Here is a 108,986-nt window from a genome sequence, read left to right as displayed (position 1 = left end):
AGAAATAAAAGAAGTCATCGACATAAGTAGGGACAAGAATAGGCATGTGGTGGGCTTCCTGGGCATTAGCTGAGTGTGCTAGAAAAACTCTCAAATACTGTCACAAATCAAATTCTTTGTCCAAGATAACATTCTGCTGCTAACCATAGCAGAAAACGAAAGTAGAAAAAGAGCACTGCAACTGTGCTTCTCCAACCACCTTAATTCCACACAAACATGCACTGCTCTGGGAGGGAGGGGTTCTCCTCACCCCAAACTCTTTGCAAAGCTGCGCATTCTTGTCATCCCCATTTGTGCCAGGACTAACATCGGTGTAGCTGAAGTGAGTCTGGCACAAAACAAATCATAATGCCTTTTCCATCTGAAAATCAGCCATAGCAACTCCCCTCTCTTTTAGCTCCTTTGCTTCTGGAAACTTGAAATTATTTTTCTGTTTCAGATGTTTTTGCTGTAAAACACATCAGTTGTGAGAGTTCCAAGAAACCAGTTAATTTACAGACAACATCCCCCTTACCCCATGATGAATTTTTATTCAGAAGAGCAGTAAGAGTCATTATATAATGCATTGTAAGCTCCAGAGGAAGAGCTAGTTACTGTAGTTCTGATAAGGCGTTATGGAGACCAAAAAATATTTTCTACTAAGGAATTACAATTTCTGTATGCACTGGAACTGATTAAGAGCTCAACATAGAACCACAGAATCTTTGGGTTGGAAGGGACCATTAAAGGTCTCTTCTAGTCCAAACCCTGGCCATGAGCAGGGACATCAACTCAATCAGGTTGCTCAGAGCCCCGTCCAACCTTACCTGGGATGTTTCCAGGAATGGAGCATCTACCACCTCTCTGGGCAACATGGGCCAGTGGTTCACCACCCTCATTGTGAAAAAATTCTTGCTTTTATCTAGTCTAAATCTCCCCTCTTTTAGTTTAAAACCATTACCCCTTGTCCTATTGTTACAGGTCCTGCTAAACAGTCTGTCCCCATCTGTGGTGGGTTGACACTGACTGGAGGCCCGGTGCCCCCAGAGCTGCTCTATCCCTCCCTCCTCAGCTGGGCAGGGCAGAGAAAATACAGCAAGAAGCTCGTGGGTCGAGATAAGGACGGGGAGAGATCAGTCAGCAATTACTGTCATGGGCAAAACAGACTCGACTTGGGGAAAAATTAATTAATTTATTACCAATCAAATCAGAGCAGTGTAAAGAGAACTAAACCCAAATCTTAAAAGCCCTTCCCCCCACCCCTCCCTTCTTCACTCCCGAATTCTCTCCCTCCTCCTCCCGAGCGGCGCAGGGGGACGGGGAATGGGGGTTGTGGTCAGTCCATCACACACTGTCTCTGCCGCTCCTTCCTCCTCAGGGGGAGGACTCCTCACCCTCTGCCCTGCTCCAGCATGGGTTCCCTCCCACGGGAGACAGTCCTCCAGGGACTTCTCCAGCATGAGTCCTTCCCATGGGCTGCCGTTCTTCATGAGCTGCTCCAGCCTGGGTCCCCCCACGGGTGCCGTCCTTCAGGAACAGGCTGCTCCAGCCTGGGTCCCCCCACGGGTGCCGTCCTTCAGGAACAGGCTGCTCCAGCCTGGGTCCCCCCACGGGTGCCGTCCTTCAGGAACAGGCTGCTCCAGCCCGGGTCACCCATGGGTGCTGTCCTTCAGGAACAGGCTGCTCCAGCCTGGCCCCTGCGGGGTCCCAGGTCCTGCCAGCAAACCTGCTCCAGCCGGGGCTCCTCTCTCTCCCCTCGGGGCTACAGGCCCTGCCAGGAGCCGGCCCCGGCGCGGGCTGCCCACGGGGTCACGGCCTCCTTTGGGCATCCCCCTGCTCCGGCGTGGGGCCCTCCCTGGGTGCGGGTGCAGATCTGCTCCCCCGTGGAGCTCCATGGCTGCAGGGGCACAGCCGGCCCCCCTGTGGGCTTCCCCAGGGGCTGCCGGGAACCCTCTGCTCCGGCGCCTGGAGCCCCTCCTGCCCCGGGCTGGGGGCTGCAGGGTTGTTTGACATCTTCTCATTCCTCCCTCCAGCTGCAAATGCTGTGTGCCATTTCCCGCCCCCCCCTTCTTAAATATATTATCCTGGACGTGCTACCACCATTACTGATGGGCTCAGCCTTGGCCAGCAGCGGGTCCATCTTGGACCTGGCTGGCACCAGCTCTATCAGACATGGGGGAAGCTTCTAGCAGCTTCTCACAGAAGAAAACCCAGCAGCCCCCACTGCTACCAAAACCTTGCCATGCAAACCCAATACATTTCACCCCTTGCCTCCGTGAATCACGTATTTAAGAATTATCATTAAAATCCACATTCATCACACAAACTTGATCTTCACAAACTTGACTTACATCAAGAAAAATGAATTCCTCACACCAAAAATCAAAATAACATCATCACAACACCAAACAAAAGTGGGCAATTTACACACACAATCCACCCCTCGTGCCTTCACCACAATTGTACAACTGCAGTTCCCTATGATCATTCCATCCTCTAACATTGTTCAGTCCATGTTTTGCCTGTTACCTCTTCCAATTACTACCCTTATTTTGAACTCCTTGTGCCCCACATTGGGTGCCAAAAGGACTATGGTGGGTTAACCTTGGCTGGACACGAGGTGCCATCAAGCCACTCTATCACTCCCCTCCTCAGCGGGACAGGGGGGAGAAATTAGGACGGAAAAAAAACCCCACCCAAACACGTGGGTCAAGATAAAGGCAGTTTAATAAGCTGAAAGCAACGGCCGCCTGCGGAAGCAAAAGAAAACAAAAGATTTACTCTCTACTTCCCACCAGCAGGCGATGTTCAGCCACTTCCCGAGAAGCAGGGCTTCAGTACATGTAGTGGTTGCTGCAGAAGACAAACATCGGAAAACGAATGCCCCCTGACTCCTCCTCATTTCTTTTAGCTTTTATTGCTGAGCTGACATGATATGGTATGGAATATCCCTTTGGCCAGTTTGGGTCAGCTGTCCTGCCTGCATCCCCTCGCAAGATCTTGCCCACCCCAGCCTGCTGCTGGGGGCAATGTTGGAGAGACAGCCCTGATGTTGTGTGAGCGCTGCTCAGCAGCAGCCAAAGCACTGGTGGGTTATCAACACCGTTCTAGCTACAGCACACAGCACACTATGGGGAAAATTAACTCCATCTCAACCAGACCCAATACACCATTTTTCTTATAGGTCCTCTTTAAGTACTGGCAGGCTGCAATACGGTTTTGTGGAGTAATCGCTGAGGGGTACTTTGGAAATTTACCCTCTAAGAACAGCCTTGAAACCAGGTGGAACGTAGCACTCATGTACAACGGGGCTGTGCCATGGAGACTCCCTGGTGAGCATGGACAAAGGCCATCTAGCGTAAAGGAATTACAAGAAGTTTTGGGAACCCTAAGTTACTGGCGCAAACACATTCCAGATTTTGCTACTATTGCGCGTCCTTTATATCGTTTGCTCAAAAAAGGAAAATCATGGGAATGGACTGAACAACATACGAGTGCATTAGAGTTGCTAATTAAGGAGCTGAGGTTATTCCAACAACTTGGTCCCATACATCCAACTGACCCTATTCACATGGAATGGGGGTTCAGTGAACATGGCTCTCATTGTAACCTATGGCAAAAGGGGCCAGAAGGACCGGAAAGGCCACTAGAATTTACATCTCACTCTTTGAGCAATACCGAAAGGAGATATTCAGATCTTGAGAAGCGTTTACTGTCGCTAGTGCGAGCAGTGAAACAAACAGAACAAATAAGGAGAGAACAAAGCGTGATTATTTGAGGACCGTTCCGCCTCCTGGACATAGTACGTAAAGGGACAATACCACCTGCTGGTATTGCTCAGAAACCCACAGTTCATAAATGGTATGCATACCTAGAGGGCATTAATGAAATTATGCCAATTACTGAGGGTAACATTAAAATATCTAAACTACAAAAAGACATAGATAGTACCCTGTTGTTCCAGGCTCCGCCAAACAAGCCATCCCCAATTCAGGAAGCACCTCCTCTAAAGGGAGACAGTGGTCTAACAGGAGTATGGTTTACTGATGCATCATCCCATAGGGAGAACAACAAGTGGAAGTACAAGGCTGTAGCACTGGAAGTGGTAACAGGAGAAAAACTGATTGAAACAGGTGAAGGCAGTGCTCAAGTAGGGGAACTTAGAGCAGTTCTACTGGCCACGCAACACGGTGCTAGCCATATCTACACTGATTCATATGCTGTTTTTAAAGGAGCCACTGAATGGATTGGCCACTGGGCAGTCAATGATTGGCAAGTGAACAGGGTTCCAGTCTGGCAAAGAACCTAAGCTCAGCTGCCCCCAGTCCCTCTGATATCTGAGGATTGACTGGAAAGCAAGGGGGTTTAGTTTCTGCCAAATTGCTCTGCCTCTTAACGCAACAGGTTTCCCCGGAGCCTTCTCTTCTCCAGGCTGAACCACCCCAACTCTCTCAGCCTGTCCTCACAGCAGAGCTGTTCCATCCCTCTGATCATCTTTGTGGCTTCCTCTGGACCCACTCCAACAGGTCCATGTCTCTCCTGTGCTGAGGGCTCCAGAGCTGGACGCAGCACTGCAGGGGGGGTGTCACCAGGGCGGAGCAGAGGTGCAGAATCCCCTCCTTCACCCTGCTGGCCACGCGGCTTTGGGTGAAGCCCAGGAGATCTTTGGCCTTCTGGGCTGTGAGCACACATTGTCGGCTCATGTCCAGCTTTTCATCCACCAGTACCCCAAGTCCTTCTTGGTAGGGCTGCTCTCCATCCCTTCATCCCCCAGCCTGTACTGATACCAGGGGCGGCCCTAACCCAAGGGCAGGACCCTGCACTTGGCCTTGTTGAACCTCATAAGGCTCACACAGGCCCATTCCTCGAGCTTGCCCAGATCCCTCTGGATGGCATCCCGTCCCTCAGGTGTCTCACCCGCAACCACTCAGCTTGGTGTCATCTGCAAACTTGCTGAGGCTGCATCAATTCCACTGTCAATGTCACTGATGAAGATATGTAACAGTCCTGGTCCCAGTACAGACCCCTGAGGGACACCGCTCATCACTGATCTTTGCCTGGACTCTGAGCCATTGACCACTACCCTCTGGATGTGACCATCCAACCAATTCCTCATCCACCTAACAGCCCACCCATCAAATCCACACCTCTCCAAATTTAGAGGGAAGGATGTTGTGGGGGGACAGTATCAAAGGCCTTACAGAAGTCCAGATAGACAGTATTGGTAGCTCTTCCCTTGTCCACTGATGGCCACTAGGTTGGTCAGGCAGGACTTGCCCTTGGTGAAGCCTTGCTGGCTGTCTCAAATCACCTCCCTGTCCTCCATGTGCCTTAGCATAGCTTCTAGGAGGATCTGTTTCTTGTTTCCAGGCACAGAGGTGAGGCTGAGAGGTCAGTAGTTCCCAGAGTCCTCTTTTCTACCCTTTTTAAAAAATGGTGCAATGTTTTCCTTTTTCCAGCCTCCAGGGACTTCACCTGACTGCGAGGACTTTTCAAATATCATGGAGCATGGCTTGACAATTACATCAGCCAGTTCCCTCAGGACTCTGGGATGCATCTCATCAGGTCCCATAGACTTGTGCATGTTCAGGTTCCTCAGGTGGTCTTAAACCTGATCTTCTCTTACAGTGGGAGGGACTTTGGTCCTCCAGTGCCTGTCTTGCAGTCCATCCCCTCGAGAGGTGTGGGAAGAGACACTGCCAGTGAAGACTGAGGCAAAGAAGTGGTTCAATACCTCAGTCTTCTCCCCGCTCATTGTTACCAGTTTGCCAGTCTTGCTCATCAAGGGTGGTACGCTTCCTGTGACCTTCCTTTTCTGGCTGACATACTTGTAGAAGCCCTTCTTATTACTCTTTGCATCCCTTGGCAAGTTCAGCTCCAGCCACGCCTTGGCCCTCCTGACCCCATCCCTACACAACCAGGCAGTGTCCCTGTACTCCTCCCAGGACAGCTGCCCCTGCTTCCCCTGCCTGTGCATTTCCTTCTTGCCCTTTAGTTTGCCCAGCAGCTCTCGACTCAGCCATGCCAGTCTCTTGCCTTCCTTTCCTGATTTCTTACACTTGGGGATCGAGAGCTGTTGTGCTCTATGGAAAGTGTCCTTAAAGATCTGCCAGCTTTGTTCTGCTCCCTTCTCCCTGAGGGCAGTTTCCCAGGGGGTCCTATTGACTAACTCCCTGAAGAGCTGGAATTTTGCTTTCCTAAAATTCAGAGTCCTGACTTTATTCTTCACCTGCCCCATATCCCTCAGAACTGCAAACTCCACCAGTGCATGATCACTGCAACCCAGGCTGCCTCCAATCTTGACATCAATTAGCTCACATGCATTGGTGACCAACATCCTCCAGGTTCTCTCCAAAACAGCATCCCACAAGATTACAGACACCAAAGGAGTTTCAAACAAGCCTCACAAAGCTTATCTGCATCAGGTGACAGTACTAGAACCACCACCTTATTATCTAGAGAACTTACTCCTCTCTTATGCTGCTTTCAAGACATCCACTGGACCTGATGGCAGGCAGGAAGTTGATGCTTATTCTTGGGTCATCCAAGAGACCAAGAAGTTGTCCACTCTACCCAAAGGTATTAAAAAACTGCACACACTTTGACTGAACAAAGAACAATTCAGAGCACCAGTTGCTCTGTGTTAGATTGCTCAGAGATATTTTTGCTAAAGCTTTTCAGATATTCCTCATAGTCTCCCCTGAGCTATACAAAGAGCAAAAACACCCAGGGAGCCCTGGGATGCATCCTACATAAACCTGCCTGGGGACATCGTTTGCCACTGATACAAGCATGCCAGTCCACGAAGGGTGTAAAGTCTAGAGAGAGGGAGATGGACACATTTTGTAAATCCCATGCACTACTTTGTTAATAATTTGTTATATGAGAATAATAAAAAACGAAGTAGGTGTTCAAAGCAGCAAGGATTATCAAATACTTTTATCTCATCAACCTCGATTTCATATTTGCTCTCTTGATGCAACTACAGTGCACACAATAAAAGACATCATTCTGAAATTAATCTGATGCTTATCTTCCAGGTCCACTATTGCTCCAAATACTGTTTCAGGGGAAAGGGGATCTCTCGGGGCTAAGGCAACAAACTGCTGTGTTACATCTACACTGTGTGTAGCTCCTTTATTAAAGTAAGCTGGGCAGCAACAAGAAAGGCTGTTGGACTCAGAATTAGGTGAAACTTCCTTGAGACAGAAAACAACACCTTCCTTAACACCAGCTGTGCTTATGTAGCTGGGAAAACTTCTGTAGGGGAGCACACATATGAAGGGTGAGAGACATGCTCTGCAATGAATCTGCAGCACAGTCAGCTGGGAGACTCTTTGGCTCAGAGCAGACTCTCACCCAGGCTGCAGGAGTAAGAGCAGAACCTCCATGGGGGCCAGAGAGGATTGAATGCTGAGATGAGCCAGAAAGCCACTGAAAATTGCTGAAATAAGAGCAAAATCAGACAAAGAGTAAACCTGCCCAGCCACAACCAACCAGATGGTAGATTTCTTTTTGAAACTTTTTGATTCTAATCTGCTCATCCAGCAAATCTGAGTTTTTTCTGCTTTCCTAGAAAGTCAAAACTTTTTGAAGGTTTTTTGAAGGAGAAGGTACAGGGGGTCCCCATCACTGCTTGCGAGAAGCTTTTTTTAGATTGCTGAACCAGCTCTTCCCAATCCACTCGCTTGTGAGCTCTCCAGAAAACGGCTGTGACAGCCTCAGGACTTCATTTCAATCCATTCAGAGGATATTCTGTAGGCAGATGCATGCACTTTTCTCCTCCCAAGGTCTTAGCAAGCTGAATGTGATTGCCCCGGACCAACTCTGTGTAATTCTTATTAGAGCATGAGATCTGACTCGCTCTAAATGATTATTTGCCACAAGTTCACCTGAGCACCCTGCTATGCTAACAGCAACATGGCAAAGGGGCACATTGGTCCAAAAAACGCCACAAAATTTTCTCAAAAGAGAACACTTTGTAGCAGAGAGACCTGGTAAAGCACATCTCCAAATGCAGAGGCAAAGAGAAGGCTGGAGTATTGGTCAGCTGGGCTATCCTCTGCTCCAACCATGGTGAAGACTTCTTGTCAAAGATCTGCAGACATGTCTGCCCAGGAAACAATCAATTATCTCCCTCCACTCCTCCTGTTATTTAAAGAAACAAACATGTTATTTCATAAGCTGAAAGCAAGTTTAAAATACCACAACAAAGCAGCATAAATATTCATAGCACACAGAAGAGTTCTGTAGAAGACAGGCTATAGGCAAAGCAAAAGGTTTGCCTGGAATGATCTGTGTATAAATCATACATTTTTCTATAAATGTCCCAGTACCACCTGCTTTGCAAGTACTTCTCTTGTCTCCATTTATGTATGACTATAAATACACTCAAATACCCCAATTTAAACCATCCATCCCTTTCCAAAAGCTTCCTGAAGGATGGAGTAGACTATGCTCTTTGAAAATTAGTAAGACAAGAATCAAGGAAAGACATTTGGTGATTCATTAGCACAGACTAGAAACCAGGGTAGGCCACAGAAGGCTGCAAAAAAAAACAAGGCAGGTGAGCCTCAGAAAGAAAGCATCTACCTATAAATAAGATCTGAAATATGTACTTGCATGCTTACTCCAAGATAAGGGTGCTCTCAATTTACGTAATTTCAATATGCAAAAGAAGTTATGTTAAAGTAAGTTCCATAAGTCGAGAGCATGAGTACTACAGACCTGTACCCACAGAGCCAGCAGTGTAAACTGCACCGCCTGTGGGTACTTAGGCTCCAGTTTCTCGTCGGCGAAGTTCTAGTAGTACTGCTCCCTACAGGGTTACAAGCTGCAAGAGTTGGATCTTGAATCCAATTCTTTGGGTATCTCCTTGAATATTCTGTTTTATTATGGAGCTGTAATCTCTCCACACTGTTTAGGAAGTCAGTGCAACAAAATCTTGTATTCAGAGGCTTAAAACTCTTGTTCATTCATCTCTTGAATCACACATCAATTGGACTTGACTTCTAATTTGTTAATTCTATAGCCTGTTATACTCCTGCTTTGCATGTTAACCACTGAGGCAAAATTACACAAGACAGTTATCAAGCTACGCTACAAAATATGGCATTAAATGTACCTAAATATACGCTCCTTTGTTTGGCAACCCACCAGAGGGCAGATGAAGAAGCCACCTCTCTAGGGACTGAGTACACTTATAGTCATGACAATCTAGGTTAGGTTTCCAAGAACTGCTCCCTGACACAGCTACACGCTTCTTACAAGACAGAAAGAAGGAATGCTGCTCCAGGGTGCACAAAGGAAGACAGGAACAAACCCAGAATTTGCAACCAGTGCAAGAACCAAAGTACTACCCACGGTCCTCAGTTTTGAAGCTCGGGCATTTATTCAGTCGTGTGTGTTGTGTAGCTTTTCATTGCAGCTTTTTCCTTTTGACATAAGGGGACTCCTGCTTCCTGCACATCCTTTGCTTCTGTATTTGAGAGAGAAAGACAAGCTGCCTGACACGGCAGTGCCTGACAGTCTGGTCGGGCAGTCTACAGTCTTGGCATATAGATTGTACGCAAAATAAGTTTCATTTATGGACTTTGAGACTCTCAGGCATTCCTGTTATGTTGCTCCTCACCTGCATAGGCCACTCTGTTTTCTACATCGAAATGCTGGCTGACATGGTAAACTTCCAGCAAAACTGGCAAAGAGTCCAAATTCACTTTCAAAATATTTTCCTAGGTTACTTGCTTTATGTTCCAGCTCATGTATTTTTGGGAATGCATCACATGGTGCTCCACCTCCAAGACAAACTGTAAGCCTGCAGAGAAATTACGTTCCACTTCACCACCACAGTGCCAGCTACTGCACACGAATGACAGCAACTTCATAGCACAGCATCCTTTTACCTCCGTTAAGTCTGGGCTACACCAGGACAGAAATGCCAGCTGCTAAACATACTTTCTAAGGAGTTTAAATGAGACTTACATTTAACAATGGTTTTGTAAGGAAAAGCTCTGTGCCCAGCTTTCCATTAATTTTGGATGAGCCCAATTCTAAACACAAGAAGCGTCACACTGTCATGTGCATAACTGAGCTCAGCTAGCAGGACCTCATCCTTAGTCACCATTTGAATTAACAGGCATCAACTATAGGGCTGATTAAGGAAGAATGCAAGAAAAATGTCAGTGTCTTCAAATTGTTTTGGGTTACCTGGACCAGTGCCCATGAAAACAATGAACCATGCTGAGCTCCCCTGTACAGGACAGTCCGAGAAGTTTTAGAGTGGGGATATCCACTAGAATGAGAAATCTCTCCTATGAAAATGATGCAAATTACTGTCTCTGAAAGAGCCTTTACTGGTCATGGTATCTCTTTCAAATAGCTCTGCAGCACTTCCCTTAAGCTGTTCTCCCTACTGCAAATGAAATAAGCAGTGGCTATTATCAACTATGTTATTCACATGATTTTCCTATGTCCCTTTCTTGCCCAGTGGTATGCAATACCTGCATTATCCAGCATCAGCAGGTCACACAGCTCAAACTAATCCACAGAGCTACTTTTATCAGTTTTACGGTGAAGGACATGTTCAAATGGATCTGTTCAAAGATGCTTTCCCCTCTACTGAGCCACTTGCTTCCACAACCCCTGTACTTCAGGAGTCCCAACCAGGTATGGGTGAGGGCTCTTGAAGGCTTCAGTTGGACATCTGCCCCAACTGAAACATTCGTAACTTCATCAGCACTGCCTACCATCACTGCATTCACCGCAGCTTCTCCCCATGCCATCTCCTCTATCCTTCCCATGACAACACCTTCAAGCTCTCACCCACACAGAGGCAACATGTAGCTGAACTCAATTGCTCTACACGCCACATCCTCCGATGTGACACAAGACATGCGGGGAAATCACTCTCTTCAGCAGCAGCTTATTCTTAAACAGCTATGATTAAATCTGGCTGCTTTCCACCAGATCCTTTGGTTCCCTTTGCATTTTATTTTCAAGCTTGTTTCTGCTTTGTTTCAACAATGCTTCCTACTAATTGACTGTGTTTTTACATTTTAAATGAAAAAAATTAAACAAATGTGAATACGTATCCCATTGAGCAAAATAAAGTGTTCCAGAGCAAGACAGATTGGAAATGTGTTTAAACGAGATTTTAACAATGATTTTTATCATCAAGCAGCAAGCATACCCAACACCGGTTTTGCATTTTATTTATCTTATTGAAAAAGTTGCATTTTCACTGTCTACCAAACATTAAATTGCATTGATAAATACAGGCCTTACACCCAACTAAGCCTTCTTGCTGTGTGGGAGGAACCACCATTTAAGTTACAGTATAGCTAAACAAACATTTAGTCAGATCACAGTTTTCATATTTTGTAATGCAATTGCGACTGATCTTTAACTCATTTGTGTGAAGTGCTGTTGGGATGGAAGAAAAAAAAAGTTCAGGTCAAATGCATAAGAAAAGTTTGTAGAGTCACTTTCATTTTAAAAATAAAACTACCTTAAACTTCTTGTGTTCACTCAGGTATCTAAATTGTACAACCTAGAAGTGATGTAATAACATACATACAGCAGTGAAGGAATTGCACCAAGTAGTTTTGGTCACATCTCATGGCATATTAAGCGAAATTTAGTGCAGTCTGGATAAATCTAGCTTAGTGTGGGTACAGAAATCATTACAGGCATGTGCAAAGCTCAGGAAGAACGAATATATTCTGCTGTTCAGCAGCTGAGACAACACAACTGCTTCTGGTATCAGTTCATTCAGGTAACTAACACCCTTTCATTGTGCTGTATATGCGTACACATCTAAATCACTTCTACGAATGTCTTCGCAGAGCAAAACCAAACTTTTTTTCTTACTTCATTCAAACTTGAATAAATGGATTTTGGCCATCTAAGTACTATACTCGCAGTCAAAAGATGGTCAAACATTTCAACATCTCCAATACCAAGTTATCCACCAGACATGGGAGGGAGCTTTTAAGTTTTATCACAGCAAATACATATTGTTTAGTATTAAATAATTATGTCTATTGAATATAAAGATACAGATGTACACAGAAGACAGATTGAACTCTCAGGATGCAGTTTCACTGTTTTAATCTGCTCTAACTGCAGACCACTTACAAAAGGGGCATGCACAGGACTGTCGTAAATTTTAAGAATACATATACATCGCTAAAATTAGATTTTTATTATACGCCTTTCCCCCCCCCCATTTCTTCATTAATCTTTCCCTTACCCATGTAGCACTGCTCCTTGGAGCTTCCCAGAACAAACTCTTTCAGTTTGGCTTACTGCCCATACTGCATCATCTGAAGGACAATCTCTTCTCAAGTATCAGTGTCATTACTTCAAACCATCACAACTGCTGTACTGCTGTCCCGCTGTCCCTTCCATCATTTCCAGTCTGTCAATTAACTTTCAAGCAGAAAAATTCCTTGTGTGCATCAGGCTGAGTTTTATGCCCCTTCTCGAGCAGCTGGCCAGCACAGGAGAGGCAACTCAAATTCACACAGTTAAAACCAGTAGCAGATATAGGGCAATTCACTCAATTCAGGATGTAATTTCATTATTCATTTAATATAATTGTGGGTTGCTGCCAAAAGGGATGCCCCTGTCCTCCCACTCTACGCCAGACAGAAATTCCTTCCTCTTCTTCCCTTGCACCACAGTCAATGATTACGCAGTAACGTGGCAAGTCAGATCTGCTTACTGCCTCCTCAATTGTTTTTTCCAGGACTAGTTTTCATTTGCATCAGTGATGATGAAAAGGCTCCCTCAGCTCCTTGTGTACCACCTTTTTTCTAAATCTGTCAAGTATAAAGACCTTGCTTTGTGATCTGATTGTAAGAAACCAGCTTTTCTGGCAGTGTTAGCTCTTCAGTTGAATCACAGAGTGGACGAAGTACATGCTCATGAAACTGCCAGATGATACACAGGGGCCTGCACTTAGCTTCAAGATATGCTAAATCTAATCAACTTAGATAAAGCATGTACAGAATATAAGACAGAACTGAGTTTGCTAAACTGAACTGCCTTGTTGTAGGGTATTATTTCAGGATACAGAGGACCTACTTTGAAAAGGAACATAAGACCATCCAGCTCTCTTCTCTGCCCTGCTCCTCCGTCCCCTTGCAGCAATGACCCAAAACCTACCTTAAGCAGTGTCTGGCATGCCTGACTGCAATGTGAGCAGCTTTAATGCTGACTTTTTGCCAGGCTAGCTTTCTGCTGTTTTAGTGAACTGAATGAGCCCATCAGATAATCACATGAACATCAGGACCAGCTCACGTAATGAGGACCAGACATGTAATAAGGTCTGGAGTCAGCTCCAAATCCTGCAGTCTAAGTTGAGGATTGTGTACAACATACAGACTAGGCAAATATACAAATAAAGTAGTTAACTCACTACAGTCTTCATGGTGCTCCCTGGATACAAGTAACCACGGATATAAATTAATATCTAGTACACAACAGCATGGGCATTCATGCTATATGTTTCTGAAATGGGTAGAAGCCCTTTGATAAAACACGTAATAATAACTTATTTCAGAGGGGATGGAAACAGGTATGGGATGCAGCAACTGACCATTTCTTCCACCTTTGTGAGCATCCTCCATATAAGTTACGGGAGCCGTTTGTAAACACCTACAGAGACATAGGATGGAAAACGCCAACTGCTTCAGCAGTAAATCAAGACTGCTCAGCATGCCTGAGGCTATCAGCTCTCTGCAAGGTACATCTGCCCAGGTACCCAGACATTAACTTCACAGAGTTCACTGGGTTGTACTTGTGTCAGACCCTGGCCCTTCCCTCAAGTAACACTGGGCACACAAGGGCTCCAAGTGACCTGTTTCTCAGAAGCAAAGTGAAGCAGGGCCCATTACAGTTGCTCTTTTAGGAAGCATTATCCTGTAGAATATGTTACACTAGAATGACCCTTTGAGGCGAAGGTGAGGAGCATACAACCCACCATTCAGGAGAACTACTCAAACATGCAAGGTTTTGGAGGTACATAATTTCAGGAGATTAAAAAAAAATGGTTTGATACATTCAGAAGAACAGGTCCCTAAACAGACACTAGATGGGGCAAAAATAATGAAATGGATATATCCTCCAGTATCCACAGCCCAACCTTTGTAGATCCTGGGAGAGCAATGGGGAAAAGCAGCAGAATGCTGCCTAGCACACAGCTTCTCCCTGAACAGCTTCCCTCACTGCCACAGTTTGGGAACTGGATGACCATATGCACTGCTGGGCAGGCCAAACAGCATCCCTCTTATGCCCATCTTTTCCTAACACAAGTTCCATGAAGCTCTTACCACACATTTCTCTACATACTGAAACAAGCAAGTAGCAGAGAAGCTCCTGGGCACGGCCTGCGGTGCTCACCCTGCGAGGAAATCACAGGATTGCCTGCCCATCAGCATCAAACTGGTTTTGACTGGTCCTGGATTTGGCCAGTTACTCTTCAGTTGTGAAGAGTATGTGTGATGTGATGTGAAACAGCATCACCTCAGCAGGGAGCCACTGCCGTGTAACTCCCAGACCGTATACAGCAAGATGGCAGTTTTTGGACAGCCACATCCCTCCTTATCACCAGTTTAAGTCATCTTGTGGGGAAATGCAGAGGTGAGAGAGATGTGTTTCACCATCAGCTGTATCAAAAGGAGGCCAAGAGCCCCAAAACAGATGCCTACCCTCCCTCCCTTCCCAGTAAAACACATCCATCAACAACACAAACTATTTAAATCCTCTGTCCAGGAGCAGAATCATGCTACGCCAGGCCTGAAATACCATCAGGCATGCTGACCTTTGGCTTAATTCTGCAAGTTTGATGATAAAGAGGATGGTTGAATCTGGGTGGCAGCTGCCAAGAAATAACTTGTTCATGTGGGTTTCCTCCATGTTGGTCAGACTATCAGACAAGAAAGAACATAGAAAGAAAAATTATTTTCCTGCAAAATGCAGGAATGACATCAGTTGCTCCTGAGGTTTCAACAGCAGAACAGGCTCAGAGTCTATCTCAGATGCCTCTGCTTGTCACAGCTGCACAGCTTTGAGCAGCCCCTAGAGATGAGTGTAGGAGGGGGCACAGGGGAGCCAACCACTGCTCTTTCATAGGCTCTTATGGCCAAATGGCATCATTTTACCCAAAATAAAAAAGGAGCTCCTTCTGATGATGGGCCTGAGCTCTGCTGATCGTTGCCACTCATGGCTGCTTGAGTAATTTGTCACCCTTGCAGGCCCATGGAGCAGTCAGTGTTTAACAATTGCAGCAAGGCCTCAAGGAAATCTCTAGGGTCTGATTCCTGGCCATCAGCAACTGATTTCAAATCACTATTCATAAGAATGACTTCTGTTTGAAGTCAATTATAAAACTACATATAAAGTAGATGTCTAAAATACCTTTGGAAGGAAAGTGATGTTTTCCTTCAAATTAGGAATGCCTTTCTGAAAGTAGCTGGAGGCCAAAGGAGGATGCCACTGTACCAAATATGCCTTCCCAAATTTTAATCTTGTCAGATAAGGCCTAAGGAGGAATCTCTGACCTAACTACCAGGTACCACATGCACCCAAACCCAGTTTGCTCTCCACAGATTCCAGTGGCTGTTCTTGGCTCTAGATGCTTGCGAGTTTAGATCTTCCTTCAAAAGCCCTGGCCATTAATGCCCAAGATCTGCCAAAGCCCGACAGACACATCCTCTTGCAGGTGCTTCCTGCCCCAGTGAGATCTTGTCCCTCCAAATACAAGCCCCGTTGGCATTTTAGGCAGGAAAGAACTTCTGCTTCCCTTTTTCTCCATCCTTCTTCCCCTCCCTTTCCTAATTCATCCCCACAGTGATTCACATTAAAATTTGTGTGGTCAAAGTTAGACGCTGAAGCTATCTAGTGAGTGAACTGGACTGAATTGCGTAAACAACTTATGCCAAGGACAGAACAGTTTTTACAAAGGTAGGTTGAATCTGTATGTTTTTTTCTGCAATATATCTCAGGTAAGAGTTGTCTTTTCTTTTTTTCCTCACCCAAACTTCTTCAAACCAAAGACTATGGTGTAAACCAACTCAGAGTTTAGTTTCCATTAAGAAACAATAGTGTAAGTTAAGGTGATTCCTATTAAGTGAAATTCAGTTTCATATATTTGGGATACAGCAAAAACATTCACAAGCTTAAGAGCTTCACATCACGTATCTTAGAGCGGAAATCCATGATACCACAGACACTCCAACTAGGACATGTAGTTATTGTAAACAAAACCCTAAATAGGTTAAAACACAAGATTTTACTTCTTTCAAAAGTAGCTGAATATCTCAATACAAGTGAATATCTCAATACAATTTAGTTTCAATACTCTAGTTCTGAATGAAGCTGAATCATCACAATGGGTTTCACATTTAACCCCTCCATGTTTAGACAGACTTTGTTCCAACAGATTATTTCCTGATTTCATTCCTTACAAACCAGTATGAGACGATGAGGACATACCACACCAAGGCGACAGTGAAGGATAAAGCTGACTACACCCAAGTTTAAAACTAATTCCTCAAATAAGAAGTACAAAGAGGAAGTTTCTCAGAGGTCTGTTCACAGCCTCTTCTGCAAGTGAAGATGGCACAGAGAGACATTGCAAGACTCCCATTTACGGTATGGGAGTATGCAGGCTAGAAGGGATCTCGGGGGTTCATCTAGCACAACCTCCTACTCCAAGCAGGAGTGATTTCAAAACTGGATCTTACAGGGCCTTACAGATTGGAAAATCAATAAGGATGTAGATTCCAGCATTATACACCATTCTCATTGCAAAAATTGTTTCCTGTTACCCAATGGGAATTTGCCTTGCTGCAAGTAGAAGTATAATGAGATTTTTAACCTGAAAATACCACAGAGCAGAATAAAAAGAAAAACTAAAATCCCAAAGTAGTGACTGTTGCAGCCACACATCAGCACTATTTAAAAAAACCCTTTCTACAACTCTTTACTAATGAATAAGGAATCAAGTCAGATACTTCACATTAAAGGCATAGATGGAGCAGAAATTCATCTTCTGGTAGATTTTTCAGGGCAGATGTTAATGTATCAACATAACAGGTTTAATATTAAATTGATCCCCACCCCTGAAAAATATTTAATACTTTCCAGAATAAGAACACATGAAGAATTGCACAGGATCTGTGCAAGATTGATCTGATATAGTTCAAGAGCAAATGCCTAAAACCAGCAAAAGAATAGCACCTAGTGGTACTTACTCTTTGTTCATACATCCACACATACTTCAGACAAGCATCAGTCTCTCTCAGGTCCTGTAGAAGCTTCTTCCCCAGTGCACTGAAACACTGTTGTTCTTTCCGAACACAAAGGTTATTTATTCTCAGGCTTTGTGCTGCAGAAAAACCGGTAAGGCAGCCTTACTCATGAAATCTAGTTTGGTGCCTCTCTCCTTGCCTGATAGTCACAAAAATTATGAACATCTTTACCAATTATACACAGAGTATTCTTTCAACCCAACATGACAAACCAAAAAAATAATATCCAATGTAAAGTAACACACTCTGGAGGCTAAACCAAAGACTAAGTCTTTCTGACAGCCCATTTCAACAGCTCTGAGCAGCCAGAACTTTCCAGAAGTCAGTGTGTGCTGTCCAGAGAATCATCTTCCCTTCTTTCCAGTCCTTAGCAAATGGCAAGCATTAGAACACCAGCCTTTACCCTGCAAAAAGCCTATTGATAATACCTTCTCTAAAGACAGACTAGCTTACCAGCACTCACCTGGAGAGAAATGATCAAATATTTTTACCTGGTTTTAGTATTTCTTGCCTGTAACATTACATGCACATTTCTCCCATATTAACCTTTAAGCAGAATTTAAAGACACAGCTGATGCAGTCATCTCAGAAATAAAATGAGAGCCCTAGTTAGTCCTGGATTGACTTTATTCACCCCAATATTACTTTTTTAACCTCCCTCTCCAAGGCTTCATTGCCTTATCCTTTTGGAAAACGGCAGATAGATTTACGTACCCGATGTCCAGTATTGCAGTTACAGCCATGAATTCTAAAAAAAAATCCTCAAAAGATTTAAAGCGTTCTGAAGGGTAGCCATACCATAAGCTGTAACTAAGACAGTATTAGTCAGGTGAATCGTGGTACTACAGGTGCCAAACACAGTTTGTAAGAAGAATATCGTATTAGTTTATGCCACCATCATGGAACCAAAGTGTAGACTCTTTTGAGCCTCCTCCACAGCAATTTAAGCTAATGAGTTTTCGCTGACTGGTGGAGAGGTCTAAGAACACCCAGAGAGCATAACAAAACTGGTGTTAAGGCCCAAGTAATCCAGTTACTCTGCATCATACATAATCCTTTAAAAGTTAAATCATAATAACCCACCTTACTAAAGAATATTCCCTCAGCCATCTCAAGAGCCTGATTCAGCCTCGAGCACAGCCGTGCCCGGCTCAGAAGCAAGGTGTCCCAGGCAGACGTCAGCCTCTCCCGGGGAGCCAGGTCCCCGAGGCCGCATGCTCACACTGCGGCTCAGCACACGTTACAGCGCGTACAATGGAGGGGTTATCTAGGTGACACTAACAGACCCCATCGCTCCTCTCCCTACTCTTTCAACCTCCGAACACCTCAAAGATTTGCAGATCGAGGTAATATCTTTTATTTAACTAGCTGGAAATAATTACAAGCTTTTGCAAACAGAAGCCCTTCTCCAGGCCAGGAGCAGCTGTTAAACTGAAACACAACTCAAAGCACAGTTCACCTGAGCAGTCTACGAGTTTAAGCAAGTGATATGTCTCTTTACAATTAAGTAAAGAAATGTTTAGCAAGGTGCTCTGAATCATCCTAAAATGGCAAGAAATCAATTTTATCAATTAATATGTAAACACAACAAACCACAGGTAATAAACCACAAACGAATAGCACTTGTACGTCAGAACCATGTCCAGTTTCCGTGAATCCAAAACAGTTAACTTCAGTCTGTCCTTTTCTAAATCCTATGGAGCAATCCCAAAATAACACTACTGCCACTGGTTGGTATTTTATTGTTGTCTTACTTCTGTAGTAGCTGAAGCTGGAACTACCTACCACAACTGTAAGAATATGCCACCATCCCAACTCACTGTCAGACAAAGAGGATACATTATCTCTAGCTGTCACAGACATTTTAGTACTCCAATAATACCAGCCACAAGGCTAGGCTGTATGTTATGATCTGTATGAACTGCATTTGACTTTACCAAGTACTTCCACCAAAAGACTTTGGTAAGAAGTTGCACCAATTTTGCTCAATGAAAGATGATCAGAGGGGCTGTTGCAGCCTGCCAGGCTTCATATCCCTACTCCAACACTCGAAAGGATTTCTCTTATGAACAGGGCTCCTGAGCTGAGCTTTCAAAGCCTTGTGAACAGCGTTCTGATGAAGTGTTAACTGCAGAATAAATCAGCCTAAATCCAGGGAATTGTTCCAACAGATTAAAACCTCAACACCAAAGAGAAAGGAGGAGGTCCTGCTCTCACTTTATAAATATCTCGCTTTGTTTTGAGCCTGCCACCCGCTGCTTTCATCTGGTGGTCTTAGGTCTTTTATCAGAAGAGACAGTGAATAATGGGGTCATACACGCTCCATGCTGCTAAGACTTTATATGCTTCCATCATATCTTCTTCAAAGACATTTTTTTGAGACTGAACTGTTTTTATCTATTTATCATTCTTTACAAGGAACTCATTTCACACCTTTGATCATTCTTGTCAATCTTTTCAGGATCTCTCCCAGCTTCACTGGGTCTTTAAGAATGATGACACCAGTATTCATGCAGCTTTTACAACACAGGTGCACTATGGGTTTATACAGCAGTATGTTTCCTAGTTTGATCACTATTATTTTTCCACAAGCATCTAACCTTCAATTTGCTTTTCCAAACACTGAGATAATATTTTGATAGACCTGCCTATAACCCCCAAGTTTCATCTATGACTGGAAAGCCAATTCAGAGCTCATCACAGTATACATACAGTGGGGACTGTTCTCCAGGTGCATTACTTCACTACACTGAATTTAAAATGGTATTTTACCACTCAGTGCCATAGGATTCTTCCAAGTTTCCTCAAAGTTAACTCTTCTATTTATGGTCATAAATTTATTTTCTAGCAACAAACATTGTCACCTCCCTTTATTTTGCTAATTTTGACTTCTCTGTGCTTTTGGCCTCTGCATCATTCTGCAGCAATGGCTAACATTGTCAAAACACTGTATAAAATAAGTCTTCCTTCTCTCCAATTTACAGGTAAATTTTTATGGGATGTCCCAACAGTCCTCACATTCTCAGAAATGCTGGTTATTCTTTACTCACCTTCTGTGCCAGTCATGTGTTCATAAAGTTTTATTACTTTTTTCCTCCAAGTGGCTCCTTTACAAGGTGCAAAGTCCTAAACTGTTTAATGTCTCCTCCTCTTTCTTCTCATTCCACACCTTTGCTGTCTCATCACCTTTCTCTCTCTTTTCTAGATCTCTTATGCTCAAAAAAATTTTCAGAATAATTATGCTGGTAAAATGGGCTCCAGCGTAGATTATGTCTAAGATTTTACTGCTCTGTAGGACCATTTCTTATGCTTCCTCAGGGAGGTATATCAGTTTCTCTTTAGAAATGTGCCTTAATACTGCCACATACCTTCATAAATGTGCAGGCAAGCAACCTTCTACATAATGCCCTACTTCCCCCACCACTCCCAGAATTCTGTTAAAAACAATTGTTTATTTACATAATTTTAAATCTAAACTGCTCATATTCTTCCCCCTGGACCTCAAGTTGATGTAAATTTGTAATTCTTTTTTTAAATTAGCCCTTTTATGTACATCTTCTGCATTTGTGTACAAGCTACACCAGGTTAGTGCCTGGTAGCCGCAAAGAGAGAAGTATCCATGCGCTACAGCAAAGGAGAAGTCCTAGATTCCTCTATTTGTTCAAGAGCTTCAAAAAGAAGGACACAGTGGGAATCATTAAAGGCTCAGGCATTCATTTCTTTTCAAAACATGTTGATCTGATTTAGCTTCAGCAGTTCATCCTAATCTCTTTTTAGGCTGTATTCTTGGCTTTCTTGGACCAGGTAGTGCTTCTTATGTCGATACTATTCAACACAGTAAAGGCAGAAGAGATCCGTTTCGTTCATCTGTCTGACCCTCCTGTCTAGCACAGGATAACGAATGTCTCTATATAATTCCTTCACCAAGCCGCACATGCTGGGATCGAGTGGTGCCATTTCTCTTAGGATTTTTTGAGTCCTGAATAACTTTCCATTTAATGAAGGGACCAACACTTTCCATTGCAGCCTGATACGCTGGCACCTGGTACACTACTGTTAAATATTCACCTCAGGTAGAGTTTAGTTTTGGTTTTCCTTCAAATGAAGCTGTTATCAGGGGAGAAACAGGGAAAGTAGTAAGAGCTCCAAGACCACCTCCCCTGCAATAACTCTGCCCCCAGTCTGGAGTAAAACAGAGACACCCCCCCTCACCAATGCTGCCGTGCAGACAGATTGAAAGCTGTTTTCTACCTTTTATTACCCAATCACCTGTAATAAAATTAGTTTCTCTTCATCTAGCCACTGCATGAGAGAAAAAGACCGCACAGCATTGCTCAGCCAAGCTCCTTACTAGCCCAGTGGAGATGGTCATCACCAAATTGTGTTAATGCAGGTGCTCAGAGGAAGAGGCAGCAGCTGTCATTTTTGAGATGTGACTGCTCATCCCTTAAAAATGATGTGTATACAGGTATGCCAGTAAAAAGAAGGATGAAACTTTCTAATAGCTGGACAGAAATCACTGCAGTCCTTGTCTGTTCAGCCAGATAAAAGAAAGAGATCCCCTTCCTCCTGCAGCGGCACCCAGGAGCTCAGAGGCACCAGAGCTCCCAACCAGCCCTGGGAGCGCAGCACCTCCATCCCCTGCACCCTGGCTTTCCCTGTGCCTTTCATTCACCCAGATGCTTGAACCATGCCACAGGGATGCAGAGGCCAAGAGTGCAGAACAAGCACCTTTATTTACAGAAAGGTGAGTGCCAGTCTTGAAAGCTAACACCCCAGACTACGAAAAGCAATTTGGAGTCAGTGCTGCTGGGAAGGCCTGGGGTTCTCTTAAAAATGCAAAAGAAAATTTGAGTCTAGTGATTTATGACAGCTAAAAATACTTCAGACCTCACTAAAGGAAACGTTTCAAGATCAGGATTTAAACTCTGCGAGCCTTTCCTTACTGAAAGCTTTGACAGTACTAAGACTTAAATGCTTAAATCATATTTAGGCCAACAAGGTGACTGATGATGGCTTCTACATAAGCAGTTCATTTTAATGTGGAGACATGATAAAAATAGCAGCATAAGTGCCATGTTTACAATCAATCCACAGCCCAGAATGACGTGTGAATGCTAGAGATCCGAGAAAACATTAATACATCACATCAAAGAAATCAAACTACAGAAAAGCAAGATACCTACATTACAACACTTCTCACTTCAGGGGATTGATGCTCAGGTCATGAATTAAGCTTTTTGGTATATATGTTTCAAGCTATTTCAATCTTTTTCCCCAAAAAACTTCTACCTACCAACCAGAGAAAGTACAGAGATTTGTATTCTGGAGACGTCCATAAAAGGCTGAATGATTATTTCTGCCTAAATAGTTCTTATTTTATGAAAATGAAGTACTGACAGTATTCCTCCTGCCTTCATGTAAATACATATTGCTGTGCTACTAGGAGTTTCTTCAACGGTTACTATAACATACAATGAACTATATTCTATTTCTCAATTTTTCCTTTTTTTTTTTTTTTTTTTTAAGAGAGCACAAGCTTCTCTGGCTGTTTTATTGCTTTCATTGTTAAGAAACTGCTGTCTTCATTACCGAATAATGAAGCAATTAAAGTCAAGGGGGAAAAAAAGCAGTTATCTTATGAAAGGCCAAAGGAAAAACCTCCACTACCCTTCTACAACTGACAAAAAAAAAAAATCTTATGCTCAGTGAATGTCTCGTTCATCTGACTGAGAAATCCTGTGCAACACTATTTTAAAAAGCTGGTGTTTGAAGGCTGTCTTGTGCTTGTTTTGCAACCTCAATAAAACATTTTTTTAAACAAGGAAAAATAAAAAGATGAAGTTTTCTTCTAGACCAAAATACATCCTCTTCTCAGGATAGAAGAGGAGAGCAGCTCAGCCTCCATGCCACAGCATCACTGTGCTCACCATTTCCGCTGGAAGCATGGCAGTACGGCACTGGCAGCGGAGCCAAGGATGCTGTTTGCAGCTCGGCTGCCAGCAATGCAAGCACACTGTCCCTTCCAAAGGCATCTTCTGCTCCGCCTCACAGCGTTAGATACCCATCTGTCCTTCACTATCAAGGTTTAAGCGTCCTCCAGGAATTCTGCTCCCTTTGGGACATCATGGTTCATAAAAAAAGCAGGATGACAGACTTCTAAGAAGTCTTTAGGGGTCACTGCACTGCCAAGAAAAAACTGTGATCAGTGAGGGAATATCATTTTTTAACACCTAAAAACACCACAAAAAATGGGATGAATTCATGTGGAACAGGCACAGGGCCCCCCTCCTGAGTAACCAACTGGTGAGCTCTGCAAATTGTTTTAAAGATGTTTTTATACTGGGAAGAGTGGCAGCATATATGTAATTATAGTGGCCTGGAATTACCCTTGAAAACACTTCATTTAGGCAACTACTACCAGGCATAACAATAAAAGTAATTTCTCACAGTGTAAGATGAACCACTATCAGAAGGGCTTGATGGTCTCATTATACTGTGAAGCTTCTGTAGTACACATGTGACCAGTCAGTCCTGGCACTGAAGTCCTGCTTCCCAGATTTCAAAGGACTGCTGAAATATCCGGACTCAGGAGTTATGAAGCCAAGTTCTCTATAACAGCAACTGTCAGGCTACCCAAAATTTGGGAATTATTGCCAACATTCCTATGCATTTGCAAAGAATCTATGAAGACAACATGGGACTACACATCACACAAAATGTATTGATTCATATTCAACATGCATGAACAGGAAACAAAAAACCCAAAACAGCAAAAAGCATTTGTTAAGAAGGGTGCACGAAGTCTCCATCACTGTCTTGGTATGACAGTCTCAGGCCAGAGAGGGGCCAGAAAGGCTGACTGCATCCATACTCAGTCAGGTCATCTTTATAACAAAAAAATAAATCTTCCATTCACCATACCAAGTATAGTTATTTCAGAAAATAAGGGTGGGGGTGGGGGTGGAATGGTGTTTCTTATCCCTGCATCTCCACCACCTATGCTCCACAGCATGCCACCACAGAAGTTCAGAAGAACCAGGACACTCCCCAAGGAAATCACGTCAGCAAAGGCCTCTATCTTCTTTGCAGGTTTGGGGTGGAAACCTGGAACACTGGCTGAGTGACAGGGAGTACTGCAGTAAAGTCAATCAGTCTGAAAGCAAGTAACACCTCTGAGCAAGAATCACCCATCCGCGATGGCTCCCTCTGTTACACACGTCCAAAGAAAACTTAGTCAGCAACTACTCACACAAAGCAGTCTGGCCACATACCCTTTTACCATGTGCAATACATTCAGACAAGCATATATTCAAATACCATTAATAACCTGAGCTAAAGGACAACAAAATCAACCTGGCTTTAAGGCCCATTAACTCCTTTTTTTAAGGAGTGTTCTCCAACTGCAAGCATCACACAGCAATTGCACATAAATAACCCTTTTGGGTATAGAGACCAGGAGAAATGCTGATGGTTTACATTTTCTAAGATTTGGAACGCTGCTGAAGACATCAGAAAGCAAGCTTTTGTGAGAAAGAGAAATCACACAAGCACTGGGTGTTTCCTGAAGCTCGACTGGTAGCAGGACTTAGACTTTGTGCTGTGTGTGGCACTTTAGTAGAAGTTCAGAAACATTTTGTGATCCCTTGGAATCACAGTCAGCTTGCCTCAGCTCCTCCTTCACGTGGTTGGATCCATGACTGAGTCCAGGAGCAGAAGGGCCATGAGCTCCAAGACCATTTAAAAACAGTTACAAATGCACAAATTAAGTGTCCAAAAGGTAACAAACATCTGGGTACCGCCCAGCTGGTGCAGTGGTTCTGCTCAGTGTGGTCAGAGAATTTTTTTAACCTTCACTCTCTTATGGCAAGACCCCACATACTGCAAAGTTCCCAGGCTGGGGTGCAACTGAGTCGCCATGGCACACAGACTGTATCTCCACTCCTCCCTGGGGATGGAGACCTCACTTTTTTAAAATATGCCACTGAAAAAATAAATAAATAAAAATGACACTTAGCTCTCAAAAACCCCAAACTGCTTTAACTTTTTCTTGGAGGCACAGACGATCTGAGCTTTTTCATTAACTCTTTTGTATGGACAAAACTACAACCTCCTCTGTGCTTTTGTATTTCACCCTGCTGGAAAATTCCAGCCCTTTCTGCAGTTTAGACATTTGTGTTGAAATCTTCATGATGATGGGCCAGTGACTGAAAAATTGCAGCTGACAGTCCTAGATTACTCTGTGCTGACTCCTCAGTCATAATCGTTCAATTCGACGACACAGCGGTATGAATGGATATGGTACCAGACACTACAAAGTGACAAATGCGGCAGTTGTAGCCAGGGAGACAACGTTACAGCTGGGCACTCGCAGACTGACACAGGCGAGCACAAAGTCTCACCAAGGAGACATCTCAACAGACAATCTTCTAAACAACTCCTGCTTCCTTTTGTTTCTTCCAATATCGTAACAGCAGCTATAGCATTTGCTTTATATAGGTAGTAAAATGCTGAAGAATAATATACCTCCTTTTAAAGCAATGTCCTTGCTGCAAACCAGAAGCCAGCAGACCTGCGGTCCCACAGTTCAGTTCCCAACTCCAAGGTATTCCCAGGCTCCCCACGTACCGAGATCTCACAGCAGCACAACCACAATCACCTTTGCAGGGATGGAACAGAGGCCACTCACTGCCAGGTGATCTGGGAAACTATTTATTAGCCAAACACGAACTGGATAGAATACCTGCTGGGTATTTACTGCCAGAAGTAACCAGAAACATCTGGGGCATATGAGCTCTCTTATTGACTTTTTTTTTTTAAATAATGAATGTTTCCAATTAACTATTTATCTTTAAAATGTCAGGAAAGTGTAATTTTGTTCTGTGGCTGAGCTAATCCATGTGCAGATTTTCACCAAGCCCAGTGCCTTTCTCTCTGTCAGCCCATGGATAAAGCTCAATTCACTGTAAAATGAGGAAAAAAATATTCCCTCACCTTCCTGAGGACCATAAGAAACGTATTTTGTAACCTTTTCATCCAAGCTGAAGGAAAAAAGAAGTTGAATTTTTAACAAGGACCATTTATTTGATGAATACCATGTCAGAATAAACTATGTGAGAAAATATAGCAAAGGTAGAGTACTATACAATGGTTAAGCTGTTTTATTTACCAGCTGATGAGCGTGTGCTCGACACTCCCAATGCTGTTACATCAACTCTCCAACTATGGCAGAGACAAACCACAAAGCACCTGAACTGGCAGCACAGAAAAGCAGACTTAAACCACTCCCCAAGCCCCCATCTTCTACCATCTGGAAAATAAGACACAAGACCACATGCAAGCCCTCCTTTTCTGGACGGAAATAACACCAACCCAAGTCATATAACCATATATTTACACAAAACAAGTTTTTCTTTTTGCCTATGCAAAGGTAGAAACACCTACAAGAACTGGGAAAAAACCCAGACCTTCTTGGCTAAGCAATACATTTCACACCTACCACAGCCAAAAGAAACTGTTAAAAACAGAAGCATCTAACTTCAGTTCTCCACACAAAGACAACCCAAAAAAACCCTCAGCAGAGAACTGTTATTATGTATGACAACAGAACTTGTGAATCTGGATATGAATTTTCAGGAACACAGCCTATTTAGTGAACAGAAATGTCATTAAAGACCTACATCCTTTGTTTTAGCAAATTTATATATACATAAATCCCAAATAATTCTAGCATTTACAAAACACTACAAGGGCACCAGTAGCAAAATTTGTGAACTGCCAGTTATGTATTTTTGAAATATTTACGATGCAATTCTTCCTAATAAATTAGAATAACATCCACATACAGGATAAAAAGTAATACTAGATCCCCATTAATTTACATAAATGCATTAAAACCTCCTCCTTATTCGCTGTCTTTTTTTAAGGAATTCCAGATATCAACCCACAGTCATATTGTTTTTCTGCCTCCCCACAGTGAAAATGTCCAAGAAGCAGTCACAAAATCAACTGAATTAGTACCTAGATGCAATTCATACACCAAGTCATACTAATCTAACTACAGCATCAAATTGACGCCAATTTGAAATAAAAAGTGCAAGTCTCTGCACAGACACTTACACTGCCTGCAGTCTAGACTACAGTTGAGCCTGTAAGGTCACAATTTCAATCATCAACAAGCAAGCACAGAAATACGCACTTATCTAACAGAATTGATTTTAATTAAATCCACATATTTGCATACTATCAGTACAGCAACACTAAATCAGCATTAATTTATAATTTGTTGGGTTCATTTCCAGACAGATCTGCTTTCAGGCCAGATTCACAGCACAGCAGCGGGAGTGCTGGAGGGGAGCATCAGACAGGGCTGACCCTCTCCATTAGCAGGGGCGTTCTCGGGCGTACGTTTATAGCAGTGACGAAACTGCAACACAAGATAGCACTCAGATAGCTACTGAACTTCGGCAGCTCTGCAGCTAAAGGATAAATGGGAAAGTGCTTGCCTGGACTAATAACTAGTTGAAAACAGATGACAGAGGATAGACATAAATGACCAATTTTCACAGGGAGGGAGACCGCCAGGAGCCTTCTGCAGTGCTCTGCTATACACTGTATTCATAAACAATCTGGAAAAAGGGGCAAGGAGTGAACTGTCTCCTGAGGATGTAAGCTATTCTGATAGTAAAGGGAAGGTCTGACTGAAGACCTGCAGAAAAACTCTCCGAGACTGAATAATCAGGAAATAACACATGATGAAACTCAGTGCAAATAAAGTAGCAGTCCCAAGAAAAATTATCCGAATTTCACATATAGAGTGATGTGCTTCGAACGGATCAGTAACATTCAGAAAGTCTTGCTGGACTCCTGACAGACTGATAAAAGCATCAGCTCACAGCCTTTCAACATAGAAAAAAAATAAACCAAACATTAGGAAATTATTAGTAATTCAACCACCATATAAAGCTATAGAATGTCTGCAGCTTAAATCCTCGATGCAGCGCCTGTTCCTTCATTTCAAGAGGACATAATGGAAGTGGAAAATATTTTTAAAAAGGAAACAAGGTTTGAAAAGATGAATAATGAGGAATAATCAATTAGGCTAGGGTTCCTCTACCTGGAAACTGAGATTACTGCAGTAACATATGACAGAAGCCTATAAAATCATCAGTTGCATGAAGAAGATAAATAAAGATCAGTTGTTCACTGTTCCCAAACAATACAAGAGCTAAGAGATATGAAACTAAGCTAGCAGCTGTCAACTTGAAAAAAAAACAAGCAGACGTAGTTAGCACCTACAACATTATTTTGTGCTCTTGGAGGTCTCCCCTGTTATGTGTCAGTGCTGCACATTTAAATGGACTGGAGACACAGGCAAGTTCACAGAAGAAAAATACATTAACCATTAACAAAATAATTGCAAACAACATCCACCTCGTGACACCCTACAGCTGACACGAGACAAGAAGGCTGTCAGACAAAGATTTATATAATTTGCCCTGACCTTATGCTCTTCTCTTTTTGGTCTCTGTCAGGAAAGAGCAGTGGACTAGATGGTTCCACCTGATTCTATGGCTGTTCTTACACTACAAAAATCAATTACATCCCTGGTACTCCTCAGTCCTTCTTTGAACTCACTCCACTTCTTACCTGGCAAAAGCTGATCTTTTGGGGAGATGGGGCACAGAGGGGCTGTATTAGTTAGCAAATTATTTAGCAAACTGACCTGGTTCAGGAAAACATCCAGTAAACGCTGAGGTGGCATCAGACAGAGTAAGAATAGGACCAGCCCTTTCACATCCCAACCAGTTGTTAGATCAGTTTAAGATGTAACGTGCAGCTTCATCACCAAAATACAGCTGAAAAGGAAGCAGCAGATTGCCTAGATCCTCTGTTCAAACTCTCAGAGAAAAGCCACAATTCCAGCTCTTGTGGGGGAAAAAAAAAAAGGCCAGTTTCACATTTTTAATCCATCTGGTAATTATGAAGAGTGTCTGGTTTATACACGACTGAATAGTAAAGGTTACTTTAAAATTAAACATCGTATTTATTTATAAATACACTGTATTTATACTATGTAAAGCAAAGCATACCCCTCCGGCGAACTAAAACCCATTGTAAATACAGAAATGCATCCAAGTCTGGTAAGGATGGTAGCCAAATGAAAACAAAGCTATTCCTTCCCACAGCATTAATTTGATTACTACATTAAATAGTGCTACATCAGTCACAGAAACCAAGGGGATATGACCAGATAGAAAAAGGTGAATGATCAATAAGAATATATCATTAAAAATCCAGCAAGTCCCATTTACAATTCAGAATTTACGAGAACAGAACTGAAGACCAAGTGATATTATTAAAATCTCTCATCAACTCTGATTTGCACCATAGAAGGCACAGTCACCTTCCTATGTCAGGACCAAATTGCAACTGCTTTGCTTAATAACTGACCTGATCTGGCCAGAATACTGAGAATTCCTGAGGAAAAGCAATACAGCATTTTATTATTCCTCCCAAACTACATTCATATGAAAATGAGACCACTGAGATGCATCAAGACACGTATCAGGAACATCTTCTTGAACATTACAGAGAGAAACAGTAGCAAAACATTCCTCTGTTCTCCTTCAACTATCGCGGACTAAACCAGGCTGTAATAATAATGGACTCAAATAGTCTTAACCAGTATTGCGCAATTGTCCAACATGAGGCTTAAGAGACGTAAGCAGCAGAGGCATATTTACTTATATCCAAGACACCGCTGACCGATGATGAGCACAGGATAAATCCTGGTAATGAAAGGGTTATGTTGTCAGCACTGCCCACAGAAACAGAACAGCGGTGGCAATCCAGCTGAGCTGTCATTTGTATATCATACCCATATACTGCTACTGTGCTAGGACATTTACCTTGAGTATGCAACAGAGGAATGTTTAAGAAAACTGTCCTTAGAAGCATCTTGAAGAAAATTTCCTAGTATAACTTTAAGGAACCAAATATATGTTGTACATAATAAAGACCCTGAAATCGAAATGTACTACTCCACTTATGCTTTCCAATGAAATACACTAAAGATCCTGTCATGTATGACCAACATGAAATATGAGCTGTAAACAGAAGCACTGGAGGATTTCTGAAGGTGATCTGAGATTAAGAAAATGCAAATTAAACAGGTTTGTTCATTTCATTTGCTTTTTAACCTTAGCTACACAACGAGCTAGGTCAAGCATTGGAACAGGCTGCCCAGGGAGGTGGTGGAGTCACCATCTCTGGAAGTATTCAAAAAACGTGTGGATGTGGTGCTTCAGGACATGGTTTAGGGGGCATGGTGGCGTTGGGTTAACGATTGGACTTGATTATCTTCAAGGTCCTTTCCAACCTTAGTGATTCTGAGTGGCTAGGGATATAATTACAACCTCCAATAATGCTGCTTCCAGCAGTTGTTTAATTTTCATTTTAATTCCAGCTTCTACATTTGCAAACATCTCAAGACAAGCCAAGTATAGCCCACATTAAGTTTCTGCCCTCAAGACAATTTCAGTGCCATGTGTGCCACCCACAAATTAAGTTTCAAAATCCCAAACAAATAAATGAAATCGGAACAGTCATTGCCGGTTCTGAGCCCTCTCCACAATCGCAGTCCAATGGTCAATAATCCAAGTGAATCCTAGCGATTACCTCGCTTCGTCAGGAATCTAGCCCCAACTCAGTAAGAGGGACACATGTGGTAAGCTCTGCTCCCCTAATCCAAGTAAATTACTGTGCTAGACAAGCTCCACACTGATTTTAAACTCGGCTTTTAAACTTTACATTACCTTTTTACTTTTCACCATGGACTCATACACTGATGCTAAACACAGTTTGACAGGCTCCAGGATTTGCAAGACTCTTGTCCTCTTTCCACAGAAAAGGAAAGGGAGAAGCTAAAGTAATGAGCCCTCAAGTCCTCCTATCTGAACATGGGAGACTCATGAGCACACCTGACACAGAAAGCAGAAGTGGGTTCTTCTCCACTTGTAACCCCCATCTTCTCATTGTCTTAGTATTCAAGCACAAAAACTCTTCTGCATTTCCCAGATGCAGCCCCCTGACACCTTCCCAGCCTTTCCCACTCTCTGGAACAAACACGCACATGACCAAGTTGCCCCAGTTCTGCTTCAAACTTTGACCATGACTCACATGCTGTGACCATACTGCATCACACTGATCAGGCACTGGTTCCAGACTCCTCGGACTTCAGAGAAATCAAAAACCATCAGACACCAGGCTCTCAACTGTCAAGGCAACACCCCAAGGCATTGCAACTGGGCCAGCACTCCCAACACCTCCTGGCAAGCCAGTGACACAGCGTCATTTGTTTTGTAACACCGCATTTTCTGCACCAGACTGTATAATGGTAATTTTTAAGATAGTAGAAGCATCTGACTTTGTTAGAATTTTCTGAATTACTCCTCGTGACTTACGCTAATATAAAAAAAGAAACGGACGTTGACCTAAGGTGACTGTGCAAGTCAACAAAAAAATTTTTACAAGCTATTCCTTTCCTGTTCACGTACTGACAAGACTGTAGTGAAATAAGGAAAAACACCCTGGTTTTGTTGTCCAAAGTAAATAACGCAACTGAGAATTCTGAGATCTTAATACCAGAAAGCAAAGCTACAGACAAGAGCATACAGAAAGCCCCGAGTAGTCCAGTCCATTATTTACGTTTAAAAAGTCATCTCTGCAATAAAAACAGGAGCAGTTTCGAGGCGTTTCTCTTTTTCCCCAAAGAAGCCTGGTATGACGAGGGATTATTTCCTAAACCCAGCTCCGTCTTTCCTCCGGCGCCTCATCACGGCAGAGGAGCGGAGCCCTCCCTCGGCGGCGGCGACCGCCCGGGTCCCCGCGGGCTGCGGCCGCCTCGGTGGGCCCGGCCCGGGGAACACCCCCGCCCCTGCTCAGGTCGCCCCCGCTCAGGTCGCCCCCGCAGCGTGACCATTCACCGGCGGCGCCCCGGGGCCGGGGAGCGGCAGCAGCGGCCGCGGGGCGCAGAGCTCGGCCGGGACAGACGGTGCCCGCGGGCGCGGCCGCCGAAAGCCGCTGACCCCCGCCGCCGCCGCACCGGCTCCCGCGGAGCCGCCGTGAGGCACCTGCTGCTGAGCGGCAGCCAAACGCCTCAGTACCGCCGCGGAGTACGCGCGGGACCGGCCCCGGCAGCGTCCGGAGGCGTGCCGGGCCCGCGGGCGGCGGAGCTCACCTGGGCGGCAGGTACTTCAGCTCCTCCGGCCACCGCGGCATGTGGGGCAACTCTGCGCCTGCGCGCTGCGCCGCGGCGACCGCACTTGCGCGGGGGCCGCTCGGGGGATCGGGACTACAAACAAGATGGCGGCAGGGCGGGGAGTGGGGGCGAGCGCCATCTTGGGGACAGGTCCTCTCGCATCGCCTCCCGCCCAGAGGGCTGGGTCCCGGCCGCGCTCCCCCTCCCGGCGCCGCCTCCGGCTCGGCTCTGCCTCCAGCCTCTCCGCATCGGCCCCCTCGCTCTCACAGCGATTGCTTCAGCGCTGGGAGCAGGAGAAGGCGCCCCGTCCGGCGCGGCGCGCTGCCAGGCTGCCGAGGCCCCAACCACACGTTTCCCGCCCCCCGCCCCCTGGTCGTGAGCGAGGTCGGGGCAGCAACACACCGCGGGGGAGCTGGGCCTCGCGGTTACTGGGGCAGGCGAATTGTGAACTAAGGGCCTGCAGCAATCCTTGGAGCTGCTCCAAAGCCTGAATCACAGAATCTTTGGGTTGGAAGGGACCTTTGAAGGTCCCACCTAGTCCAATCCCCCTGCCATGAGCAGGGACATCAACTAGCCAAGGTTGGTCAGAGCCCCGTCCAACCTGACCTGGAATGTTTTCAGGGATGGGGCATCTACCAGCTCCCTGGGCAACCTGTGCCAGTGCTTCATCACCCTGAAACACCTCTTGTGTGGGTTTTGGTTTGTTGGTGGCTTCCCGCCCCCCCCCCTCCAGAGGTAAGCCTGAATTCTTGGTAGGCCCGAGCAAATTTGCTTGCTCCTTCCCCTGCTGGAGATTCTGGCAACGGCAGGTATGAATGTTGGGCAGCCCTCCCCGAGGTCACCATTATCCCTCCGTCCTGTACCCCCCACCTGGCTGCGGGGCCATGCTCCTTCCATGAGGGCAGCCAACCCAAAGGAACATCAGGCTCTGTGCAATGCCCAGCATTTCCAGCTGCCTCCTACCTCCTGCTGCCTTTCTTCCCGTCTTCAGGAGCGTTTCCAAGTCGAAATACTTGGTTCTCAGGATGGTGTGGCATTCCCAGTGCCTCTCAGCTTACCCTTAGTAGGGCCGTGCCCCAAACATCTAAAAACAAGGTAGTGCCCAAACTTAATCCATATTCTGGTTTCTGGTGCCACCTAGTGGTCCTACCACTGCTTCTAACTCAGTTCTTGAATAATTAAAGGCTGCTACTGAATAGCAATGGCGAAGGGAAGGCAGAGCTGAGGTAAACCATTCCCACGTGTGTTCCCAGTGGAAAAAAGCGAGCAACACCAGCCCATACTGCCACTAGGGTCGTCCCAGCTCTACACTGCATCGCTGAGCCTCAGCCCTTCCTCACATCGCTCCCCGGAACCGCCTGTGAAATCCTGCCACCTCCCTCAGCACCAGCTGCTACTTTATCACCTTTTCTCACTTACCTGTTATCGCTAGCAATTTGTCAGTATTTACTCCCATCCTGTCCAGCTAGCTTAGCATCAGGCTAAGGCCTTCTAATTTGCCAGCAGTCCCCTGCTTTGAGGTGATACCAGAAGAAGCTGCTTTGCTGGGGAAACCTCCACTCACGTAGTTGCAAGCAGCTGCAGTCTGACCTCCCACCACCGAAACCCCGTGAGGGCAATACAGGGAACACACAGAGAGGTATTTTAAGTAAACACCACCCCTGTAAGCTGGCAGACAAGTCCAGCTCTTTGGCCTTTTTAGTCACATGATGCTTCACAGCTGTTGGTAGCAAGGTGGAGTACATTGGCTACCGCTCAGGCTCCTGATGCTGGAGTGAACCTAGTTCTCGCCCAAGTCTCAGGTCTTTGGAGACCACCCTGCAGACCTGGGTGACCCACCTTAATGGTCCACTTCCTTGTAGGTCACAGTGTGGGACACCAAGTCAAGTCTGCTTCCTGAGAGTCAGATTCAGTTCAGCACCAGAGAGTTAGGCAGCCTAACCCACTCAGGCCTGAAGGCAAGCAGTGCTTCATTTTGCCAACCGAGATGGGTACAACCCTCCCAACACACCCATTCATTTGTAGTGCACCACCGCCTGTCTTTGCCAGGGCTATATACTGAAATTCAGGGGGCTGCGGTGACTGCCTCTCCCACAATTTTCCTAGTTCAACCCAGACACCTTCCCCTTCTTTAAGGAACTGCCAACAAGAAAAGAGGATCCAAGATGAGCGTGTCCCTACCAGAGAACTGTGAGGGCTGGCTGCTTCCTAAGGGATGGAGGAGCTGGCCAGGGCAGGGGCCTTGCCAGCCAGAGCACCATCCCATCATACCCAAGCAAGTTGAGCAGAGCAGATCTAAAGGTGGTAGCCAGGTTCAGTTGAGCATCCGGGTCATCAGGCAAGATGGTGGTGATAAGGCAGATCCAAGTGAGTCTGCAGGTTGAGGTCAGGTCTGGTGAGGATAACCAGGATCAGATGCAGCCAGTGACTGCGGGGCAGGTCCATGGTGATGAGGCAGGTCCAAGGTCAAGCTGGAAAGTCAGTTTGTGGGTCAAGCATAGCTCATAGCTCAGGCAGGGACTTAACAGCCAGAAGCCGATGTGGGAGACACAGCTGGGGAGAGGCACCCCCCACGCCATGGCTCAGGTGGCCTCACCTGGGACCTCCCCGGCCCCCGCCCATGGGCCCAGGCGCCCCGTCCCAGCTCAGCCCTGGGCCCTCCCTCCCTGCCCACGCTGGGGCAGCCTCTCCCCAGCTGTGCCTCTCACCTTGGCTTCTGGCGGGACCCTGGCTGTTAGGTAGTTTGTCCCTTGGGCAGACACCTCCAATGTATACTACAGCCCACCAACCTTGTCCTGAGTGTTTTTTTTTTTCTTTTTTCTTTTTGTTTTATATAGATACTTTTTCATATAAAAACATTTAAAGAGTAACATGCCTAGTGCTGTCTGCCTCTTCTTGCACAGGCCCAAGCATAACTCCAGCTCTTCATGGTACCTTTGTGCTTGCCTGGGCTACCAAAGAGCAAGAGGGGAAGGAAGAGGGGTGAGCATGGACCTGTGCAGGCACTATATGCAGAAACAGTCAGAAGTGCTGCTTAAATTTTTAGGTATTATGTAAACTAGATTCGCTGTTGAACAGAGGTGGAGAGAGGGGAATTTCCTGCCCCAAGACTGTACAACCAGTGCAATAGCCCTCCAGCCCAGGAAGTTGTTTTTAGGCTCTCTGGTGTGGCTGGTCCCCACGCAGTGCTTCCTGCTATCAACATGGATTATTTCATCTGTTCACGTGCGGCAGCATAGCAGTCCAGGACCCTGCAAAAGGCAGCAGCATTTGCCTTAACTAGGCTAACACCACCTCCTCCCCATGTGTTTTTGACCTGTGTCTTTTTTTCTGCAATCCTCACACAAGAGAGTGTTACTTCCTATTTTTCTCAGAGAAGACACTCATAAAAAGAACGCCTGCTGGAAATGACTTACAGAACTGTATGCTGTTGTGTTGAGGATCCAATGTAGGAATAACCGTGTCGTGGGCGTAAGTGAGGGCTGGGAAGCAGAGGGCTCTCTGGCTGTAAAGGCAGCCAGGGCTGGCGTTCCTCAATGCTGGTGCAGTCATTCCGTCGCATGTCAGCATGGGTGCCCTGTGCCCTGGCAGCAAGGCTCGGGCTAAGGCACTGAGGGGGATGGGACTGCTGAGGCAGCTCTGGGCCAGCTAGAGAGAACATGGGTTGTTGTTTATTTCTGAACAAGCACGATGTAACTGCAAACTTTCTGATGTTATCCTAAATCCTTCACAAAGCTTCACCTGAATGTTCTTTCTTGCCAAAATCTACAGCTTACACGAGTTGATCTAGGAAATCAGTAGCAATGATGTAACTAGTCCATCCATCCAGGTCTGTAGTTCAAAATACTAAGACAGTCTTGAAATGGTATTTTATTTTAATTCAATTAATTATTTTTCAAGCCTAAGAGAAAAATGAATTGTTCACTATGAGGTGATAAAACTGTCTTAACCCAACTTAACCCTCATCCATCACTTGTGCACTGTGCACATTTAGTGCAGCTAAATGCTTGGAATGTTTGCATTCAGAGGAAAGTTGTATTTGGAAAATAACAGCTAGAATTCAGTCTGTCTCTGTCAAACTCTCTTCTGCCTAATTCAAGTCAGATTTTCCCAAATACTCTTGTGTTTTGTTGCAGTCAAAGATGTTAGAGCAACTTCTCTGCATATTTGCATTCAGCTCTCTCCAAGGAGAGGGTGTCTGCCAGAGATACGAGCTTTGACAAAACAGATTCCCCATCACAGCACCTGATTGAGCTAGAAGGCTGCTGTGAGTGGTCTGATTCTGCAAGTAGTTCAAAACCTAACATTTTTCCCTCTGAACAGCTTTTGTGACAGCACAGAAAGAAGCACGCATAGTATGCAGCTGCAGTGCAAGGTAAAGGGAGCCTATTCCATTATTTTTCCCAAAGGAGACTCATTAGAATCGTTGAGGGCTGTCCCAGGGGATGGATAGTTTGTTTTGACCAGAGACCAGGAAGGGATAACAGGGATCAGGTAACAAACAGCCTGTGAAGAGCCTGGGGCTGGCCCTTAGCAGGCACCTCTGTCTTCTCCTACAGTACTCAGGGGAGCAGTGAGGTACAGACATGACTCTGCCATCTACACATACACACGCCTCATCGGGTTCACTCAAATTTGCTGGGCCAGTGTGATTTCCCATGCCTTTCCAGAGTTATGCAGAGAGCAGAGCTGCCGAGGGCAGGGCTCTACCAGCAGCAGCCGCTGCGGCTGCTCTCCGGCAGGAGCAGCTGCAGCTCTACCTCACCCGATGGGTCTCTCCTGCTGGCTGCACTTCTGTCCTGGTTTCAGCCAGGATAGAGTTAATTTTCTTCATAGAAGCTAGTGTGAGGCTATGTTTTGGATTTGGGACGAGAAAATGTTGATAACACACTGATGTTTTGAGTAGTTGCTAAGCAGTCAAGGACAGTCCAGCTTCTCCTGCTGGCCTGCTAGCAAGAAGGCTGGGGGTGCATGGGAAGCTGGAGGTGACACAGCCGGGACAGCTGACCCAGGCTGGCCAAAGGCATATTCCATAGCACACGACATCATGCTTGGTATATAAATCTGAGGGGAAGAAGAAGGAAGGGGGGACGTTCGGAGTGATGGTGTCTGTCTTCCCAAGTCACCATTACAAGAGATGGAGCCCTGCTGGCCTGGAGATGGCCAAACCCCTGCCTGCCCATGGGGAGTGGGGAATGGATTCCTTGTTTTGCTTTGTTTGTGTGAGCAGCTTTTGCTTTCCCTATTAAACTGTCTTTATCTCAAACCATGAGTTTTCTTACTTTTACCCTTCCAATTCTCTCTGCCATCCCACCGTGGGGGAGTGAGCGAGCGGCTGCGTGGGGCTTAGTTGCCAGCTGGGGTTAAACCACAACAACTTCTCGAGCATCTTCCCAGGCAATAGAAGTCATGATTGCTCCTCTTCAGTCACAGATGGGAAATGAAGGGTGCTACACTGCGAGAACAGAGGCAATGGCAAGCCTGTAAGGTGAGTTGTACAAGAGGACCTGATGTAAGGGCACGTGTTTCCAAACCGGTGGACTGCTCGAGTCCGGCAAGCTCACTGCCTGTGTGGTGTGCCAGCATCAAAAGGAGCCCTTGGCTCAAGCTGGCTGCTCAAAGAACTGCTGCAAAAGGCTGCTCCTTCCTTGTGAGACAGAGCACTGTAGCACAATGCTCTGAGGGCAGGGTTGCAAAGCTGCTCTCCACAAACCTCGTTTCTGTCACAGCTAATGATTCACTTGTGTTTTTATGGGACTTTCATGGAAGTGGAAGAGTTGAAAGGAGCACTCTTCGTGTTTCATTGGCATGTTGGAAAACACGTTCCACATCATCATCGCACATCCATTGCATTGCCCATTTACTGAGAAGTCTCAGTGGGGCAGCGCTGCATGCTGGGCAAAAAAGGACAACACTGAAGTTGCCTGTTCTGTTTTCCTGAGGCAGAAAGCTGCCTTGTGTAGGCTAGAGGGTTTGTGTTTGGGGGGCACAGACCAGCAGGAGAGGACCATACACCTGCTCGGCAGCTCCACTGAATGTGAAAGACTTTTCTGCTCATTTTCAGCACAAACCTCTGTTTCTGCCCAAGCAGCTGGGAGTGCTGGCTCTCTGTGTGCAAACAGGGGTGGCTCTGTATCTCCCAGCCTAGAAAATAGACCGCATCAAATTCCTTTGTCTTTTAGAAAACCATGCCTTTTCTTCAGTATTTACTTGTTTAGTATTTACTTTCTATGTGTTCACTTCTTAGTAAGTATTAATAGAAATTAAAGCAATGAATGCTAAGCGTGCCTGAAAGTATGGCTATGTATTAGAGGGGTGCAGTGGAAGTAACGGGAAATGTGAGAACACAACTGATGCACAGCACTTTTTCACTTTTTTTTTCTGAAAAATCTCTAAGTGGGACAACACCACTAGGGTTACAATAAAGGATAGAAGAAAATCTTCACAAGACACCTGGGGTGCTGCCTCGATGCAGAAAAGCAGGCTGAGGAGGTAGCCAAAATATACAGATTAAAGTGATACATATATATGTATATGTACACAAATGAATGGTTATGATTATAGGTATGTTATATATGATATATATTAATGATAGATTACTTATATACATTATATGTATGATACATAGTGAAGTGATGGAATATGGGTATAGAACTAACATGGTCCTGGACACAGAGTGGTTTGGGCTGGAGCTTTGGACTGGAAATATGTTCAATATGTGTAAAATAATTAGCAAATTGAAACATGAATGATAGAAAACAGCCTATAAGAAAATCCATGGTGCAGTGTAATAAGCAACTGATGAAAAGCTTATAAAACAGAGCTCTAGCTTATATTTGAGCCCCTGAAGCTCAGGCATCAGTGTGCCGCTCAGCCACAGCACAGCACCTGCTCGCCTACAGGACACCTGGGTGACAAACCCAGTGTCTGTTCGAGCTGGGCAGGAGCAGTCCCGCTCCTCGCAGGGGTCGGAGCTGCCTCTGAAGGGGACGGCCGTGGGCAGCAGTTGCTCTCTGGGTGTGCAGGGGGGATGATGCCCCCATGTTGAAGGTGCACAAGGAATGAAGCTGGGGGTATTGTTTAGTCTCTGTGAGCAGTTAACAAGGTGCAACTTTGAGGGAAGGAACAAGATAATCACAGAAGAAACACAGCTACGGAACCTTGAGTGAACTAACCTAATTAACATCTAATTAACATATAACTGGCATAATAGAAACCTGCCCGTGGACGAGGAAAGCCCCCCTCCTCACGAAAGCCCCCTCCTCACGAAAGCCCCCTCCTTACTGAGCATGCCTAGAAAAAAAGAAGGACGCTGTGACTTTAAGGGGAGACGAGGCTGGTGGGAACCGAGGGGAACAAGGGTGACGGAGCCAGCTTGTGAAAAATACTGGTAACTGGTGCTCAAAGTGTATAAACATTTTCCATGTGTTAATGGAGGCGTGCGAGCTTTGTGGGCCTACCCCCTAGCACCCAACTCTGTGCCGGTTTGGAATCAAAGCAAATATCTCGGCTCTGTGTGGTTTCCAGCTCTCTGCACGCCGGGTGGAGGAGCCCATATTTGGGACAACACCCAGGCTTTCTGCCCAACTGGCTGCCAGGAGCGGGCAGACCCTGGGGGGAGCAGCTGGCCACAGGTGTGATGATAAACTTCTCTGTGGGGCCCATGGTCAAGATGACCCTCACCTCTGTCTGTTCACTGTCCAGATGCATGGAGGTTCATGCCGAGAGAAAATCTGAAAGGTTTTCAAGAAGCCAGCTGAAGCCTTTGCACTGCTGTTTACTACAGAACAGCTTCAGGCTGTTCCCTGGCTGATATTTTTCTTTATGGAGAGTGAATCAGCCAGGAACCTGTTTCAAACTGAAGTAAGTAGAAGAAATCTTAAGACAAATTGCTCATAAGATGAAATTGCTAGCACTAGATCATACTCGCTCCTGTGTTGTAGACTAAACAAGAAATTAGTCATCTACCTGCTTATGTAACCATAAAACGAAATGCCCTTGCTGTGAGAGGAATGGGACCTGGCAAATGTGATTCCACCTTTCAAAAGGGATTTGGGGAACTACAGACCATTGAGTTTAGTGTCTCTGTCAGGCAAATGCATGGAAGCTATACCAAAGAATGTAATTGACAGAAATACGGAAAAAATATGGTAAAACAGTGATGAGTTGTGATGATCTTATAGAGGGGAAAGTGCTTCACTGGCAAAGCAGAGAGGCTAGAGGTCCCCGAGAAGTGAGAGCAGGGCTCCATCTGGGTCCCAAGAGACAGAGCAGAGCTCCTGGCTGGGGAGCGTCAAGGCCAGGTGTACTGGGTTTGCGTGGCAAGGTCTTGGTAGCGGGGGGCTGCAGAGGAGGCTTCGGTGAGAAGCTGCCAGAAGCTTCACCCATGTCCGACAGAGCCAGTGCCCGCCGGCTCCAGGATGGACCCACTGCTGGCCAAGGCCAAGCCCATCAGCGATGGTCGCAGCACCTTTGGGCGAATGGAGTTAAGAAGGGGAAAAAAAGGCACAACAGCATTTGCAGCTGGAGGGAGGAGCGAGAAGATGTCAAACAGCTCTGCAGCCCCCAGCCCGGGGCAGGAGGGGCAGGAGGGGCTCCAGGCGCCGGAGCAGAGGGTCCCCGGCAGCCCCTGGGGAAGCCCCCGGGGAGGCCGGCTGTGCCCCTGCGGCCATGGAGCTCCACGGGGGAGCAGATCTGCACCCGCACCCGGGGAGGGCCCCACGCCGGAGCAGGGGGATGCCCGAAGGAGGCCGTGACCCCGTGGGCAGCCCGCGCCGGGGCCGGCTCCTGGCAGGGCCTGTGGCCCCGTGGGGAGAGAGAGGAGCCCCGGCTGGAGCAGGTTTGCTGGCAGGACCTGGGACCCCGCGGGGGCCAGGCTGGAGCAGCCTGTTCCTGAAGGACGGCACCCGAGGGGGGACCCAGACTGGAGCAGCCTGTTCCTGAAGGACGGCACCCGTGGGGGGACCAGGCTGGAGCAGCTCATGAAGAACTGCAGCCCATGGGAAGGACTCACGCTGGAGAAGTCCCTGGAGGACTGTCTCCCGTGGGAGGGACCCGACGCTGGAGCAGGGCAGAGGGTGAGGAGTCCTCCCCCTGAGGAGGAAGGAGCGGCAGAGACAGCGTGTGATGGACTGACCACAACCCCCATTCCCCGTCCCCCTGCGCCGCTCGGGGGGAGGAGGGAGAGAATTCGGGAGTGAAGAAGGGGGGGGGGGGGAGGGGCTTTAAGATTTGGGTTTAGTTCTCTTTACACTGCTCTGATTTGATTGGCAATAAATTAAACAAATTTCCCCAAGTCGAGTCTGTTTTGCCCATGACAGTAATTGCTGACTGATCTCTCCCCGTCCTTATCTTGACCCACGAGCTTTTTGCTGTATTTTCTCTGCCCTGCCCGGCTGAGGAGGGAGGGATAGAGCAGCTCTGGGGGCACCGGGCCTCCAGCCAGGGACAACTCACCACACCAGGGCTGAACCACATCCCCTGTTCCTGCCTGCGCTGCTGCTTCCCTGGCAGCGGTGCTCACCACCTGCTTTACAAGGGCAATGGGTGGTAGCACCCCGGGGTGCCCTGGCTCTGCTGCTGGGGAGAAGCACAAGGGGGCTGAGTTGGGGTGCAAGGGGTGATGCTGCCCTGCGTGCTGCTCTCAGTACTGAGTCATTGGACGGCGAGAAACCGGTGACTCCAGACCAAACCAACTCAGATGAGATTTGAAAATGAGCCATGAATTCAGAGAAAGAGTTGAACACTGCATTTTTACTTCCCTATTCTCGGTTGAGTTTAAGTGATGCCTCATCCCAGTTACTATTGCATGCAATGTAAACCACAACAGGGCTTCTCGGAGAATGTAACTAGTAGGTCAGAGTTAATAGCCCCATTAGTGGACGGATGATATTCTCTAGCATGCAAATTTAAAAAAAGCCTTGTCTTTCCATTCTCTGAATGCCAGTGGCCTTTCTCTGATGTTGTCCGTCCTTCGGTGCTGTGGTTCCAAACGTGGATGACAATTGTTTGCTGAGCGCTGCTGTCTTCTACCTGGTCAGCCCAGCTTGTGTTTTGAAAGCACACCATAAAATCCTCATTGGCCAAAGGAGCAGAAAACAGCTGGCACAAGCTGGTACTGCAAAACGGTGATTACAAGCAGTTTGAAGCTCAACTGACGGCTGTGGGCAAAGGGAACCCCCACCTGATACCGACCCCAGTTTTCCGTTTCTTATCCCCTGGCCCAGCCCTCTTCTCTCCCAGTACATGAGGTCTTTTCCCTGTTGGGGTTACTGTCCCCACGCACATGCTCCTGGGACTTCGGCGTTTAGTTCTGGCTTCCCATTTCCATGGGTGGTGTGCCTGTGTTTTGCACAGCACAAACACCAAAGGCTGCCCAGTAACAGCGGCTGGTCACCCAGCTGGCTTGCAGTCATGCGTGGGAGCCTCCTGGCCAGACATAGGCTTGGTCTCCCCTTTGCATGGCTGGGGTGGGTGGGCACCTCTGGGTCAGCCTGGCCCTGAGCCCCTGCCGTGTGCGCATTGTTTGCACCCCATGGGGTCAGGACTGCCCAGCAGACCTGCCAACCATGGCCCCTGAGCTTGCCTTTTCTTCTTGTTTAATCTTCTTTTGATTTGCATTTAAATTTTAATTATGAAGTTCACCTCTTATTAAACAATCTTTTAATGGATACACTTTTATATATATTTATGTTCTTCAAATAAAAAATACATAAAAGTGCATCTGTATCTATATAACATATTTATAGATATTTGTACAGCTTTGCAAATGTAGAGATAGGTTTGTGTATATAAATATTTCTCTGTATAGCAGGTCATGTGACTGCCACGACGGAGCCTGCCATCCTGTACTCTGCATGGCCGTCGTCCTCTGCCACCTGCCCTGGGCTTGTGCTCGCTGCCCCAATGTGGGTGCTCAGTACGGCCCCCAGAAGAAAGGTGCTCTGGCTCTGCAAGGAATTGATTAAAACACCCTTTACTGGGAGGAACACGAGAAGGAAGAAGAGGACAGGAGAGACTTATGCCCCTGCCATTGTGGTCTTTAGGGTCTTGGAGGGTTTTCCCTGAACTAAACAACTCCATTCAGCATTTCTGCAGTTAAGCAAAAGGATGTTTAATGAAAACACGCTGCTTCACTTCAAGATAAAGACGAGGACAGGCTGGTGGCGTCATCGCCAGGTGCCGAATGGGAGCTGCCCACAGGCTTCTCCGGTGCAATCAGCTGGTGAAGCCCATCCTGCAGCCAGGGAATACGTGCAGCCCGGAAAGAGGCTCCCCCTTGGGCCAGTGCTTGCGTGGGTCACCAGCCTCTCGATGCCCAGCAGTCTCCCATCAGGATCAAAGCAGGTGCCGGGGATGGGGACCTTCCAGTGTGCTCCAGGAGCAGTGCCACTGTGGCTTGGCTTTGGAGAGGGAACCCTGCATGGACAGGGAAGGAAGAGACAGCAATCTTAACTTTTTTTATGCCTAAATAGAGGTAACAGGACAATGGCAAGGTGCACGGAGAATCCAAGCAGAGCAAACTGCATGGAGCTGGGGAGGCAGCGCACAGGCAGCAGCAGGCAGCCCTGAGGCCATTCTCAGTGGTTTTGAAACCACACGTAGTGAGCACAAAGGGAAAGAGCAGAAAGGTGGCTCACCACGGGCTGCTGCAGATAAACTCCGAGTTCCCTTCCTCTGCCGCTGTCAAGCTTCATGTAGGGGACTGGAAGGAGTGTTTGTGCCTCCAATACAGCAGACAAGGGGCAGAGAGGAAGATGGGCTCAGCAAGCAGATCCCCTGTTTGGGGGACAGGGGATCCATGAGCCAGCTCTGCATGGTTTTAGATGTATCATGTCTCTGCACGTGTGGTTGTTGGTTCTCCGGGCTGCTGCTTGTGCACCGAGCTCCCTTTCCACTCAGTCTTCTCAGTCCTTGCTGCACGTACCACCCCAGCAGCCTCACTAACACCTCTCCAGAGCACTTCTTTTTTTATTAGGCACCAGAGATTCATGGTACTATGAAGGGTTGTGTCCTGCAAGGGCCCCCCTCTCCCCTCAGGGACAGAACAAACAGGAGGAAGAGATTTACAGCAAAAGCACTAAGCAAATCTTTACTGTAAAAGTCTCACCCCTTGCTGTTGGCAGCCTCCCGTAGAAGGGCACATAGAAGGACAGAGGTCTTGCTGCAGGACAGGGGTACAGTTTGCACTGTGATACATAGTGTTCCTTCAAGAGAAGGCAACAGAAGGGGTTAAAAATCTCTTTGCAGGCTGTTTGTTTGGACTGACATTTTCTTGCTGCTCTGGACAAGCAGCAGCGCAGGTGAATGCCACAGAAGGGGCCTCGAGACCCGGCCGCTGCAAAGCAGCTGGTGGGGCACCCGTAAGGCTGGGCCAACATCCCCAGCAACGCACCTGCCGAAGCGGTTTGCAGAGGTCAGAGAACATCGCAGACAAGGTGAACGCAAGGTGCCCCTGCGGGGGATACGCAGGTGGCTGCACAGTGCCGCCCGCCGCTGGCCACGCTGCTGCCTGCTGGCCCACTGCGAGGGGCTTGCAGGACCCTGTGCCCTTTGCACCCTCCCTCAGTGGTCTTGGTTGCCATCTCATGCAAAACGATGCCTGGCTGTGGGGCGCAGGCACTGCTCCCAGTGGCCCATGCTGCCCTTTCTGCTGGCTGTGTTTGAATACAGGTAACATATAATGCTGTGGCTCAGTACTTTCAGAGCCTGCAGAGAACTTTAATCAATACCAAGGGACAGGGGAGACAGGAGACGAGAGCAGGGTGGGAGGAAAACAAGCTGGGAGGGAGAGACATGGCCCACGACCCACAGAAACAGGAGACAGAGCTGGCATTGCTCCTCGTTACCTCCCGCGGCTACAGCTGGCCTCGGCGGCAGCTGCAGGAGGTGACAGCCAGCAGTGGTGCCCGAGGAGAGGGCGAGGGCCAGCCTGGAGACCAGCGTACCACAGAGCCCTCAGCCTCCTGGGCGCCCTCGGCAGCGGGAAGAGGTGCCGGCTGCCGGGATGCCCGATGGGGTACACTGCTGGCTCCTGGCCTCTGGTCGAGGCCCGGCTCTACCTCATGGGGACGGCAGCAGCTCCTGACGGGGGGACCTAGGGACGGGGGGACCTAGGGACGGGGGGACCTAGGGACGGGTGGGCCCTGCTGCCACGCCGAGGATGCTGCCACGCCCTATGGGGGGTCATGATGGGCCCTCACAGGACCTTTGCCCTAGGCCCAGGGGAAGCAGCGCTGAGGGAAGAGGGAGAGGAAGGCGAAGGCTTCCCCGGGGTCGAGAGCAGCCCGGGGCGCCGGGCGCTGCGACCCGCGAGCGGGGCTGGACGGGGCAGGAGAGGCGAGCGCGGCCCCTTTAAGAGAAAGAGCACGGCCGCGGCGACAGGCGCGGTCGCGGCCGCCCCGCGCATGCGCAAAGCCTTCTCCCGCGACTTATTCGGCGCCTCCGGCGGAGGTGGTTGCGTACCTGGGTGGGGAGCTATGCTGCAGAGCGGGAGCGCGCATGCGCAGGACGCCGTGGCGTCCGGCCGCCCGCCGTGTGCTTTGTGGCGCTGCCGGAAGCGGCCGCGGGGAGCGGGGCCGAGCCGAGCGGGGCAGCGCGGAGTGGTGTCTCCCCTGTGTCGCCTCGGCCGCCACGGGCACCATGGAGCCGGCGGCCTGAGGGCGGAGCGGCCAGCCCTGCCCCGACATGCCCGCCGGGCCTTTCGGCGCAGGTAAGGTGGTTCGGGCCCTCCCGCGGCGGCGCTGCCTGTGCCTGGCCCGCTCCTGCCACCGGCGGGGCCTGTGGCGGCGGGGCGCCGCCCGGGAGCCTCCGCCGCGGGGCCGGGCCTGCGGGCACGGCGGGGCCAGAGCGGGCGGGGACCGCGCTTGCCCCCGGGGGCTTCCGCGGTCGCCTCAGACAGCTGCCGGCTGCCCGGCCGGTACCGCGTACCCGCCGCAGGGTGGGCGAGAGCGGGCCTCGGGGCACCCTCGCACCGCCCTGTGGCCCTTCCCGGCCTGTGCCCTGTCCTCGGCCCCGGGGACCGGTTTTGAGCCGCGTTTCGGGTCCCCGAAGCGAACGTGAGGTGTCACCCGCGGTCGGTGAGCTCCCTGCCCGCTGTGCGCCGGCTCCTGCTAGTGTGAGTGCGGTCGTGAGGGAGGGAAAAGTTTTTGTCGCTGTTTCCCTGCGACTTTCTTACAAATAATCTGGTGGTGCCTTGTGTCCCTGGCCGCAGGCCTCCTGGGCATTGCCGTGATTTTGCTTTCCCTTACTTATTTTTCGTCTCATTTGCTCTTCAGGGCCTGCGGGCAGTAGATCAGATTTCTTTTGGAAAGTGGTGAACAGCAGCAAAAGTGCAGCAAGGCTTGCTCCCTGGGCTTAAGGGGACCGTTGGCTTCAGGAGATCCCTTCCTGGTTGTGCATATGTAGAGTTGCACAAGGAACTGGGCTGAGGAAGAAGTGCTAATGTAAAATAAACCATTGAGTAAAAATTATTCTCCTTCTGAGCCAGGGAAATGCACAGTTTTTCGGTGGAGTTCATTGCGTGGTTTTTGGCACAAGTGAGGGATGTGAAAACTCCTTAAATTCTTAGATGGCCTGCCTGGAAGATAATTTTTGCAATCCTGATTTTAAACGTGAGAATGACAGCGAGAAGCAACGTAGTACTGATGTCTGAGTAATGAAGCTCGAAAGCAGAGTAATAGCCAAAACATACAAAATTGACCAAGGTTTTTGCTTTCTTATGGCTCTGTTAAACTTGAGGTATTACAGTATGCAATTTTTAGGCCGATGCCTTCTCTGTGGCAGGTGCCCTGCTCCCTGCTTTGGGAAGACTGGTGTCCAGTGATGGTCTCAAGAGCCAGAATGGTGACAGGGTCTCTGGAAGTCAGGGAGTAGGGAGTGCTGGGGAGAGTGAGACCCAAGCCTTCTGACTTGAAGAGCACCTTTGATTTGAGACCCAGCCTTCCCTGTGTCAGATTCATCTACTTCTGCTGTAGTTAGGTGATAAAATCGGATAAATTAATTTTCTCTGGGCAAAGGGAGCTGTGATTCTCTTCTTTACTCAGTAGCACTGTGTGTGAATGGCCTGGGAAAGGATGGCACGAGTTCATGTTTTTTCTGTGCCAGATCTCTTCCTGCCTTGAATCTAGACTTTTTTTTTCATTTAATAGGAATCCTGATGTGCATCTCTCTTTATTCTTTAGCAAAATACTGACTTAAACACTAGCAGAAAGTTGGTATTTTTCTCAGATGGGTGTTCTGTTTGGCTCTTGCCTTTTTTATTTTTTGTCTGCTGGCTGCTCTGCCTGTTGTCCTTTACATGTGGTGCACGCTTAGGGCAGAGTCTACCCATTGGACGGGCTCCAAAAGTGAGCTGTGTGGAGGGGTCTGCGCTTCTTCAGTCCTGGTGTGCTTAATACGAGAGATGCTGGGTTAGTCTTGGCAAGATCTAAGTTGCTGTCTCCGGCATAAACATGGAGGGCCAAGGGGCAGCAGCGTCAAGGTGGGGCGAGTGGGCACGTGGCAGTTGTCCATGCTCGGGATGTCATAGGCCTCAGCTGGCTTGAAAAATTGCTCGTAAACCTCTTTGGTGTGTGATCCAGGGAAGACGGGTTGTGGCAAGAGGGCTTTCTGGCAGTAATTGTCTCCCCTAGAGAGCAGATGTCAGTCCTATTGGTGTAGTAGAGTTTGCATTGGAGAGAGGGATTCTGTGAAATACTTATAAAGCCTATCAAATGCTTCTCTGGCTTAGGCTCCATGAAGTCTTCAGCCTTCCTTGGGCATATCTCTTCTGATGGTCTTTGCATCTACTGCATTAATTGCCTCCGCTCTGATTTTCTGGTTCTGAAGCATCCATTTTTGGGACAGCCTGTCTTTGTGCTTGAAATCCTTTTGTAGGCCAACATTTCATTTTAGGTATGAAGCTGCTGAGCATGAAGGGCTGAATGTTCATGTTTTCCCCCAACACTCTCCTCACTCAGCACACACTTTCTGAGGAACTGCTTCGTACACCAGTATTGGTTCCCTGACCTCCTCCCTGCAGAGACTCCAAAAACCCCACTGCTGCTTTAGGCTCTGAGCTCCTGCATATTCCTTCAAAGTAACTGCAGAATGCGGGTCTGTTGATTAGGCAGTTCTCACTGTCTTAACTTTACTGATCCAGGAGTTTAAATACTTTGGCTGCAGCTGTTCATATTAAGTCTTTGGGGACTGGAAATAGAACTTAAATACCTTTATTTTTGGAGTTTCATGGCCTCATTAGTAAGTTCTTTCATGCTCGCCAGCTTCTACAGTGTTTATGAACTGAGGATCTTTGGTCTTAAATGATGAAACATCCATTTTCAGTGGTTTATATGGTGATAGCTACTGAAATTCCTAATCTGAAATGGATCTGGAGGGAATATACTGAAACCCAAATTATTTACCACACTAAGGAATATTGAAAGTATGCTCAGTTTCATAGTAGATGGTAAATATTTTAACTTCACATCTCCCAGTAGTTCTGCCAGTGTTAATGCTGACGATTTCTTTCCAGATCTGTCTGTGAGAATCTAGGGATGTTTTATTTAGTGCAGCCTCCAGGAACATAAACATGACCCCTTTCCACACTTGGGAGTGTGTAAAACTGCTTGGTAAATGTCAGGGTTTTATTTATTCTTTTTCTGACCCCTCCACTTAATTAGGTTGCCTGTCATTCTGAGAGTCCTTAGTGAATTGAACCTCAATAAGACATGTTTGTGTGAAATATGAATATTCAGGTGCATGAAACTTAGGAGATGTTATTTGGGCCAGCGAGAGCGCTTTTTTGAAGCTGAAATGCAGCAGCATTGCAAAAACCAGGAGGAAAAATCAGGATATGCTGTTTGTGTGATGTGACAGTCACATCTTTTTTTTTAATTCGCTGTTGCTGTTTAAGTAATTTATGATAAATATAGCCTCTTCCGAGGGAGTGAGTCCTGCTTCTGTGAAGCATTACGTGCCTTTTGTCTAAAGCAAGTTATAGAACTGTCAGTATGTTGAATCTGTCGAAGCGGAACATCGTAACAGATACAATTCTGTGGGAAGACTTACCAGCCTTTTTTACCTTCTGTCCAGTTATAAGAAGATGCATAGTAGGTGGGTTGAGCTATACCCCAATCCTAACAGATGGCAGCAATTTCCATTTCAAATGGCATTTGAAGTCGAGTCTTAAAAGTAACTTCTAGTGCTTGCAAATAAAAACTTCTTGCTGCTAAATGTATGGGGCAAATAAATCAATACTCTAGGAAATCCCATCTCAAAAGGATTTTACATCTGAAGGAATTACTTGTTTCAGTATTCCTTGTATATTGATAAGACTAACAGAAGATTTCTTCTATGGCAAGACCAAAGGAAGTCTTGAATATTAAAAAGATACATAAATTTAATGATCAAATTGGTATGAAGGTCAGGCAACAGGCTGGGTATACGTGGCCTGAGAAGTTTTGGTTACCCTGTCCTGCTGCTAAACCCTTTTAAACATGGCATGTATCTATCCTGTATCTGTTACAAATGCTGCTCCTCTCAGAAGTGTGGAAGGGTCACCCAAAAAGCTTTGAATCCTTGCTTCAGCGTGGCGGGGAGCTGCATGAAGGCAGGTGGTTGTGTCCTCCCATTGCCTTGCCCTAGTGCAATGAGGGTTTTCCAAAATGCAGCAGGATTTTTGGAATCCCTGTCTTGTCTGATGACTTTCGTCTTCTGGATGAGAAAGCTCCTACATAGACGTTGCCTACAGTTTACTCGGGCTGTGCAACATGTCCATGCTTCTGGGAACCCTGTTCTGGTATAAGGGCAGCCACAGTAAGTGTGCTTGCAGTTATCAGCACGCTGATAAGTTCCTGCCATGAGCTGTTAGCTGCCAGTCCTTCAGCTGATGGAAAGTACCTGCTGTTTTATCAGTTGAAATCGGTCTATGTAAAGCAGTGCTCCTGAAGTGGTGTTACATACTTCTGTAATGAACTTGAGTGTCAAATGTGAGGGATGGAGAGTGCCTTCACCCTTCCCTTGTGGTGAGCAGCAAAGCCAGGGCGAAGGGGCACACTGCTCTGGGGGGAGAGGCAGTGCTGTGGGCCTGAGAGAGGAAGGGGTAATCTTGCAAAGTGGATGATGTTTCACCTTTGTCCCTCCTTCTTCCACTCCAAACACCGTCTGGAGACTAAGGCGGTGTTCAGGTGGGACAGAAAGGAGAAGATGAAGAAGCTCCGTGCGTATAGGACATGGAAGGAAAAGATAGCAATAGGGAAATCTATATGATGAAGTTAAGCAGTGACTGAAGCCATCACTGAGGACTGTGGGTCATGTTCATTTTGGGGGTTTTTGTGAGTTTTGTTTATTTTGCTTTTCGGTTGTGACTTCTCTGTGTCCCAAAAGCTAGTGTCTTGGAATTGTTGTTTTCCTCTAAGCCTAAGGGTTTTGACCGCAGTGGCATGTGCATTCCGACGGCCACGGCCCCTAGAGGAGAGAAAATTCCTAAAGAATGGAGAGGATATGCTTCCTGCAGGCTGTGGCTGCTCTGATTAATTTGCTATCAGAGGAGCACATGTGATTGCTGCCTCAAACCAGGAAGGATTTGTTTGGTGAACAAAGATCTTGCTTCCCTCCTCCCTGGAAGGGAATCATCAGGCTTTTTACATAGGTTTTGGGTGTAAATAAACACTCAGGGAGTCAGCTAAATAGGCAGACCTATTGAAATGGTGGCTTGTCCCTAGGAAGGTGTATTTCCAGGCCTGGCTTCTTGTTTGGTTTTGGGCCAGGGAATGTCTAAGGGAGGCATTCAAAACATTCTCTGTATAACTAACTGGCTTCCAAAGTGTGCCGGCTAAGTGTAGTTGGCAAATGGTGCTTGGGGTGCCATTCGTGACAGCTTGCACTGATCAAAGCTGTGGCTGTTGAATACTTGTTGCTTTTCTCCCATGCCAGCCCTGTTTTCCTTGTGTTATTGTTCATGTGGTCAGCTGGCTCAGATAATTGATAAAAGACTATTGGTGGTGGTGGGAGAGGAAGAAAGAGGGATGTAGCAGAGTCCCAACTATGATGGCTTAGGCTGCCATGGACCTGCTTAAGCAGCAGTTTTAATGTTGCTGTGAGTGGGTACAAAAACCTGCTGCTGCCAGAAGGGATGGATGCTCCTGCCACCCCTCCTGACCATGTGTTCTCACTGCTGCTTTCTGTTGGCACAGATGCTCATCTCACCTGAGTTAGATCAGATCTTGATTCAGCTAAAAACTGCCTCGGCAGACAAACCTTTGTGCTGGCTTAGCTTTCTGAATGTTTTGATGTGTAGGTCAAAACTGGCAGCATGTGGCAGGTCTCCTTGTGCTGCCTTGCGAGACTGGACGGTAGTCCCGTGACTAGCTGCTGGCCTTGGCACACACTGGGCCTCCCTGCGGCCCGGGGCCGCTGGCCAGGCTCCCAAGCTTGTTTCTGTACGGCAGGTAGGTGTTGTGTACGTGCTGATGGTGCGGCACGATCCACTGCTCTCGGCGCAGAAGGGCATATCCTGCTGTGCTTCTGGGGAAGCGCTGGCTGAGAGTGGCTGTGGAAGCATAGCTTAACTTTTGCTCCTTCTAATCCACTTCTCTTGTCTGTGGTTTCACAACAATGCGCCCCCCCCTCCCCCCGCCAAAGCCTGCTTGGCTCACCGTCAGCTTGGCTCCCTGAGCTGGCTCAGTCTGCGGTAAGGGAAGGTGCACAACTGCGGCTGTGCTGGGAGCGTTGTTGAACGGAGAACTCTGTTTCTTCCGTCTAGTTCCGAGAGTGCTACCTGGGAAACTTTCTAGTGGCTTTTCTATGCTGAATTTTTGGGATAAATCTACATCAGGGAGTGACTCTGTGTGTGTATTGACTTTACAAGGATTTGAAATGCATTAGGGCACCCTCTAATGCCTTGGGTTTGATACCAGTATGCGATGTTATAATGAAGCTATAAAGTGATAATGGGTTTAAGTTAGTGATCCACCAAGGCTCAGTCAGTCCTGAAATCACTTCAGATAAAGTGTACTCTTCATCGTCAGTCAACCAAATTTTTCAACTACCAGTTTTGAGTAATGCATGCTGTAGGAGAAATACTTTATGAATGTAAAAAGAGGCTGAATTTTAGTCTTCTGAGATGACTAAGATTTTCCTGAAAGTTTCCTGGTATCTATTTTTAACTACTGTTGAGCTGAAAAAGGGAACAAGGTATGAATTGGAGCCATTGCTCATACGAACAAAATACTTGTAGAACTATTCTCTATTTAGCCAAAGATATCATGTAAGTTAAGAGCATCTTTCTTGCAAGGATGGCGCAAGCAGAAGTTGTGTGACATGAAGTCACTTCTCAAGTTTAAGTGTCTCAAATGGGCTCCTAGTCCTTAACTGAAACTTACTGTAATCTTTTTAGAGAGAAAAAAAAAAAAAAAGCTCACAGCTATATTAAAAAATCCCAAAACTATTAAGGTTGAAAAACAGCTGTTGGAATCTCTTCCAGGTCTTCAAATGTATGACACTGACATGTGCATCTTGAATTGACAAGCGTCTGTGTCATGGCAAACAGCCTCAGTTTTGGTAACTTGTGCCATACACATTTCTACTAATTATGCCTTTTTTTTCTTCCTTGCTCCACAGGTGTTATTTGGATTGTAGCATAGAGGCACTATGTACTCAGAGTGGAGATCCTTGCATCTTGTCATTCAGAATGATCAGGGTAATACCAGTGTACTTCACAGCTATCCTGAAAACGTGGGGAGAGAAGTGGCAAATGCAGTGGTGCGTCCTCTTGGACAAGCTTTAATTACATCATCCGTTGGAAGTGAGAGTTTACTAAAAACAGACAAAGAGGTAAGTGCATTTCTTCAGAGAACATAGTTTCCTTCATGCTAGAGTGGCAACTTAATTATTTTCTATAGTGTCTTTTATTTTTCTCTCTTTAATAGTCCAAGTTTTATGAAGTATGCTACATTTTTAGGTTCGTTATTTACATAAGGCTTCTATTAACAGCTAGATCATAGCAACAGTGTAATTCATGACCTAGTAGTAAGCGTTTATGTGAGCTACTGTACCAGGAAGTTCAAGCTAAAGCAAAAAAAAAAAAACCCACCCCAAAACCAAAAACCCCAAACCAAAAACCAACCAAGGTATTTAGCAGGTAACACATAGAGCCTTTCTAATTACCTTCATTTTTGAAGCAACAGTGTGTGACATTTTAAAAAAGTCTTTATATTGTACAAATATTTACTACAATTTGAAAATCTTCCGTTACATCAGCTCTCGTGTTCTGAAGAGTTCTTTCTACAGATTAGACTAAAGAGATTCAGGATTTAGTGATTTGCCATTTATTCATAATCTTCGTAACGTCATGACTTGATGTTTTCATGCAGTGTATGTTAAATAGAATTGCCCATACCACCTAGCTACTGTTATTTTCTTGAGTTAGAACCAATGTGCTCTGACCATTGTTTACTTGCTAATGTTTATTTTTAATAACTTTTGGTTTGTGTTTGGTTAGGTAAAATGGACTATGGAGGTGGTTTGTTATGGACTGACCCTACCTCTGGATGGCGATACTGTGAAATACTGTGTGGACGTATATACAGATTGGATTATGGCTCTTGTATTACCTAAGGATTCCATCCCTTTACCAGTTATTAAGGAACCAAACCTTTATGTTCAAAGCATTCTGAAACATCTCCAAAATCTCTTTGTACCGAGGTGAGTGTTAAGGCTGGGACACTCAGGAGGCTCAGGAATTTGAAACTGTAATCAGCAGGTAACCTGTCAAAGAGGCCTGATGAGCCATAGATGCTCTTGATTAAAATAAGACTGCTGTCATTGCAAAGTTAGGAGGAGGGTGTCTCTCCAAAGCTGTTTTGTAATTTTAAGTAGCAAATTGAGTTGTTGTTGCTGTGTTTAGCTAATTGAAATTACAGATCATTCATAGACTTGAATAGTTACTGTTCTAAGAACTTCAAGAACCTTCTCTATTAGACAACTGGAGGACAGCGGGGAAAGGTTAAATAGCATCACTGTGTGACCATGTGCTTGGTATTGTGTAAGACTGAGATAACTAAGAGCACATCATGGCAATCCCATGCTTTGTTTACTCAAGACTTAACCACTTCTGATGTGTTGGAGGATCTTGCACAGCACCACAACATGGCTGCTTTGCGCCTGCATCTTGCTGCCTATTAAATGGGCATAATTATGCTGACTGTCTTTTGCTGGTAGTTTCAAAAGAATCTTGTGGAGGAGTGCTTGGACAGTCTGGTGTTACTCGAGACATACTTGGGTGATGATGTTGAGATACGCATGCTTCTAGGTCTTGGACAAAGTTATATTGTCAGAGTGCTCAAGCATCATGCTTTGTTTGTAGTTTATGACAAATCTACATGCTGCTGTTGAACAAGTGTTGGATAAGTAAGAGATTATTTAACAGTGCCCTGTGAAACAGTACTTAAATATTAGCTACCTGAAATTATTTCAATGTTCAGTATATGTCTGTAAGTACCAGATCATCAGTATTAATAATGTAAGTGGCCTTCAAAGTGCTCTGCTGCATCTGGATCACTTAACTTTACCTGAAAGCTTTGTTAATAAAGGACTTTGAATAATAACTCGTACAAATTCAGATGAGGAGTTTGTTGCTATTTATTGATTGCTTCAAAGTATACCACCTAGCCTTAGTTGTCATTGCTCTTAACTTGTAGTGTAAAAGGCACTGAAGGATGGTCAGGGCAGCGGCACAAATCTGAGGAAAGCATGCTTCTGGATCAGACCTCTGCAGAAGGCTGTCTTTAAGCTTTAACAAATGCAGAATTGAGTCTACTATCTGGGAACCTTTATCCCCTTGGCACAGTAGAGAATGAATTCTTCACTAGTCCATTAAATAGTTCTTGCTATGGTTCCTTGACTGCTTTCACATCAGTGGCCCTGGTAGCAGGCAGCTCAGTAGTCCTGTTTCTTGTGCTGTTGGCACAAGCTGCCATTCCACCCTTCTCTCCCAAGTTCATTGATGGAGCTCAATGCAGGGTGATAGACTGCATGTGATGGCTGTTGAATGAAATAATTAACATCCAGAGACAGGGAAGACTGGAAAATCATTATTTTAAATACTCCCCTCCTCCCCCTAGTATAACTCTTGTATTGTTTTCTTTCAAAAGCCTCTGAGATGTATCTGCGACACTGTTTTTTCATGGCTGCTGCTGTAAACATTTGATGTTCAAGTCCCTACTCTGTTTTCAAGAAAAAGAACTTAAAGTTCAAGTTTTGTCCTCCAGGAAGCTGTGTTCAGAATTCACCCCAGCAACAGGAGGACATTCTATAATGGAAATTAATGCAAAACTGAAGTTGTACACACCTTGCTTGAGTGAAAGCAAAGGCTTATATTCTTATGTGCCTGTGGAGGGGAAAAGGAGAATAATTTCTGATTTTACCCAGTTGATGCAGGTTGCTGATGCTGATGGGCTCCTGTAGAATAGGAGCTCTTGCAGCAACCTGCATTGAACAATCTCCTGGAAAAATCTACTGTTCTTGTGTTGAAAATACTACGCCTTTATTATAAGCATATGTTCTATAGAGGGTTGTGATTAAAATAGCTTCCTTCCTCATCCTGATTTCCTGGAAACGATGTAGTTCTTGGTTTGGCTGCCTTAAAAGTGGTGGCCCAGAGTTGTGGTGAGGGTTTCAGACCCTGAGGAGGATGTATAGTTGAAGTGTGAAATGCAGCAGCCTTAAGTGAGCAGTTCAACTTAAATAGCATCTCAGGAACATGTATGCACCAAACACGAAGTAGGTGCGTATAAATCATTCTAGTTTGAGTGCTCAGCTGAATCAAATGTTTATATGCACAATCCTTGAAATAGTGTGGTGCTGAAAAATAAGAACAGTGAAAGATGGGTGAGTCAAGTTGCCTTTCCTGACTGCTAGACTTACTAGAGAGAGCGTGCTTACATCCTTCCCTCCAGCACTGACCTTCTGTCCACCCTGATGAAATGAACACCTCTTTTCTTTACATATTTGAGCAGTCCCCAGGCAACCCCCAGGCTTTCCATCTCTAGCAACCCTACGATATTCAGAAAGCCTTGCAGATTACTTAAGTAGCAGTGGTAGTTACTGCCATCAGATAAAGTTTCAGTGCTGCAAACTCTTGTTGCAAGCATAGAAAGAAAATACGAGAACTCTCTCTCCTTGCCTCTCCTCCCCAGGAGATTGAGGTGTAGATACCAGGGTCTTCCATGCAACTGAAATGTCTGGAATTGCTTGAGAGACCACGGAACATGTGATAGACCAAGTGTAATAGATGCTTTTTTGTAATAACTTCTGTTTCTCATATGAAATGATGAGAACAATTCTTGTTGCAAAGACAATGAGTCTGCAAAATGCTGCAACCAAAGTTTGCCATTCAGTTGACTTCATGGACAAGGGAAACTGGTAAATGTATGGGGACTTCACCAGATTAGCTCAAGTACGCCGTTAGTCACCTTGCAAATGGAGCTCCTACATGTAAGCTCCCTTTTTATAGATGCCCTAAATTATTAGGGAAACAAGTCTTGAAGTAGGCTTTGAAACTTCAAGCCTATCAAGATTAAGGATATCTTTTGATTAAAGTATCTGCTCTGTTGTTGCTCAGGGAAAAAATAGAGCTACAACCAAGGCAGGGCTTACTTGTCCAAGCTTTGCTGTTCTACAGAGACTATCTGTTAGTATCTAACACTTCCATCAAAGCAACTGACTGAAGTCATGAGCTGTGACTAGTAGCCTGCATGATTATCTTGTCTCTTTGTAATCTTGTTTCCAGTACTGTAATACAACGTTTATTCTATCAAGATAAGAGTTGATAGTATTTTTAAAGTGTGTCTGTTGGTAATTGACTTCAACGTGAGCTACTATTCTCTAAGAAAAGCAGATCTCTATCTAGTGGATCAGCATGTTCCTGGATGCTTACCATGCAACATGACTTGTGGGTTATACCACAATGAAAGTGTTTGGTAGGAATCTGGTAATACTACTTAGTAGTCCAGTGGAAGGTAGTATTTTTATGATTTTTTTTGTCACCCCTTCACTAAGTGGTAGGAGGGATGAGGAAACTGCTTACAAGTTGAAATATGGCTTGCATATATTGCGTGCTGTAATTTGTAATCTCTTCTTTCACCCTTTAACTTTTAGGCTTCCTCAGCTTTGTTTACCAGTGTCCTCAGATACTGTCCAGAACATTTCACATTACTATTTTGTACCTGTTCTGTCTTGTCCAAACTAACTGATGGGAAGAGAGCATGGTGCTTTGTGCTGCTTCTGCAGCACTTCATGTGCAGTGACTCAGCAGTGACACTGTGGAACTGGTTGTTACTATAGGGAAAACCTTGATAATATCAACTTGTTCCCTTTCTTCCTTACTTATCCCTTCTTCCTTTAGTCTGATTTTTCCTATTTAATGACACTCTTCTAGATTCCACACACACTGCCCCCCCCCCCCCCCCCCAAGGAATTGGGGCTAAGAGTTGGATCTACATTTGGAAGCAGGAGGAGAACCAGGAAGAATTTAAATTAGTTTGCTAGCAATATTTTCTCCTAATTTTGCCACTTTCCTTCCGAATTACAAATGTAACAATTAGTGATGTCTCAACTACATTCTCATGGTTTGGTCTAAGATAAATTCCTTTGGGATAATGGGTTGTGCTTGCTCCAGTTAGTGTTCGCTCTATGGTGGTGGGTTCTGTGTCATATAGAGAAGAACTTTACGGTACATCTTGTACTCACTAAGGCAGAGTTAGGATGCTTGGAGGCAGAGTTAGGGTGCATAGAAACATATTAGCTCATGTTCTTAGTTCTTGTTCAATAATATTGAGGTTTCCTCTTGTAATTGCTCAAAGTTATTGTACATATCACTTTGTAGTTCTTGTTTAGAGATTCAAGTATTGTTTTCTTCTCTTGCAGGCCAGACCCAGGATCTAGTCAGATTAGATTGTGCTTGCAGGTTTTGAAAGCTGTCCAGAAACTGGCTCGTGAATCAACAATTATGGCAAGAGAAACCTGGGAGGTTTTGTTATTATTTCTTCTTCAGATCAATGACACTCTTCTAGCAGCTCCAACTGTGCAAGGTTCATGTTCAACTTCCATTCGATTCAATTACTGGAAAAACCTTTGGCCCTGCTTGATGTTGAGCTGCCAGGGGAATTGGGGGAAATCTGTTAAAAGCTAGTAGTAGCCACAAAAGCACAATAGCTCGCTCCTAATTGTGCTGCACTACTCTGAAATAAAGCATTGTCAGAAAAGACTGAATGGTTTGGAGCCGAGTTCTCCTAAATGTATTTTTGCAGAACAGTGACTCTGTACAGGAACAGTTCATGGTGAAGGGTTTCAGACAACGTTGTTCCCTTTTTATTTCACTGAAACCTGTGTGTGTTTTGCTGTTTGGCCTGCCTACTGGAAAATAGTATTCTTGGTTTATATCTATTAAAAAGAAAATAAATGAAGGCATCAATATAGATAGAGTGCAATAGAAGACAGCCTAAGATCAGTGAATTCCTACTGCCCCTTAGTGACATGTGCATGTGGCTGGGCTTTATATGATATGTTTGGTCTTGTAAAAAGGCTAATTGGTGTGTAGGAAGCAATCAGGAATCACTCTTAAACAAAAAATGATGAAAAAGATTGATGTAAGAATCTGTATGCACTTAAACTGAAATCTCCTTGGGGAGATATTTGAAGTTACTTAGACTGAATACTCACTAAAGGCATGCTTTGTTTCTGTTAAGGTGGCATTGCTGAGAATCTGGCTGAAAAATTAATTGGTGTGCTGTTTGAGGTGTGGTTACTAGCTTGTACGCGGTGCTTTCCAACACCACCTTACTGGAAAACTGCCAAAGAGATGGTGGCCAACTGGCGACATCACCCTGCAGTAGTTGAGCAGTGGAGCAAGGTCATCTGTGCCCTTACTTCCAGGTAGGAGAAATCCCATGGAAATAAACACACATGTATGGGGATGATCATGGTTATACATGGTTTTCTCTGGAGTTGCTTGTTTGTGGAATACACAGAGATCCAAAAGTGAACGAGTGAAACAAAACGAGAGATCTTGCTAGTGTCCTTGGCTTTTACTGTTTGTGTGTGTGTGTCTTTGTTCTGCAAGTGAAGATCTGAATTGGATCGTCTCTGTTATTGTGTAATCTCAGCATCTCTCTGGTATTTAGCAGTATATAGTGTGTGTCCCGTGAAGAATGAGTCATGGATAGTGTAGCATTATAGTTGTATGTTTAATGGCAGTTGCCACCAAAATTATTAGGTGCTTGTTACTATTGCATGTTGCTGTGTTTGAGGTGACTCTTGGACTCCCCCTCTCCTGCCCTGTGTTGCTGAAGCCATGTTGTAGCTGCCTGGTGCTTGTGCCCTGGCACTAGGGATGCGATGGACTAGAGGCACGCTGCAGGCTCTCCTCTGAGCAGCTCTGAGCAGTGGCGCTCTTCTCCCGAGAGTATCAGAGGAGAGCTGTACCAAGCCTTGCTGGGCATGGGAACAGGGGGGGATCTGTGGGCTGCGGGAGGGGTCAGACTGTAGTAGAAGGCCCTGAACAGTGAAGGGAGTCTCAGTACCCTCAATACTGAGGTCTTTGTGGTATGAAGTCCCTGCAGGACAAATCTCAGCCTCTTGGAGGAAAGAACTAAATTAATGGGTGAGGAGCAGGGGTCTGGGTCTCCTCCCAGCTCTCTTGAGACCTCAATAACCATTTCTGTGAAAGTTCAAAGATGTATTAAAATTGCTGCACTGTGGAAAAATTCAATGGTATGCTTTTCTGCAGGGCTTATTTTAACTCTGAAAACTTTTGCTTTTGAATTACCTGTCAAAATTCCAAGTGTGGATAGATTTTTTCCAGGTTATGCAGCTACTTGTTAAACCTGTAGGAAATAAAGCTGCAATGCAAGTTCTGCGTATTTCCCACACTTTCTTTAGCTATTTTTAGCTCATTAGATGTAGCGTTGCGTAAGAAAATGTTTTATGATTCACTGATCTGAAAAGAACAGCTCTGCCTCAAAACATGCGTTGGTGTTCTGCTCCATGCACTATGCCCACACTTTATCTTCCACTGTTGACTAACAGTCCTAGTTCTGTTGACGCATAGTAATCTGCAGGTTTTCTGTAATGTTTTAGTGTGCTGTTCAGTAACGTTGGTTTACGCCTAATGCATAGCAAGCTGAACTCCTCTGATGCTAACTTCAAGTTCAGCCATGTTTTAAGTTACACTTTTAATACTTAAACCGTTTGAAGATGGAGCTTTGTTGAAGTGTTGTTTTAGTAAACAGTTTTCTGAATTGGGTTACTAGCAATAAGTTGAGATGTTTACTCTCAGCTTAAAACCATATGGAAAATTATATTTGGAAATCTGTACACATATGCAGTGTTAATCTTTAAATATGGCTATGACTTCATAGCAGGATGGAACTAGGGTCTTACTTGTGTTGCCATACGGATAGATACTTCTTTTACCTATCTAGGGTGCTTTAAGTCCAACTGTCTTGGATGTGTGGATTACAATTTATTTCTGTTTTCAGTCATTCTTGAAACTGTCCCAAACTTCAGTTACTATTTGTCCATAATCCTTGAAAAACTGATTTCTTGCATCTCATAAGGGGAGAATTATGAAGTAGTGCAGTGTGCTGCCGAACAGAGATGTTGGGCATGACTTCTCATGGGGTGTGCCCAGGCTCTTCTGGGTTTGTGAGAGCTGGATAATTCCTCATGCCTACTGTGGCATGATTTTCTCTCTCTAAGACTAGATGTCTTTCTAAGTGGGCAATGATGAATGGGACATTTCTTGTCCATTACCAGCACCTCTTAGCTTAGAAATAAGGGCACAGTAACTGAAGCAAGAAATGGTGCTAAAAGTGTCTTCCCCTTACGTTAGGGGAAGACAAAACCTGATTTCTGGGAATGCTAGGATATTGAGAAGGTGCAACTTGGATCTCTTCCATCCTTTTAGAGAACACCAAGGTTATGTTGATCAGGGAAAGTGATCTGTAAGTTTACAAAGCTGGGGATGAAGCAGGGGTCAAATCAGACGGCAGTAGCTCAGTGAAGCTTGTTAGTGATTCATCAGGTAGTTATAGCACTTCTAGAGAGAGATCTCAATTTATCTAAGCCATTATTCTCATATATCGCATTGCTGTGAAGCCCTCTGTGGGTTTGCTCTTTGCTGTTCTGCAACTCCCAGCTTCTGTAAAACGTAGTGCACCTTTTCTGAAGAGCTTGCTACTCTGTGGACTGCAAATCCTGTGCTGGTTGTAGGATGGCATCAAGTGTTGCTCAGTGTGCTGGTGTAAATCGTAAGTCATCAGTAACTTGGAATTTAGACCTGTAACCTAATGTGACTTGTTGGTGTCATTGGACACTTAAGCTAAAGAGCCTTGAGGATAAGGGCTTAAATTCCTTCTTCCCCTGCCCCTTCTTTTCTAAGATCTTGTCAGTTATGTATGTGCCTGTGTTAATTGGTAGTCCCCCTGGCTAAACAGAGCTGCTATGGGGTGTTATGCCTTAACAGCTCTTTGATTTGGTTGGACCTTCAGGCAGGCTCCAAGGCATGTACCCTTCAAAGCTTTAAGAGGGCTAAATTGATTGTATAAAATAGGGATTGCTAGGAAAACTTAGGATGTTGTGTTGTTCCTTGTGGGCTTACTTGTGCACTACTGATAACCTTGAGGCTCAAATGCACTGTTAAATTTTTGAGGAGTGTTAACTGAATGACAGATCTGTCTGACTTGCTTTCTAGATTGCTGCGTTTTACATATGGACCTTCATTTCCACCATTTAAAATTCCTGATGAAGATGCTGGTCTGATTCCTCCTGAAATGGATAATGAGTGCATTGCACAAACTTGGTTTCGCTTTTTACATATGCTGAGGTATTGTAATTACAGCCATCTGTGGTTTATATTCTCGCATAATTTCTATGAATGTGCATGACACATGAAAAATTTCTCTGGAGATTGCTAAGATTAAGCACCTAAATAGAGTAAAGCGCGAGAGATTTGTTGTACCAGTGCCCTGCAGCAGTCCAGGGCAAAGTTGTAAGTGGGTTGTTCAATTTTGTACTCTTTGGCTCTTTCAGAATGTAAACTGGTTTATTTAATTAAAAAATTTTTAGCTATTTGGCATTTTGGAAGATATGAAAAACAAGGTTTCAAAACAGTTTTATTTCTCTGAGAGAGCAAACAGGAAAAGCAGAACAATAGCTCTGACAGATGTATGCTGCTTCCATTCATTCTCCAGGGTGTTAAATTTAACCTACAAAAGATTATTTTTAAAATGGGTTTATCTCTCTCTTTCTATGAAGAAAGCTATACAGTTAATTGTAACATCCATGTTACTGTTCTTAAATATACAACAGAACCAAGTGGCATGCTTAGTTTTAAAGATTCTTGGGAATGCCGTGGCATTAATGTTCTGAATGGCCAGAATAATAACCTGTTTATATAAACATTATGGACTAATTAAAACTAGATAAACATTAGACTGTTCAAAATCTACTTCTTAACTAACTACAAAAAACTGTTCTTTTTCTTCATTTGTGATGGTAATGTCACAAGTACGGTACTCTTCAAAATCTGGAATTGCTGATACTGGATTTGGATCAGTCAGGAAAAAATGCTCAATCTTTTATCAACCTTTTTGTCACTCCCTTTCTTGTCACTGGTTGCTGGCAATATTTAATTCATTGCTTATGTTTTGAGTAAAATTTGAGAATTTTAACAATGTAAGGACCTCTTAAATTGAGTTCAAAAGAACCTTGTAAGTAATTAATATTACTGCAACAGTGAGATTATTCTATCAAGTGTATGCTGTGGTTCATTGGATCTTAATAAAATTATTCAGTGTGTTTGGGTAATGTTTTAAATAAGGACAACGAGGAAGTGAAAACTGACTTCCTCTGATGGAGTAACAGCTAAAAATAAATTGATACTGGATGCTGTTTTGTGTTGTTGTTATTTAAATGCCTTAAACTATTGCATCAAGTATTTTTAAAATCCTAACAGCTGTTCTTAATCTGATTAAAGTATATTTTGCTCTCTTTGTGTGCAGTAATCCTGTGGATTTGAGTAACCCAGCCATTATTAGCTCTACTCCCAAATTTCAGGAGCAGTTTCTGAATGTGAGTGGTATGACTCAAGAACTGAATCAGTACCCCTGCCTTAAACACCTGCCTCAAATATTCTTTCGTGCCATGCGTGGGATCAGCTGTTTAGTGGATGCATTCCTAGGTAATGCTTTTGTCTTACCTGTGGATAACTAGGGATAGTAACTTAATAGTTATTTTATTCTGTTTAAATCGGTCTTCTCCATAAATACAGTCATAACAATTTATCATTTGCAAGTGTATCCTGTAATTGATAGGGAAGGGACCTCAGGTCACTTTTAAATGACCATCTGTATACACAATAATAGTATTTGAATGCATGAACTTGTAGATGGCCTTAGTTTCAAATGCAAAACAAATCTGAAGTCTAAAATAGCCATCTCTTCCCCAAACAAGGCTTCTTTTTTTTTTTTTTTTTTTGTCTAATCAAGAATGCAAGTGTTATGCTTTTAGCACGTGTGAGCATTGACCACTTTGTTTATAAACTTCCTGCAAGGGCTGTGTGCAGTGCCTGGTTTTACAGGGTATTGAATTTTGGCTGTCACCTTCAGACCTTTATGCTAGAAGTGCCAGTTTCACTTAGCTTAGGATTAGTGGGTGACTAGTACTGCTGAGAAGAAAAGCTATATTTCTTTGTGTCTGCTGGTAACTGAGTAGCTCAAATTTGACTGAAAGGTAAGGTAAGCACTGCCTGGTAAGTTTTAGGTAACATTATATATAGCACCTGAAATCTAAGGCATTATTCTTAGTATGCTTCAGGCTTATTAAAAATTCTTCGGAGATAATGTGCTATTGTAAACTTTGAAGAGCTGCCTGTCTCCTGCTGCTTTTTTGCTTAAATGCATGCAAGCAAATGTTGTAATCTGCCAGAAGTGTGAGCTGATGTGAGACTGCAGAAGACTTGAGCAGATATGTAAACTGTGTTCGGAAAAAAATTGTCTGTAGAATTAGACCATCAGCTTTTTACATGTGGTTTGTCTTTTGGAAAAACCTTAATGGTTTAGTCTTTTTAAGCAAAACACCTTAAGATCCCTCTGTCTCACTGAATTATAAGGTCCTTTTTATTAGAAATACAGTCCGTGTTTCTGTAACATTGTTGCAAGGAAAAGATTTATTGGTACAGTATTCCCCACTGCAAACAAGTTTTTGTCAGTATGGATTTCACTTTTGTAGAAAAAAGTTTTGTTGAAAAAGTTACGAAGTGATGCAAATGGTCATTTTTCTTGAGCTATGATGTTGAATCTTGAAACCTGTTGTGTCCACTGTGTTCTTCCAGATGTCTTACCACCAATTTCAAGGAATTGTAATGATTGCTTTTTACTAATACCAGGTGTGAGATTTAAAATATTCAGTAGTCTGTCAAATAATATAATTTGTTAAAGGAGGATTAGATATAGGCAATATATGACCTAACCTAGTGAAAACAACCTCCTCCTTATTCTGACAAAATCTATCTTCCTACCTATGATAATAGGATTTGGCAGTCTACACTGAAACAATAATTAAAAAAAAAAGTCCAACTGAGCATTGGTAGGTGTTCCTCTGAAGTGTGTTTTACTGGCTGTGTGAGCTGAATTAATTTTTTTTTTAAAAAGCTATTAAATGTGCATTGGGGGGGAAAAATACTACATCCAAGGTTTTTTGTAAAGTGTGGTTAGTAATTAATTTTCAGGGAATAAAATAATTTGTAATGTAAGACTTGTGAGGGAGGCATCTTGCAGTGGAGACAGAGGAAGAAGCTGGGCAGCTCTTAGCTTTGCACAGTGCATGCGCCTCTGCTGGGATGACTGGTGTGGTGAATTCCTCTGGGACCTTAGAAATAGTCTGGGGTTCTTATCTCAGACCCACTAACAGTGTGGTAGTCCTTTTTGTGGTCTGCATCTGGCTACCTGAGACTTCGTTCCCACTGGGGCAACAGGGATCACGTACACAACTCCTTGTCTGGGTGCAGGGGAGGGGGGTGTGATGGTAACTGGGGTTGAGGTCTTCCGCACTGGCGAGCTGTGGAGCATGGCCATGGGCCCCTGGGCTCTCCCGTAAGCATGCCAGGAGCTTTGCTGTCTACATGAGCTTTTGATGGGATGTTGAATCGGAGACTTCAGACTTCTGAAGATCTCATGTAACGAGCTGAAACACCTGGGGTGATGACAGCCCACCTGGCGTTCCATGACAGACTGCAGTCTGTGATGTACTTGAGCACAGGAGAGCTCTTGGTGAAATTAAATTCCGGCTGTAGGTGTGGATGTGAGAGAGCACTCAGGCAGACTTGAGAGCTGCAGTACGGACCCTTTTAGCTAAGGCTAATGGGAGTTCTCATTGCCATCTACCCCAAGTGCCAAAGCACATGGTTTTTAGCTCTTCCTCCCTAATATGTACTTGCATGATGTGTGTGTTCGTCAAAATACTGCATCCTCTTTTCCAAAAAATCATGCCCAAACAAGTACATTTCATAGTGCATACTCTGCATGGGGTGTAACACTAATGGTTTAGCAGGAGTTAGTTGTTCTGTAACGTGTTACGAAAAGTACTTGTGTGCATTAATTAACATGGTAAAAAAGAAAAATCTGTGTCAAATCTTCAAGCACACTGCAGTTCCACACTTAATTTTTCAAATGGGGTGTGAGGGTGGTGATATTCATTAAGTGTGATGGGAAGAAGTGGTGTTTGTCACTTCAAGTTTTGCAGAGGGCTGGCTGCTTCTGATTCTAACTGGGAGGAATAGTTTTATACACTACGAGTATTTCCCTGAGGCTGGGTAAAGACTGATCTATTGTCCTGCTGCTGCCAGAAAAATTATAGCTCGCTCTGCTTTCTTGCCCCATCTCTTGTACTGACTTAGTATTTGACTGTTCAGCAAGCTGATTCAGCTCTCAAAAACAGTAGAGAACTGCATGGTGGATGGGTTTCATCTTAATTTAGTGAGCTGAGTTGTCTTTGAAGGGCCAGACATCGTAGTGTCTTGGAACGGGGTGTGGGAGGTATGGTTGGGAAAGCAAGCCAAAGGTGAGCGGCATCTGAATTTTGGCAGAAGTGAGCTATTAAATGGGCTTTGGCAAATGAACCTTGCTCCTTTCCCTCTGCCTGCTCCTAGAACTGGTCCTCCTGTGTGCCATTTCCCACGTTCTTAAGGTGTGGGGTTCTTTGGTGTTTTTTAATTATTTGCTTAGCTAATGCAAGCAGGGTTTTCTTTTGCTTGTGCATTTATTGCTGCTAATAGTAAGAGAGGAAAGATGTTTTTCTCACTTCTGCTGTTTTGGGGGGCAGGGAGGAAAGCTGGTCTATTTACAGAAGGCCCACATGCTTACTAACTGGGCTGCTGTGTATGAGCCTGCAGAATTCTTGCTGAAAGCTTGTTTTATTTCTTTATCTACAGGCATTTCACGACCCCGGTCAGATAGCGCACCACCCACGCCAGTAAATAGGCTGAGCATGCCCCAGAACACTGCTATCAACACCACTCCACCCCATAACCGAAGGCATCGGGCAGTGACTGTGAATAAAGCAACGATGAAAACCAGCACTGTAAGATTTCATATTCTATATTTAAGTAGCTGACCCTTTAGATAGTTTCCTCAGTTAGAGGAAGTAATTTCCTTGCTTCTAGGAGTTAATTTGTTCTTCTGTTCAAATAGGTAACTACTGCACATACTTCAAAAGTGCAGCACCAACCCTCCTCTACTTCTCCACTCTCTAGCCCAAACCAGACAAGTTCTGAGCCACGGCCACTACCAGCTCCTCGCAGGCCAAAGGTTAACAGCATCTTGAACCTCTTTGGATCGTGGTTATTTGATGCAGCATTTGTTCACTGTAAACTTCATAATGGAATAAACAGAGACAGCAGCATGACTGGTAAATATTACTGAAAAATATACGTATGCTTTTTACCTTGTTTTATTGACATTTCCTACCTGCAAGATTAACATATGTATAATAAAAAAAAAAAAATCCAAAGTGCTGTATTGTGGTTAACCCCTCCCAGCTGACCCAGCACCTGTTATTAGCCGAGCGGGTGTGGGGGCTTTAAAATTTAAAAAAAATAACTTTTTACTATTAAACACTCCCTTGCTCTAACAAGCACGGCAGTCCTAATTATGCTAGTGGGGAAAATTTTATTAAGTGAAGGAAATAATGTGACAAGAGTCCAATTCTTAATTTGAAATCTGCTTGGGTATCTCTCTGAGTAATAATAACTTCTTATAGTGACTCTTTAACATTTGAAAAATTGTCAAACATCACTCCAGATACTGTACAAAGTGGTACTTCTTGTTTCTGGAGAGCGTTATAAAAACAGAAGTCCTTAAAATAGCAAGTGAAGTTGCTGCCTTTCAGTAACGGTTGCTATGTGTTTCCATGCTATGTCTTGATACCTTGGTTGTCTTCAGTCCTGAACTGGTAGATGTATTTTGTCTCCTATGCTTTGCTCAGTTTTAGAGGTTAGATGTTTTGAGACATGGTAGCAAAACTAATACTCCGCTCAGAGAAGCTTTTTTAGCATTCTTCTTCCTTTTAGTGATAATATTCAGAAAAGAATAAACTTTCTCACTCGTTACATTTTTCCTGTTCTTCATGTAGTATTTTGAATGTCTGCTAAACTCTCCCAAGAGATGTATCTATCAGGAGCTTACTGGCCTAAGAAAGAGAAAGGAGGAAGAAGTTTGCTCTAGGAAGTTGGGTTTACAGTGGGACTTGACAGCAGCAGATAAACAGATGATCTCACTAGTCTTCGCATGTCAGATGTTCCGCTGTTCATTAGCAGTGGATCTGAGAGAATTACATCGGTGGAGACCCAGAAGACTGGCTGTGTTATGTCCTGCTTTTCTAGTGATTTGGAAGACAGAATTAACTTAGAGAATTTAGTCAAGTGTTTGCTGCCCTTCCAGGATGCCATGAATGTTGTTACCGCTGTGTAAAGTACTGGTCACAGCAATGCCATGGCAGGCTGTCAGACGAGAGCAAACTGAAGATGGACCCATATTGCTGAAACTTTGTAGAGAGGCACCAAAGTCAGATTGCCTGATTTATCCTTTTGGATAAAGCCTTTTGCTCAGCCTCTGCTGTAGGTGGGAAAATATATCAAGACTTGTAAAGGGCTTGGCTCCTGCAGTTTCTGGTGACTTGAAGCATCAGTGTCTTTTAAATCAGGTTTAAGTCCAAATGGAAAAGCTTCTGTTGTGGGAGTCTAATCTGTGAAGCCTGATGCCTCCAGGTGCAGTCTTTTCCTCCTCCAGTAGTGTAAGGCAGGAGGTGCTGTGCTGGACTGATGAGGTGGGCCGTGAGGGTTGTGTTAATGTGGCCCCCCTCCATCACACAAGTGGGGCCTATCAGTAATAATCAGATCTGCGTGTTGTGCCCATCCACCAGCCTCTGCGCGTGCTCCCCAATATAGATGTGTCTTGAAGAAAGAGGGCAGCAGAGAAGGGACAGTTAGCTGCCACAATCCTTACCCTTAGGAAAGAGGACAAAAATAAATCTGCTTGTTGTAAGACTTCTTTTTGGCTGCAGGTTGGCTATATAAGCTGTATATCGTGATCCATCTGCTGTCTTCCATAGCCTGGTACAGTAATGCTTTTGACACTAGCTTGAATATTCTTGCCGTGTTTGACACTGCTGTCCATAATCTTTGCATTAACTTCAGGAAGTGCTATTATTTTTATAGATGTTTTAAATATTTTATGATTGGGAAGTGTCTGCTCTTAAAATCAGCTTTGCTATGTAGTATTGTCTTCCTATTTTTCTTTTAGTTCTGGGACTGCAGCTGTATAAGATCTCAACAGCTTTAAGCCCTTCTAATATTCAGGTTGTTTCCATGCCATGCAGTTAAGAATTTCTTCTCTCATAGCTCTCTGATGTGATTTCTCTGTTTCATTGCTGGCTGGAGGACTGAGGTCCACTTTGAAAAAGAAGGAGGTGAAATATCTCGATACAGATTGATCCTTGGTCCTGCAGAGAGATCCCATGCCTTGGGACACCTTTCTGGAACACTGCATTTGAATGTGTGTTTTATTCCTCTTCTGTCATGTGACACATGCTCAATGAGAACCCATATGACATGATTTCTAAAGAGGTATTCATGAGCTAAATGCGAGTGCCTAACAAATAACCCTATAGATAAGCTGTGGTCTCTAGTTCAGAATTTAGTTCAGTTCTTTTACATGAACCCTGCTGATTCACATGGGCTAGCACATCGTCTTTCTCCCATCTAACACCACAAGTCTTTCTGATGAGCTTTAGGAAGTAAAGAGCAGTTGATCAAAGCTGATATGAATGACTACCTATGACCCCTGCTTTTTTTTCCTTGTCCTGGAGCCTCACATATCTTACTTCTTGAACTCTTTAACCTCCAGAAAGGAAGTCAAGAAAAATGACTGTGGTGGAAAAAATGTGCAGCTTTTCATAGGTTCTGAGCTGAAAAAATATCTGGATGGGTGGAAGGGTAACCAAGCTTCCTCTACTTGACCCTGCTTTTGAGGGGCTGGAGAGTGTGCTGACTATATCATCTGCAGAGGTCCCCTCCAGCCTCAACTCTTCTCTGTTTCTGTGAATATAACTGCTGCCCGAGTGTTGCTCAATTTTCTGTCATCTTCATTGGTAAACTTCTTATCATAGAATCTTTGTGTTGGAAGGGACCTTTAGAGGTCATCTAGTCCAACCCCCCACCATGAGCAGGGACGTCTTCAACTCAGTCAGGTTGCTTAGAGCCCCGTCCAACTTGACCTGGGATGTTTCCAGGGATGAGGCATCTGCCACCTCTCTGGGCAACCTGTGCCAGTGGTTCACCACCCTCTTTGTCAAAAATATCTTCCTTCTATCTAGTCTAAATCTCCCCTCTTTTAGTTTAAAACTGTTACCCCTTGTCCTATCGCAACAGGCCCTGCTAAAAAGTCTGTCCCCATCTTTCTTCTAAGCCCCCTTTGAGTCCTGAAAGGCTGCAATAAGGTCTCCCTGGAGCCTTCTCCAGGCTGAACAACCCCAGCTCTCCCAGCCTGTCCTCCCAGTAGAGCTGTTCCAGCCCTCTGAGCATCTTTGTCGCCTCCTCTGGCTGCGCACCAACAGGTCAATGTCTCTTCTGTGCCGAGGGCTCCAGAGCTGGACACAGAACAGCAGGGAGGTCTCACCAGAGCAGAGCAGAGGGGCAGAATCCCCTCCATCACCCTGCTGGCCACGCTGCTTTAGGTGCAGCCCAGGATGCAGTTGGCATTTTGGGCTGTGAATGCACATTGCTGGCTCATGTCCAGCTTTTCATCCACCAGGACCCCCAAGTCCTTCTGGGCAGGGCTGCTCTCCATCCCTTTATCCCGCAGCCTGTTCTGATACTGGGGGTGGCCCCGACCGAGGTGTGGGACCCTGCACTTGGCCTTCTTATACCAATCCTTGTATGGATTGGTACAAGGGTAATTTTATGTGTTTCATGTTTCTGGGTGCTGTGGTTTTGTGTGTCTCTTTGGGAGGAGAGAATTGTTCTCTCCCACAAGGTTAGCTGGAGGTCATCTGTACATGGCTGAGTACTGGTGACGTTTATCACCTGGAAAGCAGTCTTCCTGTTTGCTCTTTGAGCCCCATCCTTCAAGATAGTCTTGTGTTATTGTTTGGATTCTGAAGCAAAACAGTGGTCTTGCCATCATCGGTGTAATGCTTTTGTGCCTTGAATGTCCTGTATCAGGTTTTGGTTTCTGCACTGAGACCTTGATGGTGAAGCTTTATGGCTTTAGAGCAGGCAGCTAATGAACATTATTCTGTATTGTGGCGAGAGAGGAAAATGATCTGACTGAAAATGCATAGTTGGTTTGAAAGGAGCTGGATCCTGCTGGTGTAGTCTTTAGAATTAGATGGCTGCATGGTATTTATTTAGCTGTTAGTGTGGCACAAATACCTCACTATGATCAGTACTTGAAAAAACCTCCTTCATAAGAAATTTGCTATGAAGAATTTATGAAGTTAATCCTGAATATGACAGCTCTGGGGTGTGTGTACGTGTGCCGAGTGTAATTTCATTGGAAGGAAGTGTTTGTTAGACGAGCTTGGCTGTACAGTGCATGCTGCTGTAGTTGCTGTCTTCAGCAGCTTGAGAGTTGGGAGAAACTCGTGTATGCCTTGTGCCAGCATTTCAGCAACTGAATCTTCCAGTCTGATGGGCTTATTCTTAATCCTTGTACCTAAAGAAGTCAGTCATAAGCCTGCCAGCTGTGTGTTTTATAGCAACTGAAGGAGTCTTAGCCTAGGAGGGTTGCTGGTATCACCCAGATGCTGTTGGCAGTGGGAGAGTCTTGGGGTAGAGTTTTACTCTCATCTCTTCTGGCCCTACTGTCATTAATGTCCCAAAGCATGTTTCTGGGGATCTAGGAACAAACTATAAGAAGCCCTTATTAGGGACATCTTGAATGTTGCTGAGCGGCTTGGTCACAGGTCTTGATTCTCACCCTGAACATTCAAAGAAGCAGCTCTTACGAGGTGGTGGCGTTCTCTCCTGGTACCTAGCTGTGGGAGACTTTCCTCTTCGTTCTCTGGAGATTGTTTTTGAGATGCTGACATTTCTGGTAGTGTTCTGCCTTTTGTTTCTGCTTTGGAAGATTGTTGACTGAGCTGGTGGTCGGGGCAGGCATGCCCAGATATACTGGCTGCTGTTAAGGGTTGTTTGCAACTTGGGTTAAGGAAGACAGAGCTGTCATACAGTCAAGAACTCATGGTTTGGAAGCAGGCGTATTGCTGTGAGGAAACTCTGCAGGTAAGCAACCTTCGCCCTGCAAGACATACCCCAAGGCACAGAAGCCTTAGGACAGCCTAGTGTATACTCTCCATACAGTGCGACCTAGGGAAATGTACTTGAGCTGGGAAGGGTTAATACATCCATTTAAAGAACTGATGTACATCCATATGAACAGCTCTAAACCTTAGTAGTATTTTGTAACTTTTTGTTCATTGTTTTGCATGGTACTTTCAAAACCATAATTTTGGACGTGAATGCCAATTTCCTATGTGTTTAACAAGCTTGCTATATCATAAAGCTTTTAATCTATTTTTTAAAAGAGCTAAAAGCTTCTTAACTTATATTACAATTTCACCATCTTAAAAGTATTTTATAACTACTGCTGTCCTTTGATTTGTTTCCATTTTATTTCTATTATCTTGCAGCATCTTTTATCCAAATTCTTCTTTCTTATAAATCTTGTAAGTAGGAACCAGTAGCTTTTCCTTAATTGCGGTCATGCTTTTCTTTTTCCATAACCCCATATTTTATTTGTAAATTCATTCTCATTGTCTTCTGTAGCTTTTGCACTTTTACTTGAAAAAGACAAGTAACTTTTTTGTGTGTGTTTTTGAATGGGGAGAATTGTTGGCAAAAGCAAATTAATCTGCCTGAATCAGTCCCATCTTTTCTGTACTTTAGTCTGTGATCATGTCATGAGTTTCAGGACTTTGCACTAACCATGTTTTTTTTACTTAAAGCTTATTTTTACAGACCTAGTGTTTGATTTGTATGCATTGTGCATGTAGTGTTTTTTTCCAACTACAATATATTGCTGGATAGCTTATTTAGGACAAAAAATGGCTCATGGGAAGATGCATAAAGATTTGTGCTTATTTGCTACTTTTGTAATGAAAATTTGTAAGGTAACAGTAGGTTAAACCACAAATTTAAAGACAAAAACTTAAGAGTAGACACTAGTCATTAGGACATTTCCTTTAAAAAAAATAAACAAAAAAACCTATCTGTAAATTAACAAGTATTCCAACTGTCAAAGTGTTAACAGGCCTTTGTTTGCAAGACTGATTGTGAACCTGATGTTCCTCAGTGTCCCAGGCTTGAGACAGAGGAAGTTCTCTGGTCCTGGTGGAATTACATTGGCGTGATTCTGTTAGGAGCACACATTATCTGTTTTCTGGTTTTGTAGCTTATAAAAGTTTTAAAAATGAATATAGTATTAGCTAAAAATAAGAAGGAACGCGCTTTTTCTGCCGTTAGTAATGCAAGTTGTCCAAGGGCAAAAAAAGGGGGGGAAAAAAAAAAAATCCTATTGAGAGCAGTGTATCTTTTCTGGTTGCCATCCGGGAAGAAAGGGTGAAGCCAGCAAAGCGAGTAGCCTCCTGTACTGTATGCACGATACTGGTGTGTGGAAGGGCGACCAGCAGTCCCACTAGAAAGACATGAATTCAACAGGCTTGGAGTGGCAGGACTGTCCTGCAGGGAGGGAGCACAAAGCTCAGCAGAACCACATCCCGTTCAGGTAACAGCGGGCTCCTGAGAGACTTTGTGGAGCCTATTGTGGGATATGGGGTAAGAGGGGGCCAGCCTCCCTGGTAGCTGCTGTCTGGAGGCTGTCTAACCTCAAATTGATTTGGCAATTTCAATAGTCATGTGAGGAGAGAGACATCAAATCACTAGAGTAGGTTTCAGCAAATTTTTCTTTCTGATATCAGTCCTTAGAATTTTTTTTAAATAAGTATTTTTATATAACAAAACTGGATCAAAGCAGCTTGGTGTTCAGAGCAGCGTAAGAGATTAGTTGGCCAGTTGAAAATGAAGCACTCGCTTGGAGGTCACAGTAATGGCACTGTCTAAATGTTTTTGGTATTTTAAGGCACCAAGGCAAGGTGGTACTTCATTTTTTCTGGACATGAGAACTAGGTGAGGGAAGATCCTTGTCCTACAGAGAGGGTAGGAAGCCAATATTGCACATAAGCATACTCTTCCCAGCAGAAAGTTGGGACAAGCTCTATAATATGAAGGTCAGTTGTTGTCATCCTTATAAAGAAAAAAAGTTATTTACACCCACATATACTCTCTAAACAGAGGCACTGACTCAAATATAGTGAACTAACAACTTCATAACTACTAAATTTGACTTGATCTTTGTGTCCAGGATCCCATGAGCCTATTATATATGTTAACAAAAGAAGTGAAATGCTGTTTTTTCTCTTCTCAGCTATAGCAACTCAAGCTAGCGTGGAGTTTCGCCGGAAAGGGTCACAAATGTCCACAGACACAATGGCTTCCAACCCCATGTTTGATGCGAGTGAATTCCCAGACAACTATGAAGCGGGAAGGGCAGAGGCGTGCGGGACACTGTGTAGGATATTTTGTAGCAAGAAGACTGGGGAGGAAATATTACCAGCTTACCTATCCCGGTACTAACCTATCTTCCAGTTGCTTTATTGGTATAACTTTATGGTAAATGCACAGTGAATAGCATTCAGTTACTATCTGAATCCTGTGTTTCCAATTCAAAAAAACTTCAGATGCTGTAGGTGGGGATCCTTGGCTAAACTGAGTAGTGATTTCCTTTCATCTTCTCACGATGCTGGTTTTCATTGGGTTTTCTTCAAGTTCCAGTAGAAGGGAAGTCCCTTAAAGTGCCTCCCAGCTGAAAGGAACGTTGTCTTTTTGATACTTTCTTGCTTCCTGTATTCTTGTTTTTTTTAATTTGTCACTGAACGCTGTTCAGATGGAAACAGTAAGTGTACGGACATGAGACTTTGTACACTTTATTAGACCATGAAAGGTCTTATCTTGTCAAACACCACAACACTGGGATGGAATGTGTTTGTGGGTTGTTGTTCCCCCCCCCCCTTAAATATAGAAATGCACTTATTTAAAACATCTGTGTTCTGAACTACCTCTGTGTACAGTCTTGTTTCTAACAAAATAAGGCAGTCTTGCCTATCATAGTGTACCTTTTCTCCAAATTTTTGTTCAAAAGTGAAATAGCAAAAGCTAGAGGCAGAGAATCAATTTCAAATCATGACTCTCTCGAACTGTTCAGGTACATTTGTCCCAGATGGCATCAAAACTTCCTGGAAGACTGAACTATTTTGTTTCTTGCGTGTTGTAGTGTTTTGTGTATAGATAGTTCGTGTTTCTCTTAGCCGATCAGTGAGATTCCTGTGTTTGCAAGCCTTGTAAAAAGAAAAAAAAAGGAGGCGGGGGGCAGATATAAGTATTCTCTAGCAAGCAACTGCAAAAGAAACTAACTGCTTTTGGGTGGTGGCCAGCTAGGTTCCTGCCCCCTTGCTTCTTCATCTGAACTGGTTATGATGGGTAGTTTGGTCTCATTTTTCCAAATCGCTGATCACTGTGTCCAGTCCTGTTTCCATACAACCCCCCGCCCCCCTCCCCGAAAGATTTTGCAGTATTTTTCTTGTGTTGGAGAGTTAAAATCAAAGTCTTTCTCCCATCCTTACATGGGGAAGGGAGTAGTGGGAGAGCATGTGATCCAAGCACTGTTAGTAAACATCTGGGTGGTATCTGCACAGCTCCCAGTCCATGTGTTGCAACAAGTCAGAGGTTTCAGTAAAACTATGCTGCACTGGCTTTTCCCATGAAATATGTGTGATTTCTGAGGGGTTTTTTGTGCAGCTGGTTAGGTGCATGCGACTGTGCTAAAGTAGCTTGGGGGAGAATGCTCATATAAATATTCCTCAGCTCTGATTTTGAAACTTACTCTATTTTATATAGAAAAGATCAAATAGCAGCTGTATGTTCTTGTTCATGTGGGATGCTGATGCTTCTTATGTGCAAATAATGTAATCTTATCTTTCTTTGTCAGATTTTACATGCTTTTAATTCAGGGTTTGCAGATAGCAGATTTCGTTTGCCACCCCGTTCTTGCCAGTGTTATTTTAAACTCTCCTCCTCTGTTCTGCTGTGACCTGAAGGGGATTGATGTTGTGGTTCCTTATTTCATTTCGGCTCTTGAAACTATTTTACCTGACAGGTAAATTGCTATTTCCATATAAAAACAATCAGAAATGTGGGGAAGTGTTTATCTTCTGGGGTTTCTGTCATTCCTGAGTAGTTTTCACTGAAGGAATTATACAGTATGGGCCCCACATTACATATGTAGTTGATAGTGATAATAACAGCACTTCATAAACTCTAATTTTCAATTTATTTTAATGCAATTTTCTTTAAAGCAATAGTAGTGCTTACTTTAAGTAAAACATGTGAGTTGTGTTATCTACATATTCACTGATGGAAAGCAGTATCTGTCAGAATAGGGAAAAGGAGTGATTTAGCTCAAATATATTGAAAGCCTACTGATTTTTAAGTAAAATTTCACAGGATATTCATTAGTGGCTGTTGCTGCAGTGAATTCATTAAGAGAGTAATCTTACACATCATTAAAGAGAAAAATTGATTATTTAGACAGGCTGGTGAAATTGGAGTAGGTTCTTAAACCAGAAGATATAACCCCACTTGTTAGAGCTTTGAAGGTTTTTGGACGTTTTGCTAACTCTGTGCATGCCTTCTTCAACATACGTTTTATGTCTTGGTACTGCATTTAATTTTGAAGTTACACATAAAATATTATGTATAACTATCTATCTTCTGGCCTTAAATCTGAGCCACCGCTTCTTTTGGATAGGTCTTATAACTAGAAGAATTTGCTGGTGGCTACTGACAAAAGTTGATCTATTTGCTAAGCAGCTGGTGTTTTACGCAGTGTGCGCGTGAACATGTTCTGCAGAGCTCTGATAACCCCGGGTGGGTTTGGGTTGTAATAAGCCAGTAGAGGCTCATTCATATACTGCTTTGAAGATGCAGTATATAAATAACACTTTCACCAGCTCATTGCTTTTATATCGGGTACAGAATCCTTAGCAAGTGATGGTTCCTCCATGAATTCATTGTGTTATTGCTGCTGTTTAAAAAAGAAAAAAAAAAAAGAATCCTGAGCCTAGAAAGAAACAGCTACATTGTATACTGCAAATTGTTTAAGACCACTGGGTGGCTGTATATTTGATTTTAACTTAATTAAATTTGACTCCAAATCCCTTTGAAAAGTTGATTAACTGTATGATGCTTTGATTTGCAGAGAACTCTCAAAGTTCAAAATCTATGTAAACCCCACAGAGCTAAGAAGAGCTTCAATTAATATCTTGCTGTCTCTGTTGCCTCTCCCTCATCACTTCGGAACCATAAAGTCTGAGGTAGTAAACTTACCACTTGTTTTGCGTTTCCATTTTTGTTTTCCTGGTTGTTTTGGAGTGGGATTTGGATGACTTGTGGGTTTTATTTGGTGCTCTGTTCAGCAAGTGTGTAAGACTGTATTGAAAGTTGTCAGTAGCGATGTATGCTGTGGGTATCGACTTTTGAAACCAGTACCATGCTGGTGTGATCTCTAATTGATACTGAAATAAATGTGTTTTTCCTTCAGGTTGTCCTGGAAGGGAAATTCAGCAATGATGACAGCTCAACGTATGATAAGCCAGTAACCTTCCTTTCCTTGAAGCTGAGGCTTGTGAATATACTTATAGGAGCTTTGCAAACAGAAACAGATCCCAACAACACTCAAATGATACTAGGTTATTTCAGCTTTATTTATTAACTGTGTTATAGAAGTATCTGTCTTAATCTGTCCTGGAAGAATATGGTTTATTAGTTACGTGTTGCTTTGCGAGAAAAAAGATGAAATTCCTGGCAGGTTGTCATCTGTATGATCTCCCTCATAGAATGGAAACATCTTGAAAAGCCTCACAGTTTTGTTGAAGTAATCTCTCTCTTTTTACAAATGTGGAATAGTACTTGAAAAATAGAGGTGGAATGAAAGCACATTCTAGCAGGGAAAGTCAGTCATAACTAGGAATGCGAGTAGGAAAAAATGTTTTAATATTGGGAAGGATTCTTGACTAATGGGTTACCAGGAACACTTTAAGTTTTTGGCATGATTAAGCCTAGAAACAAATTGAAATACTGGGTGACCAGTGGTCCAGCACTGGCAGAATACAAATGACATTTGTTTAGCACAAGTTAAATATATTTTCAGACCAGTAAAAAGTGTGCTTGCCTTTTATTCTCTTCCCCCCCGCCCCTTATTTTTCTCTCTTTATTTAGAAGTGCCTTTTTCCACGTTGTGGTGTTCTTGTCCTTCAATAATTACAATACCATTTTCCTTTTGTCTGTTCAAAAAGGAAGCAAACTTGCACTGCAGCGGGAGGTGTCTGCCTTGTTCTGGGAGACAGAGAGCCTACCTGATTAATAAGGGAGGGCAAGAAAACGGAGTGAGCAATGAAGTGAAGGGAAACAAATCCAGTCTGCGAAGACTTTCGGAAAGTTTCCTTGCAGCAGTTGAGATAGTTCCTTTACTAAGGGAAGACTAGGGGAGAATGATTTGAAAGAATGATTTGCAACCACTGCTGGTGAAGGGATGAGGATATTTATGGTTTTCCAAGTGAGACCCACAGAGCATCGGTGCACAGGGCGTTGCACCACCTTGGGAAACGCGGGGTGATGCTCTGTTAAATCCTACCCCTGTGTTTTTGTACGCCTCTGCTGCGAGTTGGTGTTTGCATCTGGCTGGGTAGATGCTCTGCCTTGAATGGTTTTTACCATTACTATTTCCATGATAGTCCATACCACTCCCTCTCCCGTGTATTGCTGCTGTTAAACTCTTGCCACTTGTGAAGTTATTTCCTGCTGGCTTTGGTTGGAGAGGATTCATGAATCTCCAGTTTATCCAGAGATTCTCACATGTGCCACCAGCTTCTCAACAAAACCAGTGTTTGTTTCCAGCTGCTCACTAAATTTTTGACAGTGAGTGGTGCATTTCCCTTCATATTAGCAAGTGGTGTTTTCCTAAACGTTCATTGCTGGGGGCGGGGGGGGCGGGGGACGACGACAAAATTAAAATTGATGCCACTGAGTGTGTCAGTGTCAGCCTGGTACAGGCCCGTGTCCTTACTGCTTCTTTCCTTGTCACCTGGGGGTGATGCTGCCAAGCAGATACCGGCTGTTCACACTAGTTGACCTAAGGCACCCTGAATGCATCAGCAATTTTAATTTAACAGTGTGTTACACTTCTGTGTAGTTCTCTCTCCCCAGATGGAAGGGATAACCACCTGCTGGCTAGTTTGGACACGGTAGGGTTGGCTAGCCCTGCACCTAGAGCTTCAGCTTTTTCAATACAGTGTTTTGGGCACTGATGGAAAACAAAGCACAGAAAGTGAGAGGCTGGGGATGACTTCCAGGCAGAGAGAATTTCAGTGCACTTCAGATTATGCGCTAGCTTCCCGATTTAGGAAACTTGGTTTATATTTTAGCCAAATTTAAATGAAAGCAATTTTTAATTTGCTGTACATACCCACAGTTTATCAATGATGCAAATATTCGCCTTGATTTTTTTTTTTTTTTTGGGGGGGGGGGGGGGACAGGGGCAGTAATATCTTTGTGAAAATAAACCTCCTTGTATTATTGTGGTTGGAGGTTCATTTCACTGGTCACCGATCAGTATGAGAACAGCATGAGATGTCTTAAGGGTTGCTGAACAGACCAGACGTTATTCATTTTATCTTCCAGCAGGTTGCTGTCTGTAACTGCTAGTTCATTAAGACTTGAAAACATGTTTTTGCTTGCCAGTCACCAGCTGCCTTTTGGCTTCCAATGGCCAAACTGGGGAAGGGAGCCTCTTTGAGCCAGGCAAGAATGCAGCCAAGGCCAGCCCTGTCAAACCCTTGACATGGCTTTGGACTACGCAGCTCATTTTAGGTCTCTCAGTTATTTAACAAATATTGTTATTTTAATCACAGAATCAATAGATAACCTTGAATGTAACCTGAGTTTTTAAATGAGCACAATCTGATGGGAGACAAGGAGTGATTCCAGCACTCTGTGAAACCAAAATCCTTCTGAGCTGAGGAATTTGAAAAACCTGTGCTCAGAGCTAGGTTTTTAAATATGTTTTTAAAATAGCTGAAAGCACTCTCTATATCAGCTCTCATCTGCTTCAAATGGCTAAGCCTGAAGCAAAACCTGTGTTTTATAAAACTCTTATAAAGAGTTTGTATAAAACAGGATGGTGATACTGTATGTTAGACCTTCAGTGTTTCTTTGTAAATTTTAGCAGTGAATATTCTACTGCAGTCTTTAATTACCTTCTTATATTTGATTCTTCAGGTGCAATGTTAAATATTGTTCAAGATTCAGCTCTATTAGAAGCCATTGGCTGTCAGATGGAAACAGTAAGTATTTTTTGTTTATCAAGTTACCGCTTCAGAAAGAATGCATGACTTATTTTACCTGCTGTTGTAAGGTGCTCAGTTAGCATCCTGAGGCTTGATCATCTTTTTTTCTCCATTATATCTGAGAGCATCCTCTGGTATAGGGAAGCTACTCAGAAAAATCTTCTCATTGCTCAAAACTGACTTTCAATTTGCAGAATGGTGGTGAAAATAACCTCTTCAAAAGCCACAGCCGTACTAACAGTGGCATTAGTACTGCAAGTGGAGGCAGTACGGAACCCACAACACCAGACAGCGAGAGACCAGCACAAGCCCTTCTGAGGGATTATGGTAAGGACAGCTGTCTTAAAAACACTCTGTCCTTATATGCCAGTGACGTTTTCTGTGATTTTTTTTCTGTTCCTAGTTCTGGCTAATACATTAATGTGCATGGGTGTTTTGAACCTCTTTGTTTATTGCCAGTTTGTGCTCATATGTACCCTTTAGTTGGTTGGTTTTTAATCCTACTAAGGGACTCTGTGAACATTTTAAAAATAAGAATGTAAAAGCTTAAGAAAAAGGAGGTATTTGCAAACTGTTTTACTTCAGCATATGTTTTCAAGACACTTCATTTTCATGAACAATAATAGGATAAAAGTACACCAAGTGTGAATTAATTGCTTCAGTTATTCAGCATTCCAAATGCTTACCTGACTTTTGCAGCATTGTTTCTTAAACAATGAGGAGCATTTGGGGGACTCCTGTTTTTATAGAGCGACTAAGCAGAATGCTTGTGATGTCATTTGTTGTAACATGAGAATTTTTAATTAACATCAGTTTACTGTGTCTTGTACCATGCATATTTGAATCTTTGTAACAGAATCCATGTTTTACTAATTCTGTGTGTGGTAAGCTGGCCCAGTGTCAAGATCCTGGAATTTAACTTGCTCCTTCGGTGGTCTTCAGTTTAACTGATGTTGACCAAATAAATGTGAGAACAAATCACCTTTATTATATTGTAGCCTAGGTTGACAACTCTGTTCTTGCCAATCAAAAATGTTTTTTTCCCCTACTTCTATAACTATGGAGAGGAGGGAGATTAGCAGGAAAGACGTTAGTGTATTCTAGGTATTCATATAAACATGTTGGTGCTTTCTCTACAGTATTTGTTTATTTGAAATTAGTGAAGTGCTAGTTTTCAGTACACTGTTTGAATTGTACGTTTAATTCAGATGGATTTTCATTGACAAGTCCTTGTAAAAATATCCCTCTGTAAGGTTAAAAAAAAAAAGCTTTTAAATATTTGACTTATTGAGTCTTTAAGCTGAGACATAACTTCAAAGATATTTTTGTAATATATTCATTTTATTGGATTTTTTTATTTCCTATGCACAGAAGGTAAGGGTGTATGAAATTTATTAAAAAAATTTTGAAGCTGGATGTTTCAAACAAGGGAAAACTGAAAACAAGGTGTCTGCTTTATTTGGGTTATCCAAAATGTCTTTTTTAAAAAATAAAAAAAACTGAGATAAGCTAGGGTGAATATATTTGTATAAAGTCTGATGGTGTTTATAAGGGAGTTAGCCTGTGCAAAAGTGACCAACCCAATTTCTAGATTATGGGTTGTGTATAATTTTATTTTATGTGTGTATTGTGGCTGCTTTGGCTTGTGCCTGTGCTTTGCTTACTGTCACTAATGCTTAGTTATTTTCCCTCCCTGTGGTATGTGGTATTGGGGTTATATCCTAGCTCTTAATACAGATACAGCTGCTGGACTACTGATACGTAGTATTCACCTGGTAACCCAAAGACTCAACTCGCAGTGGAGGCAGGATATGAGTATCTCTCTGGCTGCGCTGGAGCTTCTGTCTGGACTGGCAAAGGTGAGAGGTGAAGTTTTGTGTGCCCTGGCCTCTTCTCAAAGGGGGATTATAGTCCTGTTTAGGTGAAAGCCATGCCACCACACAGATGTCTGTGTCTGAGTTTGTCAGCAAATGTTCTGTTTGGACACAAGAAAAAAACAGTACTCCTTTTGTACTTCATCTTCTCCTAATGTAAGTGCTCCGTGACTCGAATGAAGTGTGCCCTGTAAATGCCTGTTGGCCGAAAGTGAAGCTCAGGGTGGTTGTTCAGATACATGTGGCTTTACTGTACAGTTCTGGCTGGTTTTGTTGAGCTAGCTGGATGACTCCTAACCTTTCTCATCGATTCCCATGTGTGTCTGGTTTTGGATTTTGTTTTGATTTGTTTTTTCCGCTATAGGGGACGCATCTGCTGTATCAGGTTGCACAGCTGAGCAAAAACTTGCGGCTAAGCTTCCAGTGGCATTGTAGGGACTTGGGCCATTAGTTTTCAATCCCACTGTGAACCATTTACCATAGCTTTGCTTGGTTGGGTGGCCGGTCTGTCTGTTCACTATGTGACAAAATTAGAAACTTTGATTGCAAAATGCCAGGGTATTAAACAACTTAATTGCCCTTTTTACAAGTGGTGTACCCGCTTTTCCCCTTCTATGTCCTCTTGGAAATGGTTTTCTGAGCTTAGAAAATGATAGCGTAACAAATATGAATTTATCGCCTTCTTCAGAGCTTTATCTGCACACAATTCCTTGATTGAACTAAAGCTTCTGGGGGTTGTGTGTTGCTTTTTTTGTTGGCAGGTAAAATGCCCTATTTCTGCTTGAGGGCCCTTGCCCCGAGGCTGGACTTCATGATGGTTGTTAAGCAAAAGTCTAGTGTATTTACAGCAGCCTTGATGACCTGGTGTGACAATTCAGCATTTCCTGTCATATTCCCCCAGGAACGTGACAGATCTTTCAGATATGCGTGTCTCAGGCATTTTTCAGAGCGTGGAGCCAGCCATGTTGGACTGGGTGCTTACTGTTCTTAATGGAGCAGCATGAGATGAAGGATGCTTTTGAAAGTGTTCTGCAATGAATTAATGTATGGTTATTGCATCTTATGGATTGTTGTACAAAACCAAGGGTTCCTGCAGCTACTGTAGCTAAGCCAAGTTTTTGTTTTTTTGGGGTTTTTCTTGGCTTGCAATGAGATGGGAATGTGAAAATAGATTATCTTTTTAAAAGCTTAACCAGGTTAATATTAAATATTAGAATCTCTGTGTAATTCTCATGCAACTGAAGTAATTCTTCCTCTGGGGTATCTTGGATATCTATCCCCTTCATCACAAAGAGGGTAGAAAGAGATCAACTCTTACTGCAGAACTGCAGAGTGAAGAACCAGTTCTGCTTGTGCCTTTGGAGGTGACAGTTCCCAAAGTCCTTCTCAGGTTAGGGGCTGCCCTGTCGTGTGTCTGTTCAGCACCAGGTTATTAGTGGGACTTGGTAAATTCAAAAATCCCATTTCCTACAAGAGTGCTGGTTCACCAACCTGCTTTTCATGAGCTCATCTATTTGCCATAGATCTCTACACTTTTGAAGGAAACGCTGCCTTCATCCTAGGGCTCTGAATTGTCACCCCTTGCTTTGTGGAGTACAGCTGCCTGGCTCCGGTGTCATCACCAACAAGACTATCCACCTTCCTGCTTGGATAAGGGTGCACTTTAATGAGTAAAGCTTTATATGACATGATGAAATGCTAGAGACTAGAAAAATCCAGCTTTGACTGTTCCTGTGCCAAGTTTTGGGGGAGCGCTTATCGGTTTTTTTGCTAGTCTGCTTGTCTGAGGGTGGGTTTTCTGTCCCTTTTTCACTGGTGAAAGTACTGTGCTAACAGAATATGCCTCATGGAAAGTTATGTGAGCAGAATGAAGCTTCGTGGAAGGGGGACTTGGCAGCAAGTGGGTTCTGAGATACAGAATGGATTGCTATAGCTGAAGGAAAAAGGTATTTGAAAATAAGTTTTTCAAATACTAATTTATTCAGCTTGCAGTTAGTTTCTTATCAAACCATATTGGTACCTCTCTTGCTCTTGGAAACGAAGCGCTGCAAAGTGGTGGTACCTCAGTGCAGCGTTTCTTTCCTTTAAGTTTCAATACCCATCACTGGTAAATATTTTTACCCACAACTTTTAAACTGTAATCATAAAAGAACTCCACCATGTATTCCTATTTCTTAAAAAACTGCATTTAAAAATGCTTTTGAAAATGGTTTCTTCCCTGGGAGATTTTTGTGGAAGAATTCTCATCCTCTGCTGCTTGCTTTACACAGGTGAGAGTAGTGGTCGATTCCTCTGATCGGAAGAGAGCTATTAGTTCAGTGTGCAGCTACATAGTGTACCAGTGCAGCCGCCCAGCCCCGCTCCACTCCCGCGACCTTCACTCCATGATAGTCGCAGCTTTCCAGTGCCTTTGCGTCTGGCTCACCGAGCACCCTGACATGCTGGATGAGAAGGTGAGTCTCTGGTGTATACATTTTGAGCACTCCAAATTGTAACGCCTTTCATGCCTGACCTGTCTGTTCTTGATACTTTAAAGTAATGCAGTTTTCCTAGTTTTCAAAAGTATACTAGGAATTTCAAAACTAGTTTCCATGCAAAAGAGTTTTGAATTTTGATTTCTGCTCTTTATTCACCAAGAATTTTTTTGGCTTTAAAATTACCTTTCATATTTCTAAGAATGTCTTGATCTTTCTTCTTGTTTTGTGAAACTGGAAAAAGAGAGAACAGGGAACCTGAAAACACAGAAACTGAAAAGAGAAATATGGGAATTAATGATGTGTATATATAGCACAGCTACCTGCTGCAGATAAACTTCACTAAAAGCCATGTCTCTTCTCATTTCTCAGCTCTTACCTGACTATAGCATGTTCTAGACTTCACGGAATTCCTTTGATGCTAATATTTTGATAATCAGTTTGTTTCACCAAGAAACTACACTTCCAGAAACTGAGCAAGGCATAGCTCAATCCAAGATGGAATTTGCTTGGGAAGCTTCAAAAGAGCAGGAAATGAAAAATGCATATATCCAACAGCTTTCTGTCCTGCCCTTTAAAAAAAATAAAAAATAAAAAAAATGTGAGCGCATATTTTCATTTTTGTTCTCCATGCAGAGACAGCTCAGTGATCTTTCTATATTTTATATATAATGTATATTAATATGTATTATAGAACATTTTAGATATATAGTTTCATATCTAACATATTTTTATCTATTGTGTTTATATATTCTGTAGCATATATAAAATAAGTATATTTTTAAAAAATGAAAATTGAAAACTCACAAGCAGGACTTTAAATAAAGATGATTTCTGCATGCACTTCAGGATACTGGCATGGCAGTAGGTGACTAGGACAGGATAGTTTCCCCTGGATGTGGCGCAGCATGGGTTTTATTCAGTCTCATAATGCTTTATTCCCTTTCATTAGGTTCTTTTTTTATTTTACTTATCACTGCATATTGAGATAGTGTGACATACTGTGTGTAGTGTATACTGGACACTTAGTATCTCATTCCTGAGTCGTCATAGTCAGATGGGAACCTTTCATTGCATTTTCAAGTATTAGAATTGCAATTTTCCAGGTGCCTCGTCTTTGGTTTCAATTTCACCTGCTATTTTACTAGCCAATGCTGTAAACTTCAGTAGTTCTTCATGGCCAGTCTTTGCATCTCAACGCTGGTTAATTTTGCTCTTGTCAGAAAACTTTAATCTTCCTCTTCGCCTCTTTTTCTACATCAGTTATGAATATAAGGAAGACACAAGCCAAGGCGTAGAACCCTGCTTGGTCCCTGGTGGTAAAAACTGACCACTTACTCGTGATCAGATTTTAGCCTGCTATTTATTCAGGGGAACACTTTCCTTGTTATTCTATAGCTCAAGACATGAGATTTGAACCTTTATTGTAGCAATCCAAATATTTTCAGCAAGTGATTTTGTAATGAGCAACACTTGAGAGTTATACCTGCAGTTCTATGGAGTGTTGGCCTCTCCTGTAATAGATTTGTTGAAGCTTTGCTGTGTACTTTTAGAATATTGTTATTGTTCTCTTGATGAATTAGATACCACAATATATTTTACTTAGGAAAGCTGTTGGCAATTGAAAAATTCAGAAAAGGGTTTTGTGCAGTTTTTCAGATGAGTTTCTTTTTAATGTGCTTATAACTTAATTAAAAGTTCTGTAGAGAGTCTCAGAAATGCATTTATTATCTCTTTAAATATGTTTACAGTTTTCAGTTGCACTCTTTGTGCAATTTTGTACGTATGTAATGGAATATATTGTGTGTATGTATTCATTCAGAGCACTTTCTGCCATTAAAATACAAACATAAATAGATATCTGTAGATAGAGAAAAAAATCATTCCTATAGTAAATGTGATCTTATTCCAACACTGTCCATTGGAATAATCTTCTGCCTTTATTTCTGAGCTCGTATTGTCAGCAGTATTGTATTTTAAGTGATGGTATATCACTGTTTCACTGAGGTCTTGGAGACATTTATCGGAGTGCTGCTGCTTTAAGGTGGTTCCTCTTGTGTTTTAGGATTGTTTAAAAGAGGTACTGGAGATTGTGGAGCTGGGCATTTCAGGAAGTAAATCCAAAAACAGTGAACAAGAGGTCAAGTACAAAGGAGATAAGGAGCCAAACCCCGCATCCATGAGAGTGAAGGATGCTGCTGAAGCTACACTAACGTGGTATGTAATTTGTCAGAGCATGTTTACTGTTTAACACTGCCTTCTCTGAGAGTGTTTTAATTAGGAGTGTTCCCAGCTGGTGAGATCTCTGTGATGTAGCAAGAACATTTGGAAAGTCAGCCAGAAGCTCCCTCTGTTTTTGCCCTCTGGGCAGGGTTGTCCTGTGCTCTGCCTTAGCTGTTTTCTCCATCCCATTACAGGTGTTCAACAGAAAAAAGATCCCTGTGATTGCTCCCTTCCCCTCCTGCCTGTTCTCTTCCTTGGAGAGCAAAACCCAATTCCTCCTGCAGTCCCTGGTGTTCTGTTCTCAGCCAGTCCTCTCTGCAGACAGCAGTTGCCTCCATCTCCCACTTGACCTAGTGATCCTGTCTTTCCATTCCCCCTTCTCCTTCTCCTCAGCCTGACAAGATACGCCATCCTCACACTGGTTGGGAAACTGATAGACACAGTCTCATGTGTAACGCAGCAGGGAGTGGCACATGCAGCGGATGTAAGCTGCTGCAGGATGGGATGTCATTCTGCCCACAGCGCTGGGCTTGCTTAATATGTTTTAGAGGTTCTGCTGGAACTGCAGTAACAGATAACGTGTGGATTGGGGCAGGGAAGCCCAGAGAGGAAAACTGAGCTTTGCTCCAGAGAAGTTGAAAAGCACCGTTCTACTGGATGAACATCATAATGGTAGCCAGGACAGATTGAGGATGGGTAGGATAAATATGTTTTGCAAAAGGCAGATAGCTGCTTTTATTTTTGCTCTGCTTTGCAATAAAATTGTTCTAAACGTTACTGTTAGCAAAAACAACTGTGTAATTTCCAAGATAAAAACAACTACTCATTGGAACTTCAGGACAAACCTTTATTGTTGCCTAAAAGTGCCTCTTTTCTTTTGGAGAGATGAGACTATCTAGGAGTAAAGTGGAAAAGTGTGTGGGGAGGACTTCAGTACATGTGCTTTTGGTCTGGGTGGTGGTGTTAAGACTGAAGTCCTGAGTTAGATCATACGATCTCCAGTCTGACACTGGACAACTTTCATTATTGGTTCCTGCCATAGAAGTTTTCAATTTCTAATATATTAGGTAGTTCCTATACAACTTCAGATTATTTAAATCAGTACTTCTAGAAGCCTTCCAAGGCGGTAGGCACTGTTGGACTACACCTGGAAGCTTTCTCCCAGGGAAGTTTACCATCTATGGTAGCCATGCTTGTATGATCATGGCTCTTTCTTAAAGGGTTTTAAGTTAATGTAATCTGTACTTGAAGAAAACAAAGACAATCATAACTAGTGCATCTACCATGTCTGCCTTGCTTGTTGATACAAGAGTGGGCTAAAGTATGGATGATTATCTCCAGTCATCCATAATCTTCTTATAAGAACGAACATAAAAAAAGCTGTGGAAGGGTACAGATTTTTGTACTTTAAAGCATGTCTTAATATCTTCATAACCTAGGTTAAAAAGGAACTCATTCTGTAGGCAGAGGACCCTTCTTTGTAGGTTTTAATTTATGTTTTTCTGAAGTTACTGGTTCTGTTTTAAACAAGCTGATGGGGGAGGGTAGGCTTGCCCTGGAAGGGTAACTGCTATGTCAAGATACAAATGCAGAATATGAGCAAAGGTCTGTGCTTGGGTGGAACAGTTTGTCATCTTAACCTGTCATAACTCTTAACTTTTTCTCACTTGCAGTATTATGCAGTTACTTGGAGCATTTCCTTCTCCCAGTGGCCCTGCTTCTCCTTGCAGCTTGGTGAATGAAACCACATTAATTAAATACTCTCGTCTACCTACCATAAACAAGCATAGCTTCCGTTACTTTGTTTTGGATAACAGTGTTATCCTGGCGATGTTGGAGCAGCCTCTAGGGAATGAACAGAGTAAGTTCATACTTCCCATTTCCTTCTTCCTCTGGTTAAAACTCTCCGTATGGAGCTGCAAAACAAAGGCACTTTATCAAGTGCATCTCATATTTCAGGAGCTTACCTGTTCTGTGGGTGTGTGATTGAGCAGAGTGGTGTTCTGGGATGAAGTGGTGGGAATAACTTTAATGCTCCTGATAGTCAAACATGTACAAGCCCATCCACATTGTTCATGCAGTTGTCTGTGTCTTTCACCCAGTTAGATCAGATACTTGCAGCTGACTGCCACCTAAATTATTGCTGAGGGACAAAAGCAATAGCATTACATTTTGAAAGCATCCTTGTTCATAACAGAATGAAAATCTAAAGAGTGTAGGAGGCTTGATAGGAATAAGTGCTCAACAAATGGTTGATGTGACACCTTTTTGCTTGCTTTAGGTCTTCTGTTACTAAATGTTTCTGTGGGTGCTTTCAGCTCAGATGGTTTTAGTTGCTTAGGAGCTGTTATAACTTTCCTGTGTACCACCCTGTTCTATCAGTGACACTTACTGTAAAGGAGATCTATCCCAGGGTATTGGCTTTCACAGCTGAACCTAAGTCATTTCAGCCTCATGTGCTTTGACCAACAAGAATTTATAGTAAAAAAAAATCTAATGTTAAATTACATGATGCTTTGACCTGAATCACAGATCCCCCTGTGAGTCTTCATGTATCATGGCATTACCGAAGAGAATAGATGAAAATTCTCCTATATGCTACCTCAGTTTAAGACTAACATATGTTAGATCTGCTGCTCTGCCACAGATCTCTTTTCCTCGTCCTTGGACAGGATGGAGTCTAGATACTAGTCTTGGAAACAGCGATTGCACAGAACTTCTTGAACTGGCTAAGAGAAGTTATTTTGAGTTGTGGTCCAGAGTGCTCCAACCTCATTGAGAATCGCTAAATAGATCTTGCAGAAAGTGCTGATGCTGGGAGCCATTGCTGCATGTCCACCCACGGTCTGTGTTTGAGCAAGCATGTTCCTGACTAGAATGGATTAGAGTACGCTAGAATGGTTGAGCAATTCTCATCCATACTCTGCCTCTGCTAAACACATTACTGAGGAATCCTGTAAGGCTATTAGAATCTCAAATTAGATTATCTTTGCTTGCTATGCATAACTTGCTTACAAATCCTTTTTGAATTGCAAGATTAATTGCAGTAATGCCACAAGTACGTCAGATCACTTTTGAGGCAGATCACTGAAGTGGATGATTGTGGGGAGCTGGTTTTGTTTGTCTATATGTGTGCTTATGTAGCTGTGCTGCACCCTGTACTTCCCATGAAATACTGGGGAAGGAAGACATATCTGCTAGTTACCTGATGGTGTCAATTTGTGGGTTACATGCACAAAAGATAAATATAAATAATTTTTTAAAGAAAAAGCTGTAGAGCTATGATGATCCCTCTTCTAAGGTGGCTAATATCAGTGGCCTTTTAATGCTCAAAGGAAGACTGAAATCCTGCAGTTACAACCATCGTTGTGCAAGTTGAAAGGCACCTCAGGAATCTGCAATCTAACCTCCTGCTCTAAACAGGGTCAGTACTGAATTCAGGTCAGGACAATGCCACCTGACATTGTCCAAGTAGGTCTTGAAAACATATGAGGACAACTTTTCTGTGTCCATATTCCTTGTGGTGAAAAATTTTCCACAATGTGAAGTCGGAATCTTCCCCTGTCTTCCCCTGTTTGACCATTGTCTCTTGTCCTTCCACTGTTCTTACTGCTGCTATTTGTGTGGGACCTTTACAGAAGGTCATGGAAATATCATGGAAACTGTGCCTCCATATGGTCATTTGTCTTACCTAAACAGGCAGTGGCTGGAACAATCTTCTTTCATTTCCTGGAGATAATTTGGAGAGAGTAACAGTGATCTGCAGGAATTTGGATGAAGGTTGCTTTTAATGATGAAACTGAGCTGGCAACTACTGAACAGATCACAAAATAGACTAGTACTTCCCTGCTGCAAAGAGGAGGATTGCTTGCTCCTCATCAGGAATTGTCTTCAGGGTCGGGGAGGAGTTAACCTTGAAAGCAAAACCTTTGTCGTCGTGCCTGCATTTCTTTCTGGTTAAATTATTGCACACTGAACTGTTTGCAATTTACGATGATGTATTCTCTTAACCCATGTGCTTTGCAGATGACTCTTTCCCCTCTGTCACGGTTTTGATCCGTGGGACATCTGGAAGATTTGCATGGGCCCAGCAACTCTGTCTTTTGCCAAGAGGAGCTAAAGCAAATCAAAAGGTCTCTATCAAAGCCCGTAAAGAAATCTTTAACTTAGAGATGTTCAGCAGAAATTCCACTAATGTGAGACAGCCCCACAGAGCTGGTGATTATACATTAAGGCTGAGCCACGGGGCCATTAGCTGTAGGTAATGTGACACATCTCTGGTGACTCTTTACAACTTGTGATTAATATTAAATACAGGCTGTGAAAGTGCTGTTGTCTTCTAGACTTGTATAAGGGGAAGGGGCATTTTCCTTTTTTTTTTTTTTTTTTCTTTCTTCCCTGAAAGCATCTTCTGAGGTGATGGAGCAATGGACAGTGTATTTAGTGTCTAGACATGAGTGTTGGTGCTGATTTCAGGATGTCAGGCAAAGCCCTTGCAGCAGAGGGAGCGAAGTCTGGAGGTATAGAATGAGATGCTGTTCAAGCTACAAAGCCCAATGTTGCAAAGTTGGCTGTAAATCTGCTGTGAAAAAAAATTATCTAGGTGAACTCTGGAGAGGAACAGTGGAGGAGAAATACCCCAATCTCATTTTACAGTAAAATCTCTTACTGCATTTGTCTAGTGGGGCATGTCCTTCTGTTACCAAAATTTCTGTTTGTGAACTTCAAATCTTCAAGCTCTTCACATGCCCCTCAGTAAAATAAAGGAAATAATAATGTAGCTGAACTGAGGGCCTGTCAGTCTCAGCTGTCATGTTCACATTTGGATGAATCTGGTCTCTGCACGGCAGCCGTTGGGAAGACCCTCCGCATCACGCCCTTGGAGCTGTGCTGTCACTGAAGCTGAGCCATTTTGCTGGCATCAGTCCAAGTGTGCTACCTCCAACACCAGAGGAGAAGTCATGTCCTGGCTGATGACCTCCTTACCAGTTTTAAGGGAACTTTTCCCATTTAAAGGCATTCTTTAACTTTAATGTTAACAGTTTTGCCCTTTTGAAGCATAATTGATAGTAAATGAATTTATAAAGCAGCACTTAGGATGTAATTAAAGGTCTTGTTCAGACCTTATGCACCTGCAAACCTGCACTTAGATCTTTTGTTGCTTTCCTGGGTAGCTTCAAGTTTTGAATTACATACCAACAGTTTAGAACGTAGTGTAGAAACAGTGTCAAAATTGTGTTATGATACATTATGCAAACCCTTTTGATATTCTGTCAGCACATCTCCCTCCTGACCCACAGCATTGCTGCTGTTCTCTTCTGGCACTTCTCAGCCTGGCTTGCTGTGATCATCATAGTCAGCAGGGTTAAAATGGAGGCTTCTCAGGCAGTTGGTAGCTTTTGCTCTACACAGTTAGAATGGGCTGGAAATAAGATATTGCCATGTCAGCTTGCCATTTTTATTGATATTTGCAACTGCATAGAGGTTAGGTGGTAGGTGGGGTTCATAGGTTCCAGGAGTACAGCCACCAAAATGGGCAGAACTACACCTCTAAAAATTTACAGCCACATTTTTAATAGAAGCCTATTAGTTTAAAGTACTTAATGTTTTTTAATGATGCCTCTCACTAATGGATTAGTGTACTTCTGGTGGTGAGGGGGGAGGGAATGTTTTCCATCTATTATAATAAAGTATTGTCTAGTGGTATGATGCCTTGAGTGTAAAAACTATCCCGCTTTTTTTGCCAGACTTTTGTACCAGAACCTCGACCAGCTCCTAAAAATGATGTTGGATTGAAATACAGTGTGAAGCACCGTCCTTTTCCTGAAGAAGTGGACAAGATCCCATTTGTGAAAGCTGACTTGAGCATTCCTGATCTACATGAAATTGTGAATGAGGAAGTAAGTAACTCTTAGTCTCTGACTTAATTTTGTTCTTGTCTTAATTTTTTTTTAGACAAAAATCATGAATCATACACTAGTGTCTTACTGTAAATAGTTTTCTGCTTTAGCTTGACTAATTTCTTATTAATGGAATAACAACCTCTGCAAACTAATTAAATCTGTGCACTTCTCCAGGAAGATGGCAATGCCTTGGATGTGTTTTTGGGAGGCACTGCTCAACATGTTTTATTACAGATCCTAATATCCTGGTATTGTTAGGAGGCAATGACTTGCATTTTGTTGCTGCTTCTGGGGAAATGGAAGGGGCTTTGAGACCTCCTGGGGGAGGAAGGGGTTGTGTGTCTCAAAAACATTTTAAAGTTTCACAGTGCCAGATGTGTTTTAGTTTCTGTTCACTTAAAAGGGAGAAGCTGTAGCTGATATTGGATACATAAACTTGCAACAGCACTCCCATGCAAACAGGATGTTTAGATGTTCACTTTGTAATGTTGCAAGGTCTGTTGATGCTTTAGTAAACATCCTGGTGGTGGAGTTGCAGCTGCTGCTTTACCTGTGACTTAACAGTTGTCCTGAATGGTGGAGCTTTTTTCTTAGTGATCTTGGTGGAATCAGCATTTCATGCAATGTTTTCCAGCTCGAAGAGCGACACGAGAAGCTGAGGAATGGCATGGCCCAGCAGATTATTTTTGAGACTTCCATAGATCAGAAAAGTGAAGAGGAGTGGCGGAAGAAGAGCTTTCCTGATCCGATCACGGAGTGTAAGCCCCCACCACCGGCACAGGAGTTCCAGACAGCACGCCTGTTCCTCTCTCACTTCGGGTTTCTCTCACTAGAGGCATTGAAGGTGACCTGATACTTCTTAGTGTTGTGCAAATGCCCTCAGTAGCCATATGATCTGACTTGGCAAAAGAAGAAAACTGAACTTTTGTTAGTGGAAGATCTGCTGTGTAATTCCAACTACTGTTAAGCTGTAGTCTAATCAAATAAAGTGATGGATTCCAGTCTTGCAGGATTGAGAGCAGAGTTGTGAAAGGCTGTGCCTCAAGTTGAACATGCTCTGAATAGGTGGCTGTCTCTTTATTTTTGCAGTGGATACATAAGCTATCACATTCACATGTTCATACTTGTGAATGTGGTCAGCGGCGCAGAGTCCAGTTGGAGGCCTGTAGCTAGTGGTGTTCCCCACGGATCAGTACTGGGTCCGGTTTTGTTCAACATCTTCATCAGTGACCTAGATGAAGGGTTGGAATGTACCCTCAGCAAGTTTGCTGATGATACAAAACTGGGAGGAGTGGCTGATACACCAGGAGGCTGTGCTGCCATTCAGCAGGATCTGGACAGACTGGAGAGTTGGGCGGAGGGGAACCTCACGAAATTTAACAAGGATAAGTGTAGAGTTCTGCTCCTGCGGAGGAAGAACCCCATGCACCAGTACAGGTTAGGGGTTGACCTGCTGGAAAGCAGCTCCATGGAGGAGGACCTTGGAGTCCTGGTAGACAATAGGTTATCCATGGGACAATGTGCCCTGGTGGCCAAGAGGGCCAATGGTATCCTGGGGTGCATTAAGAAGGGTGTGACCAGCAGGTCGAGAGAGGTTATCTTCCCCCTCTACTCTGCGCTGGCGAGGCCTCATCTGGAGTATTGTGTCCAGTTCTGGGCTCCCTAGTTCAAGAGAGACAGGAAACTTTTGGACAGAGTCCAGTGGAGGGCTACAAGGATGATAAAGGGACTGTAACATCTCTCGTATGAGGAAAGGTTGAGAGATCTGGGGCTGTTTAGTCTGGAGAAGAGAAGGCTGAGAGGGGACCTTATCAATGTCTATAAATGTCTGAAGGGTGGCTGTCAGGAGGATGGAGCCCGTCTCTTTTCAGTAGTGCCCAGTGGTAGGACGAGGGGCAATGGGCACAAACTGCAGCACTGGAAGTTCCACCTCAACATGAGGAAAAACTTCTTTACTGTGAGGGTGACGGAGCACTGGCACAGGCTGCCCAGAGAGGTTGTGGAGTCTCCTTCTCTGGAGACCTTCAAAATCCAACTGGATGCGTTCCTGTGCAACCTGCCCTAGGTGATCCTGCCTTGGCAGGGGGGTTGGACCAGATGATCTTCAGAGGTCCCTTCCAACCCCAACCATTCTGTGATTCTGTGATACTTAAAACCCTTCTTTCAGTTCGAATTAGGTTTTGGGGTGGTACTTTAATAGTTTCTGAAATATGACTGCCTTAGAAGTTCTGCTCCAGAGATGATTGTGCTGAAGTGGTTTAATCGTATGTACACACTTGGGAGTACATACAGGTTGTACAGCTTTCTTTTTTTAAAATTAAAATAACAACAGTTTATAGAGATGATCCATAGTCTTAATTTGAAATTTTGCCTCTTACTTGTGGATTCCTCGTTTTGTTTGATATGTTTCCTTCCAGAAAACAGTCAACAAAAGTAGGCGATGGAGCTTTTGCAAAAATTATGTCTAAAAGTGCTTAGTATTTTACATATCATTGGTATATAAGTTAATAAATATAAAACTACACAGTGGCTATGTATAGTTGTGATATTTTGAAAGTATCTGCTGCTTTTGTTGTGGTAGCTAGCACTCCTTTTGAGTAAAATGCTATTTTTGTTTTTCTGGCAAAACACCATTTTTATTTCATGAGAGTAGAATGCAAAAAAATTGTCAAACTCTTATGCTTGCTGTTACTCATTTACAGTAACAGGATTATTGCATCAGAAATTTGTGTATGATTTTTTGCTTAGGAGAAACGAGAAATTGTCTTTTTATGTTTTAATGGATTATTGAAGCCATAAAGACCTTTTCAGTTAGGAAAGATTTTTTTTTTTTTTTTTTTAACCTGGTGAACTCTTGTCTGTTGGATAGGAACCTGCTAACAGTCGTCTACCTCCTCACCTGATTGCACTTGACTCTGCTCTTCCTGGTTTTTTTGATGACCTTGGCTACTTGGATTTACTACCATGTCGTCCTTTTGATACTGTTTTCATTTTCTACATGAAGGCAGGCCAGAAAACAAGCCAGGAGGTAAGTGAAAGAGTAGAGTGCAAACTAGCCTATAATGTCTTGTTTCTAGTATTCCTCAAGAGAATAAAGCATCATGGCTAATGACTGGAGTGGAGTATCCGAATGAGGGGTTCTGAGCTTTAAGTGTGAGCTGTAACAAATCACTGGTACTCTTTTCATCTGTAGGTTGAAGTACATTACCCACATGTAGGATTGTTGCAGCATCTTTTTAATATATATTTTAAATATATAAAATACATTAAATATTAATAGTATTTTTGTTATCTGATTTGCCCTTATTGTCCTCATTTATAGAGTTCAAAGATTCATATCAGAAATGCATTTCAGATTTGTTGGCTCAGCTTGCAGGGGAGGTTGCAGTTTGTTCCAGCAATGTGCGATGTCCAGGTAGTTTGGTTTGATTCTAATGTTAAACACATGTTAAAGGAATGAAAAACTTTCTGCAAGTAAGAAAGTATTATGGCTTTGTAAGTCTTTACATTATACTATTTACATTCAAATGCAATTAGGTTAATCAGGTTAATGTGTGAGGTCTAAATCGTGACTTCTTTAGACTGCGACCTAGAAGCTCACTAAGACGGCTTATGGGCTCATTAGAAAAGGTTGTTTCTGTAGTACATTCTCCTCATTCCATTTATAATTCTTATAGTAGAGAGTAGGAGCATAGCTTCCATAATAAATTATTGTGCCATCTCCTCATGTTACTGTGGAACATACAGTTGACGGAACACTGTAGCATCTTCTACTTCTGCATGGAATACGCTAATTCTTGAAAGCGGGATCATGCTGTTTGTGAGTTGTCAAGTTGAAGTTCAGAGTAGCCAGTACACAGTCTTTCCATCTCCAAAGTCAGCTACAAAACAAGATATACGAGGTTTGCCTTCCAGCTGAAATGTGCTCTTGCTGAGCTAGCAGAATGCTTTTTTCCCATCTGATGCGTATATGCTCTTACGGATTTAGACAGATGAGATTTCTTAGTCCCGCAGAACTTGCCAGCCTTTGGAAACCCAATTAGCATGGGTTTTGCCATGTAGATATAAAAAAAAGCTTGTATTTGGGAGATGCTGGACATACTTAGACACAGTATAAAGATGCCACTCCAGCTTCAGGATCCCTGGACATCTTGCTGTGGTTCCTAAGCCTTTCGGGTTGTGCAAAGTCACAGTGGCAGTCAGGTTAATAACACACTCATCTCTATGGACCTGAGCTGAGTGAGATACTGATACTACTTCCATCTTTGAAAAGACCTGTGACTTATTTCTGTCCTGTTTTGTTTTCAATATTAACAATCAAGAGAAAAGGACATCAAAGCCAAGTTGTGACATGGTTTCTGCATTGAGCAGGGCTGGCTGCCTGGTCCTACTGAGCCCTCTCTGCGTGTGTGCGTTCATGCCATTTCAACTCAGGACCGTATTCCGTTCTGAGAGGTGACCCACTGTCGTTTCGCAAGGAGTGATGTCAGCTGTGTTTTATCTGATGCTGCACAGCCCAGAATGGTGGTATCTAGCCTGCTGGTTGTTGCATTAGGCCCAAATATTCTTCTGTGGTGGTAGGCTTTTACAGCTGAGAAAGGTCTTGTAGCATTTATTTATACAGAGTAATGAAACTGCCTGCACACTTTTTACATCATTATACTTCACATCATTGAATGTCCTTTGAAAATACCCCCTTGTCCTTACTTTACTGTAAATTCTTTTTCTGAATGAGCTTAGATGCAAAACTGTGTAGTTGTATAAAGCCTGAGCTTGCCTATTTTCTGAAATTCTCTTCTAAACTGCACTTGCCTTGATTCATTCTGAAGATAGCCATGACTTCAATGTGCTCAGTAATGAGTAATAGTAATATATCAATGCAGTGTGTCTAGTCACTGATGAATATTGTACAGGGCATTAGGGTGGGGTGCAAGCACCATGTGGATACGAGGAGCCTCCTGTGTGGAAGCTTTCCTTCCAGCGCCTGTCCCTGCAGTTTCTTCTCGGCTGGAGCTTGCGTCCCAGTGTACTGCCCCCACACAAACCAAAATCAAAGATGCTTCTGCCACAGAACAAATTCTCATGTGGCCCAGGAAGGATGGATGTGTTGCACAGCGTTGTCTGTTCCATAAATCCCAATGGTTCTGGTAGACCAAATCACTGATCATCCATGTCTCCCTGCCTGACGTTTGGTGAAGGTGTCAACTTTCACTTGGTCACAATGGGGTAAAAATCACCTTTGGATGTAGAAAAATCCCAGATCTTTCTAAGAAGTAGGATTAAAGTTTAAAGTGAACAGTACAGTGTGATGTTTGATTAAAGCACATGCTAGTCCTGCTGAAAATTGTTTTGCAAAATCTGTTTCATAATTTAATGTGAGGCCTGCCTTCAGAATTGCCGTATGTCACATATAGGTGAGTAGTGATAAAATACCCTTCTCCTAAAATTTCACCTCAGTTTAATAGTGAAAATTGTCCAGAAAATTCTCATGTTACATTTGGTGCTAATGCAGATTCTGTGCTGAACAGTTCCGTGGTTTATCCCTGATGAGTGGATAAAACCAAAATTGCAATTTCTAGCAGTTGGAGTAACTATTTTACAGGCTTTGGTAATGATGGCAGCAGGACAAGTTGATCAAATTGCCAAGCAGGTTGGGAGGTTGCTGGGCAGCAGAGAGTAGTGTCCATGTAGAAAGTCTGGGATTCCATGCTTGCTGAATAGCTATAATTGGGCAAAACCATGTTGGTGACAGAAAATTTTAATTTAAAAAAGTGGGGAGGAAGAGAGTTGCTTCCTGGAGTCTCTTGTACCTACCATGGTGCTGCTGGTTGTTTCAGATCCTGAAGAACATGGAGTCTTCCAGAATTGTTCAGCCACACTTCCTGGAGTTCTTGCTGTCTCTTGGCTGGTCCGTTGACGTGGGGAAGCACCCTGGGTGGACTGGCCATGTCTCAACAAGCTGGTCAATCAATAGTTGCAGTGATGAAGAGGGTCCTGAGCAAGGTAAGGCATAGTAAATGGCGTAATATTTAATGTTTAGGATCCTTTAGGAGAAGACAATTAATTTAAAATTTCTTTCTCCTAGATACCTATCTGAGCACTTGCATATTTTTTTTCTGATAAATGCCAATGTTTACTAGAAAGGAATGTGAAAATATTAGATTAAGCTTCAAGTCAAAGCGAGCAAAAGTAATGTCTGTACGTTGTTGGGAGGAGGTAGCCTCAGCAAGAAATACCTCTGTGCTGTATTTTTAGTAGACTTGATGAGTCTTTAATATATTATCCAAAACCAGTATTCAGGTGAAATCGGATATAGATTGTGCTGCATATTGGCAAATAGATTTAAATACTGCGTGATTTTTAGCATTCTGTAAGTAGATTAAAATGAGATGTTGACTAATAAGTTAGCCTTGTAATCATGCTTGGTAGTAAGTAATGAAAATAAGCTGCTGTTCGTAAGTCACAGTGGTTGGAGCCCACACACATCTCTTCTGTCCTGCTTAATTTACTCTGCTTTTTTCTACTAGAGCAACTCCTCTTCTGGGCTTGTCATATACCACCCTCGCCCCATTCTGTCAACCAAAATGATCCTCAGGGTAGTGAACTGCTGTCCCAGGGTGGTGAACTGGAGATTCTGATAGTGTCTGGGTTGGTTTCAGTGTTGTTCATGACCACTGCTCCAAGGGTCAGACCTTTTCTTGATGATCTTCAGAGCCTCAGTCTTCTGCTGTGGGCCACACAAAGGCATTGGACAGGCTGGTCCAGCCAGTTCCAATATCTTTGATCTGGCATTTGCGTCAGGTGCAACAACATTACGCCTGCAGTTGCCCAAGCAGCGCTCTTGCTCTGCTTTCCCTTCACTGTGCCTTAGAAATGCTCTTCACCTGTAACTGCAGCCAACTAAAGGCTTCTCTATTCATTTGTAGAATAAAACCATAAATGGTAGAAGGCTTGAAACGTTGGGGAGAGGTTAAGCGAAACAGAGGCATGGCTTTCTCTGAACAACTCAGGAAGGGTTACAGAATGGCCAGGTCTTGGTTTAATTTTCCTTTGAGGACACAGTCAGACTGTGCTTGTACTCGGAGGCAGTTGCTCCAATCGCTTTGCGGTTGGCTTGGTTAGTATGGCTGTGCAGAAGGCAGAGCCCTGAATTAGTGAGGTCACCTGTTTTAAGGTGAGCTTTTTAACGTAGACTTTTTTCAGCCATTTGGATTAGATCACAGACCACCAAATAGTTGCATTAATTCAACAAATTGGGGGAAGAAGAAACGGAAACAGCATTCAGGGGTGGGAGGGAAGGCCACTTCTAATCTGGTTCTGCTGTAGGAAAAGTCCATGAGTGGAGTCTTAACTCTAGCAAGCAATCGCTAAAAAACTGAAATGGTAGATTTAAAGTAGGTTTGGACCATCTTGTGAAAATTGCTTGCTTTGTTTTCTCTTCCAATCTTTGCTGTGACTAAAGCTATTTATTTTGTTAAATGTATTTTCTCTTTGTGGATAGCTCTGATGATTAAAAACCCATTCAGGAGTCTAGCATCCTGGCTTGTATCAGAAACAGTGTGGCCAGCAGGAGTAGGGAAGTGATCGTGCCCCTGTACTTGGCACTGGTGAGGCTATACCTTGAATCCTGTGTTCAGTTTTGGGTCCCTCACTACAAGAAGGATGTTGAGGTGCTGGAGCGTGTCCAGAGAAGGGCAGCGAAGCTGGTGAGGGGTCTGGAGCACAAGTCTTCTGAGGAACGGCTGAGGGAACTGGGGTTGTTCAGTCTGGAGAAGAGGAGGCTGAGGGGAGACCTTATCGCTCTCTACAGCTACCTGAAAGGGGGTTGTGGTGAGGTGAGTGTTGGTCTTTTCTCCCAAGTAACCAGCGATAGGATGAGAGGAAATGGCCTCAAGTTGCGCCAGGGGAGGTTTAGATTGGATATTAGGAAAAATTTCTTCACTGAAGGGGTTGTCAAGCATTGGAACAGGCTGCCCAGGGGAGTGGTTGAATCATCACCACTGGAGGTCCTTAAAAGACGTGTAGATGTGGCACTTAGGGACATGGTTTAGTAGTGGACTTGACAGTGTTGGGTTGATGGTTGGACTTGATGATCTTAAAGGTCTTTTCCAACCTAAATGATTCTATGATTCTAGGATAGCTTCTGGTGAGACGTGATTAAAATAAATTCACAGGCATATGCTTTGGTTTTGTTTCCTGTCTCACCCCCAAAAGCAAAGAAGTTCTTAAACAATTGGGTTCAGGTTGTGGTGCTGCTTCCTGAGAACTATGGACTGGAGATGCAGGAACGCTTCCCTGATGGTGAAGCATGGCTTGGAGGCTCCTGCATGCCTCTGGCTGCCTCTCTGTCAGCATGCTGAATTTCACTGCTCCGTTGGTTTTGCTGAAGCAGCTACCCCAGGAACCCTTCTGTAAACTGCATCAGAGAAATAATTCAGCTTAAAGCCCTTGTTAGTCTTTCTGGAGGTGGTACGGGGAAGGAAGAGTAGCGGGTGAGGGTTATAATTTACTTACAGCATGGCTCCGCCAAAGAACTGTTTTTTCTCCCTACTGGCCAGCTGTGATGAGGGAATAAATGGGGGCTGAGAACGAGGAGCTTTCTTGTATTGGGTGTGATTCAAGCGAGCTTTTTTCCTAACTCTCCTTTGGCAGAATAAGAGACATAGAGGAGAGTCTGTAGAAACTGTCTTGAATTCCAGAATAGTATCAGACTGACGTTATGAATGTTAGAATCCTTTGGAAATTTAATGACTATCTGAATGATGTCTGTTGGAGGGACTGATTAGAAATAGCTACTAGATGAATTCTTGTGGCAGATGTGCTTGCTAGACTGCTCAATATGAGGGAAATAGGGTATGCAGTACAATGGAAATATGTTCACAATGGAAATACATTCAAAATAAATCCTCTCCCAACCCAAAATGCCATTTCCTTCAAGATAACAAAAAAGTTTATCGTAGAATGGTTTTTAGCTGTGGGATTTGACTGTGAAATCTTCTTGTTTTAAAATGAAATTTGTGTGATTCCTTCTCATTGATTGCACCTTGTATTTGAAGGTAGAGCTTCCTTTTGACTAAACTTTCCTTTTATGTCCGTTTCAGATGACCTAATTATTTCAGAAGATGTTGGGGCAAGTATCTTCAACGGGCAGAAGAAGGTGCTGTATTATGCAGATGCCCTGACAGAAATAGCTTTTGTTGTCCCATCACCAGTGGAGTCCCTAAGTAAGATCGCTTTGTACATGCTGTCTACAAAAAACAAACCAACATTTTTTGTTAGAGAGCTTTTTCAGAAGCAGAAGCTAAATAAGCTAACTAGTAACGTGTCTAGCAAGACCCTTGTCAGAAAGCTGCTGATGTTTAAACTGCATCCTAATCCTTAGACTCCTTCCTAAGGTGGTATCTGTTCTATGCCCCTTTTTCTCAGTCTAAGCCTCAATGTATGTCCAGGTTTGCACAGCAGTTTTGCTGTAACTCTGGGCGCGTTAGCTTGGACGTATGGTGACGCTTTTTTTTTTTTCCTCCTGTCTTGATGACATGCTCCTGCAGCACATGGAGGAGCATGTGCACGACTGCTATGTAGGTGAGCAACAGGTTTTACGACATCTTTTGCACACTAAGAGCAGTGTGCAAAAGTTCCCTGAAATAAAAGGGCTGTGAGGAAATGATAACCAGAGGAAGGAGGATACTGTATTCCATAGAAAACAGACACTTCTAAATCCACAGGGAGCGCTTTAAGTGCAGTCTGTTTCTGGAGTAACTGGCAGTTGTCCACTGCTCTGAACCCTTTTCGTGCTTTTGAGTGCTATATTGACTTCACGGTAAATCTATGTATGTTTAGTTTCAAAAACCTTACAACCTTTTTTAGTTTCAAACCTTACATATGGTGACAGCTTAAGTTTTTTTGGCAGAAGAAAAGACAAAACCCACCTTTCTTCTTCTGGCTTACAGCTGATTCACTGGAAAGCAATGTCTCTGACCAAGAAAGTGACTCCAACATGGATCTACTGCCAGGAATATTGAAGCAGCAGTCTCTGACACTTGAACTCTTCCCCAATCATACAGACAATCTTAATCCCTCCCAGCGGGTAAGGCAAAACTTACATTGAAAAATGGCTTGGTTTTGTTTTTTTTTTTTTCTCTAAGAAGCCCTCTGGCAATGCTACAGCATTGTTTGATAATGTATTATTAGGTTTCCTAGCATTTGGAGCTACTTGTTCCTAGCCATTAATCTTTAACATCTGCTTTGGTCCTGCCAGAATTTGCACCTGCAGTAGGAAATTGCAAGATTACATTAATTAAATATAAAACTTAAACATGCTAAGTAGTAATACTCTGCATACTGAAATCTTGAAATACATGCAGAAAAAAGTATATGTAGTATTTACAAAGTAATTCAGACTCTAATCCATGCTTGGAAATTTAGGATGGGTAGACATGAACACTTTTTGTACCTACCCAGTTTAAAATAGTATGTGTCAGGTGTGTCTGAAGTGTCAGATATGAAGTTGCTTTTGTATGGTAGCAAAGCAGAAAACCATGAACTGCTGTAACAGTTAGCAAAGGATTTACAACTGCTTATTTCTGGTATAGAATTCACTTCCAAATGTATATTTAGTCACTAATTTTATAAGATCTTTGAGAACATTAAGAAAAACTTGAACCAGTTTTTTAAGATTCAGTATATTAATTTTTGTTGAATATAAATATAGTGGAGACACAGATTACTCTTTCTCAGGATAGTTACACCGCAGCTGCCCCATCTCAACAGTTGGCAGAGGTGTTGTACCTGTCTGAGATCTGAAAGGCTAAAGAGCAACTGTGGAAATGCTTGTTGGATGCACTACTGGACTCATGATGTTTGCAAATGCTACTCTTCCCTTGTGTTCAAAACAGCTCAGTCCTACTTCCAGATCCAAGAGGGTGCCTCAGGGCCGGACCATTCCACCGATGGGACCTGAAACCAAAGTGTATGTGGTCTGGGTGGAACGTTATGATGATATAGGTGTGTAGAAGTTTTTATTGTTCGCTAAAGTAGCAACGGGGCAGGAACCAGAGGAAAAATTCTGTTCTGTTCCTGTGTAAAATGCTCAATCGTTATCAATGTCTGTAACTGACACTTTTAAGATTCTAAAACAGTTCTTTGATATTTGAGTGGTGGTCCAGGGGGTGTACATGAATCAGTGGCATGTGGGCCTGGAGATTATTTTAGCTCTGGCAATACATGTGAAATGCCGTCATGCACCACCTTCTTAAACTTAACACACAAGGCAAGTGTGCAGCCCTGTTTTTGAGTTCCCCTTAGCTGCTGTCTCCTCAGAGTGGATCTGTTGATCTCCCTTACAGAAAAAAATTTACTCCTCATACCTACTACTTCTGTGCTGAAGGGATCATCATCCTTCTTAATTTGATGGTACCTCTGAAACTTTTTGTTTTCTTCTTTCTGTAATAATGAAATAATAATGAAATAATCTTTCTTTGTACAAAAACACAACAAAAACCTGGGGTAGACAAACTTTATTCAGTGCATCCTCTTCTTACAGAAAACTTCCCCCTCCCTGATCTGGTGTCTGAGACTAGCACTGGTGTGGAAACTACAGCCAATAGTAGCACTTCCCTAAGGTAAGACTGCTCTTATTTCTTGATTCTTGCGGACAACAGTTGAGGCTGTGCTTTAGAAGTCATGACTGAGATTATTTGCATTCTTCAGCAACACACAACCCTGAAAACTCTAGGTTGTCATGTTAAAAAAGATGAGTTTCCTCAGTGGATTTTTTTTTTTTTTGCTGAAAAAATGAAAGACCTTTTCATATCACTGCAGTTTAAATGTAAATTAAGGGTCAGAAAATGTGTAGTTTTTATCTTGAGTCTGTGATTAGCCTCCCTCCTGATTTACTCCCTTGTGAGGCAGTTAATGGTGCATATATATTGTGAGGCTTAAAGCCCTGTCTGCAGGAGTCCCAAATTCTGTGGTGACAGAAGATCATAGAAACATTACAGTTGATGTAACCCTTCTAAAGGCCACAGGATGCACATAGGAGTCCTGCTGGCTTAGCCATGAGACATTTTTTAACATTCTTTTAACACTTAAAGTGGTCATTTTTCATTTATAGTTTAATTGAAACAGTGCTAGAAAACTGATTTAACAGTTGCGGTTTTTCCCCTTAAGATCTACCATTCCTGAGAAGGAAGTTCCTGTGATCTTCATCCATCCTTTAAACACTGGCTTATTCAGGATAAAACTACAAGGAGCAACTGGGAAATTCAATATGGTTATCCCATTGGTGGATGGAATGATAGTCAGTAGGAGAGCTCTTGGTAAGATAAAGATTTTTAGGAACACTCATGTTTTGATGGTTTTTTTAATAATGTATCTGCAAAATACATGGTCTGGAATCTTTCATTGGAAAACGCATTAGGCGTGGCAGAATAAAATAAAAACATGCTTTTTGCAGCAGTAGTGGTAGCAGGAACAGCAGAGGGAGCAGGCGGTCAGCCCTTAGCTGACGGCATAGCAGGGCTCCACTGCCATTGTAGTAGGAGAGAAATGAAAGGTTGGAGCTAGTAATGGTGGAAGGAAAAGGTCAATGCCTGTTACTTAGTTAAGAGAGATCAGAAATGTGACCCTGATGTTTAGCATTGGGAGCCAAGATGCTGGTGCTAGTTGATTGCCGGAGGGTATTGCTGAATATTTGGACTATATTGGGTTTCTTCCTTTTGGTTTAGAAACCGGATAGCAATTTAAAAGCCACAGCAATTGAGGATTTTTCTAATGTGCTCAATAAAAAACACTTAACCTCCTATGCAGGCATGTGTTAACAGGGTCCGTTTGTGCTGTCTGCCTTTTCCTCTGTTCCTGGATGGATTAATGGATCTGTCTTGGTATCTGGTACTATAGTTTCAGTAACTGGAAATCTCACTCCAGTGAGAGCAATTCACAAGACAGAGCAAAATGAATAAATGAACATTAGGATACTTGTAGATAACCATAAAACTGACATTGTAGGACTCTACTGGGGGTGACTTGCAGATTCTGGTTTTTGCATGCTTAATTCAGTGATGGGGAAACTGAAGCCAGGCTGGGCCTTTAAGTAACATGTGTGAATTCAGCTGATGACAAAGGCTGAAAAAGAATCAGGAGTGTTTTCCTAGAGTTGGGCTGTTTTTTCAGCTGCATCAGGACTATTAATTTTGTCTTGTCTCTAAGTTCAGCAGATGTGGTTTATGTGCAGTCAGGAATCAAGTCGGCTAGATAAGGAAGACACTGTTTCTGTCTGTAAGAAAGTTCTTGTGAATCAGCAAAGGGGTTAACGGACACTTACTTCATTAGAGGCATATGAATTTCATTTCAGAATAAAATAAGATAAAGTCCACTGCCAGCTATAACCAAATGTTACTGCTTTGGTTCCCAACCTTCTCCTCCGTGCCATATACAGCAGATTGAGTTACAGAGAGATAACAACAGTGGCAAAGCAGTGACAGGAGGAGAAACCTGTTTCCAGCCACAACCCATTAAGTCTTTCCTTATCCCCTGTTCCAAGGGGAACACTCTGCAATTCCTACTGGAAGAAAGTACTGATGGGTGCTTTTTTCATCCTGAAGGCCCCCCGGCGTTACCCAGGGCCCACCTGAGCTCTGCACGTCCTCATAAGGCATGGCCAGGGGCCGTAGCTCTGCAGTTCTTGTATTAGCTGCCCTGGATTCTTTCACCTCTTGGTCCTGAGGGTGCTGTTGTGGGCAGTTGTTTGGCTCTAGCAAAGCAGGGAAATATTCCTCCTCCTCTAGCCAGTTTAAGGTACCACTGACTTAGTCCCTTTCTTACTCATTTTTCACAGTAGAATGTCCTTACAGGCCTGGGGCCCGTGGTTATCTGTTACCAACTACTTATTGAGAAAAGTTCTTGCCTTGGTGGTGCTGAGCATCTTCCCTGGATTTCTAGATGGGACAGAATCCAAAATTATCTTTAGCTGCAAAGGCAGCAAAGGGATGCAGACTTGAATTTGTTTAAACTTGATTCAAATGTTTGTTTCTTTTTCAGGTTTTTTAGTGAGGCAGACGGTAATAAACCTTTGTCGGAGAAAGAGGCTGGAAAGTGATTCATACAACCCTCCACATGTCCGCCGAAAACAGAAAATAGCAGACATTGTCAATAAATACCGGAACAGGCAGCTGGAGCCAGAATTTTATACCTCACTTTTCCAGGAGGTTGGGCTCAAGAACTGCAACCCCTAGGTCCTTATCCTTCCAGGACAATTAGATCAGAGCTTGGTGGCTACAGTAATGAAAACAGTTAAATAACAGCAACAAATTTCCTCAGCCCTCCGGAATTCAGGAAATCATATTCTAGCACAAGTCAGCAGATACCGTGTGGGAGGAATGAGAAATGAATCCAAAACACTGCAGTTGGGATATTCACTTAATTCACCCACCCTCAAAAGATTACTTACTTCCAGTCTTCCTGGATGCTAGCATAATCTCTTCACCCAGTCATCTATTCCAGACTAATTAGGATCTGTGTCTCATTCTGTGAGAGGAAAACAATCAAAACAAAGCCATCTCTGCGTATAAGGATGGAAAACAAAATACAAACAAACCTGCCTTCAGACAGCTCGCTACCCCCACGTGTTAAAGGAGGAGGGAGCAGGATCTCTCCATTGAGGAGAGGATCTGTTTCAGGGCATTAACTATCCCTGCAAGTCCTTAAGACATTTTCAGCCCCCCTTCAGAGCTCAACAGAGGATCCTTCACTGCTTGTAACTGATTTGTGTACCAAAAGCAAGAGGAGGAAAATTGCTTGGAAACATCAGGCCATGAAATTCATAGCCAAAATGGTGTATTTTTACAGTGCCCTCCGTGGTTGGGAGTGACGCCATCTACGGATGAGATTTCTATCATGCTAACAGCAAGCACCACCTGAAATTACCTGACTTTCCAACATAAGTTGTTACTAGATAAGAGCTCTTGGTTATATAAAAACAAGGTTATGACTTTCAGGTCTGTTGCAAAATGTCACATTTAATTTTAGTAGTTTGATTTTAATTTTTTTTATTTTTTTCTTTTAAATGCAACTACTTAATTTATTTTGAAGTGTCTGTATCACCTACTCTCCGTAAAAAGCGTGAACACCACTTGCTTGCCTTCCACTGGATTGAAATCTGAGATTCTGAGGCTGCCTCCTGCCTGATATTTATAGCATAAGCAATTTTCGCAGCTTCTACAACACTTTTCAGAAGCTCCTGTTAAACAGACTAAAACAACTTGAAAAGAAAATTCAAGAATTCTTCTTTTTCCCCATTAACTTGCCATTCCATGAAAGCCCCTTTGGAGTTATAACTTAAAATTGTTTTGAATCCACTGTGCTTTCTCATGCTGAGCTGCGGTGGTTCCCTTTCACCTAGGTCAGGAGTTTTCATTTTCAGACTGTGGATTTCACATATTCAGGACTTGAAGGATGTGCTGGGAAAAGATGTTTACAACTACAACTGTAATATTGGGAATATAAAAGCTGCAGTGGGCGCTGGCAGCCTTGGGAGCGCTTTCAGGCTCCCAGTGCAGTCGTAACTTGTGTTGCAGTAATGAATCATCGCTGGCGCTCCCGGGTAGATGCAGTGTGTGATCACTGGCAGCAGCACGTGTCCTTTTCCTTCCAGGCAGCAGGTAAAGTAAGACTGTGAGTGTGAGCAGGAATTTGGGGAGCTCCTCATGTTATTCCAAAAGTGGTTTTATTAGCCTTTTAATATGCATTGCAGTAATACCTGTCAATCATTTAATTTTGATATTTCAGAGATACTTTTTGCAACAGTTCTGATCTGAAACAGCCTTAATTGTTTCCTTACAACTTACCTGCCAAGGACCTGCCCTGCTCCTGTCTTTTCATGTGGCTTTTCACAAGGAGATAATGGAAAC

General features: G+C 43.7%; 1 protein-coding gene across 2 annotated transcripts; it reads left to right on the top strand.

Moving 5' to 3' along the window:
- Positions 1-52,479: 52,479 nt before the first annotated feature.
- Positions 52,480-107,312, top strand: RALGAPB (Ral GTPase activating protein non-catalytic subunit beta; the record flags this gene model as incomplete). 2 transcript variants are annotated; one of them, XM_082007466.1, is made up of 29 exons in its annotated part: positions 52,480-53,370; positions 54,038-54,240; positions 58,462-58,625; positions 59,283-59,469; positions 62,288-62,419; positions 63,597-63,775; positions 67,025-67,173; positions 67,284-67,500; positions 74,574-74,775; positions 76,194-76,361; positions 77,463-77,577; positions 77,805-77,952; positions 80,540-80,604; positions 80,802-80,934; positions 82,345-82,466; positions 84,752-84,934; positions 87,021-87,172; positions 88,852-89,039; positions 91,205-91,311; positions 92,926-93,078; positions 93,716-93,925; positions 95,951-96,109; positions 98,919-99,084; positions 102,183-102,305; positions 103,032-103,168; positions 103,977-104,085; positions 104,624-104,702; positions 105,250-105,398; positions 107,119-107,312. In XM_082007466.1, exons 1-29 carry the CDS (start codon positions 53,188-53,190, stop codon positions 107,310-107,312), a joined length of 4,476 nt encoding a protein of 1,491 aa, XP_081863592.1. In that variant the 5' UTR covers positions 52,480-53,187. The 2 variants fall into 2 exon arrangements, with proteins under 2 accessions (XP_081863592.1, XP_081863591.1); XM_082007465.1 differs by having other exon boundaries at positions 82,333-82,466.
- Positions 107,313-108,986: the final 1,674 nt, after the last annotated feature.

This window comes from Phaethon aethereus (genome assembly GCF_964289735.1).
Source record: "Phaethon aethereus genome assembly, chromosome: 16".
Taxonomy (NCBI): Eukaryota; Metazoa; Chordata; class Aves; order Phaethontiformes; family Phaethontidae; genus Phaethon; species Phaethon aethereus.
The sequence above is the reverse complement of the archived record's forward strand: the minus strand, read 5'-3'. Positions and strand labels throughout refer to the sequence as shown.